At 36.6% G+C, this 144179-nt stretch overlaps 1 protein-coding gene across 1 annotated transcript; it reads right to left on the reverse strand.

Moving 5' to 3' along the window:
* Nucleotides 1-27094: 27094 nt before the first annotated feature.
* Nucleotides 27095-117528, reverse strand: ST8SIA2 (ST8 alpha-N-acetyl-neuraminide alpha-2,8-sialyltransferase 2). Its single transcript, XM_051981050.1, has 6 exons — nucleotides 117306-117528; nucleotides 71010-71072; nucleotides 67118-67246; nucleotides 61795-62052; nucleotides 49046-49339; nucleotides 27095-31387 (listed from the first exon to the last, which is right to left on the reverse strand). Exons 1-6 carry the CDS (start codon nucleotides 117401-117403, stop codon nucleotides 31102-31104), a joined length of 1128 nt encoding a protein of 375 aa, XP_051837010.1. The 5' UTR covers nucleotides 117404-117528; the 3' UTR covers nucleotides 27095-31101.
* Between the last annotated feature and the right edge of the window lie 26651 nt (nucleotides 117529-144179).

Below are 144179 nucleotides of genomic sequence, written 5' to 3' on the forward strand. Positions count from 1 at the left end.
TTCTTTCTTTCTTCTTTCTTTCTTTCTCTCTCTTTCTTCTTTCTTTCTTCTTTCTTTCTTTCTTTCTTTCTTTCTTTTTCTTTCTTTCTTTCTTTCTTTCTTTCTTTCTTTCTTTCTTTCTTTCTCTCTCTTCTCTCTCTTTCTTCTTTCTTTTTCTTTCTTTCTTTCTTTCTTTCTCTCTCTCTCTCTCTCTCTTTCTTCTTTCTTTTTCTCTCTTTCTTCAATACTATCTTGGGATTCCCCTTCTTTCTCTAGTAGACTGGAATTCTGAACTCTTAACCTTGGCATTGTCTAAGAAATCCTTTCTTTTCTTGCTAGAAAACTGCTTTTCAGAACTCTCAAACTTGGGATTGTTGGAGGAGCAGCCTGAAACTTAGGGTCCAAGAACTCTCCTCAGCTGCATGGTTTGAGAGCACATGCATCTTTTCAGAACTGGGGAATTAACCAAGTAGGTCTGACTCTAGTACTGCTTTAAAAGCAACAACAACACACTTTTATTGGGCTTTCAGCTTACAAAGTATTCTCCTCACAATACCCCATGAAGCATGTAATATATTATTGTTCCCATTTGATAGGTGAGAATGTGGGTTGATTTTTGCCCTTTTTTCTCTAAGAGAATCAAAATGACATCACTATGTAGGAATCAAAGCACAGTGTGTCTGACTGTGGCCAATCTGGTGAATACGAACTTGGAAGGTTCTACCACAGGTTGGGCACGAATAGTCTATGTGAACATTTGGAGTGAAAACATCTCAAAATTTGTGCATTTCATGGTTTTTTTTTTTTTTTTTTGAGCCAGTGCAGTTCTGCTTTGCACACCTTTGATGCAGGCATGTCATGCTGCTCTGCCTTTTGCTAGCATCTCTCATACCATACAATTGTTTCCAGAGTTTTTCCAAAAGACCTTGAAAGTGTCCTTGTATTGCTTCTTCTGGTGATCATGGGAGTGCCTTTTTTGCATGTTACTTGTGAAACCTGGACAGTATACTGGTGCCATACCAAGAAATTAAATCATTTCTATTTGGATTGTCTTAGGAAGATTCTGAAGATCACCTGGCAAGATTAGGCCCTTTCTAGAGCTAAACTGCCAACTAATCTAAACTCTACTGCTAAGTGCACAGCTCTGATGGGCTGGCCACATTGTTTGAATGCAAAACATATGTTTGACTAAAAGATTATTTTACTGAGAATTCATGCAAGATGAGGATGTAGACATTCTAGGAAATGCAATGACATACTCAGACTCAAAGCTAGTAAGTATCAGAACTGGAGCTTCAACCTATGTGCTCCTGACTGTAATTCCAGTACTCCTGCCTGTCAGTATAAGATGTGTTACAAGCCAAGGGTCAAGTGGTTGTTTATATCTATAACTCACCATAGACAATCAGGACTATTCAACTGAAAATGACAGAAGATTACAACCTTTTCACCATAGCTTGGCTATCCAATCAGGAGACATCTCAAAAGGTATTAAATGCATTTGGAAACATCTTTTTCTGAGAATTGAAGTAAAGGATTATGGCTGTTTCCCTTGTTGTTAGTTCCCTTCTCTTCCCCCATTGCCCTGGAATTATTTTTATTTGGTATATATAGTATATATATACATTTTGTTTTCCCCCAGTAGAATATTGCCTCAGGGGCAGGGACTGTTTCCATTTTTTTTTTTTTTTTTTAGTCTTTGTATTTCCATTGCTTAGCAGAATGCCTTTCACATAGTAGGCGCTTCATAAGTGTTTGATGAAGTACAGTACTCTTTTAGTATGTCCTTCTTTCTATTTAACTTTTTTTTTTTTGCTGGCAAGAACACCTTTATCATTCTCATGATTTATATTCATACTCTTAGTTTTATCCTTAGCTCCTCACTTTCATTCATCAGCTATTTCCAGTCAGTGGCCAAGTTTTATAAATTTTACCTCTACAATATCTTTCTTTACTCTACTGACATACTCACTCTCTCATCACCCCTTGACTAAACCATTACTAAAGTCTCCTATTTGGTTTTCCTGCATCATTTTCTGTCAAAAAGACTTTGTTAAAAATATAAGCCTGACTTTGTCACCTTACTACTCAATTCTATTCTACAGTTCAAATCCCAGAGGCTCCCAATTAGTCCTAGGATAAAATAGAAATGCCTTTTGGGTATGTAAAGTTCTTTACAACATGACCCTTTCCTACCTTTCCTGTTTTGTCAGTTGTGTACAATTCTTCACGACCCTATTTTCTAGGATTTTCTTGGCAAAGATGCAGGAGTGGTTTGCCATTTCCCTCTCCAGCTCATTTATAGATGAGGAAATTGAGGCAGAGTTAAGTGACTTGTCCAGGGTCACACAACTAGTAGATGTCTGAGTAACATACATTAGCTTGATAGCCTTTCACTGAGGAGAGCATAGGCCAATTTTTTGCTTTTCTTCCTGGAAAGATTCAAAATCTCCTTTGAAGAAAGGTAGTCAGAGTTGATTCTAGAATTATTTCTTCAAACCACATTTAGCCAGATGCATAAAGACATATATAACTTAAGTGGCCAACAAAACATAGCTATGAGTAGCAACCACACATATTGTTTCCTTCATTAGAAAATAAATTCTGTTAGGCAAAGGACTATCTTAAAAAATCTTTGATTCCCTAGTCAAGAGTGTGCTAATGCCAACTCATATAATCTTGAGAGCTAGTTGTCAAATTTTCACCTCAGAAATTCATTTGCACCTCAGAAATCTGCAAATGCCACAAATTGGGATAATCTTGTGGATTGTCTAGACCTGAGAAAATAATGGAGAACATTTTAATGATGCTTATTAAACTTAAAAGTGTATTGCATATGTGTTTTTTTCAGAGAGCTAATTGTAAAACATTTACTCTCATACTACAGTCCTTAACTCTTAGCACAGTATTTAGAATATAATATGTACTTAATAAATGCTTATTGATTGAATAGTAGTGAATCTTTCCAAATTTGGTCTTATTACTTCTTATATATATTATTGTTGAGTCTGCACATAAAACTTTTCCAGTTTGGTATGACCTATCATGTTCCACTGACAGTTTTGGAGAATTTAGGATTACCTCCATGCTATGATGCAGCATTAAGATTAGGATTTTCGCATGGGAACAATACTCATTCATCACTCTTTATGGTTAGCAAAACACTATTCTCACAGCAAACCAGTGAGATAGTTAGTAAAATATAATTATCCCCATTTTACAGTTTAGGAAGCTAAGACTCAGAGGAGCATTTATGTGTTTACAGCTGCACAGCTAATAAGTAGTCCAGCCTGGACTTGATTGTTCTTTCTGCCATACCATTCTGTCTCAAATAAAAGCATCCTTTTATTTGTGTTCAGAGAACTGTGTGTGTCTCTGACCACACCCATGGTGGAAAATTCCATCTGTCTGGGTTTGTTGACAGAAACCTCCCTGCTAGAAGGAAGTCCATACAGAAGAAAGTGTGGTATAAAATCATGGTGATCCATTCCAGATGCTCATTCTACCACTCATTTACCTTTGCCTCAGAAACATGGCACGAAGTCTAAATCATACCTTGGCTTATTCCTTATTTTCTTAGTTAGTTAGTTAGTTAGTTTTCTTAGTTTCAATGAACTGTACTACTATAACATTAAGATGTGGGAATTAGTACATGACTGAGACTAAATATATTGCTACCATATTCTAGTAGGTAAAAGGAAGGCTGACTCGATGACAATGGATGTCAAAAACAATATAGCTGGGCCCTGGGTTCACTTGTAGACTATCAAATCCTGGTAGTTTGTACTGCCTTAATCTCTACTTTTTATTTTTCTCTCCCCATTTTTTCCTCTCACTCCCTACAAATTCTGACAGTATTACATAGAATGAGTAGGAGTATTCAAGGAGGTTAATTAGGAAGCTCTGCAATAATCGAAATGAGTTGTGATCACAGCTCTAAAAGAACTAAGTCATTGAGGCTGGAGGAATCTGAAAGATTCTCTAATCTACTGCTATTACAGAAAAATAAATCTAGAGAGTTCAAGTTATTTGGTCAATTTCATAAATCTCACCTCTAACATCACTGACATTTATGTGACCATTGCCAAATCCTTAGCCTCTATATTCCTCAAGCAAGTCCCTTAGATTTATCTATGTAGTCTTAAATGAATTGCTGTCTTAATGGTAGTGGAGCTTTGCATTGGGTAAAAAAGTTCTATACCAAGACTTCCAAAAGCACAGCTTCTCCTCATTTCTATATCTTAAAAGCAACAGACAGTATAAGGAATGAAATGAATGCTGAAGTTGGTTCCAGGGTGACCTGGTCAAAAATTGCTTATGACTATATGGTCAAGTCACTTAACTGCTTTGAGGTTCAGGAACCTCTCTATAATTGAGCTATTAAGTTATAGAATTGAGATTGGTGCTGTGGATTGGTAATGGGAATTCTCTCACTTATAGGTATATCTAAAAAGCACCATACTGTATTCTCAATATAACTCCGCTTGGGTTTGGGAATGAGGAAAAAACCTCAAACACATCTACTTAACATTTCTAGAATTTGTTTGCTTACCAATAGTCTTTGAAGGAGGACTGGAAAGTCAGATGGGATTTCAAGATGGTAAGGATATAAAAGTAGCAGACATAAATCTTTACTTTCATTCTATAGCATAGTGATTCTCAAAGAATACAATATGTATGTCCTAATTTTATAGAACTTACACCTGCAAACACTTGTGAATCTCCTGTATTGTTACCAACTTAAATATTCACAGCACTGGGATTTCTCACAGAAAAAAAAATACTGTGTCAAGGGCAATAATAATTGAAGAAGCATTGTTATAGTAGTATCACTCCACAGCAATTGGCAGCAAAAATAAAGGAAGACGAATCTCTCAAATCATTTGTCTGTCAAGGTTGATATGAATATATAAGAGGCGGTCCTAATTTCTCATTCTGTTTTGAGTATTTGCTATTTCCTAGTCAATTCACTTTTGCCCCATATTCTTTATTTTATTGAGTTCAGTCCATGGCAGAGCCATGGTAGAAGATGTCAGAGTCAGGTAAAATTGAATAACAACTGAACAGTAACAAAACCACACAACAAGTCTGACTCTTGTCTGTGTCAGATAGCATAGGGTATACTATCTATTAATGAAGCAAGCACTGAAGATTGGTCAAGATCAATAACTTGATTAGGAATTTGCTTTTTTTCTAGGATATAGTCAATTATACCTTAAAAGATATAAGTTGTTGGTCTGTTGGTAGCATGTATATAAATAATAAGCCAATTCATGTTGTTGCTAATATTTTTAGGACAATGTCCATTACAGAAAAATTGAGAAAACTATAGAGACAAGAAAGTATATTAAACACCAAATCTAAATACAGAAAAAAATGCAGATTTGATAGTAGCTAATTATAATTTAAATTTAGAATAGTAATCCTGATCTACAACATTTGTGATATTGGCAGTGTTATAAAGAATATTTTCAATAATCTGAGAAATTCCAAAGGTATTTACTAAGTATAGTGCCTTATTCATTGTTGGTAAAAATGGAATTGAACTGTAACAATACACAATGAATTTAAAACTAAAGCTCTTAGAAAACTATTTTCTTTTTTCTTTTTTTATTATTTAAAAAAAAAAAACTATTTTCAAAGGAAAAGTGTGAATTAAAAGAACTTTCCCAAATGCTAGTTTATGTAAGTTAAGGAAAAAGTGGAAATTGTTCTGAAGGGCTGTCATAACCAATATCAATTATTTCTGTAGTTATGATTGGCAACAGTGTGGGAGGGCTTTGCTTCTCCATGTGAATTGAGGGATGTTAACCTGGGTTCTTTTAGTGACTTTTTCAGCCATGCCTCCTTATTCCAACTCAACTCTGGCTTTGCCGTGGACATGGTTTGTGGAATTTGCTACAAGTGAAAAAATTCTGCTTATATTCCTGATTTTTCACAATTATAAATTGCTTTTTTACAATAAGCAATCATGCCATTATATACTTACAACTAAGTAATACTATACATGGAATAAATTTAGTCTAAAGATATAAGATTTTCAAGCCATTCTCCAATTGATAAATGGTCAAAGGATATGAACAATTTTCAGATGATGAAATTGAAACTATTACCATTCATATGAAAGAATGTTACAAATCACTATTGATCAGAGAAATGCAAATTAAGACAACTCTGAGATACCCCTATACACCTGTCAGATTGGCTAAGATGACAGGAAAAAATAATGATGAATGTTGGAGAGGATGCGGGAAAACTGGGACACTGATGCATTGTTGGTGGAGTTGTGAATGAATCCAACCATTCTGGAGAGCAATCTGGAATTATGCCCAAAAAGTTATCAAACTGTGCATACCCTTTGATCCAGCAGTGTTACTACTGGGCTTATATCCCAAAGAAATACTAAAGAAGGGAAAGGGACCTGTATGTGCCAAAATGTTTGTGGCAGCCCTGTTTGTAGTGGCTAGAAACTGGAAAATGAATGGATGCCCATCAATTGGAGAATGGCTGGGTAAATTGTGGTATATGAATATTATGGAATATTATTGTTCTGTAAGGAATGACCAGCAGAATGAATACAGAGAGGCTTGGAGAGACTTACATGAACTGATGCTAAGTGAAATGAGCAGAACCAGGAGATCATTATATACTTCAACAACGATACTGTATGAAAATGTATTCTGAGGGAAATGGATTTCTTTGACAAAGAGAAGATCTAACTCAGTTTCAGTTGATCAATGATGGACAGAAGCAGCTACTCCCAAGGAAAGAACACTGGGGAATGAATGTAAACTGTTTGCATTTTTGTTTTTCTTCCTGGGTTATTTCTACCTTCTGAATCCAATTCTCCCTGTGCAACAAGAGAACTGTTCGGTTCTGCACACATATATTGTATCTAGAATATACTGTAACATATTTAACATATATAGGACTGCTTGCCATCTAGGGGTGGGGATGGAGGGAGAGGGGAAAAAACGGAACAGAAGTGAGTGCAAGGGATAATGTTGTAAAAAATTACCCTGGTATGGGTTCTGTCAATAAAAAGTTCTTATAATAAAAAAAAAAAACTCAAAAAAAAAATAACAGCTGAAACACACACACAGGAAAAAAAATAAGATTTTAAAGCAGCTTTTTGTTAGTTGGTGCTATTATCATGACTTTTTTTTTCCTGAGGCAATTGGGATTAAGTAATTTATCTAGGGTCACACAGCTATATTGTCATGACTTTTAAAAAGTTTTACATTAAAAATTCCCTGGATCTTTTTCTAAGTGAAGAGCTCTCCCACTGCAAAAATTTTGGAAATTAATGATTTAGAAATTTCTATGAGTTAGAAATCCTCTAAATCAAAAGCCAAATGTGCCTTGGAAAATTAAGATAACTGGTTTACACCTTTTTAATAACCTTTGATTCAATGACACTGGCCTCCTAGCTGTTACATGAACAAGACACTTCATCTCTTGGCTCTAAGTATGTTATTTGACTGTTCTACAATGCCTCTTCATCTCTACCTACTGGTTTCCCTGGTTCCCTTAAATCCAAACTAAAAACCCATTTTCTACAGGAAACCTTTCCAATCCCTTATAGTAGTTCCCCCGCATTGATTACTTCCTATTTATGCTGTTCATAGCTTGCATGATATATTTTCTTGTCTTCCCATTAGATTGTGAACTCTTTTGGGGCAGGACTGTCTTTTGCCTTTGTATCTCTAGCACTTACTACAGTACCTGCAACATAGTTGGCACTTAATAAATGCTTATTGACTGAGTGATATTTTAATGTGAATTATTTTAGTCATTAGATTATAATTCAGCACCTAGAAGACCTGAACTCAGTTCTGATTTGGGTATGAGGAAGAAAGGGCAAGTTTTGATTGAGAGCAGTTCATTAGGTGGGGCAGGATATTTCTGGGCAATCAGAGGGAATTAGATTAAAATTCAGAGATCACTGAGTTATTGCAATAGGGGTGAGAAAGCATAACAGGAAAGATACATTCAGAAAAAAAAAAGATGGGAAGGGCCAAAAAACGTCTCTATTTTCCTTAAAAATTTTCCTTAGATCCCAGTGATAACTGAAATACAAACTAGTAGTTATATCTGAGGCTACCTTGGATGTAATTTTATGGGTGGCTAATTCCTGAGCCAATAGCATCTCTTTTCAGTTTCATAGGGTATTAACATATAGAGAGGGCACTGATATATTTGTGTTTAGAGAAGGGCCATGTAATGAAGTGAACATATTAATTTGACTAAATGAGATAAAGTAACTATCTTCAAATAGTTGAAGTGCTATTGTATAGAGAAGAGAGTATACTTACTTCATGTTGCTTAATTGGGTAGAATTAGAATCAAGAGTACATATCAAGGGAACAAGTTTAGGTTAAATAAAAATAAGAACTTTTAAAGAATTAGAATTACCTAACAATTGGAATAGCCTGTCTTACAATTCAGCAATTCCCTTCCCTTTACTCTCTTACCTCCATCATTTGATATATTCAAGCCAAAGGACTAAATACCCATCTTTCTGATATGATGTAGAAAGGATTCCTGAATTGGGATTGGCTTAAAATATGATTTTTTGGACAGGTGAGGGGACAAGGAGGAAGCAAGTTCAGGACTTTCAACCTTAATGAATGGGAGAATACTCTTGCCATTCTCTTGAATGAGGTTTTCTTAAAGTAGCCCATCAACAAACCACTATAACACCCTCTCACCCACTCTGTCATTTCTAGATCTTAATATTCCCTAACATACAATTCAATTTGCACGCATTTTGAGAACATCCTTGTTATGTAAAATGAGTTACACTTTTACTGTCTTTTTGCTTAAGTTACAAGCATTTATAAAATGACTGTCAGATCCTTTATAGTATTGTTACCAAGTGACTCATCCTTGTCTCTTCAATGAGGACTGTGGCCCCCTGTTTCTAGGACATGGTGTTCATAGCAACAAATCAACATGGGGCCCTGGCAACATCCCATCAGTCTGCCCTGTTCCCTGTGCCTCCTGTTTCTAGTGTCTGGTTGAGCTCTTTTTGGTAACTTTCAAATATTAGCTCCTCTGGGCCTTGTTAAAATACTTCATCAATGCCCATCGTTCTCTGCAGGGGTGACCTTTAACTCATCTTTGCTGTCACTACCTGACTTGGATAACCTCCAAAGAAAGGTTGCCATGGCGATCCTGTATTCTAGGCAACCAAATCTGACTTCTGTATCTTATTAAATGTTCCCTAAAAAGGAAATAACACAGTAGGTTGGGAGCCAGGGGTCACCCACATGTAGCAATTTGAGTCTGTATTTTTCCCCTTCTTCCAACACCTCCTTCTCTTTCTTGAGCTTTGGAGTTCCTCCTTTTCCCTCCCTCCAACCTCAGCTGCCAAGGTAAATGCATAAAGTTCAAGGGGGATAGGGATGGGGGTGGACAGAAATAAGCCAAAATGTCAATCTGCCTTTTTTTTAAAAAGACATTTTTACAGCTCAAATCTAAGCTACACTGGCAAATGTCACAAGTAGACATGTAATGAGAATTTGTTGGAAGCTTTAATTGGATAAGCAGTCAATGGATTATTTATTTATTTTTTATTATGGTATTGCCTTTTGTTGTTTTCCTCTTCCCCCCTTGGGGACTGTGGTTTTTTATAGTGATTCTCATTAAATCTGATGAAATAATCTTTTAATCTAGAAGCTAAGGTGAATCTCACTCTTCAGGAGCTGCAGGAATGTACAGTTGCTGATGATGATTTTCAAGAGGGTATTTTGTATTCACCTAGTGTTGAGAGAAAAGAGGGGGGGCAGGGAGAGGGAAAGCATCTCACATGCACAGTGTCTTTGGGAGAATGGAACAGGGTTTCAAAGTTTTAACAACAGCCACTTTGGCAAAGGATGTTTAGAGATCACAAAAGCTAAAGCTAGCTTCTTGGAAATAGAAGGGTAGAACTATTACAACTACCGGAACAGACAGCCATCTCTGCCCCTTAGACACACAAAACTGTGATCTCTCTGTTACAATAGACATCTGAGCTCCCAGAATCCAAGCTGAGATTCAGTGCTATTATCAAGGGCACAAACTAAGCAGAGTAATAGGAACCCTTGGGAAGCTACCTGAAGAACAGTTTCAGAATATGGAATGGTAAAAGGATATGTTTGGGAACTTCTCTTTGAGGGACTCTCTAATGACATGGAGTAAGGGTCATAACCCGGAGATAGGGAGCTGCATTTGACTTTTAAAATATACAACAGTAACTCTTTTAGACAAAATAAATGAATGAGTCTTGTGTGTTGCCTTATGCAACAATGCTCTAATTTAACTCAGCCTGTGGATAAATTTCAGTGAGTCCATGAGCTTGAATAGAAAAAAATTATGATTATTTAGATTGATCTTTGGTTTTATTTGTAGTCTAATATTTTTTATCTATTCCATTTAAAAACATTATTCTGAGAAGGGATTCATAGGTTTTACCAGAATGCTAAAGGAATCCACTATACACAAAAGATTAAGAACTCTTTCCTTAGAGATGTTGAGTCAAATAAGGTTAAGCCTAAAGCACTATATTTGGAGTCCTAGAACATGGATTCAAAACTCAGCCATGTGTGACTTGATACCTTTGAATACTCATGTAAATCACTATATCTTAAGCTTATTTCCTTGTCTATATAGTGCCCACATAAGTAGGTCCACTTATGCAAGTACTCACAATCTAGGTTTGGATCACTCCCCTGATTATTCCCCTTAGGTTCTCAGTGTAACTCCAAGAAGCTGAGTTTGTTATTGTTATTGTTACTTATGATTTCCTACTTACTGGTTATGTTTCCAATGAACAGACTTCAGTTAACTTCTGAAGAAAGGTATTTATTAAGGTGATATAAACCAGATAGTTGGTACAAAATTATTAGTGGAATGCTCTCCCTCAAGTACACACAGAGTGAAGGGAGAGTTGGATTCTATTTTCAGAGAACATATTTCCAAAGAATAAATTACTTGTTACTGGAAACTTTTTCTTTGTCCATAACTAAATCTCTTTCTGGTGCAAGGGGTCATTCCTTGAAGCTGCTTCTTGTCTTGGGTCACTATTTTTTTTTATTTTTATTTCTAATTGTCCACATTTGCCTCTAGATTTCCCAAAGTGTGTCCCTTTTTGTTCTTAATTAGATGGGGTATCTATTATTGATCCAGTCATTGTCTCTAATAACACTGGTAGGGTAAGAATGAGTGGGTGAAAGAGAAATGTTATATAGTCATCCCTTTCACAGGGGAATTATGATCTGGAAAATTCATGTAAAAACTTTTGGGTTCTCCTCTCATACCAGAGAAGAAGTATGAATTTTTTATTTTTCTTTTATAGGGTGTTTAAAAATATTTTAAAAATGTTGATATTGTAAATACTATGCCTATGTTTTATACATTTCTGAGTTTCTAAACTTTTTGTGTGTTGTCTGCGGCTTTTGCAAAACTCCCCCAAGATTCTCATTTAATTTCTAATGCGGACATTGCAATGAATTGAAACTGTGATGGGGAAAGTTACTTGTGGAAGGGTTAACTCTACTCCCTCTATGAATACTCCCTTTCCATTCCACCCTCCTTGCTGTTCCTTAGAATAGACATAGGGATTAGCCTCCCATTTGAGGGCCTGCTGTTGAACTGAGTCAATTGATAAACTTGCTTACTACTTAAAGCATGGTTACGCTTATTTTGTTTAACCAATCAAGATTTCCCCTTCTTGTCCCATTAAAGAAGTTCACATCATGGTGGAAACAATCTTGCTTATGTGCCACAATTAGTTTGACTGAAAGCAAGGGTGGGATGGTGGATGAGGACCTTTCCAGCTCAAGTTCCATCATCATATAATTCTCAATAATTCATGATCCTGTGAAGTTTTCTGTCTAGAATCACATGGTGGTAAATAGAAGGGCCAGGATTCACCCTCAGAACTTCTGACAAAAATATTGGCATTCTTTCGATCATGCCTAATAAATGTTTGCTCCCCTTCTCTTTTCTCTTCCTCCCCCTTCTCTGGGAGGTTAGTCCAAGTTGTCTGCTCACCTATGTAAGTGGGTTCAACTTTATGCATAGCAGAGGCCATTTATGTAATGTTTGAGGAGGGATGCCAGGGAGTGAAATGCCTTTTTGAAATATTTCTTGTTCTAATGCCTGAAGTTTTCCCTTTAGAGAGGTTAGTTCTTTAGTATTTTGAAAGCTTCCCTACTTTCAAAAGTTCTCTATGAAAATCATGTTGCACTTGGGAGGAGTAGTACATATGAATGAGAGAAAAGTAGGATAGAGACATCCAATCCTAGACATCAATATCCATCTGTGAACTCATGATTCTTTGTAATCCTTCCACTTTATATACATACATAGTTGCATATACATGCTTAACTACAATCAGTAGTAGTGCATTCATTCAACAGTCAGTTAGTTACTGTGTATAGAGCATGTTCTTGGTGAGAAACAATGATTCCATTCATATCAGGGTGTGACTTTAGCTGTTTTGTAAGGAGTTTGGTGATAATATTTCATATATGTTAAAAGCTACCTATATCCAAAATTAATTGTGATACTTTTCAGATACCAGGTGTTGAAATGTAGGAGAAAAACACATAGATCTCTACAAGTTTTTCCCAGGGAAGAAAGCCCTAGAAAATACAAAGTAATCCATTTTCTTTTGCTTTTTTGCTTACAAAAAATGAATGGTTAACATTTTGCATTATTTTCTTTTTATTACATTTCTAATCACAATCTTGAAGCCCCAGAATACACAATACAGGCAAATGCAACTACTTCTCTGACTTCCTTCTCAGAGAAATCACAAAAACTGGCCCACATGTGCAGGCCATGACAATGGAAGGACTATAGAGGGACAAAAAATGTTCTAATAAATCCCTTTTTTTGGAAGCCATTCAGGGCTGAGCTCCCTAGAACTACACTTTATGTGTTCATCTAAGATGATAATAGTTCATTTAATGCATGCAATTATGAAAATGACTTTTGCTAAAAATAAGCCACATGGCTTTTTACAACAATATTGCTTCTTAGCAAGAAGCCTTTCTTTTCTGCCTAGCCAGTTTTGTCCAGTGATCCATTCTTGCCAAGAGTCTTGCCAGGTTCAAATGTGACTAATTTTACCATAAAGAAAATGCTAAAAAAGGTATAAGACTCTAGGCAAAATTGGGAACTACACCCTATGAATTTGAAGTTTTACAGTCAATGATGAAGGGGGTGGCTTGTTTTTGTGTTTAGTAATCTAAGCCACATATGAAGGTATTGAAATTGCAGTGGAGAGGAAGTGTGGAATAATGGTAGGAATCCAAAGAGAGAGAGAAAAAGATTGACAAAGACATAGAGACAGCTAACACAGAGAGACATTAAGACACAGAGAAACAGATAGAGAATGAGAGAGACAGAGACAAAATCAGAGATAGGGAAAGACAGAAAATTGTTTTATATTGTGATTGTTTTTGTTATAATTGTAAGCACAATTGAGCAGCTAGATGGCTCAGTTAGAGTTCTAGGCCTGGAGTCATGAAGACTCATCTTCCCGGGTTTAAATCTGATCTTATTCATTAGCTGTGTAATCTCGGCCAACTGACTTTACCCTGTTTGCCTCAGTTTCCTTATCTATAAAATGATCTGGAAAAGGAAATGTCAAACTGCTCTAGTATTTTTGCCAAGAAAATCCCAAATAGGAACATAACTGAGACAAGTTGTAAGTACCAAAATTTAAAGTTCTGTGCTTAGGTTCAAAAAATCAATTGTATAAGAGCAGGATAGATGAGGAACATAATCAATAATTGTAATAATCATTTTATAAGTATAGAATGGATGTGAAAAAAATCTAGGAATTTTAGTAGACTGATAATTAAATAAGAATCAATATCATAACATGGCAACCAAAAAATGTTAATAGGACTTGAAGTGCTATAATGTCCATAATGATAGTCCTAATATACTCTGCTCAGATCAGGCAACATCTAGAATAATGTATTAAGTTCTGGGTATCACATCTAGGAATAGACTTGATAAATTGGAAAATTTCTAAAAGAGGGAAGATAAGTAAATAGTATGGAAATGGGAGAGCAAACCCTATGATGATCCATTGAAAAAAGTAAGGATATTGATCCAGCAGCAGAGAAAACTTGCTGGTAATGGAGAGTAGGGAACATAATCTTCATCTCCAAATATTTGAAAATTTGTTACAAGGAAGAGGCATGTTCCTCTTTGTCTGAAAGATTAAATAGAAAAAGAGGAGAAAATTGTAAAAAGTTAAAATTCAATTCGATGTAATCATAAACTTCCTGATAATAAGAGATGTCCAAAAACAAAAGAGGTTTTCTCAAGATGTTGTTAGTTTTCATTGAAAGTCTTCAAATATAGGCTAGATAACCAACTTGTTAGAGATATTTTAATGAGAATTCCTATTCAGGTACAGGTTGAGTTGCATAGTCATTGAGATCCCTCCTAACTCAGAGTTTCTGTAATGCAGTGATAGTTCTAGAGATGGACAAAATGTTGTTGACTGACCTAAAAAAATAACGGGGGCTGAGCTAAGTGGTATAGCTGTAAACAATTTTTATTTGGGTTTGATGAGTACATGGGCTTTGTGTGGCCCTTCTATTGAATTTGTGATTGCCTTTGTCTTTGTTATAGAAGCAGGGTTTAATTATTCAGAGTTGTTTGGTTGCTGCTCTTTGTGTTCAGGAATAGGGCAGCTGTTCCTACTGTATTCAATCTGGGCATAGGTGCTGCCCACTAGCTAAAGTAGGTGGTCCTAGATGTTCGCTTGGGATTTTATGCCAGATTCCTCAGTAACATTTATGTCTGTCTTTCCTTACCAGGCCTGCTGAGTCAGGGAGGTTTTAAGGGCATTTTATTGAGCTCTCATTCCCTGTCTAAACTTGAGGAGTTGTGATTGGTTTTGCCTAATGGGATGCTGAGAGTCTCTTGAAATTTGGTTTCAGATGGAGTGTAAATGGCTCATTATTGAAACTGAAAGGCTTAGTGTATTTCCTGGGGAATAATAGCACAAAATAATTTGACAAAGAGTGGCCTGAATGGGGAATCCCTCCCCCCCCAGAATGTTTTATTCATTCAAGGACACTGTTGAATACACAGCCCAAACACCCCCATAGCTAATTCATTATTGTACATCAAGCAGACATCTTTAAAATTAAACTGGATACAAATGAGTGTTGTTTTGTGCCATTAATTTCAATGGTTTTACACAATATTTGAATCATTGGCTTTCTTTTCTGTTTGGATGCTGACCAAATCTGGCTGAATTGACTTACATTAAAAACCATCCATGGGGCCTAGCCAACCCTATCTTGCAGATGGAACTCCATATGCTTTGGCTCAGCACCCATATGGAACAGTAATATGCAATCCAGGAATAGAATGTGCTATTCCTTTGCTTTCCCGGTCACCTCTAACTCCAAAGATCTATTCAGCATGAACAGAGTTAAGTGAGCTCATCTGGAAAACATACAGCAAGATGCTGAAGTCTAAAAGTTCCAACATATGATTTCTGTTTTCTCTGGTTCTTTTTTCACTTGTGTCCCAAAATATAATTGTTCCAAGAATGTCTGGAGTTCAGGGCATCCACATTGTTGTGCTTGGATGGTTTCCATTTTTATTTTGTTTTATTTTGGGATGGGGGGGTTCATTATTAGAACTTTCAGCTCAATAACATGATGTCCAGTTTTTTTTTTTTTTTTAAACTGGGGCCAGGGAGTCTCAAGTTAAAAACAATGAATTGAGTAGTTCTGGTCAGTTCTTTCAGGACCAGCCATGAGGTGATCCTGCTTATTTTGATGTTTCTTTGGGGGATCTTAAAACTAGAATAACTAGATACATTGTAGCTCAGAAAAGAACCAAATTGGGAGAGTTATGTGAAAAAGATCAGGCCTAGAACATAAAACCTACCCTGTAGTCTAGTGAGGATTTATGGGAGGGTTGGATCAGAACTAAACAATAGTTGGTGAAGACCACTCACTGAATATAAGAAGGAAGTTTATCCTGTGCCTGTTTTATTAAGTGTAATTCCATCATTCTTACCACTATTTGTAAGAAGTTCCAATTTCTTCCAACAACCTTTTCCTTAATCTGATTAAGAGTGAACAACTGGTTCAAACTGGTTCATTTATGTGAATGAATAGGAACATAAAATTACCAAGCCTTGGAAAAATAGAGAAGAATGTATATCTCTACTAGAAGTTTCAGCCAAAAACCTACCTTCAACATGAAGTTTTTCCCAGTTGTTTCTTCCCTCTGTGATTCTTTCTTATTTATCCAACATCTGTTTTGTTTGTACATAGTTATTTTTGTGTTGTCTCCCCCGTTGGATTCTGAGTTCCTTGAGGACATGGACTCTTTTTGATTTTCTGTTCCTGTGCTTAATATAATAATTAATATAATTGTATGCTTTGGAACTGTTCACTTGGTTCTTAGGAAAGATGAGAAATATCTATATAGGTATGTGAAATCAACCAGAGACAAGTCTTTTTTTCATTTTCTTAGTGCTTAGCCCCATTATCCCAGTACTTCACTCATAGTGGATACTTAATAAATGCTCATTGAATTGATTGAATTAATCAGCAAGTAGAGCAGCTCTCAATGACCCCAAGGAGATTATGGAAGGCTCCGTAGCTTCTAAATGGCTTAAAGAAGTTTGCTTCTATTTATTTCCAAATCATTCTTTGGATGAATGTAGAACTTGAGCACCAAGTCGGTGTACTGGCTTCTTGCTCTGGAGGGCTAGTCATTGGAACAATACAGTAAGAGAAAAAGTCTGATGGGTGATGTAAATAGTGTCTTTTTATTCCATTGAACAAATTAAACAAATACAGAATCCACACAATCCATTCTACTGAAATTCAGATTTAGAAGGGACAATGTATAAACAAAGGAAGAGGGAAGAAAAGATTTTACTTCTTTTATTTCTAAGTTGTGCTCTGCCCTCAAGAAGTGGGGGAAAAGAATTTTTTGTATGCTATAAACAGATAACTGTTTTTCTGAACTTAAATAGATCACCAACCAAGAATCCTAATACTATAATCCCACACATGGGATAAACAATTGAATAGGAGCAGTCCTCAATTTACCAATTGGATCTGTGCCCAAAGGGTGTTTTTAAGTAAAGATTTTGGAACTTAAAACACGTTTCCCCCTAGAGACAGTGTTATAAATAGTGGGTAGGGTCTTAGAATAGAACACAAAAGCCTATTTGAATTAGGTAATAGTAGTACTATATAATCTAAAAGTCTCTTAGGATATTGTTTCTATGGAAAAATGTGTTCCAGATTACAGTTTGTAACTCAGAATTCTGAGAACCTATATCCTTCTCCCTATAGCAAGAAGGGGCACCTTTCTGTAATAGTCAAATGACAGGGTGAAGGAGTGAATATGTTTTTCCTTGGTGGTGAGAAGGCAGTGTCAAAAAAGGAGTCTTCTCTCAAGGCAGTCACTTGTACAGTATATAAAAGATGTTTAAGAATGCTCTACTAAGCATGTACATCTCAAGAAGGTCATTGCAAATGAAGAGAATGTGCTTTATTCTAAGAACCCTTGTTTTGTTGAAGATTTGCTGAAGGTGCCAAGGTAGTTTTCTGGCCCACATCTCAGACCAAAAAATTCACTGACATATTGTGCTAGGAAGATCTAAAGTCTTTATGTCTTTAGTTCTCATTCAAGAAAATTAACCTTGAAAGTAAATGAAAAAGTATAATTTCAGGTTTTGCAGCTATATTTTTCCAGAGGCATCCTGATTGTATAAAGGCAGCATGGTTTTTCAGGTGATGAGCCAAGAAGACCTGTGTTCAAACCCTATCTTTGACACTTATGTGTGAGTCTGGCCAATTTACTTGAACTTTTCATGCTTCAGGTAATTTGCTAGTATTTTGACTCAGTTTTAGATAGGTTCTTCTCCTCTGTAGGAGCTCCCTATTCTAATGAAATCATAAACAGTTGTTGATTTCTTCAGCAAAAGCCTGGAGAAAATCTACTTTTTCATCTTCTGTAGATAGCCTTCAAAAAGGATCAGTCTTTAGAAACAAGTCGTTCTTCAGCTATTCTCCTAAAGGATTATTAGGAGGAGAGGGAAGGGAGATTATCAGAGTGGGCTGCAGAGATTGGGATTCAGAGTTGCTGCCATTAAGGCATCTCTATTTCCTTTCTTTGTACTCTCAAACAAGTTCTTCCTGTGGACATTACTTCCCATGGCTCTGTAGAGCCTGTGTGTGTGTGTATGTGTATAGTGGTTTATATGGTAAGGTACAGTTCCTTGAGGGAAGAGCTGCTTTTATTTTATTTTGTCTTTATATTCTCAGTGCCGAGCACAGTGCCTGGCCTATAGTAAAGGTTTCATAAATAAATATTTATTATATTGCATTGAATCATACATAGAGGTTACTGTTGGGAATGGCCCTATTTTATCTTTGGTAAAATCAGATTCTTTTTTTACTTTCTGATAAATATCTCTAAATAGAGAGATTGGCTTTTTCATGTATGGAAAAAAGGCTTGGATTCCAAACTCTGGCATTCCTTTTTCCTTAGAGCTTAACCAATAAGAATACATTTTGTATTTACTGTAGGCAAAGCACTTCATTAGATTCCATGGGGAAGAAGGCATTCAAAAGACACCTTCCAACCCACCGTAGGGAATTAGGCTTTTCTGAATGAAGCCCCAATGGCAGCTGCTACATTTCACTAATTAGGCTTTGCAGGGCCATAAACTAGAATCATAGCACTGGAAATGATCTCTAGAAGTCATTTAGTCCAGCCTTCTTCCTCTGGCATATACAGAAGGATAATTACTAGTTTGATTCTATCCCATGAGATAGTTATTTCCTTAGGGAATCTCACAAATTTCAAAAGAAATGGATATCACAGTTAATCCAAATACTTCTCAGCTGGAAAGAATAGTGTTATTGAGTGCTATTGAGGAAGACTTTTACCTTCTTGTATCTCAAGACTGGTTTTATTTTAAACATTTTTGTGATTTTGTATAGATTCTAGGTTTCTGGGCCTGTTGCATATGGAAGTTGCTATAAAGTATGGGTAGAATGGACCCATTTCTGTTCTTTCCTCCTTTAAGTGGTTCTAGCCCTCTATCTTTATAGATTAGATGCCTAAAATCTATTCCCTTTTCAAGGGTGAATAACTTGGAGTGAAGCTGTGATGTTTTGCAATTGGATACCCTAGGAAAATTCCTTGAGGGCCTTCAAAATGTAATTGTTATTCTTTTTTCCAGATTGTATGTTTCTATCCCATCTTATTTCTCTAGAAACTCATGGGATAATTCTACCAGTGAATGTACAGGAACTTTGACTTGCTCCATTTCTGACTAGATCCATTTCAATACCAGCTTGGTAACTCTTTTTTTCCCCCGGGGGCTCACTATTTCAGTGCTGGACTTAACATGGATACCTTATAAGCTTTATGGCTACTATAGCTCAGAACTGTTAAAATGTTTGCCACTATCTTGGAGAATGTCAAGTTCAGAGTCCAAATGAGGGATGATGTGGTTCTTCAAATACTGTTTTTTGGATTCACTAGCCTTAGCCTCCCAGTAGCAGGGATTTTAGGGAATGACCATCACATCCTTCTTTCAATGGATATTATAGACATGTGCCAGATGATACACTAATGCATTCATGGGAAACTTATAAACTATTTTTTACATCAAAAAGATCACTTCCAGTTTGCAATAAATTCAAGGTTCTATCAATTTAACATAATTATATGGGGAATAGCTTTTTTTTCCTTCCTTTTTTTTTTTTTTTAAACAACCCTGTCATTACTTTTTCCAATGCCAGAGATAAAAAAGTAATAATTTCTAGTCTTACCCTGGAAAATAAGAAAAAGAAAAAAAAGAATTTTGTGAGAGGGTTTTCTTTAATGTCCTGTAAAGCTTACATCATTATCTAAGGGTTTTTCTAAAAAAAAAAAAAAACAGAATAGTAAAAAATAACTACTAATAACTTGCTTTCAGAACTATTGCTACAAGATCTTCTGGAATGTCATAAGGAAATTAGAGTGAATTGACTTTCTTTTTTGTTCATGGTATAAGAATCATTTGAGTGTTGATATTTTTATCCTGAACATGACAATAAGCATCTGAAGATGAACAAAGACATGAAAGATGTCTTTCTATCATTGATGAGGATCAGGCATATTGGGAGTTTATGAAGGTAATATGTACCGAGAATATATACTGTCAGTTTCAGGACAATTTCATGAAGAAATGTCAGTGGGCAAATGATGAATCTTTAAGGTTTCTTCCAAAGGAGTTTTCCATTGATTGGGAGTTCCTTGTCTTCAGAGGAATTTGTGACTATCAATATCCTAGAGATCTGTGATTTGGAATAAAGTGTGAATTTTGAACAGGATAGGTATGAGTCAACTTGTATATAAATAAAATGTCTAGAAAAGGATTAATTCCCCTTTATATTCTTAGGAACAGGGAACAATGAAAATTCAAGAGATAAGAATATTGGGACTGAACTGCAACAAAAGTGCTATTAACTTTAAGGACGATTTCACTTGAAGAAGTATAAAACAGGAATGAAGATTGAGACAACCAAATTGAAATTGGGTAGTGGGAGTTCAGGAGAAAGAGTAAATGTAGGTTCTTGAATCTACCTAGGAAATGAAGCTTGTAAAAGGGTTAATTTTTCCCAGATTTGATGAGGAATAGAGAATATTTAGTGAGCAGAAACTGTTTTTGTTTTTGTTTTTGTTTTTCTTTTATATCCTCAGCACTTAGCACAGTGTTTGTATGACACATAGTAGGTGTTTAATAAATGTTTATTGATTGGTTGTCTCTGATGGAGATAGAACAGCTGCTCAAGATGGATCAAAAAGGCAGGCTTTTCAGATAAAATTCTAAAGCATCTCTTTACCAAGAAGTAACTGATTAAAAGGAGTAGAGAGTTCAAGATCCCACTGTGCTTATGTATTCACGATTTTATAAATCACATTTGACGCGGTGAATCCATGTATGTTGATAATATACATTTCCTTGAAAATGGAGATAGCTTTGTTCAAAGACTCTCTAATTATTATCAAATAAGGCATACAACAAAGAGACTAATGCTCCAAAGATGTTTGCCAACATCTTGGAGAAAGTATATTTTACAGTCTAAATGGGACTTGGTGGTTCAGATGCTCTTATTTGCTTTTGATGTTGTGGTGATTTTAGCAAACCTTGGAATACTAGAGGACTTCCCAAATGTAATCACATTAAAAAATTTGTCATAAATATTCAGGGGAAAAAGCAAGTGAATGAAGAATATTTATTGTTATGAGATACAGTTGGTAACACAATCCATAGATTAGTCCCCTGTAACATATATCTGGGATAGAAATTATTTTAGAAAGTTCATCATTGAATAGGAGGAGGAAATTGAGTAGGTTGCATTTGGGAAATTGTGAAGTGTTCTTAATGACCCTAAGCTTCTCCCTAAGCTTTTTGATAAGGGTATTTTTCTGATTGTGGCATATACCTATGAATTAGGGAATAGCCAAATAGCTGAAGAATAAAAGTTACAGGTCACTCAAAGACCATAAGTGGGGTACAAAGAGGTGACTATGCTATAGCATATACTAACAAGTTATTGTGTAGTTAAAGCAATTCAAGGAAATCCTCGGAGAGACACTGGGTAAAGGAGATATGCCAGTCACATAGTAAAATCAAAGGATAACTGATAGATAGAACTAATTCTCCACTGATATGCATGCAATATGAAAGATCTAGTCAAAAGCTCCAAACTTGTTGAAGTGATCCTAGTGAAGGATTTAAAGGAGAATATGGATAAGATAAGGTGTGGATGACTTGTGGCAGAGTACTCATATCGCTGAAATCACAGTTACATTGAAGTGTCAGTGTTTAACAAGAGGGCAAATGAGGAGGCATATAGGTAGTTTCAGAACTGTCACTGTCACGAGGTGGCAAAGACTGTCATCAAATCTCAGGATCAATATTTCTCCAGCAAACTATACTTTAACCCTAATTTTTCCTTTTCGAGGGTATATGTATCTATATAGAAAAGAGAGATTTGCTAGAGAACATGAGTCAAATACAAAAGTTTATTTCACATTTCTGATTCTTTTAGAAGTTAGGACATGGTTCAGTAAACAGAATAGCAAAATCTAACCGGGAAAGAATTAGAGGAGGGAAGCTGAGAACTCAATGTTGTTAGATAACAGGAAACTGATGTATACAGTAATGACTTGTCTTTTCTCTCAGTAGTTTTAAGCCTCTTTTAAACAGTATTCACTCTGTGGAACTTTACAATTATGTTAAAATGTGAAAATGGCTATAAAATATTCCCATTTTTAAAGATGAAGAAACTGAGGATCCAGGAAACTTCAGTGTATGTGGGGTCAACTTTTTTATAATTCTAAAAATGAAGAATCTACTAGTACTTCCTATTTGTCAGTCAGAGCAACAAAGTTTCAGAAAAACTAGAAAATGGCCCAATGGTCCAAATAGCCTTTATAGGAAATAACAATAGTAAAAAAAAGGACAAATAGGAAAAAATGAGCAAAATATAGGACAAATGATACAAAGAATCCCAAATCTGGGAGAGAGACTCAAATCAGTCATTTGATCTCCCCTTGGATATCCACCAACAGTAGTAACACATGTTTACAAGCTTATCACCATATGAACAGGTTAACCAAAGTTATCATGAGTCTTGTCTTCTCCAGTCTTCTAAAGAATTCCAATTCCTTCAATTATTGCTTAGATGCTTAGATTGCTTAGATGTCAAGGCTCTTTATCATCTTGGATGGTTTCCTTTGAGCATTCCCCAGCTCATCATAAGGGCTCTCAAGCCCAGGTATAAACTTTCTTACCACCATTATATTATTCATACTGAATATTTAATTGTCTTTGTCCTTTCTTCTTTCTTTTCTCACCACTGGAGTTGCCTGCTTTGTGGGTTCACATAATCACTTTCTCATCTCGGTTCCATGAAGAGTAGATACTGCTCTGGAGGGTAACTAATCATTTTCCCAGTTATCTATGAGGCTACCAGCAACTTTAGCACTATTTCCTATGGAAGGAGGAAGCGAACGTTGTGGGAATTTCCCTAACTTTTACTGTGAATTCCAGTTCAGTGCAAAAGATTGTCATCTTAATATCCAGAAGGTAGTATAGTTGCTGTCACAGTATAACCAGGTTCTGTTATTTCTATATTTTTCAGAGTACTTTTACAACCATTTTATTTTATAAATCATTCCAATAACCCAATGAAGGTCATGATGGTTGTGGCTTTCCCTGTTTCAGCTGCCACTAGTGAAAATTTACCACCTACTTGAGATCTACACTACCAATGGTATAAAGTATTTTTTAAAAAGTGGATTGCGTAGGTGGTTGCTCAGTGCTAGAGCAAGAAAAGTCAAATCCAAAGAATTCCCTCTTCACTAGATTTGCTACACTTCTGTGTGCCATGGTCTTATATGATTTGCTGATGAAAACTCCCCCTTTTCCCCCCACCCCCTCTTGGTCATTGTTCCCACTCTCACTGTTCTCTCTCTCCTCCCTGGACTTTAATTATCTTTTGTCCCAAGACATAGGCTAATTCAGTTTACTTAACACTAGTACTACTGATTCCTTTTCCTGGAGGATCTGATGACATGGAGGAAAAGCATAGTAGGAAATGGAATTTCCTAGACAATGCTACAGGCAAAGTGGTTCCAAGGAATTGTTATCTTCTTCTACATTTCAATAAGTCACTTAAAAATGTTAATGATCCTGTCCTCTGATAGGGGTTATTATAAGCTTCCTGTTATAGTATATTTCTGAGCAGATTCTTTTCTCTTTACATTGGGGGCCATGGACCTATCCTTCCCTCTTTTTTTTTTTTTTTAATAATAGACTAATTTCTACTATTTCATGTAGTGTACCTTGCTGTTAAATAACAATCATTATGATAATATCTTGTGTAATTCTTCTACTATAGCAGGTAATAATTGTTTCTATGTAGACTTCTGGGATTTGGGGGTGTTTTCTTTTCCTCATTCATTTCCCAATGCAAGGAAATATGGCATAGTTTGGGATCAAAAGAAAAGCACATGAGAAGGAATCATTATCCTTTTCAATCCCCCACGGAGTAGCAGGTGGAGAAATCCTTCTATCTTCCTCCTCTCTCTGTTATCTTCCTTTTTCTGGAGTTCTCTTTTTAATTCTGTCCCAGTCCAAAATCATTCAATATTTCCTTGCCTTAGAGTTAAAAAGAAATACAAACCCACAGGATACTATGAAGATTCTTCCCTCCCCTCCCTGGCACTACTCCATAAGCAGTGCCAGGTTTACTTTTGGATAGCATTATTTCTGTATTTTTCAGAGTACTTTTGCACTCATTTTATTTTATAAATCCTTCCAATAACCTAATGAAGTAGGCATGGTATTGTTACTCCTCTTCTGTGCATGAGAAAGCAGGTACAAATGGAACAGTGGTTGTTAGAGACATAACCCTACCTAGATCATAAATAATAGAATTTTAAAGCTGGAAAGGGTCTCAGTGCTTATTTAGAAACCAGGTAGGTATTCCATTCCTAGTCCAGTATTCTTTCTCCAAAATTACACAGTTCTTCTCTGCTTGTAGCAATCAAGGGACTAATCCAAGAGTCATTATCTGAATAGGTTAGTTTCTTGCCAGTAATCCTGCCACTTCCATTGCAATATAAAAAAAAATAGTCTTGGGTTTTTTCAAGCCATTTTCTCAAGCACAATAACTTGAGAAAATTGTCTAGTTGTTGCATCCTTTGTAACATCCAGCTTCCCTTTAATATCATCATCTTGAATGATTCACTTTTTTTGTGCCAACAGTTCTATCCAACAATTTCACCTTTTGTATCTCATTTTAGAACAAAAGTTCATGATATGATTCCACCTAAGTTAAAGGATGGAAATTTAGAGTCTTCCAAAGGTAAATATAACTTACCATCATCAGCCAGATACAGTAATATCTTCCATATAACTCACTTAATGTCACTTATGTTTAGTATTTGCTGACATCTCTTTAATATTTAGAAATGGTGTGGAGACATTCCATTTTTTCAGAATAGAATCTGGGTTGGATAATGAACTGGATCTAAATCTTAATAGAAGGGAATGGACAGAAACCTGGGAACTTACACATTCTTTATAGTGACACCAAACTTGTTTCCTGAAAATAAAAACATATCTTTTTGATGTCAGTATTTTTTGATGACTTCTAATATGATTGCAAGATGTAGAATACCATAGTCTCCAGGGAATTAAGGTGGTGAGTTCCCCAAAGGTTGATAGAGAAACTTAGACCAACAAATAAATGGCAGAATGGAAAGTGATGTCAGCAGAGAGATATAGATTGGTAAAAGGAGACAGTGCAGTTATTAGCAAGTAGAAGAGACAAAACATGGATATCTTATATGGTCTGCTGCTATAGTATACCAAGGAGGCAGCTGCTGACACAGTGGATTGAGCACTGGATCTGAAGTCAGGATGATTTGAATTCAAATCCAGCCTTAGACTCTTAATAGCTGTGTGACTTTGGGCAAAGTCACTTATCATGTCTGCCTCAGTTTTCTCAATTTTTAAATAGGGATAATATTACCTGCCTCATAGGGTTAGTGTGAGGATCAAATGAGATACTATTTGTAAAACATTTAGCATATCAGTGGACACATAGTAGGTATTTAATAAATGCTTAAATCTTTCCCCCTCTGCCCCTCTCTCTGGTCCATGTAATATCAAGAAGTTTAGAGGAAGGTTCTGACATCTTGGGTGGATAATATATAGTGGATTTATAAGAGAACATGGTCTAAAGTTGTACAGAACAAAGAAGGTGTAGATGGGGAGCAATCTTCACTCCTGGACCCAAATTGATAAGATCACAGATCTATTAAAAAGATGGAAGAAATGGCTACTCACAATTTTTGTTGAGCCTGTCTAACTTTCTTAAAAAACATAAACACTTAAGTGGTAGATGAAGAAAGAACAAGAAGGACCCCTATTCTGGTATCTTAGTAATTTGGAAGATTGCCCACTGATAAAGGGTGAAGATTAATGAAGATTAGTTTGATTTTGTAGTTAGTTAACTCAATATGTTAGATTAGTTAGATAGATTATGTGGTTTGGACTTTGATATTTCAAAATAGTATACCTTGCCTTGAAATCACTTGGTCAACTCAGTCTGATCATCCTGGCTGCCACTGATCATAATTCAGTTTCTACTCCCATAAAATCCAAGGAAAACTGAACAAATAGTCTCAATTCAGTTCTAATGGACAGTCCCTCTTCTTTGGCGGCTTGCTCAATCACCAAAATGGAATGCATTTCTCACTGTCTTTCTTTTGTGATCTGTAGGGGAATTCAAAGATGGGACAGATTAAAGAGACCAACCTTCACTTCCGCATTTCTAAGTAGTTTCACTAGGTCATGACTCAGACAGGAAGTGGCATCCCAGAATGTTTAGTGATGGAAAGATGCCAATTACTCCTGCTTGGGTTTCCTCTGCACTCTCTGAATAGAAAGTGCAATGAAGACAGAAGGTGAGATGCTGAGGCTAGAATTGGAGGCTTGATTTGGGATGGGATAAAATGAAGAACAGGAGCAGCTTGGGCAAGCTGCTGCTGTTGGGTGTCATTGGGGATGCTATTAAAGACGCTCATATAGCAACATCCACGTCTGGATTCCCATCTGATCGACATCAATATACTTTTCAGCATCATTCATTTTGGAAGAAGAGCCTTAATTAGGCATGAAGAGATTTATCAAACAGCAGCCTCCTGGAGCAGGTTGGTCTCTGTACCATCTGGTCTGATGGTTTCTTATCCCACTTGGAACATCAGCATAGAAGATTTATTAAGACCTGTAGCTCCAACAACCCCTGCCTGGTAAAATTCAAACAGCTTTCATTTCCACCAAGCCAACAGGAGATTTCACTTATGCAGACAAGCATACGTCTCTTGGTTCATGATAACATATACTCTTCCACAAGCATATTCTTTCTATCTCATTATACAGATGGACAGAGTGTTCTTTGCACTTGTGTCCTTTGAATATGGCAAAAGTGCTACTGAATCACTGCCAATAAGGCATATTCTTGAAGTAATTTTTTTGGTGTTGGGAATATTTATGCATTGATTATTCTAAATATTATAATAGAAAGAGTAAAAGACTAGGAATCAGAAGATTTTAAATTCTAGACCCAACTCTGCCATGTGCTTGCTGTCTGACTTCAGGCAAATCATTTTGAGCCTGAGTTTCCTCATCTCTAAAATAGGGAGTTTCTCTCTGATGGATGCAGCTCTTTTCAACAATGAGGTGATTCAGGGAAATTACAATAGATTTGTGATGGAAAGAACCATCTGCACCCAGAGAGAGGAGGACTGTGGGCACTGAGTGTGGATCACAGCATAGTATTTTCATTTTTGTAAATTTTTTGTTAGCTTGTTTTTTTCTTTCTCATTCCCCCCCCCCTTTGATCCAATTTTTCTTGTGCAACATGATAAATGCAAAAAATATGTTTAGAAGATTTGCACATGTTTAACCTGTATTAGATTACTGCTGTCTAGGAGAGAGGGGGGGTGGAGAGGGAGAAAAATTTGGAACGCAAGATTTTGCAAGGATGAATATTGAAAATATCTTTGTATTTTGAAAAATAAAAAGCTATTATAAAAATAGGGGGTTATCATGAAGTTCAAATAAAATTGAGTTAGAATAATGGATTCATAGAATTTTAGAGTTAAAGGGAATTTTTGTGATAATCTATAGGTGAATATGTTCTATTAATAAATTATAAAGTGCTAAGAAAATGTTATGATCATTACCACTTCTTACTCTCTCTAGATGATTCCCCTGTCACCAACATGCCTGAAATATAGTTGGCCAAGGTAAGCTTATGAAAGCAACATAATGTAGTAGTAGAAAGAATACTGGGTTTGGAGTCAGAAGATCTTAGTACTAGCCCTTGGGTCTGATACTTAGAATAATGATGTAACCTTGGGCAAGGTGACCTATCTGAATCTCCAATTCCTCTTAAAGGATGATAAAAATGGCTCATTTGTATATTGATTTACACTGTTACAAAATGCTTTTCTTAAAAAAGTCCCAGGAGATAGGACTTGAAAGTGTGATCCTCATTTCACAAATAAGGAAACTGAGGTTCAGAGAGGTCATCATTTAACCAAGGCCACAGACAGGGCTAAGAATCAAAGATTTTCAGTGCTCACATGGTTTACCTATCTCACAGGGTTCCTGTAAGAAACAGATGAATTTACGTGGGTAAAGTGCTTTGTGATTGTAAAGTGCTATAAAAAATGTGAGCTATTGTTATCATTACACTCCTACCCCAACCTCCCCCATATCATATATCAAAGCTAACTTATCTCCATGACTCCAGACTTCGTTATTATTATGATTTAATCAAACAAGCCAATTAAACAAGATCTTATTGTCTATTTCCTTTAAGTCTTGGTGACCAGATGAAAAAGGAACAGTCTTTGGAGTCATTGTTGTTGCATAATGCATTTAGCCAGTAAAAGAATCAGCAAAATTGACCTTATTTTTCTAACCCTTTTCAAGATGAAGGCAGATTTTCAACAGCTTTCTACTTCTCTAATATTACATTTCACCAAAACTGACCTTCCCTCAGGAAGAGGCCAATCTAGTTATTCTTTGCCATAGGGAGGAAAAGGAAAAATTAGCAGCTTAAGTTATATCTGCATACAACGACTGCTAATTTCATTTTAAGGAGCCCAAACTATCATAGACACCCACAAAAATTCAAGTAAGCAATTTGGATTTCAAGAATCTTTTCCATTGTATCTATTAGCTAGAACATGAGGCTGGAATTCTGGGCTGCTGGGTCCCTTTCCTGATTTTGCTCCTGATTTTCTTTGTTTGCTTTGGGGTTAATCACCAAAATCCTTTGTGTTTGAGTTAATGCAACTAGAAAATGCTGGCAATGTCACTTACCTGCTTTGTCTTGGGCATTGTGAACCTTGAAAATGAAATGTTCCTAAAACCCTTTGAGATCTTCAAGATGAAAGGCTCTAGAGAAGTGTAAGATGTGATGGCAATTATTTCTACTTCCTCTAAGGAGTCTGTATCATTCACTTCTCACTGAAGCTAGCGGCTGTTGCTTTTAAAATTTTCATCTCATGATGAAAACTAAAAATCTAAAATCTAGAACAATAATACAAAGAACAAAACAATTTATAGTAGCAATCACTGCCTTATCCTGGGGGAGGGGTATTTTGTCCTGGATTAATGATTTAGGATCATCTTTCTGTTAGCTTCCAACTACTATCTAATCTGGAGTCCCATCCTGAATTTTATTGATTAATTATGCCTAGTCTCATATGTTCAGAAGAAGATCTTGATTTCTTTTCTCAACTCCCTTCAAGATACTGTTTTTTTCACATAACTTCAAAATATATCTTAAAACATAATTATTAATCAGAGAGATAATACAGCAATCAAATCAAGACAGCTCATGCCCCATATGCGGTATCCATTTCTAACTGTGGCCCAGGATTCCAACTCTTAAGTGACTTGTTGGTTCTCAGTTCACATTTCCCTGGGATGTTATGTCCAGTGGTTTGCATCCTATAGTTAGCTTTACAAAAAGGAACGAATATACAAAACCTTAGTAGGAACAAGTCTAATTTCACAAAATCCTAAAATAATCGAATCCATTGGTGGGGGAGAGGGGAAGAGAAGGGAAAATTTAAATCTCTCCTTGCAGAGTCAGAAAGCTAAACAAGAGAGTCAAGATATACCACCTGACAATCAGGACAGGAAACTGACAAGAAAGTTACACTGAAACTGAGCAGACGGGTTTCTTTGACCAGACGGAGTGAGATGCAGAACAGTGTTGGTGCTGAGAAGTGAAACTGAATGTCTAAAATTCTTTCAGATTTCACACTCTGGGGCTTTGTGCGCAGTGAGGGAAGGCAATCTTATATATTTTATCATGATGACATTTATCTCGACAATGCCCTTTCAAGTCTTGGCTTTGGATTTCATTGCTGTGGCAGCTTTCAGTCCAATCTCTGACTTTATATTTTAACAAGAAGGAAGGTGGGCTAACCCTTGAGGAGCAAGAAAGAGACTTAAAAGGTGACTTTGACTGGTACGAGGTCAGATTATATTATCCTTTCTCTTACCCTCAATACCACATTTAGGTGTGTAATTCCTTCTCTTCCTCCCTAAATCCCATGGCTTTTCTCTTTTTGCCACCCCAAAGAACATCTACAAAAGGCTAAGCATTGTTTGCAACTCTTCTGTCTTTGCCCCAAGTGTGGCTCTGACCACTTCAGATTTTTTTTCATTTTTTGTAAACAAGTGTCAATCTGGTTTGAATGGTCAGTATTTTCAGGGTCACCTTTTTTTTTCCCCTCTGCGTCAGCCATCAGTGGTGTCCATGCTGGCATCATGGTTTCATCAACTAAAAAGCCAAAGTCCATCGCTGGTTTTTTCAGTTTGATTTATGAGCTTTAAAAGTGTCCCAATCAGGAACACATTGATGGGCCATGAGCATGTCTCCTGGACAATTCACTTAGAGCGAGTAGACCAAGGCCATCCGCTAACATGCCCCAACCTGTGCTTCTTGGTTTCTTGCTCCACTTTTCTGTTGAGCAACCCCCCCATCCCTTCCCCACTTTTCTTGAACAGTAACATTTTTAACACTAAGCCCAGCTGCTAACCTCTAGGTTCTGGGTCACCCAGAATCCACTTTTCTCAGAGACTCAGAGCAGCTGAAAATGAATGGCTTAGCATTCATCCGTCAGCCCCCAGAATTCTTCAGCTGATGAGACTATTACATATTCAGTGCTGGAATTAATTTCCTTTTGAGTCCAATCTTCTCACTCTCAAACATGGTGTCTTCAGATTGGGTGAGTCCTCAGCACCTTCTTCCTGCAACTTGTCTGCCATACTCTAGATGAACACCACACAGTTATAATATTCAGGTCAATATATATATGCAGGTATATATACTCTTGTCACTGTTTTACACTTTAACAAAGAAAACCACTAGCCTCTGCTCATTCTATTGTTTTTTCCTCCCGACCCCCATCTGCCCGTGGTGTAGCCTGCTGGAAATGTGAGCCACGGAATCCTCATTGATCCCCACTTTACGTAGCTCCATCACACTCACCAACGGTCAGTTTCAAAGCCCCCTGTTGGTGCAAAGTCTTTAGGGCTTTAAACTCCAAGGGCATGGTATGGGGGCTGGCTTGGGATGTATAGCCATATTTAAGGCTGTCATAATAGTGATACTTGACAGGGTTCTGATTCTGATCTCGAGGAAAGGGCCAAAAGCCATAGAGGTAGATGGTGTTACAAAAACGTGTGGCCAGAGTATACATCAGCAGTCCTGTGGTGGGTCTTTTGATGTGTACTTTGTTTGTCAGCCAGTATCTGAAAAAAAAAAAGTAAAGAAGAAAGCCCATAAGTTTCACAATTCATTCTTTCCTGAGAAAAAACACATTGCCATGGCCTAGAACTTGAAGTGTACTAGATCCAGCCCATACAGTTAAATTTTCAGTATAAGTATTTTCACCTTGAAAATTGGCAAATATAATTTTATTGATGATCTAGACTTAAGAAAATGGTGGGAAAATGTCAATAATGCAGATTGAATTTAAATTATGTTGTAAGAACACTCCTACCCTGTCCCCCCCAACAAGTCCTGGTTGTTAAACATTTACAATAAGCACACTCCTTCCCAGAACCCTCTGACTTGCCAACCCTAGTTTAGAAACAAAAGTGAAAAAATAATCAGTCATGGAATTACCCCATTCTAGTCCCAAATGATTTTTTCTTGCTCTTCAATGATTAGAATGATAGAGCTAAAAAAACTCTTAGAGGTCATTCAATCCAAGTCTCTCATTTTACAGCTGAGGAAACAGTTCCTATGCCTCAACTTCCATTGGGAGTTATCTAGTTTAGGAAAGCTTTGGATTGTGTTTATTTTTCTGTCAAAGGATCCAAGTTTAATCCTAACTCAGCTTTTCATTCTTTGGTAATTTTGGACAAACCACTTCACTTTTTGGGACCTTGGTTTATCAATTTATAAAATGGAGGATTTAGACTGGATAGTTTCTAATGCCTCTTCTAGTTCATGAATCTATGATCTGGCTGGCAAGATTCCTGGATTTTATTTTAGGTATTTCCTCAATGGAGTGGGGAGGGATGGATAAGCAGAGTAAGATATATATATATATTATATATAGGGTAGCTGGCATTTTGGATCAGGGATAGCCTACGATGACAATTACCACTAATGTCATGTGTCTTCTTTGATCTTTGACTTTTTCATTCTTCCCAATTGTGAAATGGAGATCAGTGATACTTAAAGGTTATAAGTAGAATATGAAAAGAGGCCTTTTGACTCCAGAGTCAATTTTTTTTCCCAGGCTACAGTTTTTATCCTCATTCTATCACCATCTTGGACACTTAGTAGATGCGTAGCATTGGACAGGTCATTTCATTTTTCTAGGAGTAAATTTTCTTTTAAAGTACATGGCATCTGAAGTTCTGTCCAGCTTGAAATCTATGAGTCTATGAGTCTGTGAGTCTATTAATTAGTGAGGTGATCTTGAGCATGTGATTTAAACATATCTGGGCTTCAATTTCCTCATTTATTATATGGAGGGATTAGACTGATTGATCTCCAAGGTTCCTTACAGCTATGATCATCCATGAGGTATTTTCTGCTTCTTTAGAGATAAATTTTGTAAGTACAGGACATTATAAGTGTGTTCTCCTTTCTCCTGTCTTTCTAAACAAATTCCGTATGTCTTTACTGGACAACTGTACTTAAAACTTCAAATATAATTCCAGGTATTCTAAGAATGTAATGGCTCCTCCTTTCTCCTCAGGAGCTGCTCTTCCAAAGCTCAGCATATGACATCATGCTGTATTTCATAAGATCTTTCCTTATTTTCTTAGTTATTAGTGTCTCTCCCCCTATATTGCTTTGTGTATTTATTTTGTTTGAATTTTATATTTATTTGTTTTCCTTCAGTAGAATAGAAACTTCTTGAGGGCAGAGACTTAAAATTTTGTTTTTGTATCTTTGGTGCTTAATACAGGACTTGGCACTTATTAAATCATTAATCTTAATAACTGAACAATAGTTTTTAGCAAATTAACAAATCTTATCAAATCACTTCTGAGTGGATGGATCTAAGGATTACTTCTTTAATAAAGTATGTTCAGTGGTGGAGGGAAGAAATGCCTTATACTGTGAGTTTTGACCAACGCCCCTTTCTGTGGATTCCCTATCTTACTTCCTTGCGTTTGCTACTTTAAGAAGACCTAAACAACCCTCATGGTTAAGAAAAAAATACAGTGGAAACAGTGCGAAAAGCACTGGCTTTAGAACCAAAGGACCTGGATTCAAATTTGACTACTACCCCTTTGTTTTGAGGCAAGTAATTTGCTATCTCTGGGCCTCAGTTTCCTTCTCTGTAAAATGAAGGGATTAAACCAGATCTTCTTTGGGGTTCCTTCTATATCTGTGATCCTGTAATACTTTGCATTTGATATAACACCAATGAGGTGAGCTGCATTAAAAAAAAAAAAAACTAAATAAATACTTAAAGCATACCACAAACAAAACTATAGACATTGTCATATGGTAAACATGAACACTGCTGAAAATCACCTCAGATTCTCTTGAACACTGTGGTATTCTGGTAAGTTGAAATACAGTTTTAAAAAGTCCTATTTGGGACTTTGTCTGCATTATGTTTTCTCCCTTAAGTAACAAATGGAAAGGACCAGTGGCTGGAGTAACAGTTGCCACAGCAGAGTAAGAAAGTATTTCTTTTATGACGCAGTCATTTTGAGAAAGGAATGAAGCTTCCCAGAAGAGAGCTGTGTGCTTTGTATATCCATGTCTAGGGTAAAGAGGGAATTTCCTGCTTTCTGCATTTCCTGGTACTATGGTCCATTGAGTAGGGAGCAGACACTCTCTATTGGGATAAGTGCTGGCCTAAGAAGAAAAGTTTTGGGGGTGGGGACACTCCTTCCATTTGATCTGCCTTATTTCCCAGCAACTATCTCAGCCAGCAGATGGAATTTCCCACTGAGGGCCCAGCTGTGATATGGCTTGGATTATCTCGGTTTAGCCTCCACTTCCCAGATTGTCATTGGGAGCTGACTTCTTTATCAGCTGGCATGGTTGCTCTTTCATTTTAGAGATTTCCACCCCTGAAGGCTGATAGAGCTATTATAGTTAGAAAAAAATGGCATTATAGAACTAGGGATCAAGTAACCATGTAAGCAAAACTTGTTGCTTTGTTGACTTATTTTCTTGAGAAGGGAGAAAAAGCAACATGATGGAGTAGAAAGAACACTCAAGATAACAGCCCTGGATTAGAATTTTGTCTTGCGATACCTACCGGTCACATGACCACAAATAAATCACATTGTTTCTTCCTTAAGGAATGATAAGCCCTCATTCAGGAACTTAAAGCCAGTTTTGTACTGGACTCCTAGGAATCTGTTATTTTCAATTGGTTGGGAGGAGTAGTGGTGGTGGAGAAATTTAGGCAGAAACATCTGTCTCCATGACAATCTGGGACAAGGGTCTCCTATTTTTAGGACAGAAGTTACTAATTCCAAAAACATTTTACCTACCACACCAAAGTTATATGTGTAAAGCAGGGTGAAGAACAAGAACAATTAAACACATTAATTTAGAAAAATAAGAACATTGGGAATTTCCCAATAACTATTTTCTTATTAGATTTTAAGCTCATTGAGGGCAGTCTTCATTTTTGTATTCCTATTGTCTAACTCAGTGACTTCCACACAAATGCTTATTATTAAATTGAATTGAACTAGGATCATAGATTTATAGAAATAAAGCTAGAAGTTACCTTAAAAGTCATCTAGTTTGGGGCAGCTAGGTAGAATAATGGCTAGAGCACCAGCCCTAGAATCAGAACATTCAAATTCAGCCTTAGATATTTATTAACTGTATGAGTGGGCAAATCATTTAATTCCAACTGTCTCCAAAAAAAAAAAAAATCATCTACTTTGATTATTTTATTTTAAAGATGAAGTAGGCCCAGAGAGGTTGTGATTTGTTTAAGGTCCCATAGGTAGCTGCAGAGCTGGGATATAAATCTAGCTATTCTTTCTATCACCCCTACTACACCTATATTTTTACATAAATAATCAGATAGTTGCCTTACTTCTCTACTTATCTTTGTACTTTAAATGTACTTTAAAAAATCACAGGATGATTTCCTTGAATCACTCCAGTGTTTCTTTTGTCAATCTTTCTGACCACAGATTTAATTAGTCTGACTCTTTGTGACCCCTTTTGAGGTTTTTGTGACAAAGATACTGAAGCGATTTGCCATTTCTTTCTCCAGCTCATTTTGGAGATGAGGTAATTAAGGCAAAGAGTTAAATGACTTTTCTAGGATCACACAGCTACTAAATGTCTGAGAGCAGATTTAAATTCATGAAGACTCATCTTTTTGACTTCAAGTTTGACCCTCTATTTGAGCCACCTATTGTGCCCTTTTTATATACTATTATTTGACTAATAGGCTAAATCTATGCCTAACCCACCTCACATTACTACTTAAATAAGAATACCTCAAAATCCACAATCTATTCAGTCCCAAGTGCCACTAGACACTGCTTATGATGGCAATCAAAAGGATTAGGCCGAAGCAAGAGCTAGTAATAACAATTCTCTCATAGATATAGTGAGGACATTCAATTTTTAGACTTGGAAGACTTAGATTCAAGTCCAGACTCTGTTAATTGCTATTTTATAACTTTAGGCAAATCATTTCCTTTCTATGAGATTCAGGTGCTTTATCTTTCTTTTTTTGGATAGTCGATGATTTCTAAGGTTTTCTTCAGTACTAAATCCATTTAGGTTTTATGAATATTTTTCTCAACAGCAACTTTAAGAAGGAAAGAAGTAGGAGAAGAATGGAAGAAAAGGAGAAAAAAAGAAAAATCATACCATCAATGATTTTAAAGTTTAAGAAACTCTATAATTCATCTAATCTAGTCCCCAAATTTCATATATGAGGAAATGAACCCAGAGGAGTTGTTACTTGCCGAATGTCATAGAGCTAGGTACTGGCAGAAAGAACTCAGAGTGGATTCTAGACTTGTAAATTATAGGTTCTCTTAAGGTCAGAGAAAAGAATGGAATTCAAAGGAAAAGTTTGATTTAGAAAAAGTTTAATCCACTACCCTTCACTTTACAAATGCAGAAACTCAGACTCAGAAAGTTTAAATGATTTGTCAGGTTGGATGGTAATAGAATGGAAATTCATTAAAGACAGAGTCTATTTTATTTTTTTCTTTGTAAATTTCTCGCTTATCACAGAGTCTTTCAAAATAGTGGGCATTTATGAAACATTTGCTGATTTGAATTGACTTGAACCCAATTGATCCTAGCTATCAAGTTTTATGTACTTTCTACTATTCTAAGCTTTGGTGAACACCAATTAAGTTAGCCACTCAGTGGCATGAATCCCATAGGTTGTCTGCAAATTTTAATAATTTGATATTCTCTTTGTATTCATAGAAACTGTAATCATTTTAAGGAATTCAAGAATTTCAGTTTGTCCCCAGTAACTATCTACCCAATAGCTAAACAGGAATCCTATCTATAATCACCCCTAAGGATTTTTTTCCCTAGAAGTAATAACTTAGGATGGGAATATGTTTAGAAATATCTTTTTTTTTTTTTTTTTAAATCCACCAAACCATTTATAGAAGTCACACTGACAAAGGACATATCTCTTGCCATGAGTGAAATATTCATGCAGCTCAAGAACTTCTGATTATTTATATTCAAAGGAATAGTGCTTTTTTATACCTGTGTAACTCTGTGCTTGTAAAAAGGAGAGGAAAAAAATGTAGATTAGAGAAGCAGGCAGTCTTAATAGATTCTTAATGGAGGCCAGCCATAACATGAGTAGGGCAGCTAGGTGATATAGTGAATAGAGTCCAGGCTTGGAGTCAGGAAGGCCTGAGTTTAACGTATTTATTAGTTGTGTGAGTCTGAGAAAGTCATTTAACTTTTCTTTGCCTCATTTTTTTAATCTGTAAAATGGGGATAATAATAGTAGCTGCCCCCAGGGTTATTGGGCTGATCACAGTGCCTTGAAAATAGTTAAGTGTTATATAATATAAATATATATTATTATGAATGGCATGGCCCAATTGGCCACAAAGTATGGATGATAAATTTATGAAATATTGCAAGGAAAGGAGTAAATAAACTAACCTCCATGGTATATCTGCCATAGGCCCTGAAACAGCTAAATGCCAAAGTGGGCTGGTACCTCTCAGTTCTAAGGAGATCTGATGGTCATGGTAGCTGAAGAGCCTGTAGATATTTTCAAGTAGCTGGGGATAAATTCTTTGTATGACAAAGAGCCCAACTCTTCCATGCTTTGTTCCTGGTTTAGATGACTCACAGGATTTTGGAAAGTCCCTTTGGGGACACAGAATCACTGAATTTCAGAATGAGACAGTATCTCAGTGGCCACCCAGTCAAAGTCCAAAAGAAGATACTTCACAAAATATTTGACAAGTGGTAATCCAATCTCAGTAATGAGGAGCTGTAGGGAGGAAAACTCTAAGGGAGGAGTTCTTACTATCTCACATTGTTATTAGGATGTTTTTCCTTACTTGGAGCCTAAATTTTACATCTTTGCAACTGTTACCCATTGTTCCAAATTGAAACAAGTGTAATTCTTCTTCTATGTAGCCTTTTAAAACATGAAAGAGATATCATCCTCTTTCTGACTCCTTTTCTCCTCCCTCATCAACTCACCCTCTCTTCTCACTATCTTTGAGTCAACCCTCTCATTTTATAGGTTGGTAAATGAAGATCCAGAGAGGTGAGATAATGTTTTCAAGGCCACACAGGTAGTAACTAGCGAAGCTGAGATAGAAATCTGTGTCTCCTAACTCTGAGTGTTTGATTTCACCATGCTTATTTTTGTTCATTCATTCATCTATTCCTTCATGCATTGATTTATTTATTCATTCATTTCTTTATTTTCTTTGACTCAATTTAGAGTCTATCTCTATTTTTGGCTCCTCATGTCACCTTCCTGCCCTCTTGTTACATTGTTACATATCACTCTGAGACTCTTTTGGCCATGTGTTGACTGACCCACCTTTGTGACAGCAAGCGTGATCCTGAACCTTCACTCTGATACCTCAGTGAGCACTCCAGAAGGCTCCAGGATCCCCCTTGTCACCATCGCGGATATGGTTTGACAGTAAAAAAGTGAATTAAACATTAATTTCTAAAGAGGAGCCCCCTTATCTCCTAGTTTTACTGTACAGGTAAATTAGGACTCCTGAGGGATGTCAGCAAGAACAAGGGAGCACCACATATGGACAGTTTATATTAAAAGCTAAGTGGGTTAAAAAGGAACAAATCACTATCTTCTTCTTCCTTTCTCCTTCCCCTTTCCTTATCTTTTCAGTTGCTCTAGTCAATTTAGAGAATATCTGTGTGGTCAACATGCATACCATTCCTTTCCTTAGCAAAACAGCTGGGGATTGAAACAAAAACTAATTAATTTTTCTTCCCTAAATGAGTCTAGCTGCGTATATCCTGGATGCCGGGTTGATGATACACCTTTAATATTCCAGACCTAAGATTTTAATTAGAAGCAAGGCAATCTCCAAGAAGGCAGTAATTATTTTTCAAAATGGGTACACCAATCACAATAACTATTAAGCACGATGTTTCACAAACATAGATAGCAATAAATGAAAAGAGCAGAATTTTTTTTCTGTAACATGAATCTTCCTTCTTTCAAGTTTCTCTCCTTCAATGCTGCATTACATTAGTCTAAATAGGTGACAAAAAAACTTTAGAGCATTAGAATGCAAGTTCATTGAAGGCAAGACCTGTCTTTGCTTACCACAGTGACTGGCACATAGTGCTCAATGTACTCAATAATCGATTGTATCTTTTTTTTTTTTTTTTTTTTTGCTTTGACTCAGATCCTATCTTTATCCTTAGCTCTACAAAGTACTCAATAAATGCTTGTCCCTTGTTTATATTTTTATAGCCCCTCTCTACAGAGGGCTCACAACACACAATGTGGTATGTGAAGTATATTTTGGGGTCACCACTTCAACCCACAGGGAGAAGCATTTCTATTTTTATATTGCTGAACTGGGCCAAGTGACATATTAAAATTTGCTTGCTGAGGTCAGTCACAAGAAAAGTTGGGAATATAATTCCCAGATCCTAATTATCTGTGTTCTATACATCACCCCATGTTGCTCTAAACCGAGCTGTATCTGATTGGCTGATGTTTGAGATTCTGGAGCCAACCAAAGAATAGAGCAGCTAGAATGGACAGGACTTATCTCTGCATAGGTACAAAATCCAAAGTGGGCCTGGGAAACCCCTTGATCCATCATTACTCTTTCTTTGGAAGCTCTGATATCATGGAAATTTCCTATGGTGAAGTGATTCACCCTTACTGTTTGGCAACCAAACCAGATGGCTTTGGCTTGGGAAGAGTGGCAGGATTCCATGCCTACAAGTAGGGTCCATAGCTTGTTAAACAATGGAGTACTTAAGGCTGGGAGGGGAGGCCAGCTGGCTTATTAGTTGGGAAATATCAGAAGCCTAGACTCATTCCTGAGGTTTTCCAGGCTGAATGGACAGGTTAATAGAGCACCAGCTAGTAAGCTGCCAAAATAAAATATTTGTACAATAGAATATTTGTATAAATGAGCTGAGAAAGCTCCTGATGTTTGTGTTTATTAGGAAGAATATTGTTTTCTTGAAACTGTTACCCTGGAAATAAGAAGTAACATACTTCTTACCCAAATAGCCTGCATAGGTGGACGTTGAGGCTGTTTGAAGGGATATTGTGGATTATCAAAATTTACTTGGACTCTCATATTAAAATTATACCACTTTTTGGTATAATTTTTTTAAACTTTAAAACTTTGCATGAGGGTCCAAGTATTGTTCTACAGGGGTTATATTTGTTAGGAAAATAAGAAAAAAAGGGCCTGTTGACCTCATTTAATATTCTTTCAGGGGAGTATATTGTTCATTCATTCATTCATTTTAGAAACTGAGCCCTAAACTGAGGTTGCTCCTCAAGTAAGCATTATTTCAGAAAAGGTAATTATAAACCATGAATATCTGCACCTTTCCTTTCTTTCTCCATAGGTCCCAATCTCTCCTTTAGCATCAGTTGGATGCTCTTGTGACCTGTTTAGGCTCTTGTTCCCTCTCAGGGCCTGGTTCTATCTGTCTGAAGACAAAACCAGAAGTTTATCACTTCTGGAGCATGATGCCAAAATCTTCCTGTGTTGACATGGAGCAGGAACAAAGTGATTCTCTGGGCAGTGGAATAAGTTTAAATTCCAGAACTGTCAAAGAACGTTTACAAAGGACTTTCTCTAAAGCCCAGTTCCTAGAAACAGTTTCACCAACACTCTGATGGGCTCTTGCCTGTTTTAGGAGTTTATGAATAATAATAAATTATATTTCTAAGGCCCTTTACGGTTTAGAAAAAAGTTTTTTTTTTTTTTCAGATTCTGGGCTGTAGGCAGTATAAGTATTATTATCTTAATTTTACAAGTGAGGAAATTGAGGCTCAGAGTAGTTAATTTATCTTTTAGTCAGCAAGGATCAAAGCTGGGGTTCAAATTCAGGTCTCCAGAGCTTTACCAGGATGTATGAAAGAAAGGAACCCTGTGGCTTACAAAAGTAGAGTTGACTCTACTACAATAGCCCTGGTCAGCTGTAAGATTGAGATTCTAAAATTGTAAAAAGTAAAAAGTACAGTAAAATTGTAGGAAAGTAAAAAAACAAAACAAAAACTTGTAAACTTTAAAGCATTATATGGAGATACGATTTTTTTTTTCCAGTATTGATTGAGAAAAGCCCTGAATCTCTGGCAGTTTGATGTAGTGGAAAGAAGGAAGGGAAAGATTAAATAAACATTTATTAAGTTTCTACTAGGTAAGTGCCAGGCACTGTGCTAAAGGTTTACACATATCTCATTTAAAGCAGCTACTTAGTGTGGGGAATAGAATGATGAGCCTAGAGTCAGGAAGCCTCAAATTCTTGAGTTCAAATCCAACTTCACTCACTTATTAGCTGGATGACCCTTGACAAATCACTTAACTCTACTTGCCTCATTTTCTACACCTGTAAAATGAAGAGGAGAAGAAAATGGCAAACTACTCCAGAATCTTTGCCAAGAAAGCCCCAAACAGGATCATGAAGAGCTGGCCATGACTGAAAATGACTGAACAACAAATGTGAATTATCAAAATTTACTTGAACTCTCTTATTAAAGCACTGTGTTAAATGATTTACAAATATTATTTAATTTAAGAAGACTAGTTTTGGACTCAAGGGTCCTGAGTGTGAATCTTGACAATGACAAATAATAGTGTTTCCTTAGATTAGTGACAAATCAATTTCCTCCTTGTAAAATGGAGCTCATAATAACATACTCATCTACTTGGAAGTATTCTTACATGAAAAGTACTTCATGAGCTTTAAAGTTAATTATATCATTCAATCCACAATCATTTATTAAATACCCACAATATGTCAGGCATTGGAGACTAAAGTCAAAAATGAAATAATCCCTGAACTTCAGGTGCTGTTATTATTATATGATTGTTGAGAATGTTAAATTAGCTAAAGGGCTATATTAATACTATTGATTATTATTATTATTATTTGTCTGGAACTTTGAGTTTCTAAATAAAAATTCTAGACTTGCATGAACTTCTTCAATCTACCCATATAAATCTGACATAGAAAAGTGGAAATTTTGAAAATTGAGGTGGTGCCCCAAAATTGGGGAATGACTCAATAAACTGTGGTATGTGTTTGTGATGGAATATTATTGTTCTATGGGAAATGGTGAGCAAGATGGTCTCAGAAGAAAAAGAGTTGGAAAATCCTCCATGAACCCAAGCAAAGTGAAATGTACTGTATACACAGTAATATCAATGTTCTGGGATGACTAGCTATAAATGACTGCTATTCTTGGGAGTACAATCATCCATGATTTCTCTGAAGGGCTTATGAAAAGTCCATACCAAGAGAAGGAACTGACTATCTGACTATGTCTAAGTACAGATTAAACCATTCTCTCTCTCTCTCTCTCTCTCTCTCTCTCTCTCTCTCTCTCTCTCTCTCTCTCTCTCTCTGTGTTTAACTTAATTTTTCTTAAAGTTTTACTTTCATTAGGGTGAGAGATCTATGCTTTCTTTCACAACTTGACTTTTATGGAAATGTTTTGCATAACTTCACATGTGATTTCTTAATTATGAGTAGGAATAAGAGATAGAACTTAGAGCTCAAATATTTTTAGATAACAAATGTAAAAAATTTGTTTTGAATGTTACTGGGAAAAATATTAAATAAGTACATTAAAAGAAAAAAAAAGAAAAGTGGAATTTTAAAAGATAGTAGAGATCATCTAGTTTGGCTGCCAGGCTTTCCTTTTTGAATTATTATATTTTAAAAAATCAGTTTGCAAGAAGTGGTAAAGGAATTCATTTTTTCTTTTTTTTAAATAGGAACATAGGGGCAGCTAGATAGTGTAATGGATAGAGCACTGGCCCTGAAGTCAATAGGATCTGAGTTTAAATTTGGCTTCAGACTACACTTATTAGTTGTATGACCCTAGGCAAGTTAGTTAACCTCAGTTGCCTCACCACCTCCCCCCCAAAAAAAAACCAAACCAAACCAAAACAAAACAAAACCAGGATCATAGATTTTGAAGACTTTTCTAGTTCAATTTCTTCATTAAATTTTTTTTTTTTTTAAGGACTGAAGCTATTTGTCTTTGCTAATAAGTGGCAGAACTGAATTTTTACCTGGTCCTCTGATTCAAATGCCAGGGAGTTGCATTTTATCTACAAATATGTATATTTTCAAAGGTACTTCCTCTCCTCGTCCTCCCTCCCCCCCCCCCAAAAAAAAAAAAAAAAGAACAGCAAAAAGAGCCAAACAATCATGGGACTATTAAGAAAAACTCTAAGAGAGTTCACAGGATAGTGAACTCTAAGAGTTCTAGAGTATCTAACAGGATAGTTAAAAAACACTGTGGAGAGGAGGGGAAAGAGTAAGAGAGGTAAGAAGTTTGGAGGTTCCTGTGATATGAAGAGTTTTCAAGAATAAACTCAGATTACCAACTAATTCAATCAGAAAATTAAGAAACAAACCAGTTGAATGATAATGAGAGTAAAAGCTATGTCACAAAATTTGACATGTTTCTATCAATCTGAAGGCAAAAATGGAATTTTGGTAATGCAAAAGAAGGTTTAAATCAGTGTTAGGACCTAAATTTCATTGAACCCCTCCCATTCTTTTCTCTCTCTCCTCTCTGAACCTAAATCACAAACTAGTTCATTGATGGAATAGAGTCTAGAGCAGTTCTACACTAGAGCTATTATTTACTTGTGGGTTCCTGAAATTCCAAGTTTGGTGAAATTGATTTTGGAGCCAAAGAATGATTCGTAAGCAATGCCAATTAATATCTGGTTAAAAAACTGTATTTCATGAAGAACATTAATTAATTTTACCAGATTAACTCCTGTAAATATTATGGTCTAGATTTTGAGGAGGTATATACATATATGTGTGTGTGTGTGTAAATACACACACACATACATATATGTATGAAATATAATAGACTAAACTGTTGCCAAAGAGGGTTGGGTGTGAACTGCTGATCACATTCTTAACTGCTGCTTTCCTTTACTTGAAGTATCCCAGATTCTCCAAACATGCTTTTGCCTTTTCCATATGAGATTGTGAAGAAAATCACAAAAGATTTTCTTTCTTTCTTTCTTTCTTTTTTAACCAGTGAAACCCTGGCCAAGTTACTCAATCTTTGTGAACTCTGGTGTCCTCAGATATAAAAAGCTGTAAAAAGTTTGGAATAGGTCATCTCTAAGGTTCCTTCCAGTTTGGAAATTTTCTGCCTTATGGCTATTGTGAGTCAATAACTACCTTTATCTAATTTAGCAAAAGACTATTGTCACTTTTGCTAGATTGGGACAATAATCAGCCTTATTAACATTAATAATATATATAAACATATATATAAATATATAATATAGTTATAAACATAACTCAAAATTCATAAAGACCAAGATAATATTAGTTCTTCAAAGAAATTGGCTCCAGAAACATCTCAGAGAGGAAAGTAAGCCCTATAGCTTTGTGCAGTTACTTTAAAAAATATTGTGTGCACTCCCAATGCAAGCTGGGCCAATACAGCCCTGGCCCTATCCTTGGCCCCACTGGTAGCAAAGCCGAACTCTGTTTCTTTAGCACACTAGATTTTACAGCTATAGTGGGGCAGGGAAACGCCTAACAGTTCCAGGGTAGAAAATAATGCTTATGGTCAGATTTCTAGAAGGATCTCTGAAAACAGCTTCACAAAAATCCAGAAGCTTGAGACAGTGTCCCCTCCACCCAGGAACCAGAGCCCTACTTAAACAAAGAGTTAAAAGCTGAGTAATAAGCTAAAAAAGTGAGTAGACAACAAAAAAAGTTTCTGACCATAGAAAATTAACACACATGCTGAAGATAATTACAAAGTCCAAGTTCCTACATGCAAAGCCTCCAAGAAAAAATAAGAATTGGGTTCAAGCCACGGAAGAGTTTAAAAGGGATTTTGAAAATCAAGTAAAAGAGATAGAGGAAAAATTAGAAAAAAATTTCGAGTGGTACAAAAACAAATATAAAAAACTAATAAGGAGAAGAATCTCTTAAAAAGTAAAACTAGACAATTGAGAAAGGAGGTAAAAAAAAACTCACTGAGGAAAATAATTCCTTAAAAATTAGAATTGAGCAAATAGAAGCTAATGACTTCACAAGAAATCAAGATACAATAAAGCAAAATAAAAAAATGTAAAAAAGCTTTTTAACAGTTACTGGGCTCCCTATAGAGAAACTATGAAGCACAATTAGGTTCTAGAAACCAAACTGGAGCAAATTAGTTTGCTATCAGATCTAACATTTACCTAAGAGTCTCAGTAGAAGCATTTCCCTGCATAGTTTCTTGATTTTGATAGTACTAGGAAAAGAAGTCAAATAGTTAGTTAAAAGATATAAAAATACCTCGAAGAGTAGTCATGACCAACCTGATCTTTGATCTCTTTTTTTTTCTTTCTTTATTTCATTTTGTTTTTGAAGGGACTGCCTTGACCTTAGCAAGAGTTCATGGACCTGGCTGCTGGCCAGTTGGTTTCTGCACCAAGCTGATAAGCCACAGGGATCCATTGGGAACACCTTTTCTTAAATACTTCATTTAGTATCTCTTCTGCCCTGGCTGGGGATGTCTGTACAAAGGGGATAGGTCTTAAAGAAATCAGCAAGGCATCCAGGAGCCATTAATTAGACATCAATTTACATCAGTTCTCTTAACTAGTGTATTGGGAAGCAAGAGAACTGGAGGGGCTGAGTAGGTCAGTGTGCAGCTTTTCTGGCTGAGGGGGCTATTCTCTCTGTGGGTTACAACCTTCTCCATTGCCGTAATTGAATTAGATCTATTCGGTACCAGCTGCTGACTCTCCCGTTTCCCACTTCTCACTGCCATAGACAATTACCTCTGTGACTCATTTGTGGAACTCTTCCCCCCTGTTTCTCACCTCACTTGCCAAAAGACTGGCCCTCTGCATTCTAACACTCGGCAGGAAGGGCGAGCCAGCTGCTCTCCCATGTTACCTCAGTCCACATGGAGGAAGCCAGCCCAATTTGACTGTCAGGTCCCTGACCTCTGCAGTGGTAGGACTCGGTTCCTGCCAGTTCCTTGTCCAGGGATTCACATACAAGGCTGTCAATTCAATCTTTTTTTTTTTTTTTTTTGTACTTCTAATTCTCAATTCTCTCTTCAAGGTACTACTTGACTAATCTGCTTAGACGCCCAAGACTGGAGAGGAATAATGACAGAATAACATGTATCAGTGTGATTCTCTCAACATAAAGATGGGAGCCTAGCCATCACTCTTGGAAGCTGCACAAATGTCTTTTAGTAGATCAAATGTCACCAAGAGAAACACATGGCCACTCAATTGACCAGCATTTCTTGGATACTTTCACCCATTAGGAATGCTCTTCCCTCTTTGAGACGACTACAGCTGCTTCCAACTGCCTTCTTCCTCTCTCCCTTCTGGTTTATTGAAGTCTCCCAGCTTATGATATCGATACCATACATAGCTCTCATCTGAAAGATCTATAGTCATTATCTTGGGAGCTTCACCCACATTCATTTGATGGCTATATGATTTCTCAGAGAGTAATGATGAACTTCTCAAACATAGGAATTTCAGAGCTGGAAGGCGTCAGCACGGTAGCTGATCCAATGTACATCTGAACCAGAATCCCTTCTGTTATATACGGACTGACATGTCACCACATAGGTTTCCCTTGCAGACTTTTAAGGAAGGGAAACTTATTACCTTTTGAGAAGGCAGACTGTTCTACTTTGGGATAGCTCTGATAAGAAGTTTTTTCTTTGTCTCTCACCCCACCCCCACTTTTCAACTCTTCACAACTGCTATCCACTATTCCTACTTCTGTTCTTTGGGGCCAAGTATATAACACGTTCAATTCATCTTTCACATAATAGACCTTCAAATACTTGAACACAGTTACCATATCTTCCATAATTCTTCTTTTATTCACCAAAACATCCTAAAGTCCTTCAACTAATCCTTATTAATTGAATTCAAGGCCTTTGATCATTTTGGTCATTCTGAGATGGGGTACTCTCCAGTTTCTCAGTGTTTTTCTTAGTCTATGACATCCAGAAATGAACATGCTATTCCAGATGTGGTCTAAACAGGGCAGTGTTCAGTGGAACAATCTCTGCTATTGAAAGCATTTACTTTCCTGCTTCCACATTACATATTTGATTTAGATTGGACTTGCAGTCCCTTACTTATTTGTTTATATATATTTGTTTGTATATATATATATATATATATGCTGAATTGCTCTATATCTATGATTCCACCATTTAGTACTTGGGAAATTTAGTTTTTGAGTTCAAGAGTATGAAGGAGTTCTAAGTGAGTTCTATCCAAATCTATAGATAGGATATATGATATAGATTCTTATGCCTTTCACTGACATTCTGCTGTTGCTCTATTATGTCATCCACAAATCTTATGCTCAACTAAAGAAAAAGTTTGGTCACTAGTTAGGCTCCAGGATTTCTTCTTTTTTTTTTGTTCAGAGCTGAGAACTATTTTCTGCCAAGAGAAATGTAAATTCTTAAGAGAAAGGACTGTTATCCCAGTACCTAAAACAGTGCCTGGCATATAGTAGGTACTTAATAAATGTTTGCATTTCACAGTCTCATTTGATTGCATCGATATAGCTTAGTTCTCAATCAGTGTACCTTCTGGGAGTTTTTGGCATAGAAAGACGCCACAATCTCAGGATTAGCAGCCTATTTGTTTAAAGGGCTTATTACAGGAGCTTAGAGCAATTTTGACAGATGAAAGTAAGTCAATTACAGCTAGAAATAACTCTGCCTTCCCATGGTCCTTTGCCCCCTGCCTAGTTCCCTTTCAAGAGTGTTTTTCCTTTTTACCTGCAGGCTACTCTTCTTTCTCACTAATCCTTTCTGACCCATAACAAGACATTTAAGTTAAGTTGCCTCCCAATGGGAAGGATTATTATAAAATAGATGAATTTTAAGAATTGTCCTTTTGGGTCAGACTTACTAACCTATATATTTTGTCCCTGACAGCAGCACAATGAGAGGTTTGAGAGAGGGCATTGTCCTTTTTGATATTAACATCAAATATTTAGGAATGGAGCTCAGACCTCCTTGGTTTCCAATGGATATCTGTCAGGATTGAAACTTCTCTTGAATTTATTTACTTATCCTACACAGAGAGGCAACAGAATGTAGTGGGCAGAATACTGCACTTATAATCAGGAAAGTGATTACTGGGTGAAAATTCTGCCTCAGATATTTACTAGTTGTATGATCCTGGCCAAGTCAGTTAACCTTGTTCAACCTCTGTTTCCTTATCCATAAAATGGAAAAAAAAAAGTTTCTACCTCACAGAATGATTGTGAGGATCAGATGAAATACTTTATATAATTCCCTTTTCAAAGCTGAAAATATTACATAAATGTGAGCTATTGTCATTATTTCTCACAGGATGGAGAAAGTTGCAGTTTCACTAGTTCCTGTAATGAAGGTTCTGTTCATAGGCCTGGATCATGGGAAATATTTGATAACTTATCATAAGAAAATTGAGGGAATCTGAGAGTTTCCCTTTAACTAGTATGTCAATTCCTTTTCATTTTGGATCCAAATGAGGGCTTTATAGTATTTTAGGGGCAAGCATGGAAGTTACAATGGACTACCTGGTCTTATTTTCTTTTTAGGTCTCCTAGAGGTTTTGACCTCCCATTTGTTCTAAAGGGCAACAAGGCTCAGGAAATGAGCATATGTTGTGAAGTTGGGGAATGTGGGATATTTGCTATTTAATTCTAGGTCTCTCCATGGAGATTGCCCTAGATGGCGCGATATACCAGTGCAAGTGCCAGGCTGATGGATGCCATATTACATTAAGGGGTGGAGAGAATCAGCAGACTGTGATGTGAATGCTGTGTGAATGTCAACTTATTTGGCTAGGGCTGGTGAAGAACCAACAGATGGTGGTGATTTATTATCACCACTGACTCAGGATGGATGAGGGTCAGAGGAGCACTACAGAGCCTTCTGGTTACCCTCTATATCCTTTTCTCAATTCACTAATATACTCTCTTTCTCGAGAAGAGAGACAGCCCCTGAAAGGAAGATATAATCACTAATGATTCAATCTAAAGGTCTCATCATTTTCCTTTATGTTTTTTAATTAAAGATTTTCCTGGTCCTCTATAGACATGATATCATGTAGGCAAGAAGACCCAGTTTGATTACTAGTAGCCCAAATTGCAAGAGGCTCCATATGATGATAAACAGACCATATGTTCAGCCCACATCTTTGTCAACTACATCATCTTTTAGCCTTAGGGAGAGGTACTCTTACCCTCGGACAGCGTGTAGCAGGCGCAATGAAGGGTAGGCTGTTCGCACATTGACGTGGTGCTTCAAGATGAGCTCATTCACCCACTCTACCCTCTCCTTGCCACCCTTGGCCATAAATGCAGGAATCCACAGGATGCTGCCATTGAGGCTGTGCAGGCGTTGAAGAAGTTTTTCCCTCCAGGTCTCATTGACCAAGTCCTCAAAGGCCCTCTGGATGACAGAAGGGTTCATGGTCACCAGGTCAGTCTTGATCCCCACATCCTGGGCATATTCCTGGACAGGTGCCAGGTTGCACCTGAAAGTAGAAAAATGAACATTACACCTTCTAGAAAGTAGTAGCATCTCTATAACTTCCCCTTTCTTCCTCTCTACCTGTTTCAATGCTGATCTGTAACAAACACATAATAATTGCTTTTTTTCTTTCTTTAATTCATTCATTCTCTCTATTCAACAGTCAACCACCCAACATATATTTATTAAATGTCTAGTATGTGTATAGTACTAGGTGCAAGAACATTTATGAAGATAAATGAAGTCTCCACCTCAAGCTTTCACTTTAGGAGGGGAAAGTAATAGGTGCACAGATTAGCATACAAATTAGAATACAAAAGCACAAGGGGAATATATAGCACATAAGATTACAGGAGGAAGAAATGGTTTCCAGCACCAATCAGATGATAATTCTTATCCCATTCCCACAATTTAATTCCAAAACCAGTTACCAAGGATTTTCTCTGTATTCGGATAGTCCTCTACTCAGGGGTGATGAGGTTGGCATTTGGAGGACATTTCACCATAGCCCAGATCAACTTTCTAGGATTGCCTATCTCCCATTATAAGGCCTAGTAAATACCCTATAAGGATATTCACAAACTTTTTGTACTCTAGTTTTGTGCCTGGTGATTCATATTTCTTTCTTTCTCTTATTTTCTCCATTTTATCCAGGTTCCTAGAAATCAGGGTTATACTTCAAATATTTGATTAGTGGTAACCACAACTGAGGGGTAATTATTTATCATTCTCAATTGGCAATAGGGCTTTATAATTGCCAGTGGAAAAGTTCTTCTGGAAAAAGAAAACTGTTATGGAAATCAGAATGTATATTTAGTTATTAGAGATGTGAAAAGCTATTTTTTAAATGCTCTTAAGGAGTTCCTATTCTTTTTTCAAAACAGCATTTTATTTTTCCAAATACATATAAAAGATAGTTTTCAATATTCATTTTTAAAATTTTATTTAATAATAACTTTATATTGACAGAATCCATGCCAGGGTAATTTTTTTTACAATATTATCCCTTGCACTCGCTTCTGTTCCGATTTTCCCCCTCCCTCCCTCCACCTCCTCCCCTAGATGGCAAGTAGTCCTATCAATATTCATTTTTGTAAAACTTTGTAATCCAAATTTTTCTTTCTTCTTTTCCTATTTTTCTCCTCCCCTTTTTTCTTCACCCTTCTTAAGACAGAAACAAGCTGATATAGGTTAAATATGTGCAATTCTTTTAAACATGTTTCCATATTTGTCATGTTAGGCAAGAAAAATCAGATCAAAAGGGGAAAAAAGGAAAGAAAAAAAAATTAAGTAAATAACCAAAAAAAGGGAAATACTAAGTTTCAATTCAACCTCAGTCAAGGAGCTCCTATTCTAATAGAAGAAGTGACATCCATGCAACTTTGTACACATAAAATAAGAGCCTCCTGCAGAAAATGGGGTTTAAAGTGGGAAGCCAGGGAAATGAATAGGCAGAACAAAGAAGGGAGAACATTTCAGGCATGGGAGACAGGTAATGAAAAAGCTTGGAGTCCAGACATGAAATGTCTTGTACAAGGAACAGCAAGGAGGCCAGTGTTTCTGGGTCATTGAGCATGAAGAAAAAAGTAAAGTATAAGAAGAATGGAAAGGCAGGCAGAGGCAAGGTTGTGAAGGACTTTAAAAGTCAAACAGATCAGATGTTCTGAATGCTCTTTCTATGACAACAATTCTTGTCAAGTATAGGAGGGGTTGTTGACACTGGTTTAGTGCATGTGTATATTTAAAATGGATTGGGCTTTCAAGTGCCTACTATAAACCCTTAAGCCTGGAACTGATCCTAGGACTCTTAAACCTTTCCCAAGAGTATGAATGTACTTTAGGGACAGTTTCTAGGGCCTTAATCCAGTGTAAATATTCTCATTGTCCATTATGACTATATTTGGGATGTTAATGATAGGAGATTCCTACACTAGATAGACTCTGAAAATAATCCAATTCATCAAAAACTTTAATACCTTGGTGAGTTGGGGAGAGAAGAAAGAGTACATCTGATCTAGGCTTCTACCTTATTGGTATCTAGGCTTCCCATTATGTTTCCTGATATTTATAGGAATACAAGAAAGAATTTTTTTCTTGGGGAACTTCTTCCACCAGTACAGATACTTAAGCTTAGTTAATAGAGGGGGAGCTCTAGGGAGTTGACAAAGAGAATGCGGTTAAGTTAGCTGCCCAGAATCACACAAATATTAAAATATGAGAGGTAAGATTTGAACCCAAGTCTTTCTGGGATCTGATTCATTATGCCAGCCTGCTTTTTCACTATGTAGGCTAGGGAAAATGCCTGCTCCCTTCTTCCCCAGCCTTTATTTAACTCAGCCTTTTGACTTTCTTTTTTGTTGAATATGACGTTCTCTGGGGTCTTCATTAAAAGAAAATGTGTTCTTATGTGTATGTGTATGTGTGTATAACCAAGAAAAGAAGTGTGTTGAGATAATTAAGAGCATTGTATGTATTAAGAATAAGCTTGCAGAATATGAGTCTTTAGAACTTTTTATTGATTTTTTTTCTATGAAAAGAGTGGACTTGCCCATTTTGATCCATTCTTGACTCATTGTGGATCTGTTAGTGAATAATTGATTGGCACGAACTTTTGTAGAGTGAACTTTTGTGAGAGGAGACATTCTATATTGGCTTAAAAAGGAAAGTCTTCATGGTAGACAGCTTTTTATTTTCTTAATACCTTTTCCTTCTTTGTAAGAAACAAGAGCATCAGAACTAACAGAAGACATGGGCCCTACATAGAGGAGATCTCTTCAGTTTAGGAGTTACAAATGAAACTTACCCAAGTGAAGATGTATGTGCCCTTATCTAATGTGGCCCAAGAGGACAGAACCTGAACCTTTGTCTCCTTGATAAAAGTGAAGGGGATATCATGGACAATGTAGAATTCCTAGGCAGTTCAGTCCCCAAAGCCAACCTTCTAACACAGGAAGGGGCTTCTTCCTAGGGGTTCCTGGGAAGTAAACATATGGTGAACCCCCTGGAAGATGGAAGATTATCAAGGGATTTAAACATGACATAGATGAAGTCTTTGAAAGAGACTTGGTTTTTTTCCTTTGCTAATATTGCAAGTTATTCAGACAGTGTAGGTACAATGGGAATTGGGTTAACTGCTATAACACCCTCAAGTTCATTTCCTCTGGGATAATCTAAGCCTCCAGGATAGTACCATAAGGTTGGATTCCTGGATAGGCCCCTGGGATGAAGATAGATTTACCAGAATGTTGGGGGAATTGTTTCCCCAGGAACCCCAAATTCATTTCCCTCCTGAGGAGAATCTAAACCACAGGGTGGTGCTATGAGTCTGACAAATTGAGGAGCCCTGGGGAATGGTTTGACTCACTATAGAGGGAAGATGATTGTATTGATTTTTCAAATGGGCTACTATGGTTCTTTTATGTGTTTCTTGCATTTTCTATTAAGTCTGTCCTGTACTTGATATAGACATTCTTACCTTGAGTGCTTGTATGGGAATTAGGAGACTTTTTTTCTCATATCTGGTGGAACCCTAAATAGAAGTTATATTTGAAGAGTTTCTCATATTAAACCCTGGGTGGGGTTATGTGAGCAAAAGAATTATGATTTTGGTTCTGTCTCTAAGAAAAAAATCAGCCCACATAAATCAAAAGTTTGGAGGTGGAAATGGTTGTAGGCCACAGGTTATATAAGCATCTATAAACCCTAGGTTGGATTCACTTTTGGTGAGGGGGAATTTGCCCAGTGAATCCTTTATGTTGGAAAGAAATGTATAACTCTATAGTAAATATGTCTATGTGTGTCTGCATGTATTCTGCTTTAAAACTTTGGTTTCTGATAATACAGAAACTATATCTCTATAAAGCTTAATGTTTATCACAATTCAAAAAAGAATTATAATTAGAAAGGTTACATACACTGAATGTGAGAAAATTATCATTTTTTGTTATTCAAAATGATGAAATGATAGCCACTTACCTCTATGGAATGAGAGGGATTTTTTTGGGTGGGGAGGGAGCATCTCATTTCATAATTTGGGTATAGTAACATCATCCCCTCACTCATCATACCCAAGGTGATGAAAAGATAAATAGCTTCCAGATTTGTATTTTTACCTTTGCTCTCTCTCCTGAAGTTCAGACTTGTATTATCAACTGTCTTGAGGACATTTCTCCCTGGCTGTCTCACTGGCAAGTTCAGCTTAACTTGACCCAAAATGAATTTCTTTATTTCCTGTTAGATCTGCTTGTCTTTCAAATTTTACAAGTTTTATTAGTGATGCTACCTTACTCAGACTTAGATTCAAAATCCTGTTGTCATATTTGATTCTCCTCTTTTTCTTCTCATATCTAATCACTTACCAAATTTTGTTGATTTTACTATCAAAATGTCTCTCATCTTTCTCCTCTTCTCAATTCCCACTGCCATTTCCTACTCAATCTCTCAAACTACTCACTGGAACTATTGCAATAACCCTTCACATTTCTTCCTACCTACACTCTTCTCCTCCAATTTTTCTCTTAAATGCTGTCATATTCACTTTCCTTATTACATATTTAATTATGTTACTTCTTTGCTTAACATTCCTCAATACTCCCTACTGCTTACCAAGTAAAGTAAAGCTCAAACTCTTCTGGCTGACAATCAAAGTCTTTCACTTCCTTCCATTTCAGCCTGTTCTTTTACTGTTACCTTCTATGATTCAACAGAAAACCATCTTCAACTTCTTGTTGTTCCCCATATATATTATATGCTTTTCTCCCTCTGTTTCTTTGGTTTTATTTTTACTCATGATTTGGAATACCTTCCACACATTACTACTCCTGCCTATTTCATTTATAGATTTACAGGATCATAGCTTTAGAAATGAAAGGCATTTTAGAATTCATCTTGTACACTCCCCTTCCCCAATTTTACAAATGAAGAAATTGAGAGCCAGAAGGTTTAAATGCCTTGGCCAAGGTCACGCAAATAGTAAGTGGCAAAACCTAGATTGGAACCCAGATCTTTTGATTCCAAATTTAGCACTCTTTCCCCTAAACCATGCTGCCTGATTTAATAGAATTCAATTCAATGAATATGTTATAAATCAACTATTGAGCTAGGGATTGGATGGCATCTAAAGCTCAGATAAAAAATAATAACAATAATAGTAATAATAGCTAGCATTTATATAGTGCTTTGGGGTTTATAAAGTGCTTTATACATATTTCATTTTAGATTAAAAAAAAATATCTTCCTTCCCAACAGCTTATAGTCTACTAAAGAATTGGAAGTAAATGGAAATATATACATATATGACAAATACCTTGTAAATGGGAGGTAACCACAGAAGGAAGGCATTGATAATTATAATGATGATGATGATGATATAATAGCTAACATTTTCATAGGACTTATTATGTGCTAGTGCTTTCTTGTTATCATTTCAATTTTTTTCTATATCTTATGTCCATGACTGCTTTTATACACTATTGATTTGTATATATAAAATCCCCCTACTGGGGAAGTGAGATGGTGCAGTGGATAGAGCACCATACTGAAGACCTGAATTCAAATTTGTCCTTAGGTACTTACTAGCTGTGTGATATCAGGCAAGTCATTTAAGCATTTTTGCCTCAGTTTCTATATCTGCAAAATTAACTGGGGAAGGAAATGGCAAATTACTTCAATATCTTTGCCAAGACAACCCAGATGGGGTCATGAAGAGTCAGATATGAGAGAAAATGACTAACCAACCCTCTACTAGTTTGGTAAGTTCCATTAGGGTAGGAATCTTATTTTATTTATCTAACTAGTAACTATTGCTATAGTCCCCATAGAGTAAGCATTTAATAATCATTTGTTGAATTGAATACGCTTAAGTTGAAGAAAGAAAAGGAAGAGTGGAAACATGACTTTATATGGAGTTTGGGTTTTGAGCTTTTTTGGAGCTACTGGTCCAAAGGCCCAGTCAAATAAATTCCAAATAAGGAATCATCTTTTGCATAAGGCATCTGATATCAGCCACTGGCCTTTCTTTACTGTGACTCCCATGATCCGACTCTCAGAGGAATAGATGTTTCTCTGAACTGAAAACTGAGTGGAGAAACTGTTTAGCTTTTTTGGAAGGTAATATGCCCATATTCCCAACATCCAAAGGGCATACTTTGGGTCTGAGGATGCTCTTGTTCTCCAGAATTGCAGATGGAGAGGAGACAGAAAGGTGGAGCTTGGACACCAACTACAAGAAACCTGAGTTTTCAAGACCATTGGTTTTTGACATTGCTTATTTCTTCCCTTCAGAATAGGGAAAATGGAAGATGGGAGAGACAGAATAAGTGTTAGGTAGCTTCAGTCATTGCAAAAGGCTTAATTCCCATGGAGTTATTAGAAAGTCAGGTAGTGGAGACATTTTGATCTAGTAAAGATCCTGGATTAGGAAAACTGGGTTCCAGGCCCACTTCTGTGACTGACTAGTTAAATGATGTTATACAAATCCCTCAACATCCTTGGATCTCAGGTTTTTACCAATAAAACAAGGGGGTTGAGCTAGATGCTACCTAAAATCTGTTCCAGCTAAAAATTTATGATATTTTGTGATCCTGATAAGATCAATTGTTGAACACAAGGGTGATACCATTGAGCATGTATGCCAAAAAACTCATATACACATATATAATAGTTTCACTTTATGCCCTGGAAATAATTTGAAAATATAGGCCTTTTTCATCAATTGGGGAAGGATAGAATAAAATATAGTGCAAGAATGTATAGGATTAAAATTGCACCACAAGGAATGAAAAAGTTGAGGAACTGAGAGAAATATAGGAAGACTTATATGAACAGTAAAACCATCAGAACCAGAAGGACTACATTAATATCAATGAAGACAAAACCAAAAGATAATGGAACATGCTTCAGATGCAATGATCCATTTTAGGTGCTAGAACCTGAAATGAGAATAAACTTTTTTTTTTCAGATGAAAGTCAGTGAACCAGTGGTGTGAAATGTGACATATCTATCCATCAGTTGCTTTATCAAAATATAGATTGATGTTTTGATGGATGGGGAAGAAAGCAGGTTGGGTGAGGGAATGAAACATTAAATGACTTGCCTAGGCTAACTATTATATCTGAGAGGCAGGTCTTAAATCGAGATTCATGTTTTCTTATGCCACATGGATTCTCATGAATATTTTAAATAGATAAGTGGCACAATAGATAGAGCAGTGGGACTGGATTCTGAAAGAAACCCTGACATATCTTGATTTTTTTTTTTCTTACCTTTATTTTACCCACCTATTTTAGCTTACCTATATCACATAGAACTCCTCCTACTACTGACCTCCTTCACTTAAGTCCCAACTAAAATCCCACCTTTTACAAGAAACCTTCCCTAACCCTTATTCATTCTCGTGCCTTTCTCTGTTCATGATTTCCTTTCTATCCCGGTTATAGCTTACTTTGTATATATTTATTAGTATGTTATCTACCTCTTGAGATTATAAACTCATGCAGGGCAGGGAATGATTTTGTCATCTTATATTCCTAGAGTTTAGCACAGTACCTGGCACATAGAAGGTGCTTAATAAATACTTATTGATTGGACATGATATGGGCATGGGGTAGAGGGAAGGCCAATAAAAACCAGTTGAGACCAATATTAATACCTTGCACAGTGTCTTGCCCATAATAATAAATTAATTTATATTATAGATTATGTATAAATAAATAATATATTTATATAATATAAATAAAATTATATTATATAGAAATAATAAATTATATATATAAAGATTAATAAATAGCAAGTAGGTGGAAAACTAGCCACTTGTGGGCTCCTATGATGATCTCATACTTGCCACAGAGGATCAAAAAACTCAAAGGTGAATTTTTCTGCCTGATAATTTTCTGCTGCACAGTGGTATTGGAATTAGGATGGATCAGAATGGTCCTGTAGAAAAAGCAGGGGCCTAACAGAAAATTCAGAGTTAAGGTTCTGGCTTTCACCCTTGCTGAATGTGTGACTCTTACCAAACTATTTCACACTTCTGACCTCAGTTTCCTAATCTATAAAATGGAGCTATCAGTAGGCTCTTCATAGTTTCATAGAATTGTTAGGAGGAAATTGCTTTGTAAACAGTAAATTGCTAAGTAAACAAGAGCTACTATCATGATCATTTATTTGTGCTTCTCTACTAGTAAGGGATTTTGATCTGTTAAGTGCTTCCAATTAGGTGCGAAGGAATGAGATTGAATGAAGTAAGGCAAAATGATTGACCTTATCCGGCTTGTTGGGACATAGGTTTATCTTTTTTTAATCCAAGAACTGGAGTCATGCAATTATCATTCTTGGTTTTCCATATGTCTCTTACAATGGCTGGGGCTTCTCCACAATAGACTTGCAAATCTCTGAGCAAACATTTATAAATCAGCCCTGGATACACACAAATCCATGGGCACCTGCTAGGAATGGACTTTAATGATAAAAGCATAGCTTTGCCTTTGAGCGGTACACTGGTATTTGGAGTCCTTTAAGTACACACACACACACACACACACACACACACACATCCCCCATTGTAATGTATTTAAACGCCATCTCCTATACTCTCTAGTCTCTCTATCATATTGTCTTTCTGTATATCCTCATTGTATGACCTCTACAGAATGTTAATAATCAATAGATATTAAAAAGAAATTATGCTGGAATGTGTAAAGTGGAAATATAGCTTGCATACGTGTACTGCAGTCACTATGTATCAAAGTTAGTGACAGTTTTCCATTAGACTTTTGGTTTTTCGACTCTTTCTAGGATTGTTATCTGTCTTTCATATGTACGTGTACAAAGAATAGTGAGACCATGGGTGACCTGGAAAGGGGACTAGTTTTGATCAGGGTTTGCAATTAGGGTGCAAGCCTCATTGAGTATCATTTAATATTAATACTTTTGAAATATTAAAATGAAATTGTGTGTGTGAACTATGGTGTCTATACATGCATCACAGTCTGACTATTGGGAGGTGTTGGATGGCTTGAGAATCATTGGACAACTATCTGAAGGCATGGACTTGAGTCCTGCCAATTACCAACAAGACATTTCTCCTTTCTGAACTTCAGTCTCCTCAGCTGGAAAAACAAGGATGATAATACCTGCATTTTGTAAATGTGCCACATGAAAGTAATAACTATTATTGCTGATGGTATCATCTCTCTAGAGCCAGAAAGGATTGTAAGAGCCATCTACTCCAACCATCATACTTAAAATGGAGAAAAATGAGACCCAGAGAAATCCAGCAACTTGTCCAATATTCCACTACTAGTAAATGGTAGATCTGGAATTCCAACTTAGGTACCTCTTCAGGTACCAGCATTCTTTGGATTACATCATCCTTGATTCATTTGCTAATTCAATGATAATTTTTATTCCAACTATTTCCCTCTATTTTAATTTAGCTAAGTCAATCAATCAATCAATCAATCAGAACTTAAGTGCCTTCTCCATACCTTTACTATACAAAGCACTGGAGATACAATGAAAAAAATGAAACAGTCTCTCTTTTCTATTGGGGAGATGATGTACAAACATGAAAAAGTCTATGCAAAATAAATATATCAGGCAATTTTGGGAGGGAGGGAAGTAGGAATTGGAGATGGGGATCAGGAAAGGTGCTGGGTTGGAGAAGATGCTCCGAGCTGAGTTTTAAAGAGAATAAGGCATTTTAAAAACTGTGTGTGAGTGTGTGTGTGTGTGTGTGTGTGTGTGTGTGTGTGTGTATGCGCGTGCGCTGGGGAAGAGGGGCACAGTGAGAAGGATGTGTATTCCAAGAATGAGGAGCAGTCAGTGCAAAGACGTGGAGGTGAAAATGTGAGGAGTGGCAAGAAGGTCAATTTGGCTGGACGGGAAAGGGCATAAATATAAAGGAAGGCTAGAAAGGTAGGATGGGATCAGGTCATTTTGAAAGGCTTTAAATGGTAAGGAGCAGAGTTTATATTTGCTCCTAGAGTTAAGAGGGGGTCTGGCAGAATTTATAGAGCAGGGGATTGACATAAATTTTAGGAAAATCACTATGGCAGCTATGTGGAATTGACATAACTCGATTTATTAGAAATCTTAAATCCCTCCTTTTATTCTCTTAGCTTTCTGCCATTTTATGTCAGGCACTATGCAAGATATATCAAATTGTGATCAAGAGAACATTGATTTTAATCGCCATAAAATGCAAGCTCTTTGAGTTCAGTGACTTTGTTTTGAGTTTTGTTTATATCTCTCTAGTACCTGGCACAGGCTCTTATTAAATGCTTGTAAGCAACAAGATGACATAATGGATAGAACACTACATGTAGAATGAGATGACTCAAGTTTAAATCTAACCTCAGATTAGCTGAATGACAAGATCCTGGACAAGATACTTTCTCTTATAGTTCTCCTTTCTGTAAAAATGGGCATATAATAAATAACACTTTACCTCCCAGGGTTAATGTGAGGATCAAATGAAATAATATTTGTAAAGTGCTTAGCACAGTGTCTGGTGAGAAAATAAGTGCTTGGGTTTTTTAAACTTTATTGGAAATTATGTAGGTTGTTCTATGATCTAGACTCGGTATTTCAACAAACTCATCAAAAACTTGAAAGACAATTTTTCTTTCTTTCAAATTGGCCTCCTAGATCAAAAGTCATCAGTTATTCTGTCTACTTATCTAAATTTCAAAATTGAAATCTCAGTATGGCAATATTGCCATGGTGCAATGGTGGCTCTCTAGGTCCAGGAAATCTGAGATGGTCCCATGCAAATTTTCCATGGGTGGTGACCTATGCGTAATGAAATATTCAGGGCTTCCATTTGTCCTGGGAATAGCATAGACACCTGTCTCTGTAGTATTATGGAGGCACCACAATGGATGTTCTATTTTGAGTGAGATGACTATTTTCAAATGCTCATGCTGGTGACATGTGGAAAGAAGGGTTGAGGGAAAAAGGATGTGGAATCTATCCATTGCCTTCCTTTAAGTTCCAATTAAAATCCCAACTTTTACAGGAAACCTTTCTCAACCTCTCTTAATTCTAGTGCCTAGAATCCTGAGCATCTGGTAGCAAGAGAGGATAGGACTGGAATCAGAAGACCTGAATTCAATTCTGACCTCACACAGTTACTAGCTGTGCAACCCTAACCAAGTCACTTAAACTATTTGCCTCAATTTCCTCAACTGTAAAAGTGAATAATATAGCATGTTCCTCAAAGGATTGCTCTGAGGATCAAATGAGGTAATATTTGTAAAGTACTTAGTCCAGAGCCTGGCACATAGTAAGTGCTATATAAATCAATGCTTGTTCTTTTCTTTTCCACAGTATCTTGTCTCTTAATTTTTTTATATTTCCTGTACATAGTTTGTTTTGCTTGTTCATTTGCTCATTGTATCCCGTTAGACTGTGAGTTCCTCTAGGGTAAGAACTGTCTTGTGCCTCTTTTTGCATCCTCAGTTGCATTGTAAAGTGCCTGGCATAGAAAGTACTTAGTAAGTATTTATTTACTTAGTATGACTTAATAAATATGTATTGACTGACTTATGGAGTCAAAATCCTTATTCTTAATTTTGCCCAAATATGTAAACTGAAGAGTACCATATTATATGGGAACCTCCCCACCGCCAACTAAAACTTGGAACTACAGGACCTGAGTTTGAATCCCATCTCTAGCATTTACTTTGTGACCTTAGTTAAATCACATATATTTTCTGGGCCTTGGTTTCTTCAATTGTAAAATGAAGTTCTAGTTCTAAATCTACTGTCCCACAGTCTTATACAGAAGAGAAAGACCAGTCTAAAAGTCAGGAGGAACTGGATTTAAAACCTGCCTTTGAATGGATTCCAGCCTGTGTGATATGAGTAAATCACAAATCATCTTAAGTTTTCTATGTAACTCTCTAATCTATTAGTTATAACTGAATCATCATTAATGGACAGATTTTCATACCTGAACTCCCTACACCTAAGAAATCACAGATTCTGTCACTAATACAGTTGCTTCAAGTTAATTAATATGGAGCCCACTTCATTTTATATCATTCCAATGCCTTAGAATCCTTAAGTGTATCATTTTCCAAGATTTCAGCTTCAGTTTTCCCATCTGTAAAATGAGGAAGTTGAGCTAGATAATCTCTACATTTCCTTTTCAAGCCTGATCCCAACAATCCCATGACTCTATGATCTCACTATTCCTCCAACTATTTTGTCTTCTATGTGCATAGACTTGGTTCCCCTATTAGAATTGGACTTTATTGAGGGCAGGGACACCATAATTGAAACTTCCTTTATATTCCCAGGACTTAGTACAGTGCCTGGCACATAAGTGCCTAATAAATTTTTTTTTGGACAAATTGGCCTCCTAGATCAAAATTCATCAGTTATTCTGTCTACTTATCTAACAGCATTCAGTCTACCAGACCAGCCTTAAGTGTGAGCTACCCCATGGAGATTACCTTATTACAAAGCTGTGAGTGTCTATCTCCCGTCCACAGCCACTGTTCAACAGGATCCCAGAGTTTCCCACAATGGCACAGGTCCTGAAATGTTTGTTCTTCAGGGGAGAAGTTCTGGGCAGGAGTTCATATAGGTTTTGTGACACATTCATGGTGCTAGCTCGATCAAAGATATAGTGGATGATGTCTCCAGGTTTCAGGGTCCCCTTGAGAACTGATATGTCTTTTTCGGCATCTAGGAACTTCAAGATTTGCTTCCTGAAAAAACAAAGCCACATATGTGACAGAAAAGGATCTCCTCCCTTCATCGCTTCTCCCTAATGTAGCCATCTCTTGCCAACTGTTCTCTTAGTGCTGCATTTTTCCTTCTCCCTCTCCTTTCCCCCAATTTTGAACCTTCCCCTTCTCTATCTGATAATCAGCTACTCTTTAGCAAAAAAGGTAGACAGCTGGATGCTAACCCCCTGAAGGTAATCTTGGCTAATGGGTTTGGGGTAGAGGTTGGCAACCTATGCCAGGTGTGCTAAAGATGACCCAAGGACCAATTTTCTTTGACAGGTGGGCTGTCTGCCACAGCTAGGGCTTTCCTCTGACACCCATGGCAGATGTGAGAGTTGGTGACGCCCATTTCCTTCTGCAAAATGGAAAGGAAGTCGCCAAGTCAGAGTGCCCCTCTAGCACCCTACAATTGAATAGGTTGGAACCTTGGCACACTACTCTTAAAAAAAGATGGCAGATCCTTGGGTTATCCTATAGGGGGCATCTTTGACATGGATTGACACTGAGTAGGGTCTTGACTAAGAAGTCAGAGTTCAATTCTTCCTTGCCTTCTAATTAACATGCATCTTTTATTTTATCCCAGTTCCTTTTCTAGTAAATTGGAAAAGAACATTGATTGGACAGCTTTTTCTCTAGGTTGGGGAGGAAACAATGTGTTGCAAACTCTTGTATCTATCTCAGATGGCAGCTGATCAGCTTGTTAAATGGCCTGTGGAGGCATCTTGTACTTTTTGAAAATTTCAAGGATTTGCCACAAAGGAAACTCTTCAGTTAGCTTCCAGAGGTTGCTCAATGCATCTCTCTATTCTACAATATTTCAGCAGCAATTACAAATAAATATATTTTGATTCATGGTCAAGAGGTGCTAAGCATTGTTTTTTATTGTTCAGAATAATTCTCTGACTTTTTTTTCTAGTCTTCTATAAAACAAAAGCTGGATTAGAAGATTTCTAGGTCTCTTCCAGATCTAAAGTCCACGAGGTTCAACATACAAGACAATGACTAACTAGCTTTAGGATTGTCTTCCATTCTATTCCATTAAAAACCATTTTTAAGACATCTACTATGTACAAGATAATGTGGTAGATGCTGGGTATAGAAAGGAAGAATGAAAAATGGTGCTTGCTCTCAAGATTATATTTACTTGGGGGAATACAAGTGTAAGATGATTTGAGGATGGATAAAACAATATTAATTAGGAGGATGAAGGCAGGCTTTCTGTAGGAGGTGGCACCCAAGTTGAATCTTGAAGGAAGATTAGAATTCTAAGTATAGGTGAGGAAAGAAAGCATTCTATGTATAGAGGATATGTTGTGCATTTGGGAGTGAAAGAGAACATGGTAAATTCGGAAACAGAAAATAGTTCAGTCTGACTAGAAAGTCATATGCCTCTTAGCTTTTGGGAAAAGGTAAAACCTTTACTTGGTTGGTGTTTCTTTGGATAGTGAAGTCATATTTTTAAGATTTAACCTTGAAGGATCCCTCAATGACATCTTTATAATAAGAGTATGAACAGAGAGGAATTTTTTTGTATTAGAGATGGCTATATAAAATGGCCTAAGTGCAGATAGGAACATATAAGTGACACAGTAAACAGGCCAGTGTCAGGAAGACCTGAGCTCAAATCTTGTCTTAGACACTTCCTAGCTGTACAAATTAGGTTGCCTCTGTTTTCTCATATGTAAAATGGGAATAATAATAGCACTTATCTCCTGGGGTGGTTGTGAGGATCAAATGAAATAATGTTTTTAAAGCTTACTTAGCAAAGGGCCTGGAACATAATAAGTAGCATATAAATGTTAGCTATGGTTAAGTTAACTCAGGAAAGCTGAGTGCCTTAGAAACAAATGAAATAAGGAAAAAAAAAACTCCAAAGAGATTTTGTTATAATAAGATCTTTAAGCACCTTGTAGATATCATCAGCCAAATTTTTTACTTCATTTAAAATTTTTTAACTTTAATTTTTACTTTGATTTTTTACTTTAGTTTAATTTTTAATTTTTACTTTAACTTTTACTTTTTTAAGATTCACTGAATTTATTTGTGATAGTCCTTCCTCTACTAATTAAAACTACATTCCCTTTGTGCCTTACTACAAGAATTCATGAATTGCTATAGTTGAGAAAATTCATCACCTGGTGGCTAACCTTCTGGTGATGAGCCTTTCCAAATTTAGCTGGCTTGATTTTTAGATGACAGATGTACATTCTATCACTGGACCCAAGCTCGATGCCTTGCCAAATTGGTAGGATCTGCCAGAATTCATGTGTTGCTGCCATGGTCCTTGAAAAACTAGGATCACCTCCATGCCCCAAGGAAGCATCAAAGCTGGGACTGAAGAAAGCAGCAGCAGTTGGGCAGGAGATAGAGGACTTGGGTCAAAGTCTTGCCTCTGCAACTTACCATTTTTGTGACTTTGGGAAAGCCACTTAACCTCTCTGCGACTCAGTTTTCTCATCTATAAAATTAAAGAGTTTGGCTAAATGGCCTGTGAGGTCCCTTCCAATTCTATATCTGTGATCCTATGATTTCTGTTGTGCAGAATGGGATAAATGATGCCCATGAGGAATAAAACATGCATTCTGGATTCTTGAAGGAGGGGCTAATGGGAGTCCTGATATTTAATAGGGCAGGAGAAGCCTGGAGGGAATACTGTCCCCTCTCCTCTTTCTTTGATTCTATTTCTTAATTAATGAAGTAGAGCTTTCTCTAACACAGTGAGAAATTTTGCACTTAATAATTTGTACTGGATGGAAAATGGAAGCATTGTTGTTATTTACTGGGGCTTACCAAGGATTATGTAACCCAACTAAATCATTAATTTGTTTGGGAAATTGCTAAGAACCTTCCAATTACCAACTCCAAAGTATTTAAAAACAAAGAGAACCCCCAGAAAACCCACAAAGACTTTCATGAGTGAATTAATTTCTAATTAATTACTAGAAATTATTATCAATTATTAAATATTATTTTAAATGACTTGAAGAATCTTTTCTTATGAATCATTTCAATGACTAATTGCCTGTATTTGAAAGAATTTGTCTCTCCTCTTGAGTGAAGGTAAATGGTTCATACTATGGGATCCACTGGGCTTATACTCAAGAGCCCCAAGTTGGGAAAGACCAAATTCTTTGACAACTAATTCATCATGATTCCCTAGGGTATGACTCCCTTCCCAGTCACACAATCCAATCTCGGGCATAAGCGGGAGCACCTCCTCTGATTTGTGCTTTTAATGAAGTGATCAGATTTCTTTGGCAGTTGATAAAGGGGAATAAGCTAGAGGGAGGAAACCCAGATGAGACTGAGCTGGCAAGAGGAGGTACAATTTTACTCACAGTTGGTCTTAATGACAACACAGAGCCTCTTATTAAAGGGATCAGTAATGTGGGCCTGCAGCTGTCAGGAAGCCATAGCAGACAAGTGCAGAACCAGGGACCTTGCAGGAAGAAATGTTGAAAAGGAAAGTAGGTAGTAGAGAAAGAAATCTACTTCAGATGATTTTTTTTGGCTGCTCATTTCTGCTTCTGCTTCCATTCTACATATATCCTCTGGAGATCATATATTTCTAGAATTTGCTCTTCTCCTTCTTTCCTAGAGCTTTTTGTCTTGGAAACTAGAAACCTAAGGCTTGAATGGAAAGTCTGCTACTTTTTCCATGTACCTTGCTACAATCTCATTTTCAATTTCAACTGTAGTTCAATGGCCATACCCCAGGGTACTTGCTAGACAAAATTGTGGTCTGGGTAAAGTTTCTTATAGTGTCCCTAGACTCTGTGTTTTCTACTTTCCATAGTGCCAATTCAATTAAATAAATGATTAAATAGATATTTCATGCAAGGTGCCACGCTAGGTATTGGGAAAAATGAAGGTAGATAGGACATTGACCCAACTCTCAAAGGGCTTATAACTGAATAATGCTAAGCCTGATCTCATGTCCTCATATTCTTCTCCTTTCTCCTTCTGCAAACCTGTAATTAGTTTCTTTATTCTTATAAACAAATAAATGACTGCTAAAGACATAAAGCTTCTCTCTAAAGGGAATATGTATCATAACAGTGGACAAAGTTTTGGAGGATAATAATAATAGGTAACATTTATATAATACTTTATTTTTTTATAACTCATTTTGTCCTCTCAACAACACTCAAAGTGAGGTGCTATTATTATTCCCATTTTTCATATAAGGCAGTTTTAAAGGGACTTATCCAGGGTCACCCAGACGGCATCTTGAGACCCCATCTGAACTCAAATCTTCCTGACTCCAAAGCCAGCACTCTATCTGCTGGTTTTACCTACCTACACAAGAGTGGGATTTCAGGGAATAGTCAGTAGGAGAGGAGGGATTTGGGGAGGGCCTGTGATTCTCACTAAGAACGTAGGGGCAGGTACAAGTTCTGTCCAATGATCCTGGAGGCAATTCCTACTTCAACTGTGGGTAAAGATGGATAGATTGAGAGTACTTTAGTGATGGACTTGGATGAGTTTAAGATGGAGATTTTCTCTGGCCAGTCTTTATAAAGGCATTTGCATTTAAACCAACAGCAGACTTTCTACAGTTGCAAATCACACCCCATACCCAAATCTGGTGAATCTCTTTGGCTTCTCAAAAACTATGAAAACATTATACACCAGAATTCAGCACAATGGCCATATGAATACATTCTGTGTAATCCGAGTTGCAGCATTCCCTCGAGCGGTCTAACTTGGAGGTCCTTCCTAACTGATGCTCTGGGAGGGCAACATCCCAAGCTAGTGGACACCCTTTCTCTTCCCTCCACCCAGGTTGTTCCCCATGGCTCACTTTGGATCCCTGAACTCCTCTCACAGACCATTTTCGTCCGGGTGTCATGCACCTGCTGGGCCACTAGGCTATTCTGAGATTTGTATTTCTGACTGATCGCTTACAGATGAAACCTGCCTCGGCAGGAGGTAAACATTTTATTTCTATCTTGACTTTTTTCGATGATAAAGAGAGGCAATTTGCCAGCTTGTGCTGAAGAGGGCCAAATCTGTCTTTTGTCCTATAGGTAATTACCAATACCTGATCTTCAAAGACAGGGTCTGGTTGTGTCTCCATGTGGATGGGGCTGGTTTAATGTTGTGCTTTGCACTTTCATTACTTCTGTCAACAACAGCTGGAGATGAAGAGCCATTTATTACAACTTCGACTCTGGGAGAGAAAAAAAACACAACACAAACCAGAAAAAGAGATACAGGATTTGTTAGTGTACCGATGGCATCTCTAATAGTTTTGTTTTTGCTCTAGCATGAATGTAAACTCTAGAAAAGCAAAATTGCAGTGATTACCTAGAGGGGTGGAAGCCTATGGATCTTTTACGATGTACCCTTTTCTCTCCCTTGCCCCTATTCTCTCTGGCTTTCTCTCACGCACAAACCCAGCTTTACCTTGGTAAAGCTGCCTTATCCAATGGTGGGCAGTATGTTGTCCACAGAGAGGTGCCCCTCACCCACTTAGCAGTCACTTGTGGTGCTAGGTGCTTTTGTGGTTCAAATTCAAGGAAGAAAAATATATAAGCTAATTTTTAATAAAGTGTAGTGCCATATATCTAGAGTTGGAAGAAACCTTAGAGGTCATTGAATCCAATCCCTCATTTTACGGAGGAAAAAATTGTGGCAAAATCTTATATTTGAATCCAGTTCTTCTCCAAGTCTAACATTCTTTCTTACCAACCATGCTGATTCCCTTCTAGATAGGGTGGTCTAAATAAAAAATAAAACCAAAAACAAATGACAATCAAAATGTGCGCCAAAGCTTCACTTGCTTTGGAATGATAGCCAAAGGTAATAGATTTCAGGCCTTGGAGCAACAGTGGGTCAATTGTTTCCACAAGGTGATACATGGTTATGTGTACAATAAGTGCTTCTTTTTTTCCCTTTCTTCCAGAAACATCAGGTATTACTGTTCTCTCTTAACTTCATAGGCTTGTGATCTATGCCAGTGGGTTTCTGAGAAACTAGGTTATAGTTATATTTATATAAAGGATATAATATTCAACCTAGATATTGCTGGATACACACAGAGAGCATCTGGGTCACAGGAGGAGAGAACTATTCCTTTATCTGGGTTGAGAAGGATAGACAGAATTTTAAACAGATTTGAGAAGCCAAATTCTTGTCCTTTCAAAAGTCCAAATCAAAGAACAGTTTGCTCTGAGGCTTCAAGCCAAGTTCAAAAATGTGAAATTCTTTTCTTTCTTTTTCTTTTCTTTTTTCTTTCTTTCTTTTTTTTTTTTTTTTTACAAGGTTTAAACTCTGTTCTTTTCCTTGACTTTCTACAGATGAGCTGAGTAGAAATTCACTTTTGTGTCTTTAAAGGTTATCAGCTTTTACTTCTTCCCTCCTCAATGGCCTCAGCTTCTTGTCTTGACTTCATATCATGTAGCTCTTTTAAAAGTGATATGGAGAGTGGGGCTTAGAATTTGGAACTCCCCTTTTGGAAGCTTCCTGGGAGGGCTACAGGAGTACCCCACTTGTGCTATTGATGGAAGCATCCATGAGAACTGGGCAGGACCCCATTACTTGGCAGTAGGCCCAGGTTACCAGCATTACTATGAGACCATAGGTCTAATGCCCATATTTCACAGCAGCTTACATCAAGAGGCATAAAAGATGGCAGCATTTCAATATTTTATCATGATAAGCCAGACTTCCAGAGAGAGAACGGTATCAGAATTCAAGTGAATAGCCCAAATGCCTTTATGCCTTAGAAAATGCCTCACATGCACAGAGGATTTTTTGAGTTGTCTAGCCAGGAAGGATACCTATGCCCCATTTTATTGAGGAAACAACAGAAATAGACATTTTTTTTGGCTACTATTTGGTTTGATGGGTAGATAAATTTGGGTAGTGCTAGTTAGAAATGGGTACTGTGGCATGTAAGAGATCTTAAGGCATCAGTTCTTAACACAAGGTACATAGAACATTCCTCCCTCCCAGGTAGATAGATTTTTTAGGGGATCTGTGATCCTAAATGGGGAAAATTATGTCTTTATTTCAATATAATTGTATTTCCTACATGTTTTATTTTATATATTAAAAAAAATTCTGCGAATGAGTCTGTTGGCTTCTCTATACTGCCAAAGAGGACTATGATACAAAAAAGTCAAGAACCCTGATGAAGGGGATCTTCTTTAGAATGGAAGTATTTCTGCGGCTGTTTCCTTGCAGCAGGACATTTATTAGAACCCAAGTCTATGGCTCCAAATTTGGTTGCTATGTTACCATGGGACAATGACCTTGCTGTAAGAGAGAAGTAATAAGAATCTTTTAAAAAGTCAGCCTATGGCAACCTTTGTTAGAATGGCTATTAAAATCCCACCTATATTTGGTTTGCTGGTGATTGAATGCCATTGGATTTCTATGTAGCCAACTGAGATTCTCCAGGAAAGATGGCATTTTCCTCACTTTTGGGGAAATGAAATTCTGGAGAGAGGAATTTTGGCCCCAAGATGTATCATTTGGTACTTAATTTGTTTCTATCTCCACCTCATCTTTCTTAAATATGAAGTAAATCTATCCATTGGCAAAGACAAGCTTAGTTGTCAATATCAATGAATTGGGTAATTATAAGATTAATTTTTGCCTTTACATTCCCAGTATCTAAAACAGTGCATATCTCACAGTGGTACTTAATAAATGATAACTGAGTGATTGAACGAAAGCAGCTCAACAGTTTAATGCTGACATTATATAGATGTTAAGTTGTTCTATAGGGAATTGAAATCTCTTGGGAAGGAAGTTCCTCAGGCCTGAATTTTGTCCAGAGTTATAATATGTAATAATATGCACTGTTTTGGATGCTGGAGATGTAAAGGCAAAAATTAATAAGTAAAGTAATCCTTGATCTCAGGGAATTTTTGGTTGTTAATAATTTTAGGAAATTACACAAGAAGTTTATTACAGGAATTAATCATGTAGATACATTAGGTCTTGTATATATATACAAGAAAGTTTAGAAACCTGGTTTGTTAGAATTATTAGCAAGGTAAAGGCCATTTTGTGATCATTATTTGGATAATCTCAATTCTATGAAGCAAACTTTTCAAATTTCTGAGCTTATCCAATAACCTCAGACACCAAAAGCTTTAGGAGGGGCTCTTTTCTCTCTCTCCCTATATCTGCTTTGGTCAAGGTCATTGAAACAAAATAACTTTCCTTGGAACTTTGATATGACAAAAACAAATCAGAAACAATGACAACTTTAAGGTTGTAAAATGGGATTTTTTTTTAAAGGAAAGTATCAGTAAATCTTAGGTGGCTCTAAGAGATGCTGCAGGAGAAAATTCTTTGCTAGAAATCTCCCACATTTCTCAGGATTAGACCACATGCAGCTCATAACATAGTCAAATATTCTACTATGATCAAGTGAGAAAAAGCCCTTTTGAAATATTGAATACATATTAAACAGTCAATGTTCCTTCAGACTAATTGCTTTCTGTATACCCAAACAATTTAAGTAGTTTTCAGCTAATATCTTGAATTCTTTGCTTGAATGCCTCACCAGAGTGATTGTTCCCCCCAATAAATTGTTGATTTTTGATGGAGTTTATATTGTGACTTTTACTAGAATCTTGCAGAATTGAAGTTTCATAGTGAATATGCAAATTTGAGTTTTATCCATGATATCCAAAGCTGTCTAATATGATTCTGATTTTTATCTCAATGCAACTGCTGTCTCCCCATATTTCCCATCTTTGGAATTTGCAGACCTTGGGTCATTTGTAAGTGTTCTTACATTGACAGTTCTCCCCTCCCCCCAACCCCCAAAAAAGTGATTAGGGAAATGGAAAGCAGAAATGAAACAAAACAGATCTGTTCACTAAGTAAGAAGGGCACCAGCCAGCAAAGAAGAGAAGCAGATTAATAGCTGCCTTACAGCAAAAACAAATGAACACAAAATCTAATTTACAAACCTATTAGATTTGCTATGTAAGCTGTTCACAGCTGATCTGATTGTACCTCTGCCTCCAGAATTCCTGCAAGACAAAGGAAATGCATTATTTATAAACCCAGTTCCTCTTTGCAAAGCTTTGTTCAATAGTCAAGAGATCCCCCAGTCTGGAGAGCTGTTCACGGAGGAAGCAGCTCTCATTCTTGCCACTTGCCAAAAGGGTCGATCTTTGGGAGTCATTTTTCATGATGGTAAGTCAGAATGAGTTAAGAGTAAGATATATCCTTTTTGTTCTTTCCGAAGGGTCCCATTATCAGGAAACTTTACTTAGCCTCAACCTTAAGGTGTGGAGTAAGCACACCTGTGATTAGCCATACCTCATTAACACCACCAGACAACACTGTTATTGTGCCCTCTCCGCACTTTGTACTTAATTTCCTTCTATATTAATTTAGACCTGTTTATATGTTGTTCCGTTACTCTCTTTAAGCCATTTTAAAGTGTGCATCTAATCATTCTATAAATTCCAGACACCCCTTCTTCTTTTTCTTTTGTATTCTCCATAACAGCACCTAGTATCAAGGGAGATAATGGATCTGAAAGCACCTTAAAACGTGTGAAATGTCAAACATAAGGTCTTATTGTTATTTGTGGAAGCAGCAAAATTCATGAGTTGTAATGATAAAATAATTCATTGCTTAGTGACCTGACTTCTTCCGATGAACTATTCCATACTTAGCCTGGGTGGTCCTTGACAGCTGATATAGTCTACAACCATTACTGGACTTCTGTGAAGATTTTCCAACTTGATAAAACCTTGTGCTCCACTGGCACAGCCTTGGAGTATTCACCATGCCACATGAGGCAGGAGAGCAGGAGGTAAGAATAATGCAATAAATAGTATTGGGGTCAAGGGTGGGTTTTTTATTTGTGGTCAAGACTTATGATTTCATCAATATAGGGAATTCTCATTAGGATATAAACTGATACCTATACAATTTATAAGCTTAGAGATCTGCCTGGGGCACAGATAGGTTAATTACTTGCCCTTGGTCATGGTACTACAAAATATTTGAGATAGGACTGGTCTTCCTGGTTCCAACACTAGGTCTCTACCATCCTGCCTTTTGGCTTTTATTTAATGGCCAATAAATGAAAATTAATTGACAATTAAAAACCATCTCCTTATATGCTAAGTCTATAAGTAAATGACCACAAAGAGAGCAATCATATTGTAGCTGATATGTTGGATACTTTCAGAGGCCCCAAAGTGCCATGGAAAAAAGGGCTAATTTTGGAGTCAGAGAATTGGGCCTTAGAACAGAGAGAGGACTTGTTTAGGCTTTAGTTTCTTCATTTAGAAACTGAGGACTTTGGACTAGATAAGTCTCTCTTATGATCTCTTCCAGCTCTTAATTTATGATAACCTCACTCAATATCTCCATCTCTTTCTCTGGACTTTTCTCTGTGAGCTGCCTTGATACTCTGAAGAAACCTCTACTCTGAAACATTTCTTTCTAAATTGACATGTTCCTTCCAGACACCACTATTTTAAATAGAGTTTTAGCTCTGTTTCACCTAACATGCCTAAAACTTCTCTCTGGATTCATTCTTCTCTTCTACTGTCTTGCACACATTGTACTGTCTTCCCCCATTGGAAGGTTAAGTCCTTGAGGGTAGGTATTGTTTGCTTTTATTATTAAACACTTACTAGTATGCTCATAGGTGAGGGGGATACAATATCTCCCTCTTCTTTTCCCCACCTCCCTCCTTCCTGTCTCTTCTCTGCCTCCCCCCTCCTTTCTCTCCCCTCTTCTCCTCCCTTCCTTCCTCCCCCCATCTCCTTCTCCCTCTCCCCCAATATCATTCATTTTGTAATTTCATTTATTTAGAACTTTAGAAACATCAAATAAAATGAGCATTTCCATAGTCCTAGTAAAAGAGGAAACAAAGATTGTATATGACACTATAGATCTCTATTACATACAGCTTATTTTTCTTTATACAATCATATACATTTAGGATGTAACCTTCAAAGTTGTCCTGTTTATCAAGATTCTTTCTGGTCTTTTTCTGTGAATTAAAGAAAATTTGCTTCTATGATCCTTCTTCCTTTCTTTTTTCTTCATTTTATAAATTCGTTCTTGAAAAGTTGACTATAAATTAATTTTGCAAATGAAATGACATTTTTCTTCATTATCTCTGTGACATTACTTATCATAGGATTGTCAGTTTCGGGCCAAAAGATTCCTTAGAGTTCCTCTAATCCAATCCTTTCATTTTATAGATGATGAAATTGAGTTTCAGAAATGTTAAGTAATTTGCCTAAACTAAAAAGTATTAATGACAGAATCTGAATTCAGGTCTTCCAGGTTCAAAGTTCAACACACTATGTCATACTGGAAGTATTCCTTCCAATGGTATAGATTACAACTCATCCATGACTATCTATCCTGTGTAGTTCTCCTCCATACTTTTCTATCAGTACTCTACCCAAGTTTGGATTGACTTACATAATTTCAGAAATATTTCAGCTTTATATCTAATTGATCCTTAGTTGGCAATTATACCTAACACAGAGAATCACTGAAAGTGAGATTGGGAAGGATCTCAGAAATTTAACAAACTTGAAGGATGAATTCATTTGAAGGGTGAATCCCAATGATGAGAACCTAATGAATGGTCATTCAGTTTATACTTGAAATACTCCATTGTTAGGGAATTTACTAACTTATGAAGCAATCTAACTCTCTTTAGGTCATTTTTATTTTTGATTCTTTTTCTTTCATTTAGCTAGAAAATAACTCCCTTTTATTCATTGATAATCTTTAAATCTAAGGAAAATAAGAGCCATTCCTTATTCACATAGTTATTCTTCAAATATTTGATGATGACTATCGTATTTCTCTTGTTCCCCTCTTCCCTAGGTTAAACATTCCCATTTCCTTCAACTAATTCTTCTACTACATGTGTTGTAGTCCAAAAAATCTCCACTTTTTTCAGGTCTTGCTTTTTTCAAATAGCCTGTCATTTCTGTAGCTACCTACATCTTTTTCTTTCTTCTTAAAAAAATTTTTTTTTTGTCTAGTACCCATGGTTGTATTCTGCCAGGAATCTCCAATATTAAAAATTTATATTTGCCATGGAATCTGGTTCATTAGTGCTCCCCCACTGTAATATCAAAGGTAAAAGATCAATTGGACAAACCTGAGAAAGGCCCTTTTCCTCCTTCTTAAAACATCTTTCCCTCTTCTAATAAGATGAACTTTTTATTGTCTGGAATAACCCAGGTGCATCAAGTTAGGAAGACTGGCAAGAACCATAAACTGGTTGATAGATACTATATATGTATGATCATCTATTCTCTTCCTCTTCTTTCTATAGCCTCCTTTTACCTAAGACCCAAGTGCTTACATCAAGTAAATCAGAGATGGATCTTTCCCCCTTGGAGATGCAATTGTATGCCCTTATCTTCGGTAATTGTAACTCTGAGAGAATCCTTCCTCTACCCCACAAACCTCCTTCCTCCAAAAATGTCACAAGAGAAGAACCTTCCCTTATTCAAAGTAAAATGTGTCTATACAAAGGCCTTTAGTACCTTTGAGTGGATCCCTGTGGTGAACTTTTAGAAGGACAAGAAATACTCTGGATGGGTAGACAAGGATGGGTTGTGATTTGCATGGCTGGAGGGAACTCCCAAATCTAGAATATCACAAAACCATTCATCAATATGAATATTTAAAGAAATGAAAGACTTGTAAAATTCAACTACAATTTTGAAATCCACAATTCACTTTATTTTAGTGAGAGCTATAATAAATAGAAATACTTTTTTAAAAAAAGTCTTGGCAGCAGAGGACTAAACAGAAATGCAGTCAATTAATTTCATTAACTGTTCTTTTACCCTCTTCCTTAACTTGCCATCTTTAGACATTGATAACTAGCAGTCTTTAATCATGGTTTTCATCATTTGAGTCACATTTTATTTATAAATGATTACTTATAGCATATTTTAGGATAATTTTAGTATTTACTACACTTGTGATAAAACATTATTTCTTTTGAAGATATGCTGATTTTTGTTTTTTCATTTTCAACCTTAATATCTCCATTTTCTCAATTAGTCACAGCTGACTTTTCATCCTAGGTCAGTTTCTACCTACCATTCAGTCAGTGCATGCACAGGCACTCTAAACTTATTTTAATATTGTTTTAAACAAAGTGTAAATGAGAGAGTAAATCTTCTGCAAAATCATTTTATGATTATGGGGTGTATTCTATGTAATCGAAACCCAAGCATAAAAGATTTGAGAGTTATTTGATGTTTAAAGTTCTCTGAACTACTATCTGCTTCATTAAGGTGGATAATCAAGAGCTGAGTGTGTATTTTTCAGAGTATAAGCCCATATAGATGAATCCAAGGGATTAGTCTCTATGGAGTTTTTTTTTTTTTTTTTAATTAGCAGCATCCCAGTTCTACCATGTAACTGGCTTGGTTTAATACAGTTTCTCAAATTTAAGAAAAAAAATCAAACCATAGACTTCAGCTTTCTCATCTAAGGAGATTGGATTAGATGTGCAAGGTCCTGTATAACTCTTACATTCTTGTATCATGAATAGTGATATACAAACAAAAAATAAGGATAGTATAAAGTATGTATAAGAAAGGTGTAAAACAAAGTACTCAGTAATACAAAGAGGAAAAAAATTCATTATTGACAAAAGAACTCAAAGAGGACTTCTTTGAGGAGGGATTTATTGATTGATTTATTCATTCATTCATTCTTTTTTTTTTTTTTTTTTTTTTGCTGAGACAATTGGGGTTAAGTGACTTGCCCAGAGTCACACAGGTAGAAAGTATTACCTGTCTGGGGTCAGATTAGAACGAAAGTCCTCCTGACTTCAGGGCTGATGCTCTACCCACTGTGCCACCTAGGTGCCCCTGAGGAGGGATTTTCTTCACAAAATCACAAAATTTTGTGAAGAATGCATAGGAGTTCAATTGTAGGAGGTAGAGAAGAGGAAAGAGCGCATTAAGCAAAGATAGCCAATTATAGGATTGAATGCAAAGGATGGCCAGTAATCCTCTATGGCATGGGAACACAGACTACATGAAGAGAAGTAGAATCAGTACTTTCTTAGTACTCAGTATCCCTACTTTTACTTCCTTTCCTTTCCTTTCTAATTTTAATCCTATCATTAGTCAATCCAATTTTCCACAGTCCTTTATTCTTGAATTTTTTGCTCTCTTATTCTATTGATGTTCATCTCTTGTCAAACCTTGGGCTGAGAAGCTATGATTCAGGGGCAAATTTATGAAGATTACTAAATGTTAGGTGAAAGAGACTAGAATAGGCAAAAGTAAACCACTGAAGAGAATCAAGTAATGGTGTGATTAGATCCATAGGAAAGAGAAGTCTGGTAGTAGCAGGAAGTGAGAACTGAAGGGGGAAAGTAGTGGAGGGAGAAAGGCCTGGTAGGAGGCTAATATAATGTCCCAGGCAGATGAGAATGAGGATCTGTTCATGATTGTGGCAGGTGCTATATTGTGGGTAGAGTTGGCAAAATTTAGGATTGGATTTGAGAGATCAAGAAAAAGACAGAATCAAAAATAATATCTAGGTTTCAAGAACCAGAGACTAATGTATAGAGTGAAATTAGAAGAAAAGATTCTGAAGGACAGATAATTTACAGTATGGGATCCTCCAAATTTTTAAATGGTTCCTAGTGATCAAATGAAAATACAGTCCACACAGTCTGAATTCACCCTACCTTTTCAGTCTGAATACATACTGCCCACTCTTTCCCCATGATCCAAAGAATCTGAACCACTCATCTACTTCCCCTCCTCTGTACTTTCCTTCATGTTCTCTATGCCAGAAAGTGCCTTCCCTCTATTCATTTCAATTCATTTTAGTTTAGTTCAAGTCAACAAACTTTTATTAAGTACCTACTATTTTGTAGAATACTGCTGGCTACTGAAGATAAGTACAAAGTTCTTGCCTTCAGGGAGCTTATAGTATAGTATAGCAGAAGTCTCATACTTCTTTTAAAGTCTACATTAAATGTAATCTTCTCCATGAATCCTTTCCTAATGGCCCCCAATTTATCAAGATATTTTTCTTCTCAATTTTCTTATGAAACATTTTGTACTATTCTCAGACACTTACATTATTTTGCATTAGAGTTATTGCTCTATGGACCACATCCCACTATGTGACTGCAAGTTCCATGAGGGTAGGAACTATCTTATCTAAACTTTATATCTCACTTAAGCCCCATGCCACTAACTCCTCCTCTCCCTCCTTTTAAACAATGTAACAAACTGCATGTAAACTACTATATAATTACTAGAAAAATTTCTGCAATTTATATTCCAATCATTGCTAAATTTTCATCCTATTTACTCTGTGACCTCTGGTCAGCCCTCAAAGGAGACAAAAATCAATAAGTGAAAATTATTTTCTACCTTTCCAAGGCACTGTATATTGCATGTAAAGCTATTCCATTTCAAGATAGTCCCATTCCAGATACAGAAAACAAAAAGTCAAAATTTCTAGTTAGTGTCTAAAAATAAGCATATTCAGGTGATTATGTCTAAGATGTTTGGGAATTGAACTCATTTCTAATGATTTTAGAAATGAAGAGCTGGTCCTCCTCTTTGCAAGGTTAACTCCTTTATTTGTACCCTTAATTCCATCCTTAACTATTTGCTCCAGAACTTTGCTCTATTGATCATTATCCTCTCATAAAATCAGTATCGGTCAGCTCTGTGCTTAAACAAACCTTAATTCTGCCTTGTCATCCCTTCAAGTTATCATCCTGTACCTCTCTCTTCCTCCCTGTTTCCAAACTTTTAGAAAGAGTTATTTACACTGGTCTTACTGCTGCTTGTAAAACTGCTCCACTTTTACCAGCATATAGATGAAATCTATTCTAATTCCAGCTTTCTTCCCCAGCCCATTTATATCCTTTTCTACTTTACTTCCCCCTCCCCCTTCTTGTCTATCTCATATTCTACTCCAACCCTGCCTACATCTTCCATTGTGCCCTGAGGAATTGCCATTCCACAATGAACAGATTTCCTTTCATCCTAGGCCTCCTTCTCTCACATTCCTCACATTAGTTTTTATTCTGCCATACAAACTATATGACCCTAGACAATTAACCTTTCACTGACCTAAGCAAATCATTAAGACATAAGTGGTTAAAAAAGAAAAGAAAAGAAAAGAAAAGTGTTAACCAGCTTCAGTAGAGGAAATTCCTTTTCTCCAAATTTCCCTATACCCATGAAACCAAAGGTTCAGTTCCTATCTTATGTAAAAGGCTGCTGCTGCTGAATTAACTTTCATTGGCTCCCTATCCTTCACTTAAAAAATTCTAGCTCTAGCATTCAAGACGCTCCACAATCTAGATCCAAGCCACATTTCCAATCTTGTTGTATACTACTATTCCCCTTCATGTACTCTCTCTCTCTCTTTAATTTTTTTTTTGGCTGAGGCAATTGGGGTTAAATGACTTGCTCAGGGTCACACAGCTAGGAAATATTAAGTGTCTGAGGTCAGATTTGAACTCAGGTCCTTCTGACTTCAGGGCTAGTGCTCTATCCACTGCTGCCCCTATGTACTCTATATTTCAAACTAACTCAATATTTCTTCACTGGCCTTTCCCCAGTCTTATCTTGTATCTTCTGTCTCCCTGAATTTGCTTAGGCTGCTTCTTATAACTGATATATATTTTCTCTTCATCTCTGTATGTTATAATTTTTCCCCCTTAAATGCCCTGGTCATTTGCCACCTTCTAAAAGAAGTCTTCACTGATCTTCACAGCTTAACATTCTTTCTTTCTTTTGCTCTTCATTAAAAGTTTCCAAGAAACTTTGTTTCCCCCATTTTTTGTCACATTGTACTTCATATCATATGTGTGTGTGTGTGTGTGTGTGTGTGTGTGTGTGTGTGTATAGATACAGCTATAGATAGATAGTCTAACAGGTACATGTATATATGTACCTGTCTGTTAGACTATAAGATACTTGAGAGTTGGAACTGAGTCTTTTTCTGTAACATCAGGGACAGTGCCTTTCCTATTGTAGGTGATTAATCATTTTATTGTTGGGTTGAACTTAATTGTTGGAAGACTGATGTTAGAAAAAGCCCAGTTTCTGGGGTTACTCTTATGCTTATGGAGAGGGAGTTCAATCTCTCAAGAAGGTGAGGAAGAATTCTTCTACTCTGCATACATGGATACATCTGACAGTAGTAGAACCTGAGTTTAAGGAGGAAATTTACAGATCAACTTAAGCAGCTTCTGAGACATTCTGTGGCATCAACTTGAGTAAACTAACCCAGAGAGACCCCATTATTTTGGATTAGACTCAGTCATTCTTTTCTCATTGTCAAATCCAAAAGACTTGGTGATGTGATGTGAGCTTTGGGAGGTAGTTTTTACAGCCTGATGCTGAACACAGCATTTCTGAACCAAATTTGCTGAACAGGCCTATGTGCTCTGGGGATCACCCTGAGTTATAGCAAGTCCTGGAAGAATGCCATTAAAAGCTAACTTGGCTGATCTGATCTCTAGGGAGAAATAGCCTGGAGACTGAACATCTGAATGGGTGTTCCTTACTTCACTGAATGAGACTGTCAAGGGACTGTCTAACTTTGGCTCTCAGTTACCAACTCACTCTAGCTCTTGGCTGAGCTCTAATTAGGAATTCTTGAGCCTGGGGCAAATTCACTTGAGCAGGTTGAGTTGGGGTGAGAGAGTGTTCCAACATCTGTGGTTTCGAGGACACTTATCCTAGGTATAGTCAGCAACGACCTAGAAAGTCCTGACTGAGTCTTTTAAGCATTTAGAGAGGAGGGTGCTTAGATGATGGGACCCAGAGGTGGCTGGACAAGGGGGTTATTGCATTGTAGTTCTGTGGGGGACCATAAAGTGAGCTGTGGAGGGAAATGATCTTTTTCTGATTTTTTTTCAATAATCCCCACCCTTTATTTCCCCTTTTCAGTGCTCTGAGTAAACACCATGGTTACCTTAAGCTAGTTATGTCTCTGGCTCTTGGGAAATTTTTTTTTATCTCTAGGGAAATCAGTGTTAATGTAAAAATTCTCTGACATCTTTGGGGCTTCAAAGTAGTCTTTCCATGGAAAACACAAGCATTTAGAAAAGGTACAAATAATCATTTTTCTTCATGCCTACAACTAGTAGCACCCTGTCCCAAAATTTTCTCATATTTGAGCATGTATTCTGTATATACTTGTATATGTACAGAATTTCTCTGTCCTCAAAATGTAAACTCTTTGATTGTAGAGATTGTTTTGATTCTGTTTTTATTTCCCAGTACTTGTTAAGAAGTAGATATTTAATGAATATTCATCAATTAATTGATTATCTCCAGATCAAGGGGCAGACAGGGCTACAGATGTTGGAGATAAGGCACCTTCATCTTGCATCACAAAAGTTCACCCTAGACAGATATACCTTCTAAAGACTTCAACAGGAAATGTATGCAGACTCCACAAAACTTAAATGTAGAAAACCAGTGTATATATTTTTTCTTTATCTTTCATATCCAGGACTTAAAAAGATTCTGTGTTAAACCTGGCTTTTTTTCTGTTTTATTCATTTCTTAATAGGACCCATTACAGAAGCAGTGCCCTCTTATATAGGGATGGAAGGAGCTCCAACCCTATTAGATTACAGCTGTTGCTCTAATGGGTCCCATCAGAGTTAACAATAGAAAAAAAAGGGAAAGGCTGAATAATCTATTAAGGTCTGCTACATTCTTTTTTTATTATAAAGTTCCTGGAGGGCACCAGAATTGGGGAAGACTTTGAAGTAACTTTGCTTCCAAATTTTTGATGTCTTACCCTTCTAAGCCTAAGCTGAACCTAAGGAGAGGAAAAAGGCAGTGACCTCGTGGCGATTATAATTATGGATCAAAAAACACTGTCTAGCAACAAGAGAACTGTTCTGTTCTGCACATATATATTGTATCTAGGATATACTGTGACATTTAATATGTATAGGACTGCTTGCCATCTAGGGGAGGGGGTAAAGGGAGGGAGGGATAAAGTTGGAACAGAAGTGAGTGCAAGGGATAATGTTGTAAAGAAATTTTTTTCAAAACAAAAACAAAAACAAAAAAACAACGTTTGTCTGAAATGTTAAGCCACAGGATGGGGCTTATCTCTCTCTCTTTATATATATGTATATATATAACACATACAAACATATATCTGGGACCAGGCAACTAGAAGCCTACGTTCTCATTTCTGTTCTCTCATTGGCTGAATAATCTAGAATACAACCTTCACAACTGCCTCTTTGCTTTCCTTTCCTCTCCTCATATTTATTTATTTATTTTTGAAGGCAAAAAGCTTCCAGTTGGAAGATTTATTTCTAATATAATTTAATTTTTTCTTATATTTTTAAGTTCTGAAGTATCTCTCTCCTCTCCCCACTCCACACTAGGGAAGGCATTTCACACACACACACACACACACACACACAATCATACCACTCATACTTCTATTTATCAGTTCTTTCTCTGAAGGTGGATAGTTTCTAAATTTCATTTTGAAAATACTTCTTTAATGGAGGAAATATTTAAATTCATCAAACACATATTGAGACAGGTAAGGTGTATAATGAATAAGAGTACTGGACTTGGTGTGTGGAAGACTTCAGAATCTTAGCTGGGTGATCCTGTACTAATCAGTCCATCCTGTTCTATAAAATAGGGATAATAATGGCACCTACATCTCAAAGTTATCATGGTCAAATGAGATAACATATGCAAATATGATACAAAAACACTAGATAAATGTTAGCTATTATAATTATGACTATATTTCGTGACATTGTTTTAGTCTACAGGTATATGAAAGGCAAAGACAAAATGAAAGTCAGTACTCTTATTTACATCCTTTTGGAATCTGATCTCCTTTGGGGAGATCAGAAAAGGCCTTCTGTAGGAGGTATCACTTGAGCTATGTTTGAAGAAAAGGTAGGGACTCATTGAGGAAGAGGAGAGAATCCTAAATATGATCTGGAATTAGGACCACCTGTGCAAAGGCATGGAGGTGGTAGTTACATTGTGGAGGATGGAGAATAAGCAGGAATGTGCTGTTGTTAGTCCATGCTAATTCCCAAGAACTAACTGTTAAAATTTCACTGTGAGTATCTACTCTTTGGAAACTGGTGAATTTGGTACAATTCTTGGTTTATTGTTTTGTTGATTGTCTAGACTAAAAGAAAGTGATGGAGAAAGTGTGAATAACTAGGTTAAACTTAAAAAGTGTATTGAACATACTTTTTTTTTTTTTTTTTTGAGAGCTGGTTTACTAGCTCTCACTTACTAGCACCCCTTCCTCAGAGAACAGACAAGTTTAACTGAATTGGAGGATATGTAAAAGGGAGTTACATAAAATAAGATTCTTTATTTTAGAGGATATAGAAAAATTCTGAAGATTTTTTAAAGTAGGTTAATGACATGACCAGAGCTTTATTTTAGAAATATCAGTTTGGTAGATGTTAAGGAGGATGGATTAGAAAAGAGACAGAGTGGAAAAAGAGAGATTAACTAGGTGATTATTGCTACAATTGGTAAGCAATAAATCTCATATCTGGATTCCTTTGATCATTAGAGATAGGAAGAATAGGTTCCTTTTTGGTCTTGGGTCTGGAAGGATATTTCCTTTTCATCCTGATGAGAGATTTCTGGAAACTTTTTGGGAATGAATTTTTTCTAAAGAGGTGATTAGAATGATAACAGCCCTAGTATATATGAATGGAAAATATTTTATTGGTGGAGGATATTTAAAGCAGAAGTTTTCTCTATTGAATCATATATTGTTTGTGTCAATAAGCATTAAATGTAGGGGGATGTTATATATTCTGTGCATCTTACAGCCAATTGTGTGATGATAAAGTTTTGATCTATTGTAGAATTTCACTTGTGAATGCTTGCCTCTTTCTTTCTAATATCTTTATCAAAGATGTTCATGATACGTAAGGGGGTTATTTTCAAAAAAATTTTATAAATTAAAAAGTAGGCATATAGGTCAGTAATAATTGATTTTTTCAGTTGTCTTATTTAAGTAACAATCAGTTTAGAGATTTTTCTATACTTTTGTTTTTTTCCCCTCCTTCCTTGAGAATTGATTTCTACTCCCCTTCCTCCCCCCCTTCAAAAGTGTGACTACCAACGCAGATTTCTTCCATGTGAACTTGGTCAATTCCAACTTCTTCCCACTGCCCCTCTCCTTTTTTGGTGTCATTTCTATTTTCTCCATAAGCACATCCAGAACTATGATATTAGACTCAAATGTGTTGGCTCTACTATCATTGATGGAGGAAAAGGTTTATTATGGAAATATTGACAGATCTTTTCCATTTCTTGTCTGTTTGTTGTGCTCCTTTCAATTTCATACTTGAATGATCTCAGGATAATCTGCCTTAATTGGACGTATTGCCAAGGCTGTAAAATTGTTTTTCCTATCCCTGCTTCTTATTGTTTTATGAGGCAACACTGCTCATAATGTTTCACCATCCTCCTCCATAAGATTTAGCAAATAAGTTTATGTTCTAAACTTTTATTGTCTTAGGCTGTAATATTTTTCTACTTAGAAAGATGATCAAGTGTTTTCTAGCAAAGGTGATTTCTAGGCTCTTTTAATCTCTTTGCAGTAACTTATATAAATCAGTTACACTTACTTAAGAAAGTATGAGAGTCTGATAATCCATGTCTATGTTTGTTCTTCTATCGCTTTCCCATTTTCAGTATCACTAAGTTGTTAAAATAAAGGTTCCTATTGCCACAATTAGACAACATAATTTCTCATTTTTATTTAATTCTTCTGATGTTATTGATTGTGATCATTATGTTAATGAGTGAACATCTGATTCTACACAGTCTTCTGATTCAGAAATTAATTATTCCTATCATTATCCTATAATGTCTTATTGTTTAAGATAGCCAATTTCATTTTTTGGCTGATATTATTTAGTTCTAGTTATATCTAGCACATGCTGACTCACAATAGTATATCCCAGGTATGAATCTTTGTATTCTACAAGCCTTTGAAATTTTTGCTTCTTAATCATAGACTATATTTTCCATTATGTATTAATTGAAGTTATTCATATCTATCTATCTATCTATCTGAAAGAATGTATTAATTTCAAGGGAGGCTTTAATAAATACAATATGAGATGACTAAATGTCCCATGAAGTGATGTTTTTTGTTATCTTTGAGTGCATGATAAAGTCAACTGTAATTATTCCTTAACTTATCCAAGAAGACCCAGTAAACCATTTTTCCACTGAACTCTAAATTAAAACATCATTTGAATTATGTGTAAAAGGTTAGATTTTTAAAATATCAAGTTTTGTAGAGATGAAATTAGAGAAACTTGGGAAATGTCATCTCCTTTACTTGGATGTAATATTAAATCCATAAGAGATCATTATTAAGAAGTTGAATATATATTCTTTGTGAGCAGGGGCTGTTTCTTGTTTAAATTTGAACCTTCAATGCCTGGCCCAACACCTTGAACAGTATTTACTAAGTGTTTGCTGAATTCAATCCAAATCAGGGAATCTGATCATTTTGATTAGTTTTATTTGTAAGTAAGCTTGTAAGTTTCTTTGAAAAATGCTGTTTTCAATTTAACTGAGAGAAAACATATTTTTCCCCATCCTTTGGTCAGCAATGGGATGGGCGCAGGGAAAGATTGTACATCTACCTCATAGAGCTAGTGCAGATAAAATGGGATATTTCTAAGATGATTTGCAAACATTTAAACTCTATACAAATGCTATTATTGTTATTTTTACTATTACTACTGCTATTGTTGCTGCTACTACAACAACTACAACTACATTATCCATTAGATGGATACAGTGGTGATGACAGCAAGTCCCAGATCATTTTCAGGGCTTGGGGAGATTGAATTGAGTCAGACAGTGATTGATATCCCCAAAAAGGCACCTCAAAGTAGGGTAGCAAGTTGTTTGTCCCAAGAGATGTTTAAGAAGCGAATAACTGGCTACTTTTTTTGGGGATATTATATACTGGATCCATAATTTGGGTAATAATAACAGTTCACATGCATATAATTTTATAAGGGTTGCAAAGCTATTTCCTCACAACCACCCACTAGGGTAGATAATGTAGGCATATTTTAACCCACATTTTACTGATTAGAAAACTGAGACGAAAAGAGACAAAATGGTCACAAAACTACTAAGTCTTGGAGCCAGGATTTGAACCTTGTGATAATACTTTTACTATATACATGCCTTTAACTTTCCAAGAATGATTTGAATTACTTTTATTGTCCCTTCTAATTTTGATACCATACAATGTGATGAAAATTAAGACTAGCAGAGGATGGAGGAACTCCATTCAACCATGTCCAATTCTCCTGGAAAGGAACTCTATATATGACCTTAACGGGTCAAAATTATTGGAGTTAGCTCTATTATAGTCTACACATTTCTGGTGTCTGATCCACCAAAGACACCAAAAGAAGCAAAAGGCAAAAACTTGATTCCGCTGGATATTGTTCTCTAATCTTACTATTCTGCATGATTTGGAAATGTTCCCCGCTAATTCATTTAAACTTTTCCTTGTTTCATTGAAGCTCCTTATTCTAAATATTCTTTTCCCCCAAGTACCCACCTCCTGGGACTGAAATTGGTGTTAGGGTTAATTGTATCTGGAAAACCAACCTGTCTAGGGGTCTATCCAGGGTACTGAGATAATAGGTATCTGTGATTCTCTGCATTTCAGCCAGATGGGACCATGTGCACTTGCAGTCTGCAGGGCAGTCCGGGCTCTTATCATGTTTAAGGGAGTACAAGGTCAGAATGAATGAAAGTCAGGGAGAAATGACCAATGGACTGGCTTGGCATAGTATTTTCCTCTTGACTTTTGAAGCAGAAGCAGCAAATGTGAAATTACCAAAAGGTTTCTGGAAGTGCCCTGAGATACATATTTTTTTTTGTTTTGTTTTTTAAAATTTTCTTGTTGCTTATCAGTGATAGCAGCATCAACTTGACAAGATGTTTATTCAATGAAACCATGAAGATGGGGTCAGAGGATGGGTACAGCTACCTCAGGACATGTTTTTTCATACCAGATTTGGAAGATTACTAACCTCAGAGAATGAACCTGGGCACAAATGCCTGGAGATATTGGTGAGGATTTGTTTCTAGGATCTATTGGTGGTTAAATCTTGCAAGAACAAAACAAGATAGAAAAGCTGATAGAAAAATAACCACAAGGGAAAGCTAACCTGATTTGGAATCATAATGAGCACATTTTACTCATCACCAGCCATCTTTCTCACTGGGCTTAGCCTCCAGTCCTTTTCATCTGAGGACATATGGTTCCAATAAATGCTGTAGGCATTAAGTCCATCCAGAAGGAATTGGAATAATCCTCTATCTCTTGGGTTTTCCAGCTGAGACCTTGCGACAACCCAGCTGTGGTGACAGCCTCAGGTAGAGTCGCTTTATTTTTGGTCCAGATTTGTGATTTCATCAGTATAGAAAAAGGAACTCTCTATCTTGATACAGACTGATAACTTTTCACAAACTACTGCCTTGTAGGGTTTGCATGGGACCACTGAGAGATTAAATCATTTACAAATGGTTACACAGTCAAAAGCAATACTTGAATCCCGGTTTTCCCTGATTCCATGACTGGACCTCCATTTACTGGCTCCTATCTCTCCTTTAAATCACATGGAAGAAAAATGCCTCACTGCTCCTATTTCAGGGCATAGGAAATATAAGTAGATAAAGTCCAGGTTTAGATTTTGTTTTACACCATAAAGGGGCAAAGTGATTGACTTAATAGACCATTATATCCACATTTCCATTGTTTAGGCATGTGTATAGCTTATCTAGCCCTTTTGTTTTCCTTCTCATTCCCTTCTGCCCCTAGGTTAAAAGCCCTGGTGTGGATACTAAAGGAAGCTAGTGACACAGAAAAGAGAGACTCAAATGAGTGAGTTTTGTATGTATTAACATTTCTGATAAAAGAATTGGTAGAAAAGTGGGTGGAAATTAATGTCTAAGCTTTTGGTTTACTGGAGAATTTCCAGAGAACTGAAATTCTCTGTGATACTACCTTGCTGTTATGTACCAAAAAAATTCAGAAAAAGGGAAGAGACATTCAATTATTGAGCCTAGACTATTGAAACAAAGGGAGGGACCCCCTTTACAGTTGTTGTTATGAAAAAATGTCCAATATTTTACTACTTTATTTTTAGTAATTGAACTTTGGTGGTCATCTATCTATTGATGGAGAATAGATTGATGAATTAACTCTAGATTTTTTCAGATAATATAATTTCAGGAAACATCTATTGTGAATAAAATCCCTTCCTAGATTTCAAATTGGGTAACTACTTCTAGTATTAGTAGAAGGAGGGAAAGAATTCCTCTTTAACTGCCACAGTGGATCTAGTATCTTTGTTTGCACTTCAGTAAATGATTAATTTATCCAATGTTCTCCTGAGAATGAGATATTTCCTCAGCTGCTGCTTAAAGAAAAGTTCAAGGTCATTTAGTTTGAGCTTTTTGTTCTTTTTACCCCTGATCTCATAATGTCTTTGTATCTGTAATTTTCACCTTGACTTGGATTGTCTATAATCCTGGATCTGCTAATTAATTCATGGGGTAACTGGAAGCAGGTCACACTCTGAATTTTGGTTTTATTCTTATAAGATTTAAATCTGAAAGGGATCTTAGAGGTAATTTAATTTAATTTTATCATTTTACAGATAAAGAAACTGAGAGAGTTTAAATGACTTGTTCAAGGTGACATAGGAAGTAAATAACAGAACTATGACTTAAACCCAAAGCCTTTGACTATAAATCCAGTTTTGGTAAATGAAACCAGAAGGGATCCTTCACTATGATACCTCTGGGATAATATGATTTCTAAAATGTGTTTTAGGGGCAGGTAGGTGGGGTAGTGGATAGAGCATCAGCGCTGAAGTCAGGACCATCTGAATTAAATCTGGCCTCAGACATTTAACACTTTCTGGCTGTATGACCCTGGGCAAGTCACTTAACCCAAATTGCCTCACCAAAAAATAAAATAAAATGTCTTTCAAGTTTAGCATATTATGATTTTATGATTCTACATCTAGGTCCTTTTGTGATCCCACTTCCTCTTGATTTACTACAGGTTGGCAAGTCTTAGAACATGTGGAGGGGGAGGCATACCTTTTCTGTTATAGTTATTAAGTGCCTACTATTTGCTAAGCATTGCTGAGTACTAGGAATACAAAGAAAGGGAAGAGCCCTGCCCTTACAGAACTCACATTCTAATGGAGAACTTGTTGTTCAGTCCTCTCTGACTCTTTGTGACTTAATTCGGGGTTTTCTTGTAAAGACACTGGAGCGGTTTGCTATTTCTTTCTTCAACCCATTTTACAGATGAGGAACTGAGGCAAACAGGGTTAATTAATTGACTTGTCCAGGGATACACAACCAGAAAGTATCTGAGACTAGATCTGAACTCACAAAGGTAAATTTTCCTGACTCCAGCCCCACTTTGCCACCTAGCTGCCTCTAAGAGAGGAGACAACATGAAAATAATTGGGTAGATATTTTATATATATGGAAAGTAATCTCAGAAGGGAAAGGCACTAACAATTAGGGTGGTTGGGAAAGGACTGAAAAAATATAGTTCTCCCCTATATTAAAAAAAATAAGCAAAAAGCCCCAAACCTCCATTTGACTTGAATGACTATTTGATGGGTATGTTTTAGGGAACATGGGTTAGGCTAAATGACTGGTGAGTCCCTACCCAACTCACAGATTCTGTGATTCATTGAGTCATTGATAATATTATAATGACAATAAGCATACAATAAGGTAACATTAATATAATATAAAATACATTTCACATATTTTATTAGACTAAATATTTTATATTTATATATAAATATATAAATGGATATAAAATATGAATATAAATAATATATGAAATAAATATATTAAAAAGAGTATTAATAAACGACCAATCACAGAACCCTGCAACACGCCACTGGAGACCTCCTTCCAAGTCCAAGATATTGGACTCTTCACAACTATTTTTGGCTCTGATCAGTCAACAAATTTCATCTAATTGTTTTATAACGTAGACCCAGTTTACCACCTCCATATGTTTAATATAAAAATAGAATGAAAGACTTCTTCAAATGCTTTGGTCAAAACTAGGAAAACAGTATCTACGGCAATCCTCTGGTTTACCAGTTTAATAATCCTGCTAAAAACAAAATAAGGTCAGTTTGGCCAAATATATTCTTAATGAAGCCATGTTGTTTCTTTGGGGCCAGAGCTTCTTTTTCAGGAGATTTAAAATCCCTTTAAAAATAAGTGTTAGAATTTTGACAAGAATTAATTTTGTTTATAAAGATAAATTCTTTCAGGTAAATGAATCTAATTTTTTAAAAGTCAAAGTTTTATTTTTACTTTAATTATTTTGACAAATTTTCTTCCCTCCCCAAGAGATATATGTTTTCCCTGCTTAAAAGGGAGAATACCAAACAAAATTTGATGACATGGGGGTCATCATTTTAAATACTAATTAAGGGACTCTAATAAACGAACATCTTCTTTCATAGATATATTGATATTAAATAGGAGGGCTAATTACTCTTTTACAAAATGGCCTCAGATCGTTGTTATGAAGAATTGAAATATACTAAAATTAATAGGGTTTTTTGGTAGTTCTTTTGTCACCTTCCTTTGTTGTTAGCAGTCATTCTCATTACTATCAATGTGTCCTGCTGCTATAATCTGTTGCTGTAATTTTACACATAATTAATTGACTGGATAAGAGCCTGAAGGAGGTTCTATCACTCCTGTGGAGTAAAGGACATGGACTTTGTGACAGCTCTTTGTTGCTGAGAGAACTTTTTGTTTATTTTAAGGGTTTTGTATTCTATAAGATTGAAGTCATCAGAAGTCTGAAGTGAAATGAACATTTGGGCCCTGAAAGGAACTGAGATGGGCAGGACTTTATTTTTACCACAAGTTCTTGCCTTGGCATTTTGGGCTAGGGACAAGATCAAGACCTTCTATTTTCTCCTTTTCCTCCTTCCTCTTCTAAGAGTCTATGTATAGCATCACAGAATTTGGGTGCAGGAAGGACTGTCCAAAGGGTCATCTAATTCATGCTCTCACATCTGTATAGCATTGTGTATGTATTGCTCCAGGTTACCATTGTCTTTTCAGCAGGTAGGATATGACCCAGGATTTGTTTGCCAATAAATTCATATGTCCTCCTCTTTTAGATAGCAAGAAATTTGATTCCTTAGTGCTCTTCAACTTGTTTTGCCTCTGGTATGGATTTTTTCCAAGCATATTTGCCTTGGCTCTCTTAATTCTATCTTCTTGTCTTTCTTCTTTTTCCCATGAATGCACTGGAACTGTGCTATTAGAGTCAAATGTGGTCACTTTATATTTACTGATGATAAAAATATATTCCTCTAGAAACAATGGTAAGCCTGTTCCCTTTCCTCATCTATTTGCTGTCTTTATTTAATCTAGACTTTTCTTAGGCAGCTTGGCAATATCGTGGATAGAATTTCCTGGTCTCAGGAAAAAAACTTTGGTTAAAGTCTGGGCAAATTATAACCTCAGTTTCCTTATCTGTACAATGGGGATAATAACATCACCTACCTCCCAAAGTTGTTGTGATGATAAAATAAGATATTTGAAAATACTTTGAAAATCTCACATCATCTCATTAATTGTTATTAATTTGGTCTCAAATCAAATCTCCCTCTCCTCTACTAAAGCTTTCCTCCTTTGTAATGATTTAAGTGAGTTGATATTCTAAACTGTAAAATTATCTTTCTACTTTGCTAGTAAATAAATGTTTGCTGGTAGTCACCTCATCATGGCACTTGGGTTACATCTGTTAAATTTCTGTAGGAAATGGTAATAAGGAGAGTTAGATTTCACTTTGGGGTTCAAAAGTATTTGTAACTTGATTGAATGACTGAATAGGCAATCAGTATCTATAAACCCTCACTTCACAAATAGTGGTCATTCTCTCTTAATGAGTTTAGTGCTAGTGGATAGACTTGAACCTAGAGTCAGGACAACATGCATTCAAATCTGACCTCAGAAACCTGCTTACTATTCGACCCTGGGAAAGTCACTTAGCCTCAGTTTTCCTATCTGTGAATATGGGATAATAATAACATCAATCTCCCAGAGTCGTTAGAAAGACATGATGAATGATTTGCAGATATTTAAGACTACAGAAAAGCTTGCTGGACAACTCTTCCCCTCATATTACAAGATTTCAATATTCTGATTCCCTAATTCTTTATTTCTTTTGACTCTACTCTGTTTTAGCTACACACAGAGATAGTTATCTCCTTATCTTGCTGTCATCCACAAATGTTTTACTTCCATGTTCATAAATTCTCACATTCCTTTGTCTTACCAATATTTTTTATTATTGCTAACTCTGTGCTTTGTTTTTACCTGGACATTCAATCCTGTTATCACTCAATATTTTCTCAGACCAAGACTCTTGCACTGATATCGGCTCCTTCGTTCTCAATCTTGAACTCTTAGTGAACCAATTCAAACTTTATATTATTGTCTATTGTTGAATATCTTGTCTCCTTATTCTGTCATAGAGCATACCTTGGCAAATATGCAACAGGCTCACTGCACCTCCTTTGTTCTTAATCGTGGGCTGCTTAATGGAGCTAGTAGAAGTCACAAAACCATGCTATTTGAGTTCACTACAAATTTATGTTATCAAATCTCAACCGGGGCCTTACAGAAACAAGACAATTCTACTATTCTTCTCTAATTGATTTTCCATTATTGTAACTATAGAAGAGACATTTCCAAATCTTCTTGCCTCTCCATATACACCTTCAGCAGCCCTCTCCCAGCTCTCTTATCTAAGAATCTATTTATCTTTATATATTTAAAAATCTATTGAATCCATCTTCCAAGAACTTTCTTTTTCCCTCATGCTTATCTATCTTCTGCTTCACTGCAATATCTGATGATGAGCTAGTCATTTTCACAAAAGCCAAATTTACTTCCACTCTTGAGTTCATCCTCTCCTGTCTTCTCCACATTACCCTCATTGTCACCCCTGATTTCCTTCTACTATTCAGTTTTCCTTGTCTGCTAGTTCTTTTTCTGCTTACAGATATTTCTGTCTATTTTGTCAAAATCCTTCACTTGATCCTCCCATACCCACTAACTTTCACCTTATATCTCTTATGTACTAAACACTTTGAAAAACTTTCATAGATCAGTACCTCTTTTCTTTCTTCTAAACCTATTGCAATCTTGTATCTGACCTCATAATTCAATTGAAAATGTCCTTTTCAAAGTTACCAATGATCTTCAATCACTCAAAATAATGACCTTTTATCAGCACTAATTATTCTTGATGTTTGTCTATAATATTTGACAGTGGTGATCACTTTCTCCTATTGGATATTTCCTGTATCACCTGGATATTCTGAGTATCCACAAAATTGCCTCTTCTTAATTCTTCTCCTACTTGACTGACTGTTTCTTTTAAGTCTCCTTTTGCTAGGTATTTATCCTTGTCAATCCCACTGTGGATGTCCCCCAAGATTCTGTTTTGGGCTCTTCTCTTTCCTTTAAAACACCATCTCCCTTAGTGATTTATTAGCATCTAGTTTAATTTCATATACCCTGATCTATTTCTCTCATTTGAACTCATATCCTGTATCTTCAAGAGCCTACTTGACATTTTGAACTAGATTTTTCATAGGTATCTTAAAACTCAATAATTCCAAAACAAAACTTCACACTCAGTCTCCCTACTGCCCAATTTAGTTAGTGTTGAAGATATTACCATCCTCTAAATCTCACAGCTTCAAAACTATGGGTATTCTCTTTTAACTTCTCATTCTAATATATATTTAATAAGTTGCAAAGTCTTGCCATTTTATCTTTACAAATTCTATATATTTACACTTTACATTCTTGTTCCTTGACAAAAGAACCACAGAAATATCTTTACTCAAGTAAAAGATTTTTTTTTTCACTCAAGGAAATTTTACTTAAGTAAAGATTGTCAATTTCAAATGAGACAGAAAATAGCAATATTTAGATTTGCCAAGAGTGCTTTGCAGTATGACACATGAGGTATCCTTAGTTTGAGTTTTTCCTTTAACAATAGGAAGGATACCTTCCACCTCATCATTCTTCCCCATTGTGATTTTTGTGACTTGAGAAAGCTTGGGTTTCTTGACTGTCAATGTGAAAGACCTTGAAATCAAGCAAATAATTGATCAAACAACATGTTCTGCCCTAAATCAAGAGTTCTTAACCTGTTTTTGTGTCATGGACTCTTTGGGCAGTCTTGTGAAGCCTGTGAACCTCAGAATGATGTTATTAAATGCATAAAATTAAAAAAATACACAGGAAACGAATTTCATTGAATAAAATGAACAAAATATAAAAAATTATGGACCCCAGATTAAGAACTCTCTGGAAATGGAAGAATGATTCCTTACAGATAGTGAGTCCTTCAGATGTTCCTATTTATGAATAATATAGTGGTAATCTATTCACGACCAATAAGACCTCTTCTATAAGTCTATGAATTCCTTAAAGAGATTGACCTAATAATCCACACAGAGAAAAAAGTGGTTTAATAATGTCCCTTGTCTAGACAATGAGGTATAATTGGATGCAGACCCATTAGTTTATTAGTACAGGTACTAGAGATGCCCATAATTGAAGAAGAGAGAGTACAAGTTGGATTGTATTGAAGTAATTATGTAGCACTTCCAACTATCTCAGGCTCCTCAAAGACATAAAAACCCATCTAATACTCTTTTGATGATGTTATATGGCTGTGAATCACAGAACTCTACCGTCTCCAAAGAATCAAAATTACAGATGACTCAAAGGGCAATGGAAAGATGCATAGTGGGTTTATAAATAGGCTATAGCATATTATCAATGATGACATTCATATAGTAAATTGTGTAAAAGGTATCATTACGCAATTGGAAAAGAAAGTACATTGTCATGTAGTAAGAATGAGGAGTGAATGATGACTGAGATACTGCCTGGCATGTAATATCAAAGACTTAGAGGAAGGCTTCCAGTGCAATTCATAGATCCTTTATGGAGGACATAGTCCCAAAGAATCACTCCAGATGAGAAGACACTGATTGATGGGTTTTAATCTGTTCCATTGGAGAGAATACTTACATTGATGAGATCATTCCCCCCACTGAAGTATTGAAATAATAATTTTCATTACCAGAACTCAAATCAGTAGAAAGTTATGAGGCTTACAAAGAGCTATCTTTAGAGCAATGCGCTATGGTTGTTAATGAAATGATATTATCCTCACTTTAAAGATGAGAACATTGAGGCACAGAAAGATTAAATGACTTGCCTGGAAGTCCATGGCTAGTAAATGAGGGAATTCTAAGACTCTTTCTATTGTATCGTATTACCTTTAGAGATTTATTCAAAATTTCAGAGAAGGAAGGAAACAAGCATTTATTAAGCACCTACTATGTGTTGGGCATTGGGCTATAGATCTCATTTGATCCTCACAAAGAAACATAGAAGGTAGGTGCTATTACTATCAACATTTTGCAGCTGAGGAAAGTAAGAGAGACATAGGGTTAAGAGACTTGTTCAGGGTCACATAGCTAATAAGCGCCTATGGTTGGATTTGAACTCAGGTCTTCATGATTCTAGGCCCAGCATTCTTTCCAGTATACCATCTAAAAATGAGACTTCTTTTAGCATATTCTAGTGCCCCCAAAGTTAATTTTTAATCTAACTTTTGTTCATTTATTTATACTTAGCACTTCTTGTCCTTACCTTAATCTAAATATTATTCTTTTCCCTGCTACATTCTATTCAATCTCCATTCTAGTCTCTCCAGGAAGAAAATCTTTTGAAGAGAATTACTTGTATCTCTCTATCTATTCATGCACTAGTTCTCTTGATTCTGCAAATGGAAGCCATTTAGGACAGAGGGACTGGGTATTTTGTGTATAACACAAAGCCCTCTGGAAGGTTTCAGAACAAAGGAAAGGGTCAGAATACAAATTATCATCACGTATCCTAGGAATCATCAGTTTCTCTTTCTCCAAAACTGAAAATACTGAAGAGACCAGACACTTCTAAGTGATGGGGTCATAAAGAAAGGACAAAAAAAATTCTTATTAAGGAGCCTCAAGGAATTCATGGTATAACAACCCTGTTCAAACAAGATATAGGTGGGGTAAATTGGAAAGAATTTCAGAAGGAATGCATCAAGAAGCTTTTCTTGAAGATGGGACTTTAATTGGCATTAGGGGAAGCTAGGAGAAAGAGATGAAGGGAGACAATATTCCAAGCATGGGGGATATCCAGGCAAAATACTTGGAGTCAGAAAATAAAGTATTGGGTGCAAGGTACAGGAAGAAGGCAGTATCACTGTATCCAAAAAAAAACATGGAAGAAAGTAAAGTATAAGAAGACTGAAAATATAGGAAAGGACCACTTAAAAAGGACTTTAGAAGTCAAATCAAGGATTTTATATTTTGTTGTAGGAGCAGTAGGGAGTCACTAGTTTTTACTGAATAGAATGGGGTTGACATGGTCAGACTTGCATTGCTTAATGTTTGGAGGATTGGTCTTTGAGACAGGGAACCTGGGTTCAAATCCTCCCTCTAATACATACTGACTATGTGACCATGTCAAAGTGGGGTTTAGTGAGACCTGAGAATGATTTCCAGCCTGGGAATTAGGTGAAATGAATTATCACAGAATATCAGAGCTGCATAGAATCTTAGACGTTTGACCCACTACCTGATACATGAATTTTATTTCCCACATAGTACATTGGAAGCCTGCAGTGAGGGGACCTTTTTACCACATGACAACCAGAGTGCCCGGCATTTTAAATAATTCTCTTAGTTCTTTTGTATTTATGTTAAACTGACCTACATCTCCCAGTCACTTCCATTCAACAGTCCCATTTCTGCCCTCTGGAATGACATAAAAGTCTCCTGCTCTTTTTATATGACAACCCTCCAAATATGATACTCTACTGTCATTCCCCACCTAAATTTTCTCTTACTCAGACTAAATATCTATCCCCTGTTCCTTTAAATAATCTATATGTGACTAAACATTGATATCTCCTATTCCCCATCCTGGTTGTCTTTCTATGAATATACTCCAGCCAGTTAACATCCTACCTAAAATCTGGTTCCTAGAACTAAACATAACACTCCAGATGTTATTTGAGTTTTGATAAATGCAGTCTGACAATTACTTTTCTTTATCTTGACACTTTACTGGGATTAATGCAATCCAAGATCATGTTATTCTTGTGATACATTATTGTTTTACTGTTGGTGAGATTTCAATTGACTGAAAATCTTATCTTTTTTTTCCTCCAAATGATCTCTTGCCTAGTCTTTTCTCACACTTCCAGGGGTGTACTGGTAAATGTTTAACAACTGGCACTCTGAAAACTCAGGATGCACTTTTTCCAGCTTAATCTGCATTATTTAAATTTTCTCCTTCACTTTCTTAAGTCTAGACAGTCAACAACAAAATAAATCAAGCTCTGAGTCAAGCATTTGCTGATTTCTAAGGTGTAAATGCTCTTACTGAAAATTTAACTAGAAAATTGGCATAAGCTAGCTTTAGTACACCTTTACCCAAATCCTTGCACTTATGCCTTCAATATTTTAACCTAAAACCCCAAAATAATAGCTTACATGTACATAATACTTTACAGATTGCTTGTGAAGTGTTTTACATATGATATTTACATGATACCCCACTAGAATTGCAAATTAGGAAGTAATACCAAACTCCACCAAAATCAATCTTAAGTTCTAGTCTTGTTTCTAGCATTCCAGATTGTTGACATCTCTTAGAATCAAAAATCTGCCATCCAATATAGTAACTATCTCAGCTTCCTGTCACCCATAATTTGATAAAGATATCATTCCATTTATAAAAATGCTGAGTAGAATAGGTCTACGTGTAGAGCACTGTGGCTCAGGACAAGAGACCTTTTGGGCTGATATAGATTTATTTATTTATGCAAATAAACTTTAAAAATTTATTATGAGCAAAATATATTAGGGAATTAGTTTATATAGATGCATTAATCATTACTCCTTAGATACAGTAATTTATTTCCTTTAATAGTAAGAATACTATTATAAGCAAATAGACTTTTTCAAATGCCTTGATGGAATCCAGTTCCTGTCTATCTTCAGTAAACTTCTGATATGCTTACATAATAATTCTGCCATTAAAGGAAATGAAGTTAGTCTCACATGATCAGTCCTTCCCAAAACCCTGATCACTCCTAGTGATCACTGTTTTTCATTTCCAATTGTTCATAAGCCTTAAGAATAGATTGTAGAGTACTGATGGGGAAATCACACTAGATCAAGGTCACTTGTCCATAGTTTCAAGGCATTAAAAATCATCATGGTATCATTTGTCTATCTTTCAATATCTGAATTCCTCAAAAATATTTACTTTGCATGCCTTCAATTTAAAAGGCAGAGTAGATGAGTGAAAGTTATTCATAGGTAGGGTTTATCTGGAAAAAAGTGAGGGAGGCTAGTGTCATATTCTATGAATGAAGTTGCAGGTACAACCTGTTCACTGAAGAAAACAAACTGTGAAAACTCTGCACTCAGATACTTTTCTCCATCTGACGACCAGTTTGACTTTGGGCTATTGCTTTTTCCTGCTCTCTCAGATACCCACAGATTCTTGATTGCTGCATGCTTTTACCATGCCATCTAGGTACATCTTTCCAGATTTTCTAGATTCTGTGTTTGATGATTTGGTCTTCCGTCTCATTTGGCTTGGAGAAATTCTGTTTGTCTTTCTTACTTTGGATCTTCTTTTCCTATTTTAAGCCCTATCACCTATTTTTTTTAATATATCACAGGTATTTTACACATCTATTGCCCCTAAATTTTCAGGTGACACCAGGAAAGACTTTTGGCATCCCCACATCTTTAGCTCTGGGAGGAAGACAGCACCAGTTGTTGACAATTCTGAGATCAATCACATTTAAACTTTGATTCTATACTCCAGGGACAATTTTTGACCAGGCCAGGACACCTGAATTTATTTAAGGCTTTTAAGCTTTCTCTTCTTATCTCCTCATCTACATTAGACTTAAAAACTCTTTTAACCATCTCCCTTCCCCTTCTCCAGAACCACTGATTCATAGATATAGAATTGAAGGGGGACAGGAGGGAGAGGCATGGGAATAAGTATTATTTCTTTAGGAACCTAAAGAAGTTATTATTCAATCCAATCCCTCCTTTTACAGAATCCTAGAGAAGTTAGGTGATTTCTCAAAGATTATGTATTTGAGGCAGGATTTGATTCTAGATGTTCTATTTTTTAAGCCAAAAGTTTATAATAAAATGTAATTGGAAAATATTTTTTAAATAAATAAAAATGTAATAGAACATAGAAAATACTAATATATAGTTTTCTAAATCAATTTGTGGCCCAAGGAGCCTTATAGAAGCCACCATTTCTCTTTGATTTTGATAACATTATAACACACTGCCTTTCTCAATCATAAAATTATTCTTCAGAACAAATGATAATGAGTCACATTCATATAATGCTTTAGGTGGTTTCCTCACAAAAATTCTTTAAGGTAAGTAATGCAAGTATTATTGAGAAGATGAAAGCAAAATAGTGGCTGCTTTCTCTGTATTATTGTTTACTTTATTCTGCTTGGCCAAAACATAGAGCAGATGTCTTCTTTGTTCTTTACCTTTCTTAAACAAAACTTTAAAGAATTCCTTATTTTTTGTCTTTAGCAAGTTTATTTATTTGCTTTACTTTTTTTTTTTTAAACAAGCCCTAGCTCATTCTGGACTTTAGCCTTTTGACACTGTTCTTATCAGTTTGTGCCATTCTTTAGGATTTTTTCTTGTTATACCATCTTTTGTATGTCCCTTGACTAATCTTAGGTCATAGAGAACACCTGGTAAAGGTATATTCTTTCTAAATGCATTTTTTAAAAAAAATAAGGATGTAGGGCAAAGTCTCCTTCATAATCTGAGCACGTGGATTTGCAGGATATAGGGGGCATAAGAAAGCCCATGAAAGATCAGGAAAGTTGAAACTTGATTTAGAAAATGGGCAGCAAGGTAGTGAAATGGGACCACAGTCAAGAAGTCCTCAGTCCAAACTTGGCCTCAGTCTCCTATTAGTTGTGTGACCTGGGCAAGTCACTTAATTCTTATTTACCTCAGTTTCATCATCTGTAGAAACAAGCTGGAGAAGGAAACAACAAACCACTCCAGTATCTTTGCCAAGAAAATGTCACATGGGGTAATGATGAGTCAGACACAACTGAACCACAAGGACAGCAAAAACAGTAGGAAATGGACTTATCCTTGAGTGTGGATAGTCAGTGGTCTACAGTAGAGTGAAAAGTAAAGAGATCCCATCACAGAGGCTCATATGTGGGGAACTTGTGTGGATGGGCAATCCACACCTGAGCTGCAGGCCTTTGAGCAAGATATTTTGATTATTCTTATTGGTCTGCTAGGGTTGTTCTCTTGTAGGCATATTGATCTGAAGGTTGCTAGCAGACTCGGCTGTGTCTAGCCTTCAGCCAACCTGAATTCCTTGCCTTGGGTACCGCTAGATTTTTTTCAGAAGGAATCATAGCTCTCATCTCAGGAGCAGTAGGAAACCTTCTCACTGTTTGCTCCCTTGCAGTTGCAGCTCTGAGATCTGCCATTACTGGAGGAGATGAATGCCTGCTTCTGGCCACAAGCACCCTCTTTTGAATCTTCTGTGAGAGGCTTCAGTTCAGGAGGCAATGCCCTTGAATTCCTCCTCAGGCTACTTCAAGTTTCCATTGCTAGTGGAAAAAGTATAAAAAAAAAAAGAAATCTGTTTTCTCCACCCTGCCTATTGCACTCTGTTAGAAGCCCAGTCTTTATCTAGACCTCAACAGGTGTGGCTGATCTTAGTGAATTGTTAGCAATTCCTATACCCTATCAGTTGTAGACATCCAAAACCCAGCCTCTTACCATCCTATCAAATTAACTGAGAAATAGCTTCAACTTGATCATCAATTAACATTAGTCCACACTTTATTATGATAGTAAGTTGTTTAGAAAATTTCTTCCTATCTTATTAGGTTATTTAGGAAAGCTACACAATTTAACCAGGGACTTTCCCTTTCTCTATGATCCTTTTTTCTTCTCCCCTTTTCTCATACAGTTAAATACATTTTGTTCTCAGCAGATAAAATGGGATACTCCTGGAATATTTGTCTGTATCCCTTATTTTGGATTTCTTTTTAGGGACTTAGGGAAAGTCATGCCTTGTCCTTTTGTGCTGCTTTGTACTAGAGTCTCAACAATTCTCTTTAGCATAATTCTTAGAAAATCTTCAAATTGTCAGTTTTTTTTGATGGTCCAGACCTACCACAGTTGTTGGATCTAGATATTGTACTCACTCCCAATTCATGGCCATTCAAATTCCAAAATAATGTTACAAAATTCTCATATTTTTTGTCTTGAAATTAGAAAAAAACAGACAAGAAAACAAAAATGAAAATAGCAAAAAACAAAAAAAGAAAAGAAAGGAAAAAAAAAACAGGCTCTCCTCCCAGAAGAAAAATATTATTCCCATATGAGCTCTACAGTATTTGGGGAATTCCCAAAAAGGACTGGGGAACTAGAGTTGAATGGAAGTTACCATTCACCTTTGAGTTAGAAAACAAATTTTTCTCGGTGAAAAATTTTCTAATGTCTCTTTAGCACACAGAAAACTCAAACTTCTCTAAAAGGTCTCTATAAAACAATAGAGCACTCTAAAGAGAAATTCAGACAAAAATTTCTCCAATAGGTCCCTGAAGCAAAAAGAAACCTGAAATTTATTTAGCAGCTTCTTGCAACACATAAAACATTCCAAATGGATGCCTGAACTTACTATATATTGGGACAAGTAGGTTACCTAAAAAGGGATCATACAAAAAAAAAGAGAAAAATCACCAAGGATTTACAAGTGTCTCCAAAAACACTTGAGCTTTTGAAGCAGATGACCTTCATCTTATGGACCTGTATGTTTTGCTTCTGCACCACTTTTTGTTATCTGTACCAATAACTCATCATTCATTTCTTCCATTTGACTATGATACACTCTCATTATCATTGCTGCTTACTTTTTAGCCATACATAAACATTATGTACCCTTTCCTCCTCCCTTGGATTCATATATTTGTATCTAGCTTTTTTTGACCTACAGTGCTAGTTCATTTTCTCACTTATCGTATTGGTTTCTTTTGAACAAAATAAATTTTTCATTGCCATATCTGAACCATGAGTCTTATTATGAAACTTGGTGATATCTATGAGGCTATATTTACTTTCAAGTTCTTTTTATTTTTGGTCTTTACAAAACTACCTGAAGCTTTTACTATAACTGCCAGTTTTTTTAGTTATTGTATGAATTACTGGGATTACTTTAACTGTTAAGCTTTCTAATCTGAAACTCTTCATACTATTTGGATTTATAGTTTAATTTAGGCATACTTCTCTATCCTATCTCCATTTTCACCTGAAAATGCTCTCAGGTGGGTTAAAAAAAGTCTTTAGCCAAACATAATCTTCCTAGTCTTTCGGAGATTGCTTTTGTTTTTAACCATTACACCAACATCATTTTATACTACTAATTGTTCTATTCTGAAATTTTAAGGGCAAGACATTTAATAAATTAAAATGGCCAGCTCTATTCCAAAGAATCAATTCTTTATACCTGAAGAATTCCTTGAAAGTAGGAATTATTATGGGAGCTTGTTAAATGAAAGGTTTATAAAGGGATCTGAGGATCAACATTCATCACAGAATCATGGAAATATATAGTTGAAAGACAATTCATTCAGAGATCATCTTGCCTACTTACTTCATCTCCTTTTGGGAGTAGAACTCATGCTTTATACTTCGTGTTTCCCACTACAACACAATATATCATAATGCGTATTGGAAAACACATTGTATTGGAAAACAAGCTGGATTTAGGATTAGAAAATCTGAATGCAAATTCCTCTTTGACCATGTGATTTCATCTCTTTAGCCCTCAGTTTCCTCATTTACAAAAATCACGTTGTTAGACCTCTGAGATCCCTTCCACTTCTAACTTTCTGAGCCAATGAACTGGAGAACTCTCTACATAAATGAAATTTCACATCTGGAGCAAACAACTCATAGAGGTTCAGGACTCCTAATTCCTAATTCCTAACTCATTTCCCCTTTTGTATTCTTTTTATCTGTATGGTAGATTACTACACCACTAGAATGTCAGATTGACAATTGTTTTCTTTCCAAGGAGAGATGAATTGACATTTTAAAATGATGGACAAAGTCCTTACAAATCTGCTCCTCCTGCACCAGTGCTATCTGATTTTTGCAGCAAAGTAATAGTAATAACCAACCATGTAGGCTGGCCAGTCCTCTTGGGCTGCTTCTCTTCCCAAATTAATAAGGATATAGGAACATTAATAAAGAAGAATAATAAAAAAGTCAACAGATTTTACTTTATTTTATCTCATTTGATTGATTGAGACCAAATCTTCAAGCTTCAAAAGACAAGATTAGATACTATTAAACCAGTCAGACAAGCATCGATTTAAAAACCGTTCTTAATGCTACATGACTGGTTAGGTTGTAGACCCTTATTAATCTTCTTGTTATCAGTTTGATCTCAGCAAACTCACCTGCTTTCCAATTTCATCCATGCCATTTCATTCCACTGGCTCTTGTTTAAGTGTTTTTCTATTGGTCAAGTAGTCAGAATGACTCGACTTTAGATTATTTGTTCTTCAGTTATTGCAGTCACGTCTGGCTCTCTGTGACCCCATTTGAAGTTTTCTTGGTAAAGATACTGGAGAGAATCACTATTTTTGTCTCCGGATCATGATGAAACTGAATATATACAGGGTTAAGTGACTTGCCCAGAGTCACCCAGTTAATAAATGTCTGAGGCCAGATTTAAACTCATAAGTTATTGGGCTTCCCTTTTCCCTGAATTCCTTTCCTTCTTTTTTTCCCCTTTCTACTTTCCTTCTCTCTGGAATTGGGTAGCTGGAAAGAGCTTATCACCTATGAATCAGGTACCTTAACTTAATAATATTTTGGTTCTAATAATTATTTGGAGAAAATTCACTTCCCCCTTTTTTTCTTTTTATGGTATGTAAAATGTTTCCAATTTGCATAGGTGCACATCTGATTCTTGTTCATAAAATGCTAGATGTGGGAGTATTCTCTATGGTAATATAGTCCATTCCCTGGCTTCCTAGCAGGACTATTCTTTCTCAGATGGATGTCATGTCAGATCATTTTGAGTCTTTCAAAAGAGCCTCAAAAGGATATTCCAAATTAGACAAGCTGTTCATTAGCAACAACTGGACTCATTTCCTCTAATCACGAGAGAATTTACTATACAAAAGGAAAAAAAAAATATTTCTGGGATAAGATTTACTTCAAGAAGATTAATTCAGGCTGTGTGATAAAGGTAAATAAAGATGATATGACTTTACAAGGATAATCCTGATTTCTGACAATCAGTTTTTGGTGTGTGGAATCTTAGGGTATAATAATGTTCATGTTTTAGAAGTCCTGTGTATGTTTGTATGTGCATGCACACATGTAGGAGATCAGCTTTGTATATATCAGTATGTTTTGATCCTATGGTTGATTATATCAAGGAAATACTGTCAAATCCTCTTAGATCTTTTGTCCTCTTGTCTTACTGCCAGTTTTGCCTTGCGAAACCTAAAATCCATATTACCCCTTCTTATATGTTGCTGGATGATCTTGAAAAGTCATTCAACCATGCTACTAGGTTCACTACAAGTCATCTCAACCAGGCTCTTTCTGCTACATGGCAATGCTCTTATTCTTTACTGTTGGACCTTCTATCATACCTGAGTTATCAACTCTTTTGAGCTTTACTTTCATCAGATATCCTTCAACAACTTCCCTGGCCCTCTCAGTAGAGAGGCTTCTGTCCTGAGTTCCATCTTGTCTCACATTCCACTTCTCTTTCTTTTTTTCTTAATAGTATTTTATTTCTCCAAATACATGTAATGATAATTTTCAACATTAATTTTTGCAAGATTTTGTGTTCCGAGTTTTTTCTCCCTCCTTCTATTACCTCCCACCTTCCCAAGATTATATATGTTATACATGAACAATACTTTTAAATATATTTACATATTTGTCATGTTGTGCAAGAAAAATCAGACCAAAAGGGAAAAAATGAGAAGAAAAAAGGTGAAAATACTATGCTTCATCCCACATTTGCTCCGTATTCAGTCTCCACTGTTTTCTCTCTGTGAATGTAGATGTCATCTCTTTCTCTCTGTGAATGTAGATGTCATTTCCCATCCCAAGTCTATTGAAATTTTATTGGATTATTGCATTGCTGAAAAGAGATAAGTCTAGCACAGTTGATCATCACATATCTTGCTGTTGCTGTGTACAATGTTCTTCTGATTTTACTCACTTTACTTAGCATCAGTTCATGTTCCCATCTTTTCTTATAGAACAATAATATTCCATTACATTCATACCATAACTTATTCAGCTATTGCCCAACTGATGGGCATCCACTCAATTTCCAATTCCTTGCTATTACAAAGAGAACTGCTACAAACATTTTTACATACCACATTTCACTTCTCAAAAGCTCTCTTCTTCACTCTCCATTCTCCTTTTCTCCAGTGTCTGATAAAGCAGTGAGTCGTCTTCTTGAAAAGGCTAATCTTTCCACTTATGTATTTTTTGTCAATCAATTATCATTTATTAAATGACTACTGTATGTGGCATTTATGAGGCCTTATGCACTAGGCTAAGCACTGAGAATATAAAGAAAAGCAAAAGACAATCTCTGCTCTTGAGGAGGTCACAGTTTAATGGGAGAGACAATAAATATGTATAACCAAGATTTACAAGATGTGTGTGTATGTGTGATCGTCTCCTGTCTTCTCTAGATGTTTGCTCTTTGATCATTCCTTACTCCTTCACATATTAATTTTTTTAAATATTCTGGCTCCTTCTCCACTTTCTATAGACATTCCCAGGATCCTGAAAAAAACTTTATTTGATCCTACCATTTCCTCAAGCTATGGTCCTATACTTCTCCTATGTTTTATACTTATAGTACTCCAATAGCCTTCTAATTTGTCTTCCCATCTCATGTCTCTCCCCTTTCTAATCTAGTTCCAATCATCTGACAAAAATCAAACAACTTAAGTCAATAAGTCAGAGACATACACATCAGCTCTTTCATCTTTCCCTGCCCTACCGCTCTCCTGCTTCATGAAATTCTAGTGGCTCCCTATTACCTCTAGGACCTGAGTTCCTTTGGTATTTAAAGCTCTTCATGACCTATCAGCTTTCTGTTTTTTCCAGTTGTCTTACACATCATTCTCCTTCATTCACTCTCCCATCCAACAATTTGATCTACTTGCCATTACTTACAAATGATAGTGCAGCTCTTATCTCCATGAGTGGAATGTTCTCTCTCCTCACCTCCACCTCTTGACACGTCCTCCTACCTTCACATCTATTTTATTTTGTTGAGAATTTCCTTGTAGACTCTTGAAATATTTTAGGGTACTTGAACATCAGAGGATATGGTCAAAGTGCTAAAAACACTAGTAATGGCTGGTCTTTCTCAGGGAATGGCATTCCACTAGATAAGGGGAAAAGGAAATAAAGAGCTAGGGATAGAGATTGCAATGAAGAAGCAGGATGGTACAGAAAATAGAGCTCTGGGCCAGGGGCTAGGAATACCTAAGTTCAAGTTTGTTCTTGCACACCTTATTACCTTGTCAAATCTCTACTTCTGCATTAATTTCAATTCTAAAATGGGGATCATGAGATCAGATGAGATAATATTTGTAAAATACTTAGCATACTGCCTGGCACATTGTAGAAGCTATATAAATATTTATTCCCTTCCTTTCCTTCCCCCCCCATAAATTATTTCTCAAAGAAGAATATTGATCATCAGAATGAGTTAGTCTACTAGAGTGTTGTAGACTTGGAGCCTCAAGAGATAGGACTGAAGGACACAGGAAGGGGTCGTTAAAAACTCTGGCTGGCACCTCTCCACCTCCATTTGCACAGGAAATGACTACATCAGTTCACTTCTATTGTGTATGGGAAGCTTAACTGGCAGGATCCAATCTGGGAAAGCCAGACTATGTGGACAGACACACACTGAAGATTTTAAACCATTTTTCTTTGGTTCAGTTCTTCATTTTTATTCCCCTTGGTGCATGGCCCTATTGATTTGTTGTTTTTCAGTCGTGTCTGATTCTTCATGACCCCATTTAGGGTTTTCTTGGCAGAGACACTAGAGTGGTTTGCCATTTCCTTCTCTAGCTCATTTTATAAATGATAAACTGAGGCAAGCAGGGTTGACTTGCACAGGTAATAAGTGGCTGAGGTAGGATTTAAACTCCAGGACTTCCCAATTCTGGGGCTGGTGTGCAGACACTGATTGATAAGATGCTTGAAGCTGGAGTATGTAGAAGAAAGGTAACTGACTGGTTTACCGACAATGATTTTTTTCTCTGGACATCTTTTTCTTGCATTCCTAATTATTTAGTTTGCAGTGACATTTGCTGGGGAAGAAGGTGTTAATTAATCCTGTGTATTGTTGCTGATGAGGATAGTGGACATTCTCTTTTCTTAAAGTTAGAGTTAAGAAAACTGAATAAATACTCATGTCCTTGACAGATTCCAGCCACATTTGCTTTCTCACCTGGCTTTATTTGGAAAATTTTCAAAGGATAGCAACATCCCCCATTTTTCTTGGTAAATTCACCTAAATTAATATTTTGTATTAGGAATAAGTAGTGAATCTCTTGACATCCTACATTCCCTTCTCTCTTACTAAATTTTATTACACTTCTATGTAAGCCTCCTTCCTCCCTTGGTGTTTACAGCTTTTCTATATTTTTAGATATTCTTTTCCACAGTAGTATCTCTCAGTTCTCCCCCACCCCCAACTAACTCCCACCCCTACTTTAGTTTTTGTTGGCCAAGCTGCCTATATTCAGTTTGTCTAATCTTTTCTCCTAAGAAAATCACTTCAGGCCTTAATCATTTGTGTTGTTTTTCTCTTCTTCCAGTTATTTGCTGTCTTTGTAGTAATGAGGTGCCCAAAATAAATGTAGTATTTCAAGGCCATTGGGATGAGAAATGGAGAATGAGAAAGGTAGAGCTACCCTTTTCTTGCTCTGACATGATACTTTAGTATTAGCAATCCCAAATTGTATTGACCTTTTTAGTTGCCATTTCCCATTACAAACTTGGATCTAATTTGCTGCCCCCTAAGATCTCTTTCAATATTACTTTTTCTAAGTTTCTCCGTTCCATTGACTCTGTTTAAATTTTTTTTGTTCATTCAGAGGTATTAGTTTGTATATTTTCCAAATTGATCCTTATCATCTCACCTATTTTAATTTGTTCCCTTTTGGTGACACCCTTGTTATGAAGGAAGCAGTGCAAGGAAAAGAGAAATATTTATCAAAGTGATCCTTTCAATTTACCTGGAGCTGATCTCAACCTTAAGATACTTTAGATATAAAAGAAAGTTTTGGTCCAACAACTTGAAAAAAAAAAAGGGACTTATGAATTTCAGATGGATTCCATTAAGTTAGAAGAAAAGAAATACTTGAATACTACCAGATAGGACAGAGAACTTTGTTTTAGCTATGTATTTTTCAGAACTCAATCATAAATCTATATAATAGAGTAGGACTGAATTCTTATCCTTTGCTTAAGAGCACAGATTAGGCCTTCTGGCAATCTGAGCTATGAAAATGTATGGAAGTGCTGAAGGAAACGAAAAACTCACTTGGTGACATTTCATACATACAAGGGTCATGGAAATTTTATTTTTCCAAGTCTGACCATTTTCCATCATTTTGCACCTAGATCGGAGACAATTTCAACCTGAGAAAATAGTGAGCCAGAGAATGGATCCTGTCAGGTTACCAATCAACTTTATAGTTAAATGATGAATTGCAGGAGACCGTGGAGGGTTTAAAATCAGCTGATCTGTCACCCAGGAATGAGAGAGGATGGTTGGAAAACTTAAAGGGGAACTATAAAAACTGTGGCTAGAGAAAGGAATCCTTAAACACACTGTTGTCTAGACATTCCCTACATGCCAGTTGGGACAACGAACCCATCAGGATCTATCAAGGTGGGGGGGGAACTCCAAGTAATTTATGTCCCTTGTTGATTTTTGGGTTGATGTCATCCATCTGACTATTTTTCACTGTATCTTTCTCTTTTCTTTGAATTCTTAATCTCTCTCTCTCTCTTTTTTTGGTATAGTCATCCCTCTCTTTAATTCATTGATGGAAAACAAATTATGAATATAAGATTTCTGAGTTCCTCTATTAGCCATCCATCAGTAGCCTGGACTTTCCTTCCCATTACCTCCATCCTCATTTTACTAGTATTTTGAAAAAATAAAAGCAATAACATATATATGTTTTAAAATTGAATTGACGCATAGACATGCTTGACCTTAAAATGCATCTGGAGTGCACAAGATTCATTGCTTACTTATAAGATTTCCATCAAATGCTTTAAACTAATAACTTCTGGTCTTTACATTTACTACTTTCTTGGAGCAAAACAGCTTGCTGTGAATTCCCCATTTGCTCTTAATACTACAGAATGTGGAATTCCTTAACCAAGTTATATTGGAGTGATTGCTGGGAAGCTTCCTCTTCAGTCAGATGGAGGGTCCCATGAAAGCAGGTACAATAAAGACATTGACTTTGGTGGAGACAGTCAAACAGTGAATAATCCATTGGCCCAAGAAATGTGTCCCTTGGTTCTTCTCTGAACTAAGCAGACACAAATATGACTCAAATTTCTACTTTTCTTAAAAATGAGAGGAGATTTTTGTTTCCCAGCATATATCACACTGTTATATTGGTAGGATAAATGAGTTGACCAGATTTTGCTAGTTCATAAGTTAGCCAACCCCCGGGGTACCTTTTAGTCAATTAGTGTTTAAATAGTTCCCTTGAGACTAGAAAAAATTAATGTTCATCCTTTGCAGTGTCCTAGACCTAAGGTCTATAGGAGCTCGCTGCTTCTGAGAAACATTGATAATAGGAAAGTTACAGTATTCCTAAATAATTCTGGCACTTAACAATCCAACCTTGAAAGTGAGAAAGATGTCTCTGAAAAGGTTCCCAAGATGAATATCCACTTATGGGTTAGGTGCAGGGAGCAGCTGATAATAGTTACCAGGGACAAGTGAATTAAATATGGTTCCTCCTTCCTGTTCATTTATTCCTCCTCTTTTTCTAGCAGATATATTCCATGGAAGCTTAGCAGCTGAACTAGGGAGAAAGTGATTTTTCCATGCCATCCCAGGGTGTGTTGAAGAAACTTAAAAAAGGCTTAGGAAGGGCATGATAATTGTTTTCAAGTATTTGAACTGATTGCTCCTCATACCTAGAAGTGCTTTTCCTTTATACCTCTGCCTCACAATGCTTTTCTTCCTTTATTTCAGAGCTCAAGCACCATTTTCTTAATGAAGCCTTACCTAACCCCCCATTTGCTACCTTCCCTCCCTAAGTACTTTATATTTAATGATTATGTCTATATTTGTATTTATTCACCTTATGTTTATGCTATATGTATTTATACAAGTACTTCTCCTATGTATTAGAATGGAAGCTCCTTACAGATGATTTCATTCTTTGTTTTTATCCCCAATGCCTAATATAGCTCTTGGCACATAAATGGATGCTTGATAAATGTTTATTGATTGAGTGATTTGTGAAAGAGAGATTATACTTAATCTACTTGACCCCAGATTGTGTGTCAGTGAGCAGTGGTAGAAGATAGAGACAAATTTGCACCCAATATATGGAAAGACTTTCTGACAATTAGACTTGAGCAAAAAATAGAGTGCATTACCTCAGGAGATAGTGTGTTCTCTTAAATTGGAGGTCTGTAAGTGGAAGCTGGATGAATGCACTCATCAAAGGCAGTATAGAGGAAATTCCTGTGGGAATGGATTGGACTATATTGACCTCTGAGGTCTTTTCCTACTCTGGGATTCTATGATTCCAACACATTTATAAGGGCATTTTCACAGACAATTTAAGACAATTCTGGCAAACAAACATATACCTTGGAGTCCTTGCACCAAGTCCTCTCCAGGTGATTTTCCCTTTTCCTAACATACAAATGCATCACTCTAAAGGGTGCAGTTTCCTAGTATTTAAATGGAGCCTGGATCTGATGATAATAGTTGCCCCCTACTTCTAGATTTGCTTAAATCTGATAATAATAGTTGCTCCCTACTCAGAAATCACATTTCCAGGCCCTGAAGTGCACAATTCAAATCATATTCGGAGGCTTGGGATGCCCAGGAAACCCACTTAATTTACATCAGGAAATGATTTACAATTTCTTCCCCCCACCATCTCTCCATAAGCAGAAGCCTCAAAATGAAGCCTATGAATTACAAGGATGCCAAATGCTCAGGAATAGTGTGAACCAATCAAACAACAAAAGGTCCTCAAGGGCCAAATTCATCTTTTGCCTAGATAAAACTCTGCCATTGACTAACAAGGTCAGAAAGATCCAGTCTACTGAACTGGTAAAGGATGAACTAAAATAATTTCTTCTTTGACCTCTTTTTCTATATCAACATAGAATGAAGGACTAAAGCCTAAAGTTACCTTCAATAACGTATAGATTAGAGAAAATTTTTGTAGTACCCTTTGGAAGAAGCTTTAGAACTAAAAGATGAAATATGCACAAAATTATCTTAATATATAGAATCTTCTCTAGGAGGTTCATATAATGAACTAAAAGAAGTGGATTTGAAATCAAACAATCTATGTGTGAGATTTAATATTGCTCTTTGGAAAAGTCATTTAACTACCCAAACCTTATAGTCCTTTTTTGTAAAACAGGGACAATTAGATTTGCATTTCTTCTTTTACAAGAAATTTACAAGAATTCACATTTTATCACAACGTTATTGATCTAGCAGTGTTTCTACTGGGCTTATACCCCAAAGAGATACTAAAGAAGGGAAAGGAACCTGTATGTGCCAAAATGTTTGTGGCAGCCCTTTTTGTAGTGGGCTAGAAGCTGGAAAATGAATGGATGCCCATCAATTGGAGAATGGTTGAGTAAATTGTGGTATATGAATGTTAGGAAATATTATTGTTCTATAAGAAATGACCAGCAGGATGAATACGGAAAGGACTAGTGATAGACTTACATGAACTGATGCTAAGTGAAATGAGCAGAACCAGGCGATCATTATATACCTCAACAACGATACTGTATGAGGATGTATTCTGATGGAAGTGGATCTCTTTGATAAAGAGAGATAATTCAGTTTCAATTGACCAAGGATGGACAGAAGCAGCTACTCCCAACAAAAGAACACTGGGAAATGAATGTAAACTGCTTGCATTTTTGTTTTTCTTCCTGGGTTATTTATACCTTCTGAATCCAATTCTCCCTGTGCAACAAGAGAACTGTTCGGTTTTGCACACACATATTGTATCTAGGATATACTGTAACCTATTTAACATGTATAGAACTGCTTGCCATCTGGGGGAGGGGGTAGAGGGAGGGAGGGGAAAAATTGGAACAGAAGAGAGTGCAAGGGATAATGTTGTAAAAAATTACTCTGGCATGGGTTCTGTCAATAAAAAGTTATTTTAAAAAAAAGGAATTCACATTTTAAAGTGTGAATTAGGATTGTGTTTTAGAAAAGCAGTTCTCAAAATGTGATCCATGGAGTCTTAGGTGGGTGGGTGGGGAGTCAGACCATTTCAGGGAGTTTCTGAGGCCAAAATTATTTTGTTAAAATACAAAGATGTCATTTGCTTGCAAAAAATATTCCTTCCTTTTCCAGTAACTACTATTTGGATGAGGTTGGATTTTCTTCAAATACTTTAACCAAAACACCAAATTGAATTAGAATTAATGCAGAAGCAGATATGAAAATCTAGCTATTTTGTATTGAATCAGACATTAAAAAGATTTGCTAAAATATGGAAACAATCCCAATCATATAAAATTATACACATAGATATTTTTTCATAAAATATTATCTTAATGTGTAATGGATTGTTGTTTTTCAGTTATTTCAGTCATGTACCACTTCATAACCCTATTTGGGATTTTCTTGGCAAAGATAGTAGAGTTTTTTTTTTTTTTGGCAATTTCCTTCTCTAGCTCATTTTATAGATGAAGAACTGAGGCAAACAGAGTTAAGCGATTTGTTCAGGGTCACACAGCTAGTAAATGTCAGGCCAAATTTGAACTCAGGAAGATGAATCTTCCTGACTCCAGGCTTAGCACTCTATCTACTGCATCTCCCAGAAACACCTTATATTATCCCTTTGCTATTGTTCCACAATTGGTAGTAGAAATAAATAAAAATTCTGAGACAAAGGATTTTTTCTAAACCTCATTTTAGAACTCGTGGCCTACTAGTACTACTATGCAGTTTATATAAAGGGCTTTTATCCATGTTATTTCTTTTGATCTTCAAAACAACCCTGTGAGGGAAGAGAAATTTTATCTCTATTTCACAGGAGACTGACTCAGAGGGATATAGTGATTTGCTCAAAGGTCACAAAGCTAATTAGTGTGTGATAGCAGGATCTAAAACCAGGTCTTTTGACTCCAAATCTAGTAAGTCTTCTCTATCATGATCTTTGACCTTTCTGTTTTCTTAGAGACCAAGATGATATCATCAAATTGGACCTCAGCTCAATCAAGAACATAGTTAAATCAATATATAAATCAGCAGTTTTGAGAAGAGCAAGCCAGAAGGTAGCAGGAGATGTGGGTTATAGTCCTGGCTCTGCTACTGACTACTCTATGTGAGTACATATGAGGGTATAAATCAACTCCTCCTTCTAGATCTATTTCCTCATCCATATTAAAAATGGCTATAGTAAAAAGGACTCAACTAGACTTTTAAGATCTCTTCCAGTTCTAAAGCTACTATCCGATGAGCTCTAAAATCCTTTCTGGCTTCTAAATGGTGTGATTCTAGGTATTTGTTGATCACATGCTATGTGACCAGTATTATAGAGAATATTGAATAACTATATTAAGGATCTGTAATTGCATTGACATGGGAACTGATTGGTTGAATCAGTCAATCACCAACTATTTATTAATTGCTTTTTATATGCCAGGAAGGCATTGTCCCCAAGAAAAAAAGATTCTTGCTCTCAAAAAGCTTTAATGTAGTGGACAACATTCAAATACAAAACCCAAGATAAATATAGTCTAATTGCATAATAACTAGATGGGGAAGACAATTGAAGGGAGAAGAAAGAGGAGCCAGAAAGACTTTGTGAAGAAGGTAAAAGTGAGATGAATCTAAAGGAAGCCAAAGAAGTTGAAGATAGAAGTGAGAAAGGAGTGAATTCCAGTCCTGGAAAAAAACCAGTGCAAAAGGCATGGAGTCAGGAGGTGGATAGTACTCTGTATAAACTAGTGAATAGACCACTGTAGTTGGATGATAGAGTATATGGTGGGAAAATAAACAGAGACCAGGTTGTGAAGGGCTTTAAATATACAAAAGGATTTTCTATTTGATCATGGAGATAATTAAGAGCCACTATTAAGTAAAGGGATGATATAGTAACATCTGCACCCTAGAAAATTGCTTTAGCAGCTTAGACAAGTTGTTGTGGGCAGAGGACTTGAGATATAAAGATCAATTAGAAGATTACTGCAATGTTCCAGGAAGAGGTGATGAAGGCCTGTACTAAGGTGATGGGTTGAGAGGAAATGGGATGTTTAGCCTGAAATAGATCAAATGTCCTCAAATATTTGAAGAGCTACTGTTGGGGGACAAACTACTATCCTTCTAATAGCCACAGAGGGCAGTCAGGAATAATGGGTAGAAGTCATGAAAACAACAAATTTAGACTGGCTATTGGGGAACATTTCCTAAAACCAAGAGGCATCCAAAAGTGGAATGGGCTGTCTCAGGAGATATTGGGTTTACCTTTAGAAGAGGCTGTCAGACAAAGATTTGATGACCACTATTTATTATGTTGTGGATTTAGGTTTAGGTTGAACTAGATGACTGTAATGTTAGGGCTAGCTTTCTGGAGGATCAGCCTTGATCCTAGTGCAGGAGGAGAGCCATCAGGAAGATAGTCAAAAATGGAGTGTATCATTTCCAGTCTTTCTTAGCCCTTAATATACTTTAGTACAATTACATTATTCTGAATATGTGTGAATTAGAGAACCATTACATCACCATACTGAGTACTAAGTATATGTGAACTAGAGAACCATCATCTCATCAATTCTACTGAGTAACAAGGTATTAACCTTGTTTCAAGTAGAGTTCTCTAGAGTTCCAGCCCTTCTGAGGTTTCTTTCAATTCAATTTTGTGATGAACATTGTCCAGGAAATTGTAAGCTACTTGGGGCAGGGACTACCTTTAACTTGTTTGCTTTTTTCCTAGCTTTTTAGTTTGAGAGATATAAAAGTCACTGGAGTGAGGTAGAGATCTACTATATAATAGTTTTGTGACTTTGGACAGGTCATTTAACTTCTCTCAGTTTCTTCCTTTGTAACAAATGAGCTAATGATAGCTGTCCTACTTATGTCAGACACATAATAGCCATTCAATAAATGTTTACTTACTTGCATGAGATTATTGGGATGAGCAGATGACAATGTACATAAAAGGATTTGTAACTTTAAAAGTTGGAATAAGTGGAAATTATTTTTGTTGTCCACCATATTGGTCAGTATTGTAGGTAATAATAATAATAAAAATAAAATAACAAATCTAATAGGGCCATAAACTGCAAATTTTAACTACAATTAATATCTCCATTCCGCTAAAACTGACATCTGTGAAAACCCAATCAGACCCAAAAGCAAAAGCAGTATTATGTAGTAGAAAGAATGTTAGGTTTGGTAGTGAGGGATACAGTTTCATATCTTAACTCTAATATTTGCTATCTTAGGCAAATCTCTTTACATCTGGATTTGTTTCCTCTTTCCTAATGGAATAGTTGTATTAGAGGAACTTTAACTCCTTTGATAACAGCTTTTTGGGGTCACTCAACAGAGTAAAACTTTACAAAAGAACTGTAGCTCCTACCAAGATTCCTGAATCAAAACATGTTGACTCAGAAACTTGATAGAGGTGGGTAAAGATAGAATACCGGATGCTTTTCCTTTTACAAAGTTTTCTGAGAGGCTTGGAAAGAAAACGTAGATTTACTCCAGAGAGAGAGAGAGGCAGAAGGGGGGGGGAAGGAAAATTCTGAAGGTAAAGGGTATGGAAAAGAGAAAAGCAGAGAAAGAAACAAGAGGAAGGGAGAGGACAGAAATGAGAGTTGGTGAAAAGAAAGAAGAAATAAAATTATTAGGAAGTAAAACATCTTTGATGACTTGGTCCCTTTGGTTCTGGGTACCTTGAACTAGGAGTGAGGACTTGGGTTTGAAACGCTCAAAGCTTTGGCCATTGCAGAAACCTGGCACCAATATAGTCAAACAAGCAGATTGAAGTCCAGGAAGGGTATCAGGACTCCACTGCCTAAGGGTTATCTTTTGAATCTAGGCATGGACACTCCCAATCCTATTTCCTTGTCTCCCCCTCTGATCGTTTGACCTCTTCCAGGGTCACTTGACATTCCTTTTCAACCCCGAGAAATTCTTTCCCTCCTTTCCTTCACTATCCCTAATTGCAGGATATTTCCCTTGGGATGCGCTCCCCCTCCTCCATCCGAGCCAATTCAGTCTTCTTCTCCCCCAACCCCCTCTTCGCCCCAAGCTTCTCTTTGTTGCCTTTAATTTCACCTGGAGAGTGAGGGATTGGGACAACGTGCAAACAGAGTGAGAATGGGAAGTCACTGCTGGGTTATTGTCCCGGGACCAGACCGATCGATCCTAGGTCGGAGCGGGTCCCATGAGTGTTTGGCTCTGGAGCTTCCCCGACCCTGGCCAGCTCCTGCCCCTCTCGCCTCCGCCCCTCAAAGTAAGGGAACCAGAGCCACCCAGATCTGAGGCTGAGGGTAGATACCACTCGCCGTTGGGCAGGGGCATGTGTAGTCAGATAAATGAGCCTACACACCTCCTAGTAAAAATCGGAAGCACCACAGCAATAAATAGTAACGAATGCTAAAGCTATTCCTGGAAGCTCAGGAGTGAGGACAGCAGGAATAAAGTATTCCTAGAAATTGACTCATTCCCGCCGTCTCTCTTCTCCCTTCACCCGCTTTCAACACCCGGCGCAGGAGAAGGGACAAAGGGAGACCGAAGTCTCCCAGGTCGACTGGCAAAGGGTGGAGAGGGACGCCCAGTCCCGGAGAGCCCCTGCGGAGCGGACAGCCCGCTTCTCAGCCCGGAGCAGGCAGTGGGAGGGCGGCGCGGCGCGGGGCGCAAGGGGAAGAGCAAGAGCGCAGCTGCCCCTCCCGGGACGGCCCCGCGCTGGGGCCCCTTGCTACTCGGTCCGCCCCGCCCTCTCCTCCCCGGGCTGGGCACCGGCCCCGAGGCTGCCCTTCCTCCCCACTGAGATGCAGGCGCGCTCCCTTCCCACTTTGTAAAGGCGAGAAACCCGTGCAGCCCAAGACAAAGAAACTCTCCTGCCTTTCTCTCCAGTACCCCCTCCGCCCCCAGACACTCCCCTCCTCTCGCAGCCCGCCTGTCTGGCCGTCTCGCCCTCCCCGCTTTTTCACCAGCCCCCTTCTTTAAGACCACGATTGATAAAGGGTTAGGGATGATTGGGAAATCCACTAAAAAAGACATCCTCGTGCCTTCGATCTCCACCCCCCCCACCTCGCTCCGTCGCCCGCTGGCACCCTGGCCAATGCCTAGTTAACGACGCCCCACTCTAGTGGCGTCCCCTTACCCTCTCTAACTCTCACTGCCCCCCGAAACCGTCCCGACCCTCTTGCCCTGAGACCGAACCCCCCCTCTACAACTCCCGAGCCACCCACCTTGTCCTAGCCATAGCCCCGACCTGGTCCTGGTCCCCACCAGCCCGCCCCCCAGTCGCTCTCCCCAGCTTCGGGGAGGAGCAGCCACAGCAAGGGGGAAGGACAAGGCGCATACAAAGCCGGAGGAAGGAGCAAAGGGGGAGTGGAGTGGGAAGCGGGAGCGTGGAGGAGATTAGAGGGTTGGGGGTCCCGGAGGTGGGGGAGGGGGAAGGCAGGGTCTATTTACCCGATTTCTTCTTCGACCTCCGAAATATCTGCGAAGATGAGAAAGATGACAAGCAGGGTGAGCAGAGCCAACATCCAGCTCTTGAACTGCAGCTGCATGGCTCGGGCGCCTGCCTCCGACCGGGACCGGCCAGCGGGGGACAGAGCCGGCGAGGAGCAGAGCTAGAAAAAGCGCCTCTCCCACCTGCCTGCCGCCCCCCAACCCCGGGGAGCCCCGCTTGGGCACAAGCGGCCGCCGCGGCGGCGGCAGCAGCAGGCGGGGAGTTGCACAGGCTCTGCGATTGTCCCCCCAGTGCAGCCCAGCCCAGTCCCGCCGTCCCTCCCAGCCGCGGGCTCCTCTCCGCGCTCAGTTTGACAGCTTTGCTCCAGTCGGTGCCCGTTCTCTTCTGTCTCCCCCTCCTCTCTCCCCTCCCCTCCCTTCCCCTCCCCTCGGTGGCATCGCCTCTTAGGAATTTGCCAGGCACATCCCCGTCGCTCCTCTCCCAGGGGCGTCTTGCTCTTCTCCCACCCTCCCTGACCCAGAGAGGGAGGGGGGCCACTAGCATACCCCGACCCCGAGAAGCGCCGTCGCTTTCCCCCTCTTTGTCCAGCTCCCTCTCTCTTTCAAAGTTTTCCTGACACAAAGACCCACACCTGGGGACAGCCGCCAGTCTGGGAGAAGGCGGATCCACGTTGACAAAGGTTCAAGACTAATTTGCCTAATTTGGTGGGAAGGTGGAAGAGAAGATACTTGTAACCATCCGCTGGCAGCCGAGATACTGACACCTGCCGGTGGGGCAGGTGTGGTCAGCGCGAACAAGGATGTAGTTAAACTAGAATGTGGGATTTGAGAGTGGGAAGTTCCTACTTGACAGATGAGGAAGCTAAGGACCCGAGAGATTTACCCAAGGTCAGAGAACAAGTCATTGGCAGAGCTAAGACTAGAACCCACGTCTCTTGATTACTTGGCCAATATTCTTTTACTTCATTACTTCATTACATTCATACTTCATTGAAGCTTTTTGTTGTTTGTTTTATCAACAGACACTAGTAATGCTGAGGACAGAGCACTTAATTCCAGTATCACATCCCCACTTATTATAAAATCAATACTCACCCAGAGTCTCATCCTGATGGAAAAGCATGGTAGGAAAGCTGGGTGCCCACAAGGGGTAAATGCCCCCCATGCTGTATATTTTACGCTTCCTCAATCTTATACAGATTAGCTCAAATTAAATTTTGCACCAACCATTTGCCTAGGGCTGGAAGGGCTCCATTAAGTTTTAGTGGAATTAGAAAATTGCTTAAAATTTTTCTGAGCTAATTGCACAATTCATCAGAACCAGAAAAAAGTACCTTTAAAGCAATTATAACCCAATTTATGTGAAGATTATTGAAGTTTGATCATGGGGAGAAAGGAACTATATAGATAGTAATTTTAAAAATCATAATCTTATTTTAGAAATAGTAACCAGATCATAGTATCACAGATTTAGTGCTTCACAGGACCTTTGGAGTCAACCAATCCTGAAAAGGAAAATTCAAAGGTAATGGAACTGCTCTGATTTCTGTGTTACTTACACAGTGTTCTTACGATCTATATATTATTGGAACATCTACTGCAAAGAGGTAAATTTCTAGAGAAGAGTACTTTAAGCAGTTATAATGGGGAACACTCCCTACTTTGTTTTCCCACTAACTCATATTCTCGAACATTTAATTTTTCTAGGTGCTAATCTACCCCATAGATTAATGAAAGAGATAGTTTCCAGGACTAATGGAGTAGTTATGAAGAAAAGGTGTTGGTTAGGTGCGGGAGGAAGGTCAGGGTATATAAACCCTTTTAAGAATAAACTGCTTTCTTTTGTCATAAGAAATTCTCTTAACCATGAGCCCCATCTTGGGGAAACTATGTCAAAAAATGCTGCATACATGGAAGTTAGTGGCTGAGTTTGGGGAGTAGTTGTATATTATTATTGGGGGGGAATTTTTGAATAGTATTTTTTTCTCTTTTTTCTTTTTATTTTTTTCTTAATTTTTAGCAAGGCACTAATGTTGAAATTCTATTATAAGGAACTCCAGGAGGAACCCCATTTTTTGGTTAGAATATAACTTGCTTATGACAACTCATTGAAGAAAATTTATTCCTAGTTTGCTGGAACTAGAAATAAAAGAGAACCTTCCAGTAATGAATTAGCAAATAAAGAGGGGTTCTGAACTAAATAAGGAAAAGAGACTAGGCGCACTATCACTGCCACTCCATTTTTCTTTGTGAAAAATGTTTCTTTTTGTATGTTGAGTATATTTAGGCGATTGCTTTGGGAATTTTGGTGTTAGAAGAGAGATAATCACTTCTTAAAGATTGTTAAGAACTTTGTTCTCTTTTCTTCCAAGCTTTTCTTTATATTATTCTTCCCACAGATTCTATGTTTTAACTAATCTATACCACTAACTGTTTCCAAAATTTGACTTAGTGTCCTTCTTTGGATATAGCTTAGCATAGTGTCTGGCACATAATAAGCCCTTCATAAATGGTTTATTCAAATCCAAGGTAACATCCCACTTTCTTAGGAAATCTTTACCAATCCCTTTTAATTGTGGAGCCTTCTTTCTATTGACTATTTCTTCATTATTCTGTGTATAACTTGTTTGTAAGCAGTTATTTGCATGCTATCTCCCTTGTTAAAATGCAAAGAAGTCAGAGTGTCCTTTGCTTTTCTTTGACTTCCCAGAGCTCAGCATAGGGGCTTGGCACATAGTAAACACTTAATGAATGTTTATTCCTATCTTTCAAATTCCTTATCTTTCTTGAAGGTATCCACTTTGGTAGAATCTTCCTTGATTCCTCGCTTAATCCTTTTCAAGTTTCCCTAGAACATTTTCAGTGATCTCTCCTCTATCCTTAACAAATGAAATGTTTGCAAAAGTGTTTAGAATAAATGCTTCCTTTTCCCTTACTTCTTCCCTTTCCTTTATCACAATTTGCTTAGCTTATCTGTTTATACATGTTCACTTTTCCATAGTAAAATGCAATCTCTTTGAGGGCAGGGATTTTGTTCCTTTAGCTATCATCCAGTGTAGGGCTTCTTAAACTTTTTTCCACTGGCAACTCCTTTTCAATTGAGAAATTTTTATGCAACTCTGTTTATATAGATATATAAAATAAATATGCAAGTCAAACATTTACTAATAACAAATCATAATTTTGTGATCCCCACATTCAGTTATGAGACCCCGTGTAAGGTTGCAGCCTATAGTGTAAGAAGTTTTAATCTAGTGATATTTAATAAATTCTTGTAGATTGATTATAGAAAATAATTTTTGCAGGAAAAGTTGCTGGAGGATGTGTTTTGGTGAAGGGTTAGGTTTTTGTTGTTGTTGTTATTATGCCATGACAGGAATCTTCAATAACATACTAGGTGCAATAGGATAAGTTTCCTGATGCAGCTCCCTTACCTTGACTCGACTTTCTCCCCACCCACAGCCCCTGCCTACACAACTTCTTTTAGCTCCAGATTCCCTGGATGGCTTGTTGGCCTCATGAAATTTTGTTCCCAACTTCTTTGACACAGCTTCTTGGCCTAGGGCCAATAAAAATCCAAGCCATTAAAAAAAAACTAGGGCCAAAAAACCCCAAGAAGTTCCAAACCTCTCCAAATTGACAGGTACATGAGTCTACTCAAGGCCAAGTTGCTATATCCTAATGACCAGAAACTACTCTGATAACTGACAAGACAAATTTCCAGATGGAGAAAAGAGGAACTGCTGTATCCTTGTTGCATATCCTTGCTGTATGCCTTTGTTAAACTTTCATTGTCTCCCAACATTGCATCCCAACATTGAACCTGAGCAAAGAGTGGTGGCTTTAGAGTTACATCTCTAACACTAGGATTGTCCCCTTTCACTTGTGTGTGATTATAGGTGAGTGCATGGGGAGTAGTTGATTTTCTCTCCCCCCCCCCATTTCCTAATATTGAAAGAAATCCTGGGGTGAGGGTAGGATTTGCATAGTCTTGCATCAGCCCCTGAGACTGAGACTGAGAAATGGAAAGAGGGCATAAGTTAATGCCTTTCCAAGATCCAAAAAAAGGCTCAGTGGGAGATATTGATTCAGTGGGTAATGTGCTATCTGGCTGCAGGGAAAAGGAAGAAAGGAATGGGACCAAATTCTCCCTAACTTGGTTAAAGACCTTTGGTGAGCAGAGTGAAAGACAGAACATTTTGATTAGCCTCCAGGCATTCCGAGTCTGGATATTTCTCTGAAAGAACTGGTACTATCTCCTGAGAAAGAACATCATAGAATCATAGATTTAGAGGCAGAACCTTTGAAGTTATCTAGTTCAAATTTCTAATTTTACATGTAACTTCTGGGGTCATTTCTTCTCACATATTCCCCCCTCAAAAAAGGGTATCCCAAGCTCAAGACACTCTTTGGGCCATCACCTACTCAAAACAAATAGTGCAAGAGTCCCATTGGTGTATTTACTCTTTCCAGCTAGCCAGAGGATGTATTAATCTACACAAAAGACATTTAATAAAATAGAATAGCAAATAAAATGCCAAGAAAAGGTTTACCATATTTGCCTGTGGTATATACTCTTACATTACTAGTGGTGGAAAGCACTAACAGATGTATGGCTGGAAAACATGCATAGAAAACACATCTATGGTCGGAAAAGATGCATGGCCTCCTGGACAGAATATGTGTAAAGGGCATGTTCATACCTCTGACAATTCATGGTTGCTAAAATCCTCTGGTGATATACTCATTTTGATTCTTACTTATGGGAGAATTCCACTGGGGGCTGTTCTACTCATCTTGTGCTGCAACCTACTTCTGGGCATCATCTTTTCAGGACAGAAGGAAAGAAAGTAGGAAGGAAGGAGGCCACAAGCATTTATTAAGTGCCTACTATGTACTAGGCACTATGCTAAATGCTTTACAAATATTATATCATTTGAAAGTTTCAACAACCTTGGAAGAGAGTTGCTATTATTATCCCCATTTTCCTCTTGAAGAAACTCAGAGATTAAGTATTTGCCCATATAGCTAGTGAATGCTGAGGCTGGATTTGAAGCCAGTTTCAGATTTTCAGATGTGAGCTGCCCTGTACACTCATATCTCCTATATATGTAACCCTTATGTGTGTATCTTGGCCATATAAATATCTCAATAGGGACCGCACATCTTCTCTGGCCATAGATGTGTTTTCTATGAATGTTCATCGCCATGCATAGAAACTGAGTCCAGATCCAATGCTCTCTCCATCATCTACATCACTTTGTGCAGGGTTACCTGCTGGCCACCTCAGCTTCTGTCTGCTAGGGTATAGTGACTAGCAAGCCTCTCTTTGATGGGAAGAGGTTAATAGTTCTTTAGTTATAACAAAGGTTATATAGTTATATGCTATGTAATGCTATCTAAAGGATAGTTGAAAAGCAAGAGGAATAGCCCCAAAATGAGATGATGTCTTTTAACTGCCTGTATCTTGTGCTGAATTGAAATCAATTGTGCCAGATAGTTAAAACTTTCTTGTAATTTCTGTTTAGTTTCTTATAGGAATTCTGTGTCCCCCCAGATCCATTTGTATGCATTCTGCCAAAGAAAGCTGGTTGGAGTCTGGCTACTAAAGCCCACTTTATTTCAAAATACTCTTATTTTGTGAGCCAGAAAATAAAGCTAAATGAAGGAATAAAAATTATTATCCTTTACTCTCCTAATCCACATTCTTTTTTTAAAAAAATATTCATTTTTAATACACAATGCTTCATGAATCATGTTGGGAGAGAAAAATCAGAACAAAAGGAAAAAAACATGGGAGAGGAAAAAAGGCAGAAAAAAGAAGAGAACATAGCATGTGTTGATTTACATTCAATTTCCATAATTCTTTTTCTGGATGCAGATGGAATTTTCTGTCCAAAGTCTATTGGGATTGCTTTATATCACTGAACCATTGAGAAGAACTAAGTCTTTCATGGTTGATCATTAAACTTTCTTGCTATTATTGTGTACAATGTATTCCTGGTTCTGTTTGTTTCACTCATCATCAGTTCATGTAAATCTTTCCAGGTCTTTCTAAAATTAGCTTGTTCATCATTTTTTATAGAACAATTATATTTCATTATTTTCCTATACTGCAACTTATTCAGCCATTCTCCAATTGGTGTGTATCTACTAATTTTCCAATTCTTTACTATCTCAAAAAAAGCTGTTATAAACATTTTTGCCCATGTGGGTCCTTTTCCTTCCTTCCTTCCTTCATAATTTCCTTGGGATACAAACCCAACAGTGGCACTGCTGGGTCAAAGGTTATGCACAGTTTTATAGCCTTTTGAGCATAGTTCCAAATTGCTCTCCAGAATGGTGGGATCATTTCACAATTCCACCAACAATGCATCAGTGTCCATTTTTTCCCACATCCCCTCCAACATTTATCATTATCTTTTCCTGTCATTTTAGCCAATCTGAGAGGTGTGAGGTGGTACCTCAGAGTTGTTTTAATTTCCATTTTTTTAATCAATAGTGATTTAGAATTTGAAAATTATCTGTCCATATCTTTTGACCATTTATCAGTTGGGGAATGGCTTGATACAGTTCTTTATATATTTTAGAAATGGGACCTTTATCAGAAACATTGGCTATAAAGAATTTTTTTCAGCTTTGCATTTCCCTTTTAATCTTGTTTCTGTTGGTTTTGTTTGTGCAAAACCTTTTTAGTTTAATCAAAGTTGCTTATTTTGCCTTTCATAATGTTCTCTAGTTCTTTTTTGTTCAAAAATTCTTCCCTTTTCCAAAGATCTTTTACGTAAATTATCTCTTGCTCTCTTAATTTGTTTATAGTATCATTTTTTACGCCCAAATCACATACCCATTTTGATCTTATTTTGGTATGAGGTGTGAAATGTAGGTCTATGCAGAGTTTCTGACATATTATTTTCCAGTTTTCTCAGCAATTTTTGTCAAATAGTGAGTTCTTATTCCAGAAGCTGGAGTTTGGGGGTTTATCAAATACTAGATTACTGTAGGTCTTGATTATTGTGTCATGTGTATCTAATCTATTCCACTGTCCACATTCTTTCTTGTATCATATATATTTTTCAACAGCAAAAACCAAACCAAACCAAATCCCCCAAATCTTCTGGCTTTTATGTTTTATTATGATCAGGTTAAAACTTCAGTGTTTCTCTATGTACAGATGAGGAAATTTAGGCTCGGAGACATTTTGACTTATCTAGAGTCACACAAATAGTAGCACTGAGATACAAGCCCTTTAACTCCAAATGAAACTCCTCAAAGCACAATGAAGAGTTTTTATTAGAGAGAGAATATTATTGGTAACAGTTAGCACTCAATTGCACAATTTTTTGTTGTGTTTGTAATATTCAAATATTCAACCTAGCTAATAAACAAATACTATTGAGGCATTTTTTTTTCTCCTTGATTGATTGCTTCCCTACTGATCCATCACCTATCATATTGAATAAAATAAGAAAGTAAAAGGCCAGGAATCACCAGGTAGGATGGCTATTGCTTAATGCTCTCAGAGGGAGCAGAAGCAGTGCTATATATTCACATAAGTTAACTTGATAAGAATCCATGGAGACCTTCCAGAGAAAACTGGGGCAGCAGAAAAATAACCTCAAAGGGTAACAACACTGCAAATCAAACTTAACTGACAGCCAAGTCAGATCTCCATGACCACAGCATGGTCCCAGTTTGGGAAGGACTGGAACCTTGATATGTGTAATGGGGGAGCTGGGTGAACTGGGGCTCCTGAGACTTTTTTGTCCTTCTAATGCCGTATTGCTACTGACCACCTATCTCATCATCCAAGGCCAAAGTCAGAATGCTGTCCAGTGGCTAGCAAATACAAAAGGGAGAAATCATCTCTGTAAAAAGATGTAAAAACCATCTCAGACGGAGATTTACTTTGCACTAGGGCAAATAAAATAATCATTTGGTTAAGGAACTTCTAGAACTTAGTTAGGAAGAGACACTGCTTCTGTGGTTACCAGGGCTCTCTTATTATATTGTAAAACTAAGGGATATAGAGACCTAAAGGAATAATTATGGGAGGGGAAAAGTCCATTTTGTGATAGAGCTAATGGATTCCAGACTCATTCATTTTGAATTTATTTGAGAAATAAATATTTTGAATAATTGGCACAACTTTCATATTGGCCCTTAGACCTAGAGTATTATATGTTTCCTGACTTGTTGGGCAAAGTAGAAACCAAAAGAATTTTAATGACCCTTGAAGACTAAGTAAAAAAGTACTGTAATTATAAAAATACTATAGTTATTTGTAAATGAATAGTTTCTGGCTTCTAGTCAATTGATTGTTTGGAGATGCATAATTAAGGGGAAGGTAAATCATCCCAGTGATCTGAGCTCAGAATGGTTTAAATTATGCTAAAACATGAGGTAGTTAAGACCTACGAAGTAGTATATATCTATTTGTAGTATATATGCTGGTTTAAGAGCTGAAAGCTTATTCAAATGATCTGGGACATGATAAACACAAGTTTGGAAGACTGGAGATAAGGAGATATAGGGGATTAGTATTTGGGAGGATTTCATTGAATGGGGTTGCTATTTAAACACTTACATGTCCAAAATAAATGTCCACGAATGCTCCACCACTGGAGAAGAATCCACAAAAATAAAGTTGGCAGACCCATACAACCTATAACAAAAGTTACTATAAGATGTTTCCTGGACTTCATAATCCATGCAAGATGAACCCCAAAGTAGAATAGATACTTAAAAAAAAAAAGAAAAAAATGGCTGCATTGTCTAGGAATCATGAGATGCTATTAACCAAGTCTAATCTTGCCACTGTGATAGCCAAATGTTTCAGCTGCTGGCAAATATGCCTTGTTTTAAAGTTCAGATATAGCAGATTTCCTGATAAGAAGAATAGACTACATATCATGGTGGCAGATTAACTACGAAAGTTTTCTTTTGTTGTGGAGGGGGAAGAGATTTGTTTTGATTATTGACACTTAGGATTGGTATTTGTATTCCCAAGATGCTGAATTTGGGCAGAAACAACCTCTGGGAGTTAACAGTGATTGATACATTGCTTGAGGATTCTATACTTTATAGCTTCCCATCAAGGATTCCAATTTATCATTAATGAAGTCTAAGAGTAGGTACAGGAACATGGAATAAACTGGACTTTAAGCATACCATATCACTCTTGAGCAGCTGGCATTATAGAATGCTGGAATGGGCTGCCAAAATCTCAAATAAAATGTTTTTTAGGAGGTCAAGACCTATAAGGCTGGGGAAGCATTTTACAGGTGTTAGTTTATGCCTTTAATCAGCAGTCATTATGTGACTTAAGTCTCTTTTTTCCTGTGCCACATGGGTCTGAGAATCAAAGTGTGGAGAATAAAGGGCAAAGAACTAAAAAGTAGAACAAGCATTAAAGACTAAATAATTCTTCAGAATTTCTTGATTTCCACAACTCTTTCCCTTGTCATCCCTAGCTAGCCATTCTTGTACAGAAAGAGAAAGGAAGAAGAACCTAGAGTTTGGGATACCTAGACTATGCAACAGATTTATGGGAAGTAATATTGATGTTGATGATTATTGTATAAACAATTGTAATGTGTTAGATACTCTGTTGTAGAAGAAATGGGCAAAAGAAAAGGAAGACCATATAAGCCTCACCGCAGAGACCTAAGGTGCCTAAATATAGTAATGAGAAAGAAAAGGGAGGATATGGAGGCTATCTGTGCCCACAATAATTAAATGCTGTTAGAATGCTAAGTTTATGTTGTGGGTAATATCTAAGATTGATTAGCAGTTCTGCATTCATAATGTAATGTCTGATTATTTTGCTTTATAATGTCCTTGATCATGTATAATGTTTGATGTTTATGATAAGTGAGGGGAGGAATGTATTGAGTAGATAAACTTTCTTGAGACACAAAGTGCTTATGAAGTACATTCTACAGTTGCTATGCTTGTAATGTATAAATATTCAATTTGACTGGTGGGGGAGTCCCAGCCAAGCTTGTCCCCAACCCAGTTCACCATTGTAGTTTAGTGATTGTCCAGAATTTCCTCAGTAAAGATCTTTCACAAGCATGGCATGCGTTGTGTGTCAGGAAATGAGTAAAACTCAATGTTTCAAAGGACCAACTGGAAGATATTAAAACCACTGGGAAGAACTTAGCTCTAGAATGGCCCAATGAATGTATTCAGTTAGAGATCATCAGCCTGTGTAAAGCATACTTATGAGAACCAGCCAAGCCAAAGCCAATTGTGCCTAAGAAAAGGGGCAGACTAGAGAGATCATATAGAACTCTGAAAAGAGTGCTGGATTTAGCATCATAGAGTCTGAGTTCATATCTCTTCTTAGCTGCTTACTATCTATATCACCTTGGGGGAAAAAATCACTAAATCACTTTGAAGCTAAGTCTCCTTTTCAACAAAAGGAAGAGGTTGGATTAAAAGTCAGGGGTCTTAAATGGGCTTGTCAAAACCTCTAAGTAAGACCTGAACCAGATGAAAAACAATTGGGAAATGTTTAACAAAATAAAATAAAACTATAATTCAATATAAAGTTAATTTGTGATTTTCTCAGTCAATATGTACCCAAAGGGATCCATTTCTATTTGTTTGACAACTGGACTAGATGACTAATTCTTTGAGCCTGTGAGTATAGGAAGGCTCATTGACATCTTAGCTTGGGAACTAAGCAAGAAGCCACCAGCCTTAATGTGAGAACATTGGCCTGCAAAGCTACATGTTACATCTCAATAGTTCTTTGAAGCTATGAATACTTTTGGAATTTGAAAGCTAATTTAATTATTTTAAAATTCAATTATTTAATTATTTAAAAATGTAAATAAGAATGAATGGAGCAAATTTGAAATGGAACAATAAAATCAACCAATGTTGAAGCCAACACTGAGAAAGACAAAAGCACCTTTTGGGAATTTACGGTAGAAACAGCAGACCACTATGGCACTAATGGTAGAGAAAGGCTAATGAGAAGAGGATCTATAATAGGGTAACAATGGGGCAGCATTTGAAAGAGGAGATATTCAGTTATCAGTGAGCCACAAATCCTGATATGAAGGTCTACACTTAGATTTTGCCCCTACCAGGAGCCCCATTTAGATCTATACTGTAAGTTTCATCAACTGTATAACTAGGTGATGTGGTGAGTGAAATGCTTGAGTGGGAATCAAAAACGTGTTCATTCCAATTCTGCCTCTGACATTTATGTACAGTATGCCCCTAGGCAAGTCATTAAATCTCTCTGAGCTCAGTTTCCTCATTTGTAAAATGAAGCTAATAATGGCTCTACATCATAGAGTTGGGAGGATCAAATGAGATAAGATATGCATTGCAAATCTTGAATGCCATATACATCCTTTTGTTATTGCTATTATAGTTTTTGATAAGAGCTGATTTGCTAGAAGGGTAAGGAGGTTCTTGAACTTCTAGAAAAATTCAAGTTCTTTCCAACTAGAGGTCTCACCTATTGGGTAGAGGATTAAATTCTTAGGAGGAAGGTTGAGACCCATTTAAATAGGAGAGGTTGCTTTAGTTTCTCTCTCTCTTTCTCTCCTTTCTGTCTCTTTTTTTTTTCTCTTTCTCTTTCTCTCTCTTTCTTTTTCTCTCTCTTTCTCCCTGCCCTCATTTCTCCCTCCTTAATCACCAATTCTATTTGCCAGATTTCACTGGATAGTTGAAGAACTGCCTTTGAGACAAGGTATTAAACTTCTTTTTGATTCCTGAAAGAACTGTGAAAAATGGCTGGAAGTTATGGGGAGCTTGATTCTAGTGCAATCTAAGTAAGAACTTCCTAACAATCAGAGCTGTTCCAGAATGGAATATAGTCGGCCTCATGAAGTGGTAAATTTCCTATTATTTGAGGTGTTCCAGCAGAGATTGAAAGACCACTTGTCAAGGATTTGGACTAGATAGCATCTGAAGTCCTTTCTCATTGTAACTCTCTGACTTGGAGTGTTGATAATCACCCCTTATATGCTATACATTTTGTCTCAACTCCAATCAAAGTCCATCAGTCTGAACAGCAGGGTCTTATAGTACTGCTTCTTTGTGTGCACTTTAATGTGGGCTGTGAGCTTAGGCTGCTAGAGGGAAATGCTTTAGTGCCCTTGCTGCAGCAGAGTGACCCTGACTTTGCTGTGTATTTGCAGGTGCTTTTAGGTCAAAGATCTTGTCAACTCTGGGTTCAGGAAGGGTTTCTTCTCTGTCTATGATATGATGCATTCACATTACAATGTTTGTAATTCACTGTAGGAAAATGACATATCCCCACTGTGCACGAGTGAGCTGATGGACTTCATTTGGCTTTCATTTAAGTCTTGTCATACTCAAGGCACTGGAAGGGTAACTCCATTATTTGTAGGTGCTGGTGCCTGGACAGTTGGTCATTCTGGCCATAGTTCTTGATACACTCAGTGCAGAAGTTTGTTTCTCTTTGTGCATCTTGATTTTATTATTTAAGATTTTGTGGGGTATGTAGCTCTTGTTACACTCATTGCAGTGGAATGTTAAGGATTAAGATGAATTTTGATTTTCAAATAAATAGTTTTCCTGCTCTCTAGAACTTAAAGATCTGGAATTCTCAGAAAACAGTTGCCCCCGTGGGTTCTTCAAATCAAGATCCTCTCCAACATTGGAACCAATGGCCAGTTCTATAGTCTCTAAGTGTCCCTGATCTCTGAAAATGGCTCTTCCCCTTGTTCAGACTGAATATTCAAATCTGATTTGGGAATGGCATAGCCCAGTGAGACCATATTTTTATAATTGCTATTCATTTTATCCTTGTAAAGTTTCTTCAGCCATTTCTCCACAGTCCTCCACTCTTGCTCTGGGAAATATTTGGTCACATCATCAAATGTCACAGACACCAGAACAGGAGTCCCTGGCCTCCTTATAATATATAAAATAAAGCAATCCCATATACAGGTATATGTATGATATATAAAATATGTAATTAGTAAGTAAATATATATATATATATATGTAATAGGAGTTCATGCTCAAAGTTTTTTCATTGATAATTTTGTGCTTAAAAATATTTGGAAACCACTGTATTTAGAGAATAAAGAAGAGAAGGGCAAAGGGGTGACCTTTCCCTTTAGCCCATGAGACAAGTACCTCAGCTGCAGCCTGAGTCCAGCACTTGGGGCTTTGAGGATACACTATCAGAAACTGAATTCAGCCAGCAGCCTGGAAAGCACTGAAGTAGTGACCAACAGAGAGAGCTGTAGTTGGTGATAAATATCCATTATGGCTGCCTAGCCATTAGTGAAAATTCATGTCATTGCTTCATAGAAACTAAATTGTGTCCAGACCAACAAAACACTGTTACAACACTCCATCTGGCATGAAAAAAATACAGAAGTTTATAATGTAGTTTGAACTTCTATTTGTTGAGAGAGCTTGTGAGAAGTTGTATTTGTCTCATATATTTATATTTGTGGGTTTTATTTCCCTGTGAGCCAGTTATTGACTCAACAAAGTAGCAATGAGTACTGGACTTGGAGATGGAAGAGTCCTTGATTTGAATCTTGTTTTTGATTTTTATAAGCTGTGTGTCACTGAAAAAGTCATTTAATTACTCTTGAAGTTCAATTTCTAGTAAGACTTGTAGTTTCTGCCATACCAGGTGTTTTTTAGGAAGATCAAATGAGATGATATATGTAAAGAGATTTTCATTAGTATTGTTATGATTACTATGTTCCACATTCCCAGATTGCACCTTTAGTTCCTGGGAGAAATGGATCCTTGATTTAGAACTAGAAGGCCACTAGTCCACCCCCTCATTTTATAGATGAGAAAACAAAAAAGTCTAAAGAGGTAAAATGGCTTGTCCAAATTTACACAAATAATCAGAGGCAGAATCAAACTTTAAACCTCTATGCTCTCACTCAAAATTTAACAGATTTTCCTCTGTACCACATTGGGAGACTGAGAGGACAGAATATAGAATGATGAGTAAAAGTATTTCCAAATAGATTCAATTATAGGTGTACTTGTTACTCTGGACAAAATCTTGTACTGCTTCAGATTTATAAATGGAATAAGATACACCAAAAGCCTCTCTTCCTCTTACCACCTTATATCTGACTGTACCAATCTGTGATGCTAAGGATTGTTTATCATTGTTAAAGTTATATGATATATATAATAATAACAACAAGTATCTGAAAGACACAGCACATTGAAGTTATCATTATCTATTAGCATAGTAAGTCAAATTATTGTTATTTTTTTTTTTTATCAAGTTAGCTTTCTATTCAATTTGGCATAGCTGAGAGTCTAGTAAATGGGACATTGGAAATTAAGATTCTATGTAGAAATAAACTGTAAGGTTTTAGAGTTTGGAGAGGTCTTGACAATTATCTATTCCAAATCTCTTACTTTGAAAATAAGGATATGAGTCAGATAAACAACTTTTCCAAAGTCACATGGCCAGCTAGAGACAGAACCAAGACTAGAACACTGTCGGGGTTTTTGTGGTTTTTGTTTGGTTTCCTGGGTCTTACTTTAAAGGAGAAAGTTTTTGTTTTCTAAAATCTTCCACCTTTTTCATAAAAATGTTGCTGAATAATTCACACATTACCTCACTCATATGTCAGGAGCCTGAAACTGAGAGAGATAACTAATTTGTCCAGGTCATAAGAGAGAAAGTGACAAAGCCAGGCATTGAACTGGATCCTCTCACTCAAAATTAAACTTATTTTAGATAGAGCCAGTTACTTGTCTAATCGATTGCCAAATCATTTCAGAATCTCTATTTTTCTTTTTATTTACCACCACCTTCTTTCCAGGCCTTTGCACTTCTCACCTACACGATTGCTTGAGTTTCCTAATTGGTCTCTCTGTCTCAGGTCTCTTTTCTCTCTTAACCATCTTCCACAGAGCTATCAAGGAGATTTTTCTCAAGTGCTGAACTCACCCTTTCACTACCCTAACCAATAAACTCCAATGACTCCCTATTGCCTCTATGATCACTTATTTAGTTTTGTTTTATCTTTTAATGTTTTTCGTGAATTGACCTGAACTACCTTTCCAACCTTACTCTTCTTCCTACTCTTTATAGTCCAAACTGTGTCTTCTTTCTGTTCTTCATACTTGAGACTATCTTTTGTCACTGTTCCCAATGTCTTGAATGTATCCCCCCTCATCTCTGCCTCCTAGAATAATCTTGTTTCTGTCAAAACTCTGCTCATGACACTTCCAAAATAAGGCATATCCTGACCCACCCCCCCAGGCTGTTAATGCCTCCTCTCTCAATTTCACATGTATTGATTATAAGCCCCCTAAAGCTTTCTTTTTTCTATTTCTTTTTCTTTTTTTCACAATCAATAGTATTTTATTTCTCCAAACACACATAAAGATAGTTTTCAAAATCCAGCCCTGCAAGACTTCACATTTCAACTCCCTCTCCTTTCTCCCCTACCTATGCCCTTACCAAGTAGCAATGGATCTGATATAGGCTAAACATGCACAATACTTCCAAACATACCTCCATGCTGGTCATGTTGGGCAAGAAAAATCATACCCAAAGGGAAAAGGACTATGGGGAATAATTTTTTTTTTTTTACGTGAAAATACCATCCATACCTAGATCTACATCGCGGCTCCATAGTTCCCTCCCAGGTTATAGGTGGTATTTTCCATCCTAAATCCACTGGAATTGTCTTGAATTACTGTACTATTAGAACTAGGTCTATCATAGTTGATCTTCACATAATTTTGTTGTTATTATGTTCATTGTTTTCCTGATTCTGTTCAATTTACTCAGCACTAATTTATGTAAATCTTTCTAGGATTTTCTGAAATCAAAGTATTTCTTTTTTCAGTCTAAACATCCTTAATTTTTTCAGTTGATGCTCAGATGGCATGGGTTCAAGACCTTTGAGCAACCTGGTTGTTCTCTGAATTTCTCCAGTTCATCAATACCTAAAATTGAACACAATAATCCAGATGTTTTTATATGATCTAGGCAAAATACAAAGGTAATATAATTTCTTAAGTTCTTGAAAGTTATGTAGCTCTTAATATACTGATTTATACATATATTGATTTAGGTACAAGTTGTCTCTCCCAATCTCTCCCTCTCTTCCTCCCCTCCTACTCTCTCTCATTATCTATATAATCATAGAATATTCAAGTTGGAAGAGCTCTTAGCACCAGCTAGTCTAACTCATACTCCTAAAGGAAATAAATAAGATATGGTCATCTAGTCTCTGCTTGAAGACTCAAATGAGGAATTTTCTCCTGAGGCGCCCATTCTACTTTTGTGTAGCTCAATTATTAAGAAGTTTGTTTTTTTGTTTCCCTGAAATCAAGACCAAATTAATCTCTTCACGATTTCCAAGCATTGTTTCTGGTTTTGCCCACTGGGGCTAAATAGAACAAGTATAATCTGTCTTCCACATGATGGTTACTTAAAATGCTTGAACATAACTATCATGCCCGCCTTGAAGGCTTTCTATTTTCAGGCTAAATATTTCTAATTCCTTCAATTGGTGCTGATATGACTTGGGATCAAGACCTTTGAACTGCCTGGTTATTCTCTAAATGTTCTCTAATTTATCAATATCTTTATTAAATTTTAGATACTTAAAATTGAACAACAATTCAGATGTGATATGACCTGGGCACAATATAGTGGTAACATAATTTCTTAAATTCTTGAAAGCTATGTATCTCTTCATCATAAATGTATTTATTTTAAATTTTCAAACAAAATGCCATCTACCTCTTTTCCCCCCCATATTCTACTTATGAAGCTGATTTTTGAACCACTTGTAAGACCTGTTTATTGAATTTCACTTCATGAAATTCTGCCCAATGTTCTAGTGACTAGTCTGTGAAGAGCCTTCTGGAGTGAATTCCATCATCCATCATCCTGTATGTTAGTTATCTACCACAGTGTTTGTTCCCTATAAATTTGATAAGCAAATTATTGAATTTTCATTACCTTATCTATTTCCCCTTTCTGCCCAGTCTAAGGTTAACCATAGTGACAAAAATTGCTTCTGTTTCTTTCTCCATTGACCTTCACCTAGATGGCTTCTGTCACATTTTCCCCCTTTGGTTCTTGATTTTTTTTTACATGAGTATATCTTCTTAGTATAAGAAAATATTTTTTCTAGTCTGTTCCTTATAAATATGGTTTATTTATCTAAAGCCATATTCCAGTTATAGATTTCATCCCACTAATCTTAGGGATACATGTAAGGCCATATTTGTCTCTTTACATTAGGACGTATAGTTTATCTTGCTTGTTTTTAAAAAATTCCCTGCTCTTATTTATATACACTTTATCTTAGGGCCTAGTCTATTTTTTTCTTGCTGTATTTTTGTACCTTTGTGAACTTCTGGGTATCTCTGTCATTATTCTTATTCCTTCATTGTAGGTATACTATTCTCTATGGTATCTAGCTTAGTGAATATACAAATCATTAGATTATTAAATACTTTCTACATTTTAAAAGCCTTAGGTGTTTTCCCCCCTCCACTTAATAAAAGACAGATAGTTGTGAGAGGAAATGTAAAAAGGTAGAATATCATATTCTGAATAGATTAATAGTCTATTATTTGTCTTTGCCTGCGGTAATTCAGAGAACTCTTCTCTTTTGAAATTTACACCAAAATTGAATATACTTACAAATGCAACTTCTTAAAAGTAGAATCATGGATATGAGGATAGAGTGATAAGCAAAAGTAGACCAGCAGATTTGCATTCCATTTGGAACCTTTGTAAATAACAAAATTGTGTACTAGCCTAAAAAAAACCCAACCCAATCCTAGCAATTTCTCTAGAGGTTTCTTGGCATAACAGTAAAAGATCTAGGGAAATTTATAATGCAGCAAGGTATGAAAGATGGAAATGAACTTAAAGAATGAATGTGAGCAGCTAGATGATACAGTGGATAGAGGACTAGTGCTGGAATCAGGAGGACCTGAATTCAAATCTAGGGTCAGATACTGGACACTAAAACACTTACTGGTTGGATGATCTTGAGCAACTCACTTAACTTCAATTTCCCTGTAAAAAAATTGAATATGAGGGGATAGGAGAGAGGAGGTTTATATGAATTATTTGCTATACATTTTTCAGCTGTTCTGATACTCATTAAAGACAACTTTGAATGAAGAGTCTTATACTGATAAGCAGAATAGGAATAAAATTAAGGGTTAATAAGATATCTATTCAAAATCTTAACCTTGCTACTCCATGTAGTAGTTCAATTAAATGATCGCCTCCAAAGAATTTGTATCCTCCAGCTTTGTATGTCATCAAAACCAATGATACTCCTCAGATTCTAAGTTTTGTGCCAAACAACTAAGATAGTTGAATTTGTAAAAACCAACATTGACACCCCTTTTTACATCCCTATTGCTCACATTTGTATTTAGGACTTTTTAGTATAAGCGACTTGATAAGGTCACTCACCTTGGGGGTTTAGATTTGACAGAGTGCTAGATTTGGAGTTAACAAGATCTGTGTTTAGTTTTTACCTCTTGAAACCTACTAGATGGTTGTATGACCATAGGCCAGTCCCTTGGAAGAGACATAATGAAAAGGTCGGGTTACAGTCCAAGAGACAAAACAAGATGGACTCATAAATACCTGCTACAAATGTGAGGGTGTCAATGTCTATCTTCCAGAGCTTTCATGAGACAAATGAGAAAATGTTTGTAAAAAGTCCTATGGAAATATCATTTATTATTATAATCAATAAGAAGTGTTTATCAAGTATCTACTGTATTCCAGGCCCTCTGGTAAGTGCCAGGCACTATGAAAAGAAGAACAAAAATCCAACCAAACATGCTAAAAATATATGTTTTCAAGGAACTCACAGAGGGAAACTAGCTGAGAACTGAAAGAAGCCACAGAAGTCAGGAGGCAGAGCAGAGAATGGAGAACATTCCAAGAACGGGAGAAACCGGTAAGAATGAAGGGAATTGGGGGATGGAGTTTCTTGGCTGAGGAGCAGCAGCAAGATTGCCTTTATTACTGGATGGGATAAAGTGTCAGCAGATTGGAAGGGTAGGAAGGGGCCAAATTTTGAAGGACTTTAAACATCAAACAGCATTTTCTGTTTGATCCTAGAGATCAATTTTGAGGAGATAGAGATTTTTCTAGAGATAGGGAACCACTGGAAATGATTGAATGATGTGTGTGTGTGTGTGTGTGTGTGTGTGTGTGTGTGTGCCAGAGAGAAAGTGAGAAAGAAAGGGAGAGAGAGAGAGAGAAAGAGAGAGACAGAGAAAGAGAGAGAGAGAGAGAGACAGAGAGAGAGAGAGAGAGAGAGAAAGAGAGAGAGAGAAAGAGAGAGAGACAGAGAGATAGAAGAGAGAGAGAGACACAGAGAGATAGAGATAGAGATAGAGATGGAGAGAGAGAGAGAGAGAGAAGAAAGAGAGAGAGAGAGAGAAAGAGAAGAGAGAGAGAGAGAGAGGGATAGAGAGAGAGAGAGAGAGAGAGAGAGAGAGAGAGAGGTAAACAAGTGTTTTAGGAAGATCAAGGATTTAGAAGAGACCTCCAACTCCTTCATTTTAAAGAAGAGGAAATAGAGGTTCGGGGAGCATGTAATGAGTAGGACTGGATTTGAAATCTTCTGACTTGGAAATTAATACTAACCACTATACTGAGCTGCCTCTGCCATTGTTGTTTTATAATTCTGCTCTTTGGCATGAATCCATCTTGTTTTGTCTCTTGGACTGTGACCCGCCCTTTTCATTATGTCTCTTCCAACCCATCACCAAAGCTCACACTTGGAAGGGGCTTTATAGATCAATAAACATTTGTAGAATCAAAATAAGACTATTAGAAACTACAGTAACTTATGTCACCCACACTTTAAGTGAATTACTCAGGCTTTTTTTTCCCTAGTGGGAAGATCTCAGGAATCATTTAAAAGCAATGAACGCACACATCTAACGTTAGTTTAAGTGAGTGCTTTGTAAAATATGGTTAAAATCATTTCCCAATGTCATTTAGATTCTCATCCTAGGATATGGGAGTAAATGACTAGTCTAAGAAAGGGACTTCTTGCAACTGAGTGCACTACATGCTTCTTTACAAAGGAATTTGTATTGGCATAGTGAACATTGAATTTGAGAGTTGGGGTGACCCGAGGGGCCATATAATCTAATGCATATCTGAATCAGAATCCCCTTTACAAGACGCCAGACAATTGACCATTGGTTACATACAGCTATAGAGAAACCCATTATCTTCAAGGTATTCCATTCTACTTTCAGATAGCTGGAGTCGATCAGATGTTTTTGTTTGTTTGTTTGTTTGTTTGATATATCAAGCCTAAGTTTGCTGGTGAGGTGCCCCCATGATCTAGGCTGGTTGCTATGCCATTTATCATTTTTATCAGTGACTTGGGGACTCTAATAGCATAAAATTTGGCTCTATTCAATGATAAATGGATCCCAAAACAGTGGGAATACAGCAGATGAAGGTGTTATCTAAGGAATGTGTATAGATACTTAGTCCTTTCAGTATGAAGATCAACTCATAAAAGAGTTAATGCCTACATGTAGACACATCTGATAGAGGAAATTAAATGCTATTTTTGAAGATGCATTTGGAGCAGTTCAGTGATGGTGCAGTGCTTGGAATCAGGAAGATTCATCTTCATAAATTCAAATTGGGTTTCAGACATTTACTAACTCTGTGACCTTAAGCAAGTCACTTAACCCTGTTTACTTCAGTTTCCTTGTTTATAAAATGAACTGGAGAAGGAAATGTCAAATTGCTTCAGTGTCTCTGTCAGTAAAACCCCAAATGGGGTCAGGAAGAGTTGGACAGGATGGAAACAATTGTATAATAATGACAAGATAAGGTAAATTTATTTTTAATTTAGTTTTTTTCAATTGATGAATGCGCGCTTTTTCTCCTTTTCACAATTGAAAGTTTGTTTTACTTAATACTAATCCCTTCCTTAATTTTATTCTTATTCTCTTATTCTCCCTTTCTCTTTCTCTGCTTTCTTTCCTATCCTATGTTCAACTTGGCAGGTGTGTGTGTGTGTGTGTGTGTGTGTGTGTGTGTGTTTCTTCTTTAGCTGAATGAGGCTCAAATGTTGCCCTAATTCTTCTTTCTTGCTAGTATACATATCTTCTTTTATATCATTGTATGAGATCATTTCCTTCATCATTTTCCTTTCTTTTTCTTTCTTTTCTTTTAAAATATAACAGACCTACTCCTAGTCCTTTTACTTAATTAGTCTCCCTCTATGAGCCATAGTGATGATAAGACTCTGATATGTATCATTTACCCATATTAGAATATTACAGTTTATCATTGCTTAGTCCCGTATGATTGTTTACTTATATTTACATTTTTATGTTTCTTTTGATGCTTATGTTTTTATTTTAAAGTTTCTATGTAACTTTTTTTTTTCATGAGGAATGCTTGCAATTTCTTGATTTCATTAAAGATATATTTTCTCTCACCTATAAGATTATATTTAGTTTTGCTAGCGAAGTCATTCTTGGTTGTAAGCCTTTTAGAAAATTATGACATCATTTTATCTTCAGTTATTTATAGTGTTTTCTTGTGAAATAGTGTGTGATCCTAACTGTGGCTATTCAACACTTAAATTTTCTCTTTTTGGTTGCTTGCATTATTTTTTCTTTCACTTTTGAAGTCCTGCATTTTGAGTATAATATTCCTGGGAGTTTTCATTTTGGGGTTTCTGTCAGGAAATGACTGGTAGATTTTTCTTCTATTTTCACTCTAACCTGTGGTTCTAAGAAATCTGGGCAGTAATTTTTTATGATTTCTTAAAATATTATGTCAAAATTCTTTTTGGGGGGTATTGATGTGGTTAGCTTTCGGGTAATCCAGTGAATCTTAAATTCTCTTTATCTATTTTCTAGGTGACTAGTCTGGTATATCTTCTAGATTTATATTGGAGAACTTACCTGTCTTGATTCCATCTCCCATGCAAAGCAAATTTAGGAGGATAAGATCACTAATGACTGGGACTTTTGGGGAAAGAAGGTAGGGCCCATGATAAGAATTATGAAAGGTAAAGATAAGGAGGGAAGGCATTCCAGGAGATTATGTGCTGTGTACTCTCCCCTTGCCAGATCTTTCTTAAAAGTATTGTGTTTAGTTCTGGACACATAATTTTAAAAAGGCATTGATAAGCTGGAGTGTGCCTAGATGATTGCAATTAAAATCATAAAAGGCCTTAAGTCCATGATATTTAAAGATCATTTGAAGGAACAGGACATATTAAGTGCATATCTGGCAAATTAAAAGAGAAGACTTGGGAGTTGGAGGAGGAGTTGCCTCCTCCCCCAATTACCTGTGGGGAATATGTGAAAGAAAGGAAGGGCATTGGCTCATCTGAACTCCTGTAAATATCCTGTTCCTTCCACCCATCTCTATTCCTATTCTCCCCAGAAGTTGATTTGAGAGATTATTTTATTTTGTGTCATTTGCCCAGACAAACTTTATTAGTTATAATTCTGCCCCTATGGCTACAAGATCAATTTCCTTGATGAAGGCCACTTCCTTAAGTGAATCTCACCTTTTATTTGTTGTCAGACTCTCTTGATAATGTGTTTAGTCTTCCTGACAGTCTGCCTGAACAATATGTCCTGGTCTGACCTACCACCACTATTATCTTAATTCTGATTGGAGGAGAAGGAAAATGGAATAACTGCCATTCCTCCTAGCCTCCCACACACCTTAAGACTGCTAGGAAAAAAGTTGAGCTAGATTCAAGAGACTTCTTCTTCCCAAGAGCTCTTGACTAAAGTGTCTGGCTAGATCTTTGGTAATATAGATGCTTTCAGTGACTGTGGTTTGGGAGAAGGAGAAGAAAAGTTCTCTGCTTTGAATCCAACTCCTAAGTACTAGGACTTTGGACAGTTATAGATTGTAAGTTATCTTACACTGTCACTGGGAGAGTGGAGGGGACTCCATCAGAGAGTTCTATCATCAATTAATAGATCTACTTCTTTTCCTTATCCTATTTACTATAGGAACATTTATAGAAGGAAAAAGGTAAGGGGGTGGAAAAGATATTAGTCCAAACTCCTTGGAATAATTTTAAGAGACCTAGAGAAATAACCCCCACAGGTTCTTCTCAAGGCTAATAAAACAAGCACAATTTTTGTTAATTCAATGTTTAACATTTAGAGCTTGCAGGCACTATAATTCTGAGATATTAGCTTTAATTTGGCCAAATTTATGACCCAATAGGGTTGTATTTTTTTTATTTGCTGAATGTATACTTTATGGTGTGTAGGGAGATCATTTTATAATCACTATTTACAGTATATTTATGCCATTTTATAGAACTTGGTGTATAATTTGACTACTTTAAACGATTAAGGTTTATAGGTGATATGCTACTTTTTATAACATATTGTTGATCATATCTGTGATTTATTAGTTGAATCATTGGTCAGTAAAACATCCCTCAATTATAACATTGTTCCTTTGGGGGAATACAAGCTGTTTTATGATAATCTGCTTTATGACAATTCATTTTATAATGTTATCTCTGGGAAAGGATTCCTGTGAAAATTGGGGACTGTATATAGTGCTCAATTTTAAAGTGTTTTAGCAAATTTCTTCAAGTGTAGTAGAAGCATACCATTGAGGCAGCTTATAGGCTTACAAATAACTAATACTATTTTAAAAACAGAATCAAAGAATAACCAGGGGGCTTTCTCAGGTTTGCAGAGTAAGATAATGATAAATTGGGAAGTAGACATTGGGCTTCTTATTTTCATTCATAATCAATGTTGGGCATAACAAATCTCGGTGAAACCTATTTCTTCACTATTCATTGAAATCCTCTGTGTTTAAAAAGCACTTTTTGGCTAAAGATGACTTAGATTTTTGAAGGTTAATGACTGATCTGCATGGGAAAAGTACTAAATCAATGGAAAACGAGTAAGATTTAGTGTAAGGAAAACATTTCAACTCAATTTATTTCTTTTTGTTGCTCAATTGTTCTAGTTGCTTTGGCAGAAATTTGTTTGCAAAAGGGGAGGGATGATCTGAATATTTTCAAGGGAACCTCCATATTCCTAATAACTCCATTATTTAGTCCATTATACTACATATATATATGTGCATATATATGTCTCTCTCTCTCTATATATATAAGGAGCATATGGGGTGTGTGTGTATGTATATATAATATATATAGTTTTATGTATATAGTATAGTTCTAACTATATAGACATATATATACACACACATACACCCCCCCATATACTCCTTATATATGTATATATAGGGACATATATACATATACATATATATATACATACACCCCCCATATACTCCTTATATATGCATATATATATATATATATATATATAGATATATAGATATATATAGATATATACACCCACCCACACACACACCCATATACTCCTTTTCCCTATAAAATAAGAAGGTTGGCCTTGATCACCAGGGTCCCTTCCAGCTCTAGGATGCTACATTTCTTTTTTATAATGCTTATCTTCTTGTGCAAAGCAACTTCTTTCAAGAACAAAATTGTGAAATCATTTGAAGCCCCCAAAAGGAAGGTAGGTCCTATTTCTCTTCTTCCTGTTTGCCCTCATTTTGAATCAGTTATGAAAGCCCCAAGGATCAACTCCCATCTGGCCTCTGGCAGGGGTACACCAACAAAGGAAGTAAACAAAAGCAGGACTGCATTCATTTCAAGATCCATTAGGGGCAAGGGTTAGAAGAAGAAATCAATGGGAAAGATGAGACTGGCACCAAAAGAACTTCATTTCTCTGCTTCTAGGGGGGAATTAACCACAAATGACAAAGAAAAAAAATTGGAAAATTTTGCCATGTTGAAAAAAAAATTAAAAATTATCCTCAACAGCCACTTTGCTGTCATTTTGCAAGTACAGCAAAAATAGATAACTGGCCATTACCTTCCTTTTCCCCCACATAGCAAAGTGTGAGCCATGACCTATTATTACAGCACAGGCTGCTACATATTGTGAGACTGAAATGCTTTTTATAAAATTAGGATTATCTTTTTGAGGTTGGACTAGCTACATGAATGAATAAAACACTCAATTATCAATTGATCAATATTGATGATTTGTGAGTAGCCATTAGCTAGAGAATGGAAAGTAATTTTACAGTTTTGTTTTCAAAAGTTATCAAAGATAGATAGACCTTATTTAATCCCTCTACAGTCATCCACAAATAATACCTAGGGCAAAATGGTTTAGTTTAAGGAAAAAATGATTAGGAATGAATGTTTTCAATTTTCAAGAACATATATGGTGAAAAGAGGCAATGAGGTAGAGTGGAAAACACAATGGGGTAAAGTGCCAACCTTCATTTAAATCCAGTCTCTTATCCTTATTAGCTGTTTGACTTTGGAAAAAGAACTTGACCTCTCAATTGAAGTTTCCTCATCCACAAAATTGTGGTGGTATGTACATTGTCTACTTCACAAGGTGGTTGCTAGAAAAATTCTTTTTAGACCTCTCTGTGCCTCAGTTCCTTATTCATAAAAATGGGAATAATAAAACCTGTATAACATCACTGACTTGTGGATCTCAAATAAATTTTATGTATATGTATATTATGTTTACATACATGCATACATACAAATATATCAGTTATAAAGTTACGAAATTCAAAATATATATAATAGTATTTGTGAAGAGCTAGATAAATATAATTAAATATTATTATTATTAATATACTATTGTACAAGGTGGATTGACTAAAAAGGTGTGGACAGATCACCTATAGTTTGTAAATTTAAATTCATGGGCAATTCTCCTAAAGGAAGGATTTTATTTGTTATTTTTTCTCTCTAAACTTTTCGTTTTATGGGCAAATATGAATATTTAGCTCAGATCTTGACTTATCCAGAATAAATGTGTGTGTGTGTGTGTTCATTTTGTTTAGAACATGTTTCTATGCAAATGACACACTTCCTGCTGATCTTTAAATACTGTAAATCAAGAATCAGATTTCTCAGCATACTCATCTTTATTTCCAACCTGTCCAAAGAAGAGTTACAATAGGGCATTCTTTACTTTATATCCCAACTAGGTGATAGAATAGATAGAGCATGAGACCTGGCATCAGGAAGACCTGAATTTTAATTTGGTTTCAAAGTTACTAAGTGAGCTTGGGAAAATCACAAAAATTTGTCTGCTTCTGTTTTATCATCTGCAAAGTGGGGATAATAATAGCACCAATCTTTTTGGATTGTTTTGAGGATATAGCTGTGAAGATTTTTGCAAATCTTAAAGGACTGTATAAGTGATTTAAAAAAATTATTATTTACTACTATTACTACTACTCCTACTACTATTACTTGTATGACCCTTGTCAAAACAGCTAACCTTTCTCTGCCTTAGTTATCTCCCAGGGTTGGTGTAAAGATAAATTGAAATAATATTTGTAAATCACTTTGCAAACTCAAAAATGCTATCTAAATCCTAGCTTTATAATAACACAATAATAAATATATGTAAATATTTATAGTAGCTCTTTTTTGTGGTGACAAAGAATTGGAAATTGAGGGGATACCCATCAACTTAGGTATGACTAAACAAGTTGTGGGATGTGATTGTTATGGGATATTATTGTGCTATAAGAAATGATGAACAGAATATTTTCAGATATACCTGGTAAGACTTACATGAACAGATGCAAAGTGAAATGAGCAGAATCAAGAGAACACACAGTAACAGCAATAAAGTACAGTGATCAACTGTGAGTAACTGAGGTATTCTCAGTAATACAATGATCCAAGACAATTATAAAGGACTTATGATGGAAAAAATTCTACCCATTTCTAGAGAAATAACTGATAGAGTCTAAATTCAGATTGAAGAATACTTTTT

The sequence above is a fragment of the Antechinus flavipes genome, chromosome 2 (genome assembly GCF_016432865.1).
Source record: "Antechinus flavipes isolate AdamAnt ecotype Samford, QLD, Australia chromosome 2, AdamAnt_v2, whole genome shotgun sequence".
In the NCBI taxonomy this organism is placed as follows: Eukaryota; Metazoa; Chordata; class Mammalia; order Dasyuromorphia; family Dasyuridae; genus Antechinus; species Antechinus flavipes.

Bases quoted from the DNA above. Each gene is read 5' to 3' on its own strand.
- ST8SIA2 (XM_051981050.1), bottom strand. From the start codon at position 117,403: ATGCAGCTGCAGTTCAAGAGCTGGATGTTGGCTCTGCTCACCCTGCTT. The intron at 67,247-71,009 runs GTTTGTAAATTA...TTTCTCTCCCAG, and splicing joins TTACATAGCAAATCTAATAG to AGTCGAAGTTGTAATAAATG. The intron at 62,053-67,117 runs GTATTGGTAATT...TTGTTTTTTCAG, and splicing joins ACCCTGTCTTTGAAGATCAG to GAAGCAAATCTTGAAGTTCC.